The 121896-nt window shown below is 42.9% G+C and overlaps 5 protein-coding genes across 10 annotated transcripts; all 5 read right to left on the reverse strand.

Annotated features, from left to right (window-relative positions):
• Positions 1–10017: 10017 nt before the first annotated feature.
• LOC129816420 (UDP-glucuronosyltransferase-like) lies at positions 10018–44824 on the reverse strand. 3 transcript variants are annotated; one of them, XM_055870915.1, is made up of 6 exons: positions 43821–44819; positions 40706–40837; positions 25798–25885; positions 25371–25590; positions 23184–23461; positions 10018–12626 (listed from the first exon to the last, which is right to left on the reverse strand). In XM_055870915.1, the coding sequence occupies exons 1-6, from the start codon at positions 44715–44717 to the stop codon at positions 12613–12615; spliced, it is 1629 nt and encodes a 542-aa protein (XP_055726890.1). In that variant the 5' UTR covers positions 44718–44819; the 3' UTR covers positions 10018–12612. The 3 variants fall into 3 exon arrangements, with proteins under 3 accessions (XP_055726890.1, XP_055726897.1, XP_055726882.1); XM_055870907.1 differs by lacking the exon at positions 10018–12626 and adding an exon at positions 12650–12905; XM_055870922.1 differs by lacking the exon at positions 23184–23461 and having other exon boundaries at positions 43821–44824.
• A 2169-nt stretch (positions 44825–46993) lies between these two features.
• Positions 46994–48301, reverse strand: LOC129866949 (UDP-glucuronosyltransferase 1A5-like). Its single transcript, XM_055940008.1, has 2 exons — positions 47604–48301; positions 46994–47201 (listed from the first exon to the last, which is right to left on the reverse strand). The coding sequence occupies exons 1-2, from the start codon at positions 48278–48280 to the stop codon at positions 46994–46996; spliced, it is 885 nt and encodes a 294-aa protein (XP_055795983.1). The 5' UTR covers positions 48281–48301.
• A 26047-nt stretch (positions 48302–74348) lies between these two features.
• Positions 74349–78398, reverse strand: cwc15 (CWC15 spliceosome associated protein homolog). The gene is made up of 7 exons (XM_055870940.1): positions 78290–78398; positions 77543–77684; positions 77262–77374; positions 76956–77047; positions 76738–76848; positions 74877–75016; positions 74349–74792 (listed from the first exon to the last, which is right to left on the reverse strand). The coding sequence occupies exons 2-7, from the start codon at positions 77671–77673 to the stop codon at positions 74663–74665; spliced, it is 717 nt and encodes a 238-aa protein (XP_055726915.1). The 5' UTR covers positions 77674–77684; positions 78290–78398; the 3' UTR covers positions 74349–74662.
• Positions 78399–84115: 5717 nt separating this feature from the next.
• Positions 84116–113227, reverse strand: LOC129816447 (sestrin-3-like). 3 transcript variants are annotated; one of them, XM_055870971.1, is made up of 11 exons: positions 113137–113227; positions 112847–112898; positions 112681–112741; positions 93235–93300; positions 92752–92952; positions 90588–90770; positions 90206–90439; positions 89735–90097; positions 89453–89643; positions 89124–89268; positions 84116–86335 (listed from the first exon to the last, which is right to left on the reverse strand). In XM_055870971.1, the coding sequence occupies exons 5-11, from the start codon at positions 92857–92859 to the stop codon at positions 86249–86251; spliced, it is 1311 nt and encodes a 436-aa protein (XP_055726946.1). In that variant the 5' UTR covers positions 92860–92952; positions 93235–93300; positions 112681–112741; positions 112847–112898; positions 113137–113227; the 3' UTR covers positions 84116–86248. The 3 variants fall into 3 exon arrangements, with proteins under 3 accessions (XP_055726946.1, XP_055726937.1, XP_055726928.1); XM_055870962.1 differs by lacking the exons at positions 112681–112741; positions 112847–112898; positions 113137–113227 and adding an exon at positions 99701–99971 and having other exon boundaries at positions 89735–89853; positions 89950–90097; XM_055870953.1 differs by lacking the exons at positions 112681–112741; positions 112847–112898; positions 113137–113227 and adding an exon at positions 99701–99974.
• A 1506-nt stretch (positions 113228–114733) lies between these two features.
• On the reverse strand, positions 114734–120998 carry LOC129816462 (protein FAM76B-like). Of its 2 annotated transcripts, none has more exons than XM_055870983.1 (10): positions 120541–120998; positions 119594–119658; positions 119408–119462; positions 119123–119278; positions 118847–119025; positions 118568–118612; positions 118305–118406; positions 117942–118077; positions 116226–116327; positions 114734–115876 (listed from the first exon to the last, which is right to left on the reverse strand). In XM_055870983.1, exons 1-10 carry the CDS (start codon positions 120625–120627, stop codon positions 115787–115789), a joined length of 1017 nt encoding a protein of 338 aa, XP_055726958.1. In that variant the 5' UTR covers positions 120628–120998; the 3' UTR covers positions 114734–115786. The 2 variants fall into 2 exon arrangements, with proteins under 2 accessions (XP_055726958.1, XP_055726968.1); XM_055870993.1 differs by having other exon boundaries at positions 118329–118406; positions 120541–120997.
• Between the last annotated feature and the right edge of the window lie 898 nt (positions 120999–121896).

A 121896-nucleotide genomic window follows, 5' to 3' on the forward strand; every position in this document is an offset into this window, starting at 1 on the left:
ATTTTAAGCTTTTTGTTCTTGTAAAGATATTGTAGTAGACTCAGGCCAGTGGCACATTTAATGACTATATAAATGTATCAGAAAAAGTAAAATTAAAAGGTCAATTCAATACGGAGACCAACTTTGTGATGGTTCTCAATGGAGATTCTTTTAGATGTGATCACACCATGTTCATTGTATTTATGAAAACTACACCCATACAGTGTACAGTACCATTGCTACCTACTGGCCTTTCTTGATATTGCTGGTTGTAAGTACGAATACCTGCATACATAGTGGACTGGTAAGGAGCACTGCTATAACTATTATTATTAGTAGTATTATAATGATTTAAACATTTGAACAAGTTGGGAAAACCCTTCAGTTAACTACTGTACCTATCAATTATTCAGTTGTAGGAATTATGATTCCTCAATATACATTTAACATATTACAACGTAGGCTATGTGTTATAGCATTAATTTTGGTGTCCCCCTCATGAATTGCTCTTGAGAAAATGTCATGTAATTGTCCCCTCCAAGGTTGATATCAGATTTTCGCCCTGACCTAGCTATGAACCTCAGCTATCATAGCCAGTTGTATCAACTTCAAAACAGTCTGAATGACATTAATGAAGCCTATGGATTGAGTAGAATATAATATAACTTTGTGCCAAGGATGCAAGTCGTATATACATGTAGTTATTACTGTGATGCACCGATATGACATTTTTGGCCGATACCGATATCCAATATCTTCCTTGCCAAAAAAAACGGAAAAAAAACGATACCATTAACCATATAAAAAAATGCGGCCTTTTAAACATTCTAATACAGTTAAATAGTTAACACACACACGGACACAGCGGTCCAAGGCACTGCATCTCAGTGCAAGAGGCATCACTACAGTCCCTGGTTCGAATCCAGGCTGTATCACATCCGGCCGTGATTGGGAGGGTGGTGCACAATTGGCCCAGCGTCGTCCGGGTTTGGCCGGGGCATGCCGTCATTGTAAATAAGAATTTGTACTTTAACTGACTTGCCTAGTTAAATAAAGGTTAAAAAAAGATATAAAGAATTCTGAGTGTCGGGCATTAGGGCCTGGTCTGGAGTGAACAGTATGTCCTGCACAGCCAATTAGTTGAAGTAGAAATCTTCATCCAAATCGAGGTTAGTGATCACTGTTCTGTTGTCCAGAAGCTATTTTCGGTCATAGGAAACTATTGCAAGAATATTATGTAAAATCATTTTTTTAAAGTTACGATCAGCGCAAAAATAAATAAATAGCAGAATTGGTCAATACATTAAAGCGCCATTTTCATTCACAAGCGGCTCCTGGCATTATACCTAAAGCGGGCATTGCCATTGGCAAGTTTGAACACTTGGAATATGAGATGTAATCTATACCTCAATTAGGATGCTAGACTCTGTACATTGACTCTGTGCTGGCACCCTCTGTATATAGCCTTGCTACTGTTATTTTACTGCTGCACTTTGTTATTTTTATTTTTTACTTAACACTTATTTTTATTAAACGCTTTGTTGGTTAAGGGCTTGTAAGTAAGCATTTCACTGTAATGTCTACACCTGCTGTATTCGGCGCATCTGACAAATACAATTTGATTTGAAATCCTCATTATTTAGTTTCATGATTTTTCAATTTAAGCGGAATTATTTCTATATAGGCTACACTTTCTCGTTCTGAACTTCTAACGTGAGTGGGACGGTGTGGCTTCATGGCTATCGCCGGTTAATGCTTGAACTGATTGAATCTAGGCCTAAGAGTCCCACACTTTGTCATGTATATTTTATTTCATTTCAAAAGTAATATAAAACCCCAGGGGGAATGTCATAAAAAATGTAAACACAATGTCATGCTGTTAACCCACCCCTTCATTTGTCTTAGCCAAACTCATGTTAGGTTGCCTCTGACCAGAAAGGACACATCTACGTCTGCATCTGTCATATCTCTGACTCTACCTTTTAAAAACGGCATTGTCTGAAATAAATTCCAGGAAGTTATTTATGTCCCTGCCTCTTCCCTGGGTGAAAACAGTGACTCCCACCAAATCTAAGAGCCTGTATTACTAGGCAATGCTCCACATGCTCTTGTTTAAACTTGGGGTGGCATAGGTCATCGAAACACTTATCCCTCTACAGCTACATATGTAAGTGCATTTTACATCAGGGTTCCCCAACTGGCGAGCAGAATTTGGCACACGAGTGGTTTTATTTGCCCCCCCAAGTTTTCGGAAACATTGTTTGATGTAAAAACAAAGGAAATTTCACATTTACATAAGTATTCAGACCCTTTACTCAGTACTTTGGCAGCCTCGAGTCTTCCTGGGTATGACACTACAGACTTGGCACACCTGTGTTTTGGTAGTTTCTCCCATTCTTCTCTGCAGATCCTCTCAAGCTCTGTCAGGTTGGATGGGGAGCGTCTCTGCACAGCTATTTTCAGGTCTCTCCAGAGATGTTCGATCGGGTTCAAATCCAGGCTCTGGCTGGGCCACTCAAGGGCATTCAGAGACTTGTCACGAAGCCACTCCTGCGTTGTCTTGGCTGTCTGCTTAGGGTCGTTGTCCTGTTGAAAGGTGAACCTTCGCTCCAGTCTGAGGTCCAGCAGGTTTGTACTTTGCTCCGTTCATCTTTCACTTGATCCTGACTGGTCTACCAGTCCCTGCCACTGAAAAACATCCCCACAGCATGATGCTGCCACCACCATGCTTCACAATAGGAATGGTGCCAGGTTTCCTCCAGACGTGATGCTTGGCATTCAGGCCAAAGAGTTTTTATCTTGGTTTCATCACACCAGAGAATCTTGTTTCTCATGGTCAACTGTCCTTTGGGTGCCTTTGTCAAACCAAGCGGGCTGTCATGTGCCTTTTACTGAGTGTCTTCTGTCTGGCCACTCTATCACAAAGGCCTTATTGGTGGAGTGCTGCAGAGATGGGAGAACCTTCCAGAAGGACAACCACCTCAGAGTCAGGACACCCGTTTTAACGTCCCATCCGAAAGACAGCACCCTTCACAGGGCAATGTAATCAAGGTTTGAAAATGTTATGTTTTAGTCAAATATTATCTGTTTAGGCTTCTTGCGGTCAATATGCATTCTAAAAATATTTTTATTATGTTCCGACCATCCGCTCAATAAAAAATTGTCGCGCAGCGGAATTTAATTGATGATCCTTGTTTTACATCCTATGATGTCCTTTTCATCAACAAGTAATATTATATAAAGAGTACAAACTGCAGAGTACACAACTTATGATGTGGGAACTGGCACCTAGACAAAAATCAAAGAAAGAAAATGGATAAATACATTTCTAATGCTTATTATTTTGACCATTACAACTGTCAACACAGGAAAAAAATACCACAATGCAGCACACACAGACGTTGATGTAAATTATTAATGAGATACATAAAATTAAACAGGATGGGAATGGCGGTATTAGCAATGCATTCAGCTACAAGCGTTTGTGCCAGACAATACTAAACTTGTAACGCTCGTTGGAAGGATGAGACCAAGGTGCAGGGTGGTACGTGTTCATGCTTCTTTATTAAAACCGAACACCAAACAAAACAACAAAAGAACAACGAACGTTACGTCTTGAAGGCTACACAGAGCTAACAAAAAACAACATCCCACAACCTAAGGTGGCAAAACATGCTGCTTAAGTATGATTCCCAATCAGAGACAACGATGGACAGCTGTCCCTGATTGAGAACCATACCAGGCCAAAACATAGAAACACAAATCATAGAAATAAAGAACATAGAATGCCCACCCAAATCACACCTGACCAAACCAAATAGAGACATAAAAAAGGCTCTCTAAGGTCAGGGCGTGACAGTTACCCCCCCAAAGGTGCGGACTCCGGCCGCAAAACCTGAACCTATAGGGCAGGGTCTGGGTGGGCATCTATCCGCAGTGGCGGCTCTGGTGCGGGACGTAGACCCCGCTCCACCTCTGGCTCACCCCACTTGTGACGCCTCTGATGCGGGGACACTCGTCGCCGACCCCGGACGGGGGACCCTTGTTGCGGGCCCCGGACTGGGGACCCTCGCTGCGGGCCACGGACTGGGGACCGTCGCTGGAGGCTCCGGATTGGAGGCCGTCGCTGGAGGCTCCGGACTGGAGGCCGTCGCTGGAGGCTCCGTGCCATGGATCATCACTGGATGCTTCGTGCCATGGATCATCACTGGAGGCTTTGTGCCATGGATCATCACTGGAGGCTTTGTACCATGGATCATCACTGGAGGCTTTGTGCTATGGATCATCACTGGAGGCTTCGTGTCATGGATCATCACTGGGCCGTGGAGACGCACTGGAGGTCTGGAGAGCAGAGCTGGCACAACCCGTTCTGGCTGGATGCTCACCCTAGCCCGGCAACTGCAGGGCATTGGCACAGAACGCACTGGGCTGTGAGAGCGCACCGGAGACACTGTGCGTAGAGCCGGTGCAGGATATACTGGGCCGAGGAGGCGCACTGGAGGTCTGGAGTGTAGAGCTGGCACCACCCTTCCTGGCTGGATGCTCACCCTAGCCCGGTAACTGCGGGACGTTGGCACAAGGATGCACTGGGCTGTGAGAGCGCACCAGAGACACTATGCATAGAGCCGGCGCAGGATATACTGGGCCTAGGAGGCGCACTGGAGGTCTTGAGCGTAGAGTTGGCACCACCCTTCCTGGCTGGATGCTCACCCTAGCCCTGACTAGTCACACTCTCCCCACGGTAAGCACGAGGAGTTGGCTCAGGTCTCCAACAGACTCAGCCAATCTCCTCGTGTGCCCTCCCCAAAAATGTTGGGGGAGTGGCTTCTCGGGCTCCGTGCTAGCCGTGTCCCCTCGTAACGCTGGGCCCACTTTCTAGCTGCCTCCGCCTTCCTAGCTGCTTCCACCTGTTCCCATGGGAGGCGATCCCTTCCGGCCAGGATCTCCTCCCACGTCCAGGATCCTTTGCCGTCCATGATGTCCTCCCATGTCCAGTCCTCCTTACCACGCTGCTTGGTCCGTTTGTGGTGGGATGTTCTGTAACGCTCGTCGGAAGGAAGAGACCAAGGTGCAGCGTCTTACGTGTTCATGCTTCTTTATTAAGACCGAACACCAAACAAAACAACAAAAGAACAACAAACGACACGTCTTGAAGGCTACACAGAGCTAACAACAAACAACATCCCACAACCTAAGGTGGCAAAACATGCTGCCTAAGTATGATTCCCAATCAGAGACAACGATAGACAGCTGTCACTGATTGAGAACCATATCCGGCCAAAACATAGAAACACAAATCATAGAAATAAAGAACATAGAATACCCACCCAAGTCACACCCTGACCAAACCAAATAGAGACATAACATTTTACATTTACATTTACGTCATTTAGCAGACGCTCTTATCCAGAGCGACTTAAAGTAGTAGTGAGTGCATACATTTTTATACTAGTCCCCCGTGGGAATCGAACCCACAACCGTGGCGCTGCAAGTGCCATGCTCTACCAACTGAGCTACACGGGACTAAAAAGGGACATAAAAAGGCTGTCTAAGGTCAGGGCGTGACAAAACTAGAGCTAGCAGTCAGGATTTATGAAATTATATCAGGAAAGGGTAACAAAATATGTAGTCAACATGTAATTAGTTTATGATAAAACAGGTTCAATCAAACAATTACTTTATTCACTGTGTTTAGGGATAGTGTTCTGGGTGTTTCCTTTTGATAAATGCCTGTCAAACAGACAGTCTCTTAAACTTCTCACGAGTCACCATCCCGGATCCGGGAGCACCCTCATCAGTAAAAAAGCTGACTAGCATAGCCTAGCATAGCGCCACAAGTAAATACTAGCATCTAAATATAATTAAATCACAAGTCCAAGACACCAGATGAAAGATACACATCTTGTGAATCCAGCCATTATTTCTGATTTTTTAAATGTTTTACAGGGAAGACACAACATGTATTTCTATTAGCTAACCACGATAACCAAGCAAAAGACACTTTTTTCCCCACCATTTTTTTCCTGCATAGGTAGCTATCACAAATTCGACCAAATAAAGATATAAATAGTCACTAACCAAGAAACAACTTCATCAGATGACAGTCTGATAACATATTTATTGTATAGCATATGTTTTGTTAGAAAAATGTGCATATTTCAGGTATAAATCATAGTTTTACATTGCAGCCACCATCACAACTCTCACCAAAGCAACTAGAATAACTACAGAGACCAACGTGAATTACCTAAATACTCATCATAAAACATTTATGAAAAATACACAGCGTACAGCAAATGAAAGACAAAGATCTTGTGAATTCAGACAATATTTTATTTGTTTTACAGCAAAAACACAATATAGCATTATATTAGCTTACTACAATAGCCAACCACACAACAGCATTGATTCAAGCCAACAATAGCGATAACGAATAAACCAGCAAAATATATTAATTTTTTCACTAACCTTCTCAAACTTCTCCAGATGACAGTCCTATAACATCATATTACACAATACATATAGAGTTTGTTCGAACATGTGCATATTTAGCGGCACAAATCGTGGTTATACAATGAGAATAGTAGCCAAGCTGCCAACAAAATGTCGGGAGAAATCTTGGGAGAGGCACCTAATCTAATCAGTAACTAATCATAAACTTGACTAAAAAATACAGGTTGGACAGCAAATGAAAGATACATTAGTTCTTAATGCAACCGCTGTGTTAGATTTTTTAAATTAACGTTACTACGACATACAGCATGTATGTATGTCGTTACTACGACATACATACATGCGTTAAAGCGAGACCGCACCAAAATTAATGGCGGAATAGTAGTTTGACATTTTTCAACAGAACGAATTAACATCATAAATAGTTCTTACTTTTTGATGAGCTTCCATCAAAATCTTGGGCAAGTTGTCCTTTGTCCAGAAGAATCGTTGCTCGGTTGTAGATTGTCGCCTTCAACTTTGGAATTAGCAGTAAACATTAACCATGTGGCAAAGACGTACCCAACTCACTATAACGCAGCACTAAGAAAATTCCGAAAATCGCAATATACTGATATAAAATGATATAACTCGGTTTAAAATAACTACATTATGACGTTTTTAACACCTATATTGAATAAAATCAGAGCCGGATATATCTAAGGCCTATAACGAGAGCTTTCCAGAACGCCATCCTGAGGTCTGTCTTGCGTCATGGCGAATGTTGAAAAGAGTGTACCCCACGTACCAAGACCCTTTATATGGCCTCAGATCTGCCTAGCAACACCATTCCAATTCTCACTGCTTGCTGACATCTAGGGGAAGGCGTATGCAGTGCATGTCGACCAATAAAACACATGCAAATTAATAAACTGACCCTGGAACAGACTGCCTGATTTCAGATTTCTCACTTCCTGACAGGAAGTTTGCTCCAACTTGAGTTCTGTTTTACTCACAGATATAATTCAAACGGTTTTAGAAACTAGAGAGTGTTTTCTATCCAATAGTAATAATAATATGCATATTGTACGAGCAAGAATTGAGTACGAGGCAGTTTAATTTGGGAACGAATTTTTACAAAGTGAAAACAGCACCCCCTATTGAGAAAAGGTTTTAAGTAACTGTGCCATTTGAAGCATTTGGGTCAGTCAGGATCCTTCACAGCAGTGCATGTCTTTTCCTGTCAGTGTGGAGACAGTTGTAGACACACAGTGGACCATCCATCCATTGACTCCATTGAATCGCCAGCAGCATACCACCCTGCATACCACTGCTGGCTTGCTTCTGAAGCTAAGCAGGGTTGGTCCTGGTCAGTCCCTGGATGGGAGACCAGATGCTGCTGGAAGTGGTGTTGGAGGGCCAGTAGGAAGCACTCTTTCCTCTGGTCTAAAAAAAATATCCCAATGCCCCAGGGCAGTGATTGGGGACACTGCCCTGTGTAGGGTGCCGTCTTTCGGATGGGACGTTAAACGGGTGTCCTGACTCTCTGAGGTCATTAAAGATCCCATGGCACTTATCGTAAGAGTAGGGGTGTTAACCTCAGTGTCCTGGCTAAATTCCCAATCTGGCCCTCAAACCATCATGGTCACCTAATAATCCCCAGTTTACAATTGGCTCCCCCTCCTCTCCCCTGTAACTATTCCCCAGGTCGTTGCTGCAAATGAGAATGTGTTCTCAGTCAACTTACCTGGTAAAATAAAAATAAAAAACCCATCCATCCAACTCACCCATGCAAAGTTATTTTTAAAAAGCAGTATGACTCAACACATGTTAGACGAGACATCAGTAATCAGTGATGGTCTATCTGAGCATTGATGTTGGCACCTGCAGAAAACAGAGACAACAGAGGGATGATTCAAGATTGTTTTACTGGGAAGGCACTTTTAAAGGAGTATTAATCTATTCCCACTGTTGGTTATTGAATCCAGGATGTTTTTTCTTCTTCTATATGTTATGGAAAAGTCAGTTTGTCCCTTTTGCATCAACTCAATAAGATCATGAGCTTAAACCTGTATATGAATATAATCATATCACTTGATCATTTTGTTTCCAAAAGAGAGGTTTTGTATTTTGCCTCAACACTGAGCTTGGACAGTCAGTATGGTAGGTAAAATCATTAAATAGAAGCACTAGTTTAATTCAAACCCAGAGAGAGAGAGACCCATACCTTGTGACAAAAACAGTGCCACCCAGGGCAAGTGGTTTGAATGCCTCCTTCCCATTGGCCCCTCTCCAGTTCATGGCATTTGTCAGGAGTTTTGTTAGTGTTCTGTACACAGTCTCCTTGGTGGTCATTCCTCCAGCCAGTCCAAAAGATGTGATCTGAAAGACAACAGACTGGTATGTCACAGAGATTATACTGATTTTAGAGTACTGCTTCAGAACAGGGTTATTGATCAGAGGAGGTAAAGCACCATGATCACCAAGGTGATGGTAAACCCAGGGCTGGAATTTCGAGGTGGAACTGCGTTCTGGGTCAGATTCAACGTGGCTTGGTTTGGGTGAATTGCTTTCAACACTACATTTAATTAGAATTTAATTTAGAATATTAGAATGGACATAAACCTTATGACGGGACAAAGGTCAGAGTGTTCGCCAACCATGGTTTGCCAGTGCTGTGATAAAATATTGTGTAAGATAATGAATTTAAAGAATTTATCTGTACTGTATGTTTTGTTAGCTAGTGTCGAGGTGACTAGTACGGGCCTCCCTGGCGATCCTACTAGGTTCACTCACGTGTGGGTAGTCTTTGCCTGTGGATCTTCTCTTGACCTCACAGGGCGGGTCAACTCCCACCACACGTAGGCCTGGATTATCCCGTGGTATGAGCCTCTTTCCAGGGGAGTCGGTCTCCCTGTCTTCCTACCCTAAACTGTTTTTAACAGTAGAGCCGTAAACTCCACTTTAACAACTGGTCATCCCTCTTGGTCTATCCCTGCTTGCTACAGAGGTTAGCTCACACCTTCCTACTGATTACACTTCACAGGTAGTTTGTGACACGGTATACAATCCGTCAGCCAGGGCTATGTTTGTGTATAGCACCAATGAGCAATCCAATATTTATGTATAGCCCACTCTGTACTATTTTCATTAGTGGCACGGCTCTTACTACTTCATTCTCACTGTAGACGGAAGTTATGTTCCACAACGGGGTTACACTATTTATTATAAGCACGGCATAATCTCAAATACTCCTGCTAGCGGCTGGTCCTTCCTTTCTAATTGACCGGACAGCACCCTCACAGATGAGTCACGCTCGCTAAGTCCCAGGTATAAGGTTTCAACTAAATCCTCTAGCTGAAGGCAGGGGTTCAGCACTTTGGGTAGACAAAGGCCCCATAGGCTAGACTCCCAGTACTCCATTAATGTACCTTTGACACAGTTACCCTCAAGCTCCCCTTTGGTTTCCTGCTCTAGCCCACAATATTGTCTGGCAGGAGGGCACCTAAGGTGAACCCCCTAAGCCTATAGTTGTTATGTTACTTTACTTCTTAACACATTATTCAACAAATAAATTAACTAGTAAATGAAAACCAGTAACACTTCTCTTTTTGGTTCCCCAGCTTTACAGCTGATGGATTTTATCGATTTTTTTTATAGCAATTGCACTCCACAGTTGCTTCTAACAATAGTAATGAAGCACTATGCTCGCCCCAAAGTCTTCACTCTTCTAATACATCAATCAGCTTCTGCTCTTTCCCTATCTTTTACATTGGTATTTATACATTTTGTCCAAGCCCTTGACTACAGCCACACAACACATCCTCCCCCTTGCACATGACATTTAAGCAAAGTTACATAACACATTGTCTCCTTTACACGTGATATCTACACAGATTTTTGTAACACATTGTTTCCTTCATATGTTACAGCAATCCACGGTGTCATCTGTTCATGGCCCATGTGCCATTCGGCAGCACCACCAGCTCTATCCCAGGGCCTGAGTTCGACAGGGGTGTTGCCATATAAGATGAACCACCTCCCTCCAGCAGAGGAACATCTTCATACAGTCTACTTGCACCCATCACCTCCCTGCGTTTATGCTGCTCTCTAGCTGCTTGTGGTTGGGTGTTCTTCTTGTCCTTCTTATTCTTCCTTGTTTCAGTGTTACCAGAGTCCTGACTGCGGGCTGGAGGACTCATCAGGTCATATTGACCAGGCTCATTTGCGACACTCCCTCCTTGACCTGTGGCTCCTTTAGTCTTTCTAGGCTTGGATTCTTACCCTTACATTGTAAACAAACTTTTTATTGGGGTTATTAATATATACCACTTCCGGTCTCATCATGGACTGTACGTACTTTAACATGATAGGGTGTGCCCCAAGTAAGTACACTCACAGGGTGTACGTAGCCAAATTGGCTTGGATTAGGCAGATTAGGCTGAGCATATCCCTTACCCTGAACACTTGGTTTTCCTAAGACAAAACCCTCTATCTGCGCCTGTTGTACTTATGAATATCCCCTGTTGATAGGTCCCCGGGTCGGGAGTCGTCAGCGCAATCATCTTCTTTATTGGTGGTTCGCAGGGATTTTCATAGGTCTCTAGGCATCTGGTGCAATAGGCCTTGTCTTCTGTCAGCCTTATTGTCCCAATTTCCATCTGCCTGATCCCACATTGGCCACATTCTCCATGAAAAAATCCAGTACACATACACAAGCATTGTCAATACATTTTTTTCCATAATTTTCACTCATTATTTGTATTTATAGCCAGTCTAAGCAACACAAATCAATCAAAACAAAACCTTCACCCCACCCTGGGCAGACTCAAAATGTCATCCTCACCTGACTTACACCTTCCCCTGACTAGTCATAAAGATTCAGTATCTCCCACAATTCAACATCCGTTTCTCCCTCCAAATGAGTCTCAGTTTCTAGGTCAGTAATAGCCCTTATTTGCTTATAGGCCAGGAGTTCCTTCAAGACTTCCATCACCTCTGCAATTTTAACTGAAAGGGCCGCTAGCTCACCGGCCTCCATCCTAGCCCTTCACTCATCTCCTGATAGGCTCTCTTCAGCCTTCCCCTAAACTGGCGTTCCCCTGCAAAAACTGGGGTTAAGGCTCCAATAGGGCCACCCTCAGCTTCCTGAGGTTCCAAGTCATTCACCAGATTTTCTGTCAGAACTGGGGTTAGGGCTCCAGTACCTCATCCCCAACACCCAGTGGATCCAGATCTATCTCTTGTACATCCTCCCCACCAGGATTCTACCCTAGGTTCAGACAAATGCTAGAAGTTACATTTCCCTTCATAACATTGCCAGCATACAGCCACAATTCCCCTTCAGAATCACTTCAACTGTAAACACCCCTATATACAGTGAATTCAGAAAGTATTCAGACCCCTTCACTTTTTCCATATTTTGTTACTTTATAGCCTTATTCTAAAATTTATCAAATCAATCAATTTTATTTTATATAGCCCTTCGTACATCAGATAATATCTCGAAGTGCTGTACAGAAACCCAGCCTAAAACCCCAAACAGCTAGAATGCAGGTGTAGAAGCACGGTGGCTAGGAAAAACTCCCTAGAAAGGCCAAAACCTAGGAAGAAACCTAGAGAGAAACCAGGCTATGAGGGGTGGCCAGTCCTCTTCTGGCTGTGCCGGGTGGAGATTATAACAGAACTATGCCAAGATGTTCAAAAATGTTCATAAGTGACAAGCATGGTCAAATAATAATCATGAATAATTTTCAGTTGGCTTTTCATAGCTGATCATTAAGAGTTGAAAAACAACAGGTCTGGGACAGGTGGCGGTTCCATAACCGCAGGCAGAACAGCTGAAACTGGAATAGCAGCAAGGCCAGGCGGACTGGGGACAGCAAGGAGTCACCACGGGCGGCAGTCCCGACGCATGGTCCAGGGCCCAGGTCCTCCGAGAGAAAGAAAGAGAGAAGGAGAAAATTAGAGAGAGCCAAGATTTTCAAAATGTTCATAAATGACAAGCATGGTCAAATAATAATCAGGAATAAATCTCAGTTGGCTTTTCATAGCCGATCATTAAGAGTTGAAAACAGCAGGTCTGGGACAGGTAGGGGTTCCATAACCGCAGGCAGAAGAGTTGAAACTGGAATAGCAGCAAGGCCAGGCGGACTGGGGGCAGCAAGGAGTCACCACGGCCGGTAGTCCCGACGTATGGTCCTAGGGCTCAGGTCCTCCGAGAGAAAGAGAGAAGGAGAAAATTAGAGAGAGCCAAGATTTTCAAAATGTTCATAAATGACAAGCATGGTCAAATAATAATCAGGAATAAATCTCAGTTGGCTTTTCATAGCCGATCATTAAGAGTTGAAAACAGCAGGTCTGGGACAGGTAGGGGTTTCGTAACCGCAGGCAGAAACAGTTGAAACTGGAATAGCAGCAAGGCCGGGCGGACTGGGGACAGCAAGGTGTCAGCATGCCCGGTAGTCCTGACGTATGGTCCTAGGGCTCAGGTTCTCAGAGAGAAAGAGAGAACGAGAGAATTAGAGAGAGCATACTTAAATTCACACAGGACACTGGATAAGACAGGAGAAGTATTCCAGGTATAACCAACTGACCCTAGCCCCCCGACACATAAACTACTGCAGCATAAATACTGGAGGCTGAGACAGGAGCGGTCAGGAGACACTGTGGCCCCATCCGAAGAAACCCCCGGACAGGGCCAAACAGGAAGGATATAACCCCACCCACTCTGCCAAAGCACAGCCCCCACACCACTAGGGGATATCCTCAACCACCAACTTACAATCCTGAGACAAGGCCGAGTATAGCCCACAAAGGTCTCCACCACAGCACAACCAGGGGGGGGCGCCAACCCAGACAGGAAGTTCACGTCAGTAACTCAACCCACTCAAGTGACGCACCCCTCCTAGGGACGGCATGAAAGAGCACCAGCAAGCCAGTGACTCAGCCCCAGTAACAGGGTTAGAGGCAGAGAATCCCAGTTGAGAGAGGGGAACCGGCCCTGGAGAGACAGCAAGGGCGGTTCGTTGCTCCAGAGCCTTTCCGTTCACCTTCACACTCCTGGGCCAGACTACACTCAATCATATGACCTACTGAAGAGATAAGTCTTCAGTAAAGACTTAAAGGTTGAGACTGAGTCTGCGTCTCTCACATGGGTAGGCAGACTGTTCCATAAAAATGGAGATCTATAGGAGAAAGCCCTGCCTCCAGCTGTTTGCTTAGAAATTTTAGGGACAATTAGGAGGCCTGCGTCTTGTGACCGTAGCGTACGTGTAGGTATGTACGGCAGGACCAACTCGGAAAGATAGGTAGGAGCAAGCCCATGTAACGCTTTAAAGGTTAACAGTAAAACCTTGAAATCAGCCCTTGCCTTAACGGGAAGCCAGTGTAGGGAAGCTAGCACTGGAGTAATATGATCAAATTTCTTGGTTCTAGTCAGGATTCTAGCAGCCGTATTTAGCACTAACTGAAGTTTATTTAGTGCTTTATCCGGGTAGCCGGAAAGTAGAGCATTGCAGTAGTCTAACCTAGAAGTAACAAATGCATGGATTAATTTTTCTGCATCATTTTTGGACAGAAAATTTCTGATTTTTGCAATGTTACGTAGATGGAAAAAAGCTGTCCTTGAAACAGTCTTGATATGTTCGTCAAAAGAGAGATCAGGGTCAAGAGTAACGCCGAGGTCCTTCACAGTTTTATTTGAGACGACTTTACAACCATCAAGATGAATTGTCAGATTTAACAGAAGATCTCTTTGTTTCTTGGGACCTAGAACAAGCATCTCTGTTTTGTCCGAGTTTAAAAGTAGAAAGTTTTCAGCCATCCACTTCCTTATGTCTGAAACACAGGCTTCTAGCGAGGGCAATTTTGGGGCTTCACCATGTTTCATTGAAATGTACAGCTGTGTGTCATCCGCATAGCAGTGAAAGTTAACATTATGTTTTCGAATAACATCCCCAAGAGGTAAAATATATAGTGAAAACAATAGTGGTCCTAAAACGGAACCTTGAGGAACACCGAAATGTACCGTTGATTTGTCAGAGGACAGACCATTCACAGAGACAAACTGATATCTTTCCGACAGGTAAGATCTAAACCAGGCCAGAACTTGTCCGTGTAGACCAATTTGGGTTTCCAGTCTCTCCAAAAGAATGTGGTGATCGATGGTGTCAAAGGCAGCACTAAGGTCTAGTAGCACGAGGACAGATGCAGAGCCTCGGTCTGACGCCCTTAAAAGGTCATTTACCACCTTCACAAGTGCAGTCTCAGTGCTATGATGGGGTCTAAAACCAGACTGAAGCATTTCGTATACATTGTTTGTCTTCAGAAAGGCAGTGAGTTGCTGCGCAACAGCTTTTTCAATTTTTTTTGAGAGGAATGGAAGATTCGATATAGGCCGATAGTTTTTTATATTTTCCGGGTCAAGGTTTGGCTTTTTCAAGAGAGGCTTTATCACTGCCACTTTTAGTGAGTTTGGTACACATCCGGTGGATAGAGAGCTGTTTATTATGTTCAACATAGGAGGGCCAAGCACAGGAAGCAGCTCCTTCAGCAGTTTAGTAGGAATAGGATCCAGTATGCAGCTTGAAGGTTTAGAGGCCATGATTATTTTCATCATTGTGTCAAGAGATATAGTACTAAAACACTTAAGTGTCTCTCCCGATCCCAGGCCCTCGCAGAGCTGTGCAGATCCAGGACAGCTAAGCCCTGGAGGAATACGCAGATTCAAAGAGGAGTCCGTAATTTGCTTTCTAATGGTCATGATCTTTTCCTCAAAGAAGTTCATGAATTTATTACTGCTGAAGTGAAAGCCATCCTCTCTTGGGGAATGCTGCTTTTTAGTTAGCTTTGCAACAGTATCAAAAAGAAATTTTGGATTGTTCTTATTTTCCTCGATTAAGTTGGAAAAGTAGGATGATCGAGCAGCAGTGAGGGCTCTTCGGTACTGCACGGTACTGTCTTTCCAAGCTAGTCGGAAGACTTCCAGTTTTGTGTGGCGCCATTTCCGTTCCAATTTCCTGGAAGCTTGCTTCAAAGCTCGGGTATTTTCTGTATACCAGGGAGCTAGTTTCTTATGACAAATGTTTTTCGTTTTTAGGGGTGCAACTGCATCTAGGGTATTGCGCAAGGTTAAATTGAGTTCCTCAGTTAAGTGGTTAACTGATTTTTGTCCTCTGACGTCCTTGGGTAGGCAGAAGGAGTCTGGAAGGGCATCAAGGAATTTTTGTGTTGTCTGAGAATTTATAGCACGACTTTTGATGCTCCTTGGTTGGGGTCTGAGCAGATTATTTGTTGCGATTGCAAACGTAATAAAATGGTGGTCCGATAGTCCAGGATTATGTGGAAAAACATTAAGATCTACAACATTTATTCCATGGGACAAAACTAGGTCCAGAGTATGACTGTGGCAGTGAGTAGGTCCAGAGACATGTTGGACAAAACCCACTGAGTCGATGATGGCTCCGAAAGACTTTTGGAGTGGGTCTGTGGACTTCTCCATGTGAATATTAAAATCACCAAAAATTAGAATATGATCTGCTATGACTACAAGGTCTGATAGGAATTCAGGAAACTCAGAGAGGAACACTGTATATGGCCCAGGAGGCCTGTAAACAGTAGCTATAAAAAGTGATTGAGTAGGCTGCATAGATTTCATGACTAGAAGCTCAAAAGACGAAAACGCCATTTTTTTTTTTGTAAATTGAAATTTGCTATCGTAGATGTTAGCAACACCTCCGCCTTTGCGGGATGCACGGGGGATATGGTCACTAGTGTAACCAGGAGGTGAGGCCTCATTTAACACAGTAAATTCATCAGGCTTAAGCCATGTTTCAGTCAGGCCAATCACATCAAGATTATGATCAGTGATTAGTTCATTGACTATGACTGCCTTTGAAGTGAGGGATCTAACATTAAGTAACCCTATTTTGAGATGTGAGGTATCACGATCTCTTTCAATAATGGCAGGAATGGAGGAGGTCTTTATCCTAATAAGATTGCTAAGGCGAACACCGCCATGTTTAGTTTTGCCCAACCTAGGTCGAGGCACAGACACAGTCTCAATGGGTATGGCTGAGCTGACTACACTGACTGTGCTATTGGCAGACTCCACTAAGCTGGCAGGTTGGCTAACAGCCTGCTGCCTGGCCTGCACCCTATTTCATTGTGGGGCTAAAGGAGTTAGAGCCCTATCTATGTTGGTAGATAAGATGAGAGCACCCCTCCAGGTAGGATGGAGTCCGTCACTCCTTAGCAGGTCAGGCTTGGTCCTGTTTGTGGGTGAGTCCCAGAAAGAGGGCCAATTATCTACAAATTCTATCTTTTGGGAGGGGCAGAAAACAGTTTTCAACCAGCGATTGAGTGCTGAGACTCTGCTGTAGAGCTCGTCACTCCCCCTAACTGGGAGGGGGCCAGAGACAATTACTCGATGCCGACACATCTTTCTAGCTGATTTACACGCTGAAGCTATGTTGCACTTGGTGACCTCTGACTGTTTCATCCTAACATCGTTGGTGCCGACGTGGATAACAATATCTCTATACACTCGCCAGATTTAGCTTTAGCCAGCACCATTTTAAGATTAGCCTTAACGTCGGTAGCCCTGCCCCCTGGTAAACAGTGTATGATCGCTGGGTGATTCGTTTTAAGTCTAATACTGCGGGTAATGGAGTCGCCAATGACTAGGGTTTTCAATTTTTCCCCTCATCAATTTACACACAATACCCCATGCAAATGTATTACAAATAAAAAAACTGACATATCACATTTACATAAGTATTCTTTACTCAGTACTTTGTTGAAGCACCTTCGGCAGAGCTTAAAGCATAGAATCTTCATAGGTATGACACTACAAGCTTGGCACACCTGTATTTGGGGAGTTTCTCTCATTCTTCTCAGTAGATCCTCTCATGCTCTGTCTGGTTGAGAGACTTGTCCTGAAGCCACTCCTGCATTGTCTTGGCTGTGTGCTTAGGGACGTTGTCCTGTTGGAAGGTGAGCCTTCACCCCCAGTTTGAAGTCCTGATCACTCTGGAGCAGAGCGCATCAAGGATCTCTCTGTACTTTGCTCTGTTCATCTTTCACTCGATCCTGACTAGTCTCCCAGTCCCTGCCACTGAAAAACATCCCTTCAGCATGATGCTGCCACCACCAAGCTTCACCGAAGGGATGGTGCCAGGTTTCCACCAGACATGACGCTTGCCGTTCAAGCCAAAGAGTTCAATCTTCGTTTCATCAGATCAGAGAATCTTGTTTCTCATGGTCTGAGAGTCTTTGGGTGCCTTTTTGTAAACTCCAAGCGGGCTGTCATGTGCCTTTTACTGAGGGGCTTCCGCCTGGCCACTCTACCATAAAGGCCTGATTGGTGGAATGCTGCAGAGATGGTTGTCCTTCTGTAAGGTTCTCCCATGTCCACAGAAGAACTCTGGAGCTCTGTCAGAGTGACCATCGGATCCTTGGTCACCTCCCTGACCAAAGCCCTTCTCCCCTGATTGCTCATGTAACAGTATAGCTTCCAGCCCTCTCTTCGCCCCTACCTGGGCTCGAACCATGGACCCTCTGCACACATCAACAGCCACAAGCATCGTTACCCATCACGCCACAAAAGCTGCGTCCCTTGCAGAGCAAGGGGAACAACGACTTCAGGTCTCAGAGTGAGTGACGTCACCCCATTGAAACGCTATTAGCGCGCACCACCGCTAACTAGCTAGCCATTTCACATCAGTTACACTCACCCCCCTTTTGACCTCCTCCTTTTCCGCAGCAACCAGTGATCCGGGTCAACAGCATCAATGTAACAGTTTAGCTTTCATTCGTCCCGGGCTCGAACCAGGGACCCTCTGCACAACAACTGACACCCACGAAGCATCGTTAACCATCGCGCCACAAAAGCCGCGGCCTTTGTTGCGCAATGGGTAACGATGCTTCGTGGGTGTCAGTTGTTGATGTGTGCAGAGGGTCTCTGGTTCGAGCCCAGGAAGGGACGAGGAGAGGGACGGAAGCTAAAAACTGTTACACTCAGTTTGGCCGGGCTGCCAGCTCTAGGAAGAGTCTTGGTGCTTCTAAACTTCTTCCATTTAAGAATGATGGAGGCCACTGTGTTCTTGGGGACCTTCAATGTTACAGACATTTTTTGGTACCCTTCCCCAGATCTGTGCCTCAACACAATACTCTCTCGAGGTCGAAAGAATTGTCCGTAGAGCTCCATGTCTTGGTTTTTGCTCTGACATGCACTGATAACAGTCGAACCTTATATAGACAGGTGGTGCCTTTCCAAATCATGTCTAATCAATTGAATTTACCACAGGTGGACTCCAATTAGGTTGTAGAAACATCTTAAGGATGATCAATGGAAACAGGATGCATGCACCTGAGCGCAATTTCGAATCTCATAGCAAAGGGTATTAAAACTTATGTAAATAAAGTATTACATTTTTTATACATTTGCAAAAAAAATCTAAAACATCTTTTCACTTTGTCATTACGGGGTATTGTGTGTAGATTGAAGACGAAAAAATTTATTTAATCCATTTTAGAATAAGGCTGTAACATTAAAATGTGGAAAAAGTCAAGGGGTCTAAGTACTTTCCAAATGCACTGTATTAGGCTAAGCGAAGCGCAGGTTGGTTGATCTAGAACAAGAAACAATACACAACAAATATGTTCACATATTTACAAAAAAAAAGTTAAACATCCACCACTGTCTGTAGTGTTATTTGCATATTGCATCCTGATTGGCCATATGCTAATGAGGGCCTGTGGGAATGTAGGGGTCCAAGAGGAAAGCATCTCTCTCTCATGTGCCTTGTAATGTGAAGCAACGTCAAGTTAGCAATAAATGTGCCTTCGTAAAGACACACCGTTAGTAGTTATTTTACTCATGCACAGAAAAGTTTGATTACATGACATGGTGTCAGAAGTGGACTAGAATGAGTGGATTTCCTAACAGAGTTTAGCTTACAGTACCGGGTTGAAAAGTTTGGGGAAGAAAATCGAGGAGGCTAAATCAGCATGGAAGACGTCGCGGGAGAAGTGCAGCAGCCACCAGGAGCAGTGCCTTGAAGAGGCTAGCCACCCGTGCAAGGTGTAGCAGGAGGGGCACAGATACAAGTGCATACAGGTCCAAGTGTTACATTTAGCATACAGCCGCCGAAGCGGTTAGATTTTTGTAAACCTCAAGAATGGACCGAATGGATTAGGAGGTTTGAGCACTTTCGTAATGTGAGTAATCTTCACACATCTACCGAGGAGAACCAGATAAATACTCTCGTACTGTATGGGCGACGAAGCAGATTATGTTTTGAGGAGTCTAAACCTAAATGAACTCGAGCAAAAACAGTATGACAAATAAGAGGCGGATTTCATGGATTCTTTATTGTAAAAAAGAACGTGATCTATGAGAGCACACTTTAACATGAAAATTAAACAGTGGAATCTTTTCTTCTATGGCATAGCAGAGTATTGCAACTATGGACTGTTGATGAACTAATTAGAGATGAACTAATTAGAGATGGCAAGGCAAATTGAAGAAGTGAAAAAGCAGCAAGGTTGCCTGCGAGGTGGAAAGGCAGCGAGTGGAAACTGAAATTCCAGCGTGAGAAAGCTAGCCATGAAAATGCTAATGACAAAAGGCAGTCAAAGTGCACATCCAAGAGCACAGTGTACAGCTAATGAAGTAGTGTGTCACTCCTGTGGGAAAAATGGACATTACCAACATGTGTGTATGTCATCATGAGCCGTAAACGAGAATAAATGTTGTTTACGGCTCATGAACACATTGTCTGGGATCACATTTAGAAATGTGAATTTCTTAATAGACACTGGTGCCGATGTGACTGTTATCCCAGACAATGTGTTCAATCACATTTTTGCAGGAACCAGCAAGCCAGCTCTACAAAAACCAACTAAACCTCTGCTAGGACCAGGAAGAGTGCCGCTGGACGTGATCGGCGTGACACAAGTGTGGATCTAGGAAAGGGAGAAAAAAAGAGACACTGGAGGAGGTGTATGTCATCAGAGATCTACACACAGCTTTACTAGGCAGACCAGCAATCACAAAGCTTTAGCTAGTTGCTCGACTCAACAGCATTGATTTACAGACACTGAAAGAACGCTATCCTAAGCTGTGCAGTGGTCTTGGCACAGTAGAACAACCATATACCATCAAGATGAAACCTACTCACTCCACGACAGATTCCTCTGACATTGCTGCCACAAGTCAAGATAGCGCATGTTCAAGGGTTCAAGATTTTCACTTGAGTAAAGGAGCCCACGGACTAGTTCGCCGGCATGGTGGTTGTCCTTAAGAAGAACGGAGACGTGCGGATATGTGTCAATTTCACCAGTCTCAATGAGTCATTGTGTAGAGAAGAATGCATACTTCCCACTGTCGAACAGACCCGAGGAGTCAGTTAAGCTAACAACCTTCATCACACCTTTCGGACATTACTACTTCAACCGTCTGCCTTTTGGCATCGCTTCAGCACCTGAACACTTCCAGAACAGAATAGTGAAAGAGGTCACTGAAGGCCTGGAAGGTGTGGTCTGTCACATGGACGATGTGTTGGTCTTGGGCCAAACACAGGAGGAGCATGATAAGACTTAATAAGTCTTAGCATGATAAGACATGATATGACAAGACTTCATGCCGCATTTCAGAAGATGGAAAAATCCGGTTGAACTCTGAACATGGACTAATGTGACCTGTCAAAGGAGGAAGTGAAGTTCCTGAGTCACATCTCGGACAAAGGAGGACAGCCCGACCAGGCAAAGAGAGGCTGCCAAGGAGAAGGCGAAGCCATCCAACATCAGCGAGCTGCAGAGTTTGAGGAATGGTGAACCAACTGGGTAAGTTCATCCCCCAGTTAGCAGAAAATGACAAACCTCTGAGACCTACTCTCAAAGAAAAATCACTGGTACTGGGGGGCCGACCAAGTCAGAGTCTTCAAAGAGCTGAAGGAGGAGCTGATATCCACACCCACTCATACCATCACAACTTCCTGAGAGACCCTGTCAAAGACTGGGAACAGACTTGTTCACTCTGAAAATCACAAACCTGTCACTAACAAAGTCTGCGGAAGTCATAGTTCATCTGAAGTCCATCTTCGCCTGCCATGGGGTACCTGAGGTCCTGGTTACGGACAATTGGCCTCAGTTCTCCGGAAGACCCCTTTCCGTTCTCCGGAAGACCCCTCTGCTGAAGAGTATGGATTTTGCAATGTCACCAGTAGTCCAAAGTTCCCGCAAAGCAACGGAGAGGCAGACCGCACTTGCTTTGCTGGCCTATCGGTCAACTCCACTCTAGAATGGCTTCAGCTTGACAGCTTCATACCACAGTGCCAACACTCCCATCGCTGCTAGACCCATCACTCTTAAACACAGCTACGGTCAGCTCAAAGGAAAAGGAGAGAAGGAGTGCGGAACAATAACGCTTCAACAAGCGTCACAGAGTTTGCAATCTCAGCAGACTCCCACCTGGAAAACAGGTGTGTGTGACTGACTCAAAAGTCACAGGAACAATGCTGAGGGAACATGCAGCACCACAATCCTACATGGTGGAAGTTTCCCACGGGTCTGTCCGCAGGAACAGACATCACATCATCCCTATGAATGGACCCGAGAACAACAACGCTATGCAGGTGAAGATTCAAGTGTCTTCACGCTTAGCGTAATACAGTGAATTTCAAAAGTATTCAGACCCCTTGACTTTTTCCACATTTTGTTATTTTACAGACTTATTCTAAAATGTATTAAATAAAAAAAATCCTTGTCAATCTACACACAATACCCCAAATGACACACCGCATTGCCAGAACCACCAACACCAAAAGTAATCATGGATATTCCTGCTACACCCAGAACAAGGTCTGGGCGAGCAAACCAAGTGCAACAATATCCGTAGGCTAGTTATGGGTTTTGTAACAGTTTTTTATTTTGTGGCAGGATCAATAGCAGAAGAGGAAGTGAGACATCCCACTTCCTCTTTTTTTCTGGTTCATATAAGGTCAATTAACTAAGTAGACCAGACCATTGGTGCTTACAGGACAGCCACCCCTTAAGCTGACTAAAACTGTGACAACTTCTTTCAATGGTTAACAACTCCACTACACTACTTGATAAAATCAATCAGAAGGTTTGGTCGCTACCACAGCTCGTGAAGTCAGTCAAGCTAATAAACTCCTCGGGTGGAGTTGTCATCTTTATCCTCCTGATGCATCCTGGTAGAATCATAAACTTTCTAACAATCAAAACTGTTGGCTGGTGCTTGCAACGCCAGGATTGTGGGTTTGTTTCCCACGGGGCACCAGTATAAAAAATGTAAGTCGCACTGGATAAGTGTTGGCTAAACTACGTAAATGTACAGTTAGCAAGTCTCCTGCAGAGATCTAACGGTAACCAAAAGTGGTATGATATTTTAATTTACTATAGCCTACTGGTTATTTCCGGTTTCTCATCTCATGGGTAATGTAGTTCTCTATTTTGCTGTGTTCAAGTGCTCATTGGAAAGTTATTTCCTCTCACTCCAACGGCAATGAAAAGGGCCAAAACTTTTTATGAAAATATATTTGTAGATTCAATCCATAGTGTTATAGCACGCTTAACATTTGAAGGTAATTTGAGTTGATTGAGCTGACATCTGCAGCGTGTAATGTGAATGCGATCACAGCAAACGTGGAAACATTGCCTGTAAAAGGCACATTATTGTTGACAGCGCACTACAACCAGCCTCGGATTGAATCCCAGCCTAAGCCACAGGAAGGACATTCACTCACTCTTCATCTTCATTGTCCAAATCATTCCACAGCACTTGCGGAAGCAGACTTTGCAGCATTTAACGGTGACCATGACAACAGTGAGAACTATAGTAAGTAGCAGAGCAAACACGTCCAGACTGTGGTACTGGATCCAGTTCAGATCGTGAGCAGCGGGTCTCAGGTGGTCGGCTCCTCCGTGGCGCATCACGAACTCTGTCCAGAACACGGCTAGGTCCAGCGGCTCAATGGGACGGTCCTTATGCACCGTTGACAGCTTTAGCATCTTCTCCTTGTAACTGAGGAGGAAGGATAGAGAACATGAGGAATGCATCAAGGTTGCCATCTCCTCATAGACAACTCATGGCTGCTAATACTGTACCAGTGAAGGAAGTATGTTCCTCTAACGAGGAACTCCGACTGTCACCTCCAATAATGGATTGCTGACCATATATTTGTACTGAAACTCAATGTGTGTGGATTTTAAGTTAGGATTTGGCCTCTGTACTGTTTGCACTGCATCTTGAGTTTACAGTATCTCCTATTATTATATAAAGACATTTCCATATAAAAAGGACACATGACCACCAACATGTGAAGTTCATAGGAGCATGTCAAATGAAAGCTAAGCGTAAATCTTTTGTTTGTTATCAAGGCATATATACATTTTAACCATTTTCCATCCAAATAATTAGGAATAAGCAAACACTTATTTCTGGTCAAACAGATGGAAAAGGGGTCTTAGACATCTACCAGAAAAAGTCTTAAAAGGGTACTAGAAATACATCAAAACACAATGTTGAATTAAAGAACCCTGCCAATATCAACACTTATTTGAGTGGGTTGGGGGGGCTAGGATCAGTCTGTTATATCTGGAGTATTTCTCCCGTCTTATCCGGTGTCCTGTGTGAATTTAAGTATGCTCTCTTTCTTTCTCTCTCTCGGAGGACCTGAGCCCTAGGACCATGCCTCAGGACTACCTGGCATGATGACTCCTTGTTGTCCCCAGTCCACCTGGCCGTGCTGCTGCTCCAGTTTCAACTGTTCTGCCTGCGGCTATGGAACCCTGACCTGTTCACTGTGATTACTATTATTTGACCATGCTGGTAATTTATGAACATTTGAACATCTTGGCCATGTTCTGTTGTAATCTCCACCCGGCACAACCAGAAGAGAACTGGCCACCCCTCATAGCCTGGTTCCTCCCTAGGTTTCTTCCTATGTTTTGGCTTTTCGAGGGAGTTTTTCCTAGCCACCGTGCTTCTAACACCTGCATTGCTTGCTGTTTGGGGTTTTAGGCTGGGTTTCTGTACAGCACTTTGTGACATCAGCTGATGTAAGAAAGGCTATATAAATACATTTGATTTGATGATTTCATTTGAGAAATGATTTGTCTTTGGTACGTTTAAGAAACATTGCCTTGTGCCTTAATTCCTTTTCAGAAAACCTCCTGAGGGAGGATAATGAATTCATAGAAAAGTAAAGGTAGACTTACCAATTAGTTAGTGTTTTTAGTGGTATCAACTTTTTATGAATAATTAAGTGATAAAAACTCGTAATTCTGTTTACAAATCGGTAACGGAATTACAGAAAAAATCTCGAATTGGCTACCATGCAAAATCACGGTAGTCATAAACCACAGTTGGGTCACCTGCTACTGTACTCCCTTTCACTGGCATACTTTGTTCAGCTCAAATGTTTTCTTTCTGTCGTCTGATGGTTAAAGCAACACTGTGAAAATAGTCTGGACAACCCGGCACCATCTCTTCTCTCTCTCTCCAATTAATGTCACCTCTCCCGGCTCTTACTGGACTTTGAAAAGTAGTTGAAATTTGGTCAGTCTGCCCTGGCCTGACCAAATCTGAACCAATCATGGAGTTCTATGTTTTACAAGTTTGGACATCACAGAGTACAGTAGAACACACTAGAGGGAGATTTTACCGTAATTATGTTACCAAACATTGTATCTGCAAAGTTCTTCCAGTAAATGTGCTTTTGTGAAATGTTCTGTGTAAATTGTTCAAAGTAATCCTTGTGCATAGAGCTGTATGGTTTGTTAAACTTTTAAAATCGATGGTTATCGTTTGGCATACATTTTAAAGTGAAAAATCTGAGTCAAAGCGTAATTCCGTTACCATGGAATTACCTATAACATGATGTCCTTGTAAGATCATTACATCCTAGTATTATGTTAGCATGATGTCTGACCTCTTGTCATTGATGACCTTGTTGAGGGCCTCCACTAGTTTGTCTGAGGTGACGTCGAACACACTGAGCACCTCCCCTACTCCCCTCACTGCCATGCGGTGTACGTTGTCACCCTGATCACCAAACAATGGCAGCATCACCATGGGAACGCCGTTACAGATCCCCTCGTAAATACCGTGGGTTCCGCCATGGGTGATGAAGGCCTTGACCTTGGGGTGGCCTAGAACCGGACATAGAACATAAAATCTTATGAACACAGAACATTCACCACGAGGGTGTTGACATTAAAATAAAGGAGAAGATTAAGTATTTATCTTGCAACAACAGTAGTGTGTTGGTTTCACTGAGAATAGTGCCCTTCTGTAACTTCCCCTAAATGGTTTATTATAAATATATAACACTATAACTGATTAGAGATTAAACCAACCCAGCAAATCATTCTGAGGAAGCCACTTCATCATTCTGACGTTGGCTGGAGCATTCTCAGGCACCACCCCTGTGTACCTCCACACAACCTGAAACAGAGAGAACAGTTTATTTAGCTAATCAAGGCTTAGATTCAATGAGATCAAGTGTTAACCGGCAACAGACGACACCCACATATCTGTTGTTTTGGCCGTGTCTGGGGTGTAAAATCACTGGTAACTGCGTTCGAGCTGTCAAAGTGGTGAGGAGCTGCTCTTATGATCTTTGTGTGGATTTGATTATGCTGAGATGCAGGGCCAGGCAAAGGACCATCACGTCATCGGGCAGGGAGGAGTGCCATTCTCAAATCAAACAGTAATCTGTGCCACTGTCATTTTGTCAACAAGGCAGCATGGTGGATTTATGGGAACATTGTTTCATTTAATGACATCTGCTTTTATATTGTTAATGGGTTAAAGTTATATTTATTTTGTCAATTATTAAGTATCCTAAGTATTTTTCTTTTTTCTGGTCCACTTAAATGATTGTTGTAGATCATGAGTTATTTTTTTATTGCCATTGTGTTTTCTTTCCACGTTCATTTTATATCCAGAGATTTTAGTATTCTGAAAAAAATATTTTAGCAAGGGGAGCATTGAGTTTTCAATATTGGTCAGGTATATCAGAAGATTATCTGCAAATAAATTCAGTTTATATTCATGTCAACCTATACCGAGACCTGTTACGTTTGGGTCCAGTCTAATTATTTCTGCAGGCGGTTCAATTGCTAGAGCAAACAGAATTGGGGGAGAACGAGAAGACATCCCTCTCTTGTGCCCCTTTCTAAAGCAATTTTATCAGATAATGTATTTGTATTATTTTTGCTTTATGACATTTATATAATATTTGTAATACATGCATTTCAGCTGGAACATGTTCTTGTATGTGTTTGTTAGTGTTTATTTTTAATAAACCCTGTTTGATTATGTATCAAGTCTGGTAAGACTTTTGCCACTGTATTGCTTATGAGCTTTGTTTTTGTCAGTTTATTCAATGTATGGTTCTGTAATTAGCAGGGGACTCTCCAGATTTTCCTGATAGTAATATAACTGAAATAATTGTTTGATAAATGAAACTAGGAAGCACTGAATTGAGTGACATGTTGTCATTTGTGTAAAAAGGGCTTTACTTTGTCCCAAAATTGTAAATATAATTCTATGGGAAAGCCGTCCATTTCTGGTGCTTTTCACAGCACTAATGTTTTAAAGTGTCTACCTAGTGATATTTGTAGGATTGTGGCACATTAATTATATAGTATTTTAAAATGTGTGTTTCGTTGCTGACTTAGTGGGGACAGCATTTTTCAGAGAAAGATGTTAGCTAATAATTAGATCAGTATCTTTCAATGTAATAATAGAACTTAAGATGTTCTATTTAAGTGATAATGCCCTCGAAGCCGGTGTTTGGAGGATATATTGGCACGATATAACCATACCAATATATCCTCAACACCGGCTTCGACGCATTCACTTAAATACAACCTGTTGAGTGCATCATCATTTTTATACAACGGGTTACCAACATTTTCATTAACATTTTGATGAATTCATTCATAATATTTCATCCGTCCACGAGATATAGTCCCGACACACATCTAGGGTTATATCGGTTCGGTTGCCAGAGATGCGACCCAGTAGTTGTCTTTTTGTTCTGTATCCATGGACGCGAGCCAGTCGTTCATTCTAAATGTTCTATTGCCATGCTGGCTGGCAACGTTCTTATCCCTTGCTTGCTAGCCAGCCAACTACGGCTATCTTACAGTCACGTCAAAATAACAAAGTAGCTGCATTTACATTTGTTTAAGCTGTTTTCTAGTGACATTTATTTGGATACATCCATAACAATGAGCTAATGAGGCACGATTTCACCTGGCGTAGAAAATGTGCTCACCCGTCAGTACACTGTTGTTTAGAGGAGCTAGCCAACAACACAGCTAACACAATCACTTCAAACTGAAGCTGGAAAGACACCAAACTAGATGCACTTCGTTTAACATTTGTTCAATTTACATTTCTTTGTATATATCCATAAAAATGCCAGCTGATTCATGATTTCATCATTTTCCAGAGCCCTGCAAAATGACCTCCAGCAGGCCACAAATGTGCATGTGCCAGCATATGGTCTCACAAGGGGTCTGAGGATCTCATCTCGGTACCTAATGGCAGTCAGGCTACCTCTGGCGAGCACATGGAGGGCTGTGCGGCCCCACAAAGAAATGCCACCCCACACCATGACTGACCCACCGCCAAACCGGTCATGCTGGAGGATGTTGCAGGCAGCAGAACGTTCTCCACGGCGTCTCCAGACTCTGTCATGTCTGTCACATGTGCTCATGTGCTCAGTGTGAACCTGCTTTCATCTGTGAAGAGCACAGGGCGCCAGTGGCGAATTTTCCAATCTTGGTGTTCTCTGGCAAATGCCAAACGTCCTGCACGGTGCTGGGCTGTAAGCACAACCCCCACCTGTGGACGTCGGGCCCTCATACCACTCTCATGGAGTCTGTTTCTGACCGTTTTAGCAGACACATGCACATTTGTGGCCTGCTGGAGGTCATTTTGCAGGGCTCTGGCAGTGCACCTCCTTGCACAAAGGCGGAGGTAGCGGTCCTGCTGCTGGGTTGATGCCCTCCTACGAACTCCTCCACGTCTCCTGATGTACTGGCCTGTCTCCTGGTAGCGCCTCCATGCTCTGGACACTACGCTGACAGACACAGCAAACCGTTTTGCCACAACTCGCATTGATGTGCCATCCTGGATGAAATGCACTACCTGAGCCACTTGTGTGGGTTGTAGACTCCGTCTCATGCTACCACTAGAGTGAGAGCACCACCAGCATTCAAAAGTGACCAAAACATCAGCCAGGAAGCATAGGAACTGAGAAGTTGTCTGTGGTCACCACCTGCAGAATCACTCCTTTTTTGGGGGTGTCATACTAATTGCCTATAATTTCCACCTTTTGTCTATTCCATTTGCACAACAGCATGTGACATTTTTTGTCAATCAGTGTTGCTTCCTAATTGGACAGTTTGATTTCACAGAAGTGTGATTGACTTGGAGTTACATTGTGTTGTTTAAGTGTTCCCTTTGTTTTTTTGAGCAGTGTATATAGCAGTTGTCTGTAATCATGGCCGGGTGTGGCCTGATATCATTAGTTAATTCTCATTAAAATAGCATACAAAAAACAAATGGATAGTGTACGATCATAGATACAATTTGGCTACAGAAGCCTACAAACATTTACAATAGCAAAATCACAATAATCACAAGAATGGCTTCAGATCAAAGTCTACGTTAAGACCGAAGGGAGCAACGGTCTTTAAGTTGAAGATCCAGGCAGCCTCTCGTTTTAACAATAAATTGTCAAGGTCACCCCCTCTCCTAGGGGGGGTGACATGTTCGATGCCAATATAACGTAGAGACAAAATCGAGTGGTTTGCTTCTAAAAAGTGTGCCGCAACTGGGTAAATCGAGTTTTTGAACCTAATGATGCTCTGAGATTAGTACTTTTAATTTGCGCTTTGTTTTACCCACATTTTTACCACAAGGACAAGTTATAAGATAAATAACTGCCTTAGTGGAGCACGTGATAACACCTTTTGATTTGTGATCTGTTTCCCTGTTTGTGGGTGTTTGAAGGATCTACATTTATAAGTGCCATTGCATTGAGCACAGCCATTACACTTGTAATTTCCATCCAGTAGGGCCGCAAATAGACGTTGTTCAGGAATATCTTGGGGTGGTAAATCAGAGTTTCAGTTTCTCTGATATTTCTGCCCCGCGAGAATACGACCAAGGGAAGGTCCAAAAACACATTACCAATACTATCATCGGATCTTAGAATGTGCCAATGTTTGAACGATTCCCTTCATTTGCTCAGAGCACTTTGAATAGCGGGTAGTTAGAACGCAAGGATGCTTATTTTTGCGAGACTGACCTTGAAAGTTCATGTCTCATTTTGTTTAGAACTTTCTCAATGGCAGTATTAATCTGACCATTTTTGTACCCTCTCTCCTTGAATTTTCTTTGCGTCTCAGCCATATTTCTGTCAATCTGTTTTTTACAAATTCTTTTGATTCGACAGAATTGGCTGTAGGGGAAACAGTTTTTCAAGGGAAGTGGGTGACAGCTATCAGCGCTCAACAAACTGCTACGATCAGTAGGTTTCCTGTAAAGGTCAGTGTATAGAACATTATCTTCACACAAGATCAAGAACACTAATTTGATGTGTATCAGATTGCATAGTAAATCTCAGATGCTCAAAACAGGAGTTAAGAAAAGCATGGAACGCCTGGAGCTGTTTTACATCACCCTTCCATAGAACAAAAATATCATCAATATACCGTTTCCAAATAATGATGTTAGGCAAGAAAACAGTTTTGAGAGGATTGAAAATAGACTGTTTCTCCATGTAACCCACATTCAAATTAGCATAGTAAGGAACCATGGGGGATCCCATAGCAGTACCCTTCGTCTGAATAAACAAACCATTTAGAAACATGAAGTAGTTGTGTGTGAGTACTATTTCAGCCAATGTTATAATGCATGCACTGGAAGGTAATTCATTAGGGTTATGTTGCCTTGCCCATCTCGTCCCGAGACATTCATTACTATGAGACTATAAGGGCACAGGGCGAGACCCAGACGCAGACATGGGAGGTAGATGGTTTGAGTCTCTGATATTAATTATAATCCAAAATGCAGGCAAGAGAAGGGTCGTGGACAGGCAGGCTCGAGGTCAGGACAGGCAGTACGGTCAGGCAGACGGGTTCAGAGTAAAGGCAGGCAGGGGTCAAAACCGGGCGGACTTGCAAAAACAGAGAAGGGGAAAAACAGGAGCACGGAAAAACACGCTGGTTGACTTGACCAGACGAACTGGCAACAGACAAACAGGGAACACAGGAATAAATACCCAGGGACTAATGAGGAAATAGGTGACACCTGGAGGTGGGGGGGAGACAATAACAGAAACAGTGTGTCTTACACGCTTTCTTCCCAAACTGCCATTAACACAACTCCCTAATGAAGATGGAGCATATTGAGCCTTCCTTATTTTGCAAGGATTGATCATCTGAAATCAGAATACTAATAGCTTTTACTATGAATGAGTTAAATGTTTTAGTAATGGTGGTATTTTTCTAGAGTTCTATGGAATGTTCTGTGATCAGACACTTTTGTATCTAGATAGTATATTAAACACACAGTACGAGTCAAAAGCTTGGACACCTACTCATTCAAGAGTCTTTCTTAAATTATTACTATTTTCTACATTATAGAATAATAGTGACGACATCAAAACTATGAAATAACACATGGAATCATGTAGTAAACAAAAGTGTTAAACAAATCAAAATAATATTTTTGATTCCTCAAAGTAGACAGATTTTCACACTCTTGGCATTCTCTCAACCAGCTTCACCTGGAATGCTTTTCCAACAGTTCTGAAGTCGTACCCACATATGCTGGGTACTTGTTGGCTGCTTTTCCTTCGTTCTGCGGTCCAACTCATCCCAAACCATGGATGGTGTATGAAAGCAGTATGAAAGCAGTATAATAATTTGTACTAATCAATTGTATTATTTTACACCCAGTCAATAAAATTGATTAGTACAAATTATTATACTGCTTTCATGCTGCTTTCATACACCATCCAAAGTGCAATTAATAACTTCACCATGTTCAAAGAGATATTCACTGTCTTTTTTTAAATTTTGACCTATCTACCAATAGGTGCCCTTTGTATTTATTAGGGATCCCCATTTGCTGCTGCTAATACACCCAGTTACTACAAAGATACAGGCGTTCTTGCTAACTCGGTTGCCAGAGATGAAGGAAACCGCTCAGATTTCACCATGAGGCCAATGGTGACTTTAAAAGTTGCAGAGTTTAACTTCTTGAGAATACAGGGCGTGCTGTTTTTGCATTAGCATAATTTGCTCTACAGATTAAACTGCCTCTTATTCAATTATTGCTCTTACTATATGCATATAATTAATACCATTGGATAGAAAACAATCTATAGTTTCTAAAACCGTTTCAATTTTGTCTCTGAGTGAAACAGAAGTCATTTGACAGCACTTTCCCTGACCAAGAAGAAGAATGCAAGATGTGTATGCTCGCTTCAACGCTCTGCCTATATATGGTCACGCCACCTATGACCTGAAACACACTTCATTCGTCTTCCTCTGGGTGTCAAGAGGACGTCAGAGGAGAAATTTTTTGTTTATCTTGTACTGACGTGAAATAAGACCTATTTCTTTGGCGTGACCGACAACTTCCGGTTCTCTGAATCGCGCGATTTGGAGGTGCGATTGTCTACTGTTTTGCTGCCGTTACGGATGAAAACTATCTCCATCTCGAAGTTTGTTTGATACATGTGACCATATCATCGTAATGTATGTTTTTTCAATATAGTTTAATCAGATTATTTGAATTTTTTCGGGAGTTTTGCCGTGTTCCGTTCTGTGACTTTTTTTTTACTTTGGACAGATCCGTGCCAGTCGACCAGTACCTATGCTAAATGAAGAGGGAAAGTTGCCATTATGAATGGATTGAACGACTCATCAGGACTAAGGACACCTTGATCAACATTCTGATGAAAGATCAGCAATAGTAAGACCCAATTTACGATGTTATTTCATATATCTGTCGTGCATGTGAACTGGTCGTGGGCGCCCAGCTGGTTCTGGCTGGCGTGGCTATGCTAATTTAGCGCTACATTTTGTTTTCGCTATAAAACATTTAATACATCTGAAATATTGTTTGGATTCACCAGATGTTGGGCTTTCAATATCTGTACGCTGTGTATTTTTCTGAAATGTTTTAAGATAAGTAATTAGTTATATGACGTTGGTCTCTGTAATTGTTCTGGCTGCGTCGGCACTATTTCAGATTGCAGCTGCAATGTAGAACTGTGATTTATACCTGAAAAATGCACATTTTTCAAAAAAAAACTATGCTATACCATAAATATGTTATCAGACTGTCATCTTATGAAGTTGTTTCTTGGTTAGTGGCTATATATATTTTTATTTAGTCGAATTAGTGATAGCTACTGACGCAGGAAAAAACTGTTGGAGTAAAAAAATTGTGTCTTTTGCTAACGTGTTTAGCTAATAGATTTACATATTGTGTCTTCCCTGTAAAACATTTTAAAAATCTGAAATGGTGGCTTTATTCACAAGATTTGTATCTTTCATTAGGTGTCTTGGACTTGTGATATTTAGATGCTACTATTTAATTGTGACGCTATGCTAGCGATGCTAATCTGTTTGGGGGGGGGGGGGGGGGGGGGCTCCCGGATCCGGGGTAGAGGCTCGTTAGAGGTTAATGGCTGTGATAGGAGAAAACTGAGGATGAATCACCAACATTGTAGTTACTCCACATAACTAACCGAATTGACAGAGTGAAAAGAACAAATTCTGTGCAGAATAAAAATATTTAAAACCATGCATCCTGTTTGCAACAAGGCACTAAAAGTAATACTGCAAAACATGTGGCAAAGCAATTACATTTTTGTCCTGAATACAAAGTGTTATGTTATGGGCAAATCCAATACATTGCTGAGTACCACTCTCCATATTTTCAAGCATACTGGAGGCTGCATCATGTTATGGGTATGCTTGTGTTGGAATCGGCTAAACTTTGATCATTGAGATAGGAAATGAAAGAGACTGGGTTATGTCAGAAGTGAATGGTTCTCTGATGAAAAACAATGGACATCTATGGATTAGATGAAGGAATGTGTTGAGGCCAGGAGGTGAGGACAGATTCTTTTAAGGTAGTAATAGTGTAAGATATCATACAAAAAATTTAGCTGTGACTTATGTGGATGTTAAAAATATTTGTTGGTCTGATGTGATTTAATAAGGAGCATCCAGATGCTGCACTTGATGAATTTATGAAATTGCTTCTTCAATTGTTTGATAAACATGCACCTGTCAAGAAACTGACTGGTAAAACTGTTAAAGCTCCATAGATTGAGGAATTGAATAACTGTATGGTTGAAAGAGATGGGGGAAAAGGAGTGGCTAATCTGACTGGCTGATTTACTGCAGATTGAGGAATTATGTGACTAAACTCAACAAAAAGAATAAAGTATATTATGAAGTCAAGATCAATGATATAAAGAATGATGGAAAAAATTATAGTACTTTAAAATGAAATTATGGGCAGAAAGACATTCAACTCCATCTTTCATCGAATCAGATGGCTTATTCATCACAAAATCATTTTGATGTTGCCAATTATTTTAATGATTACTTCATTGGCAAAGTGGGCAAACTTAGGCAGGAAATGCCAACAATGAGCCATCGTACTCATGTATAATTTAATTTTTTTTAATCATTGCAAGTTTGAATTTTGTAAAGTTTGTGTGGGAGGTGAAAAAATTGTTATCGATCAATAATGACAAAACTCCTGGCATTGACAACTTAGATGGAAAGCTACTGAGGATGGTAGCTGACTCTATAGCTACTCTTATCTGTCTTACCTTAATCTTTAAGTCTAGAGGAAATTCTTTGACCTTAGGCCTGGAGGGAAGCCAAAGTCATTCCGCTACCCAAGAGTGGTAAAGCGGCCTTTACTGGTTCTAACAGCAGACCTATCAGCTTGCTGCTAGCTCTTAGCAAACTGTTTGACCAAATACAATGCTACTTCTCTGTAAATAAATTAACAACAGACTTTCAGCATGCTTATAGAGAAGGGCACTCAACATGTACTGCACTGACACAAATTACTGATTGGTTGAAAGAAATTGTGGGAGCTGTACTGTTAGCTCTCTAGGCCCTTAACTCATTTATTATTTTTACCAATGACCTGCTACTAGCATTAAACAAAGCCTGTGTGTCCATGTATGCTAATGATTCAACCATATACGCATCAGCAGCCACAGCTAATGAAGTAAATGAAACCCTTAAAAAGAGTTCAGTCTGTTTTGGTTGTATTTGGTAGAAATTAGAGGTCGACCGATTAATCGGAATGGCCGATTAAAATCGGGGGCGATTTTAAGTTTTCATAACAATCGGAAATCGGTATTTTGGGTCGCCGATTTGCCGATTATTATAATTTTTTTACACCTTTATTTAATCTTTATTTAACTAGGCAAGTCAGTTAACACATTCTTGTTTTCAATGGCGGCCTAGGAACGTTCTGCCTCGTTCAGGGGCGGATTAGTCAAAGGTATATGATTTAGAGAGAAATAGTTGACGCGTTATAATTCCTGTAATAACTTGCGGCTGAACTTGAAAGGGGTTCCTTCGTTATTTTACCGTTCATGTCTTCCATAGAGAATGTCTTGATCTACTTCAAATAAGGTCTGTGTTTCGTGCAGGCTTAAACCGCCTCGACGTTTTGATACCCGTGTAAATCTCACTAGGATAAGGTAACGTTTGTCAACATATTTTCATAAATCAACTCTAAAAAAAAGATCTTCGCTTATATTTAGCCAATATTGATCAGAGTTACCTTGTACTATGGATATCTACACAGTTATAAAATTGGCAAAGTGGTGTAAGCCTACACGAAACACAGACCTTATTTTAAGTGAATCTAAAAATATCCTATGGAATAAATGAAGGAACCGCTTTTCAGATTTTGCTAGAAGGTGTCATGGGAATTATGACTCGCACTTTGGTCGTCAATTCTTACCATGCCCATTATTAAAATAGGATTTCCTGCATATAGAAATTACAGTTTTTGTTTTCAACATTCATCACAGGTAATTTAAACTCTATTTTTATTCAAACAGTTGAGAGTATTTGTCTCCTAAGCAGACTCTTCAGTATCATTGTCACTTCAGAGCTGTGTGTGTGTATTTATGTATTATATTAAATTAAAATAAAAGTGTTCATTGTTCATTCAGTATTGTTGCAATTGTCATTATTACAAAAATATGTGTGTGTGTATGATATATTTTTTTATTTATTTCACCTTTATTTAACCAGGTAGGCAAATTGAGAACACGTTCTCATTTACAATTGCGACCTGGCCAAGATAAAGCAAAGCAGTTCGACACATACAACAACACATAGTTACACATGGAGTAAAACAAACATACAGTCAATAATACAGTGAAAAATAAGTCTATATACAATATGAGCAAGTGAGGTGAGATAAGGGAGGTGAAGGCAAACAAAATATATATATAAATAAAAATATAAGAAGGCCATGCTCACCTCTACATCACCAGAGGAACAGAGGAGGAGTAGGATAAGGGTACGGCTAAAAGCTATGAGAATTGGTCGTCTAGAACGTCTAGGACAGAGAGTAAAAGGACGTTTCTGGGGGCGATAAAATAGCTTCAAGGAATAATGTACAGACAAAGGTATGGTAGGATGTGAATACAGTGGAGGTAAACCTAGGTATTGAGTGATGATGAGAGAGATATTGTCTCTAGAAACATCATTGAAACCAGGTGATGTCATCGCATATGTGGGTGGTGGAACTGAATGGTTGGATATGGTATAGTGAGCAGGGCTAGAGGCCCTACAGTGAAATAAGCCAATAAACACTAACCAGAACAGCAATGGACAAGGTATATTTACATTAAGGAGAGGCATGCTTAATCGAGTGATCAATAAGGGTCCAGTGAGTAGAGGTTGGTTGGGGTCACGGCGATCCAGACAGCTGGCCGGGTAGATGGCTATCGGTAGCAAGCTTGCATAGGATGGAGGTCTATTTTTAGACACCTCGTGTGTTTCCGTCGGTAGATTAGTGGGGTTCCGTGTCTTGTAGAGGGGATCAATCCAATTGGCAAAATAGATATAGTGACCCAAGAAGAAAAAAAAAAAAATGTCCGATATACGTATTAAGATAACAGCCGATAAGACAGCTAACGATTAGCGGGCCCCAGATGAGCGTTCAGGTATCGTCGCGACGGAGGTGCCAGTTGGATAACTCCCTCGGGGAGATAACGTTGGCAGTCAATCGTGAAGGCCCGGTGGGGCTCCGTATCTGTAGCAAAAAAAAAAAAAAAAACGGGTCCGGATAGGTGACTGTAGCCCAGGAATGGCTGATGGAACTCCTCAGCTGGCTAGCTCCGGAATAGTTTAAGTTTGCTCCGGGATCGACGTAAGCCAATAGTCACACGGTTTGCAGCTAGCTAGCTGCGAAATCAAGGTGCAAATGTCCAGAGCCTGCGGCTGAAATCCGGGGAAACTGAGAGAAAAAAAAGAGAAAAAAAGGCCCGGTATGCTCCGGTCCGAGTCGCGTTGCACAAAAGTGCCGGTAGATTATCGAGATAAAGGAATAGCTGATGACCACAAAACGTGGGCAGCTGAAACACCAAAGCTAGCCAGCAAGCCGGCTAACTTCTGGGCAGCTTCAGATTAGCTTTCGGCTAGCTTTCGGCTAACTTCTGGTTAGCTTTCTGGCTAACTTCTGATTAGCCCCTGGTTAGCTTCCACTGTGGATTTTCAGATTTGAGGTAAATAATACTTTTTTTGTTGTAATTGGTGAGGCGGGTTGCAGGAAAGCTTTTGTAGTTGAGTTCTTGGATAATAAAAAAAATATAAAAGATATGCGAAGAAGGTGTAAATATATATATACAGGACAAGACAGTACGAGGGAAAAAAATGACGTCTGAACTGCTAAGCCATCTTGGAATCCGATATTATATATATAAAACATTTATTCTTTTATTTTTATAAATCGGCCGATTAATCTGTATCTGCTTTTTTTGTCCTCCAATAATCGGTATCGGTGTTGAAAAATCATAATCGGTCCACCTCTAGTAGAAATCATTCCCAAAGTTCTAGACCTCAGCTGAATCTAGTAATGAATGTGGCTGCTGAACAAATTGAGACTAAATGACTTGGTGTCATCTTAGATTATAAACTGTCATGGTGAAAACATATAGATTCAATGGCTGTAAATATGGGGAGAGGTCTGTCCGTAATAAAGAGATGCTCTGCTTTTTTTGACACCACAATCCACAAAGCAAGTCCTGCAGGCTCTAGTTTTATCTTATCTTGATTATTGTCCAGTCATATAGTCAAATGCTGAGAAGAAAGACCTAATGAAGCTGCAGCTGGCCCAGAGCAGAGCGGCACATTTTGCTCTTCAATGTAATCAGAGGGCTAATATTAGTACTATGCATGCCAGTCTGTCTTGGCTAAGAGTTGAGGGAAGACTGACTGCATCACCTGTTTTTTTATAAGAAACGTGTTGACTATGCAAACAATTCGGAATGTCCAACTTACACACAGCACTGACAAAACTTATCCCAAAAGACATGCCACCAGGGGTCTTTTCAGTCCCCAGGTCCAGAACAATTTCAAGGAAACGTACAGTATTATACAGAGCCATGAGTGCATGGAACGCCCTTCCATCTTATACAGCGCAAGTGAACAGCAAACCTGGTTTCAAAACACTAATAAAGCAACACCTCACGGCACAAGGCCTCTCCCCCATGTGACCTACTTGTTGTGTGTTTGTACTGACATGAATGTGTAACTGATAAATGTGTGCACACACACACTAAATGTCAATGTTTTAAATGTATGCAAAGTATTTTGTCTGTAATGTCTTTCATTATATGTTAGACCCCAGTAAGACTAGCTGTTGCCATGGCGCCAGCTAATAGGGATCCTAATAAAGCAAATAAAATGTTCCTGAGTGGTCGAGTTATATTTTTGACTACAATCTGCTCGGCAAGACTAGCAATGATTTAACAACCAATTTGACAGAGCTTGAAGAATTTTGAAAAGAACAATGGGCAAATATTGAACAATCCATGTATGCAAAGCTCTTAGAGACTTACCCCAAAAGACTGTAATCACTGCCAAAGGTGATTCTGAAATATATTGACTCAGGGCTGTGAATACTTAGATAGAAATATCTAATTTGTCTTTTACTTTTAATAAATTTAGCTAACATTTCTAAAACTTGTTTTCACTGTCATTATGGGGTATTGTGTGTAGATAGCTAAGAAAAAATATATTTTGAATTCAGGCTGTAAAACAAAATGTGAAATAAATCAAGGGGTATGAATACTTTATGAAGGCACTACAGATATTCTAAACAAAGTGTTTTGATAACTTTCAAGTGTAACAGTTTCATGTACAATAAATCCTCCTAATGCCTCGGGCCTTCTGCTCCTGATATGGTAAGGGGGTTCCCATAACACTGGCTGAACAACAAATCCACCAGGTTTTGTAAGTAGTATCACTCAATAAACATACAGCGAGGAAAAATTACGTTTCTCTAGTTTGGAAGTAATTATACAAATATAGTGACTAAGTACAGAATAGATTCAGGCCAGTGATGTTGACGTCGTTCCTATGCAACCAGGTGTGTAACGTTACATTGCTGAATGCTTGCTGACACGTATTTGTAGCATGTTCGCTAAAAAGACTGGTACTCAGGCTAGACAAATATAATCCATTTATTCTTGCCCTAGAAAATGCACAATATACTTCTATGAGAACAGGCATGTTGTTTTAGCACTAGTAGCAGACGAAGCCCCCGAATGCTAGCTAACTAACCTAGCCATTGATCATAACTCCGAGTTCCATTACAGTAAAGTCAGAATGCCGCCTGGGCCAGAGTTATCAAGAGAAAACCCAAATAACATTCCTGTTCTCAAAAAAGTTGCTAGCTACATAACTTGGAAATCCAGGTTAGTTATATCTTTATCCTAATTTAAATGAATTAGCTAATAGGGAGCTTAACTAGCCAGTTCAAATTGAAACCTTATCGATTGCTAGCCGACTGTTACACATCCCATCAAATTGTACTGTCCGGTGCAACTATGCAAATATTTCTCTATGACATTACACATAAGGGAGAGGATATGTATTTAGCTAGTTACATCACAGTATCATAGCTAGCTAGCTACTCACCACACACGTCACAGTCATCTTGTCGTATGTAATCCATTCCTTGCAATATTGTTGAATGCATTAGAAGTTTGCAAGTGTGCATGCGTTGCGGACATGATATGTCCACAACACATGGCAGCTGGGGGCGGACCACGTCTTGCTGTCTCTGGGCAATTGGACATCATTGGCAAAAATGGGCATGTAAGTAATCTATACCCAACCCATCCATACCCGTTGTGACGCACTGACTTCCAAATCTCGTTTTGGACGAGACTCACTTTATGACCAAAATTATCCTCTTTACACGTTGTAGTAAATTTTGCCACTATAATGAATGTTTCTGATTCCTATCGATGCCCCATAGGCCATTTATAACCAGGGAAGTTGGTTCTAGGAGGCAGTTCCCCTTTAAATGGTGGAAGCCCTCAATGGAAATGTCTACAACAGAACAAGTTATTTCCATCTAGTGTTCTCTTTCATCTCTATGATTGACACTTAAGACTGAAACGGCAGTTTATTTTGCCAAAATAAAGATGGGTATATATATGGGTATATATATATATAAGTGATATTTTAAACATCTAACAACAATTAATTAGATGCATCAGTAATTCAATCAACATTGAACATTTCACAGAAAACAAAACATTCGATTTAAATGTTTTTAAAATCAGGTTAAAAATCATGTTTTTTACTATTTTGTTATGCAAATAAAATCATTAAAATTAATCTAATATAAGGTTAATCAAAATGATCACTACTGTGCATGGTTCTCCCTTTATTGCAAAATGTTCAGTATGTTTCAGTAGTGACTCATTTAGTGGGGTGGAAAGGAATTCAGGTAAATATTTCAAATATGCAATACAGATTGTGTCAGTAGTATATATGTCTACCTGACTGTATGTTGGAAGATGTGTGCTGAAAGTTTGGGAGACCCCCAATTTACACCACTTCTGTACAACGACAGTGCACTACTTTTGGCCAGTTCTGGTCAAAAGTCGTGCACTATGTAGAAAATAGGGTACCATTTGGGATGTATTTGCGGTGTCCTTACCCTCTGAGGGATCCTGCTGAAGGCATCAAAGAACTGCTTGGCTCTCTCCTCTGGCATCTGGGAGACCAAAGAGCCCAGGGTGAAGACCACGAAGCCATCCTCTCCTGACTCATCCACAAACTCCTGCAGGTCCTGAAGAGGCACGGGGGGGAATGGTTAGTTAACAAGGACATTTTACATTTAACATTTTAGTCATCTAGCAGATGCGCTTATCCAGTGACTTAGTCATTGCATTCAACTACAGTGGCAAGAGAAACTATGTGAACCCTTTAGAATTACCTGGATTTCTGCATAAATTAGTCATACAATGTGATCTGATCTTCAGCTTAGTCACAACAATAGACAAACACAATGTGCTTAAACTAATAACACACAAATTATTGTATTTTTATTGTCTATACTGAATACATAATTTAAACATTCACAGTGTAGGTTGGAAAAACTATGTTATCCCCTAGGCTAATTTTCCAAAAGCTAATTGGAGTCAGATAACATGGAGTCCAATCAATGAGACGAGATTGGAAATGTTGGATAAAGCTGCCCTATAAAAAACACTGATACAGAAATCCAGGTAATTCCAAAGGGTTCACATACTTTTTCTTGCCACTAAGTTTAGTGGGAAAGTACAACCACATATCATAGTTATGCTAGTAGATCCTTTGAAATATCTTCACACTATGCAATGGAATTGTATGTACACAGGCAGAAAACGGACAGCAACTGGTGTGTACTCTTACTCTGAAACGTTCGCTCATAGTAGCCATCAACATTTCACATTGGACAAAATAAAACATGTAGGGGACTAAATTATATAGTTGACATTGGACAATATGTCTTAACTTCCATACATCAGTGTTACAACAGTAGTTGGTCTGGTTAGTAAAACATTGGCTGAAGAAGAGTGAGGTTATGAAAGGAGGCCATGCTTTGAAAGCACACCCTGTAGTCATACAAGATAAAGGCATACTAAACCCCAACCCCCAACCCTACAGAAATATCCCTGCAGAGTTGTTTCCCTTCCTGAGGCTTGTAGGGTTGGAAGAACACAATAGGGCCCCTCAGTTCCTCTGTTAGATTATAATGGCCACAGTCCAGGAGGAAAGAACTGCTGTTCCTGGCTCAGGTTTCACTGGCTGCACAGAGCCAGTGTCCCACATGGCACCCCATTCCCTATATAGTGCACTACTTTTGATTAGAGAATATGGACCCAGTCAAAAGTTGTGCACTATATCGGGAAAATGGTGCCATTTGGGATACAACCAGAATGTTTAGAGAAGAGCGAGGAATACTCTCCCAACACTAATGTTGAGCAATACTTCTTTCTACAAAATATGAAGAACCACACCAATGCTTTCCCTGCACATCTGCCAGAATTTCTATTGGTGCGTTGATTCTTTTACGCCTTAAAACATTGTCAGTATAACTTATGTTTGGCATTATTTCTATAGTTAAATAAAGGTTAAATAAAAAAATCCATTATCAATAGGAGAGAGTGGGGTAAGTTGAGCCATTTCTCAGATTCAGGATCACTCTGTCAAGGGAAATATACTATTCTTTCTAACTATTCTTTCTAACTATGTTGTGTATATTGGGAAATAATCAGAATTGATTACAAATTTGAAAACATAGCTTGTCCAAAAAAGGTGGTCTCTTGGCACAACTTACCCCGGGTATGGGGTAAGTTGAACCGCAGGACAGGGTAAGTTAAGTTGCCCACAAATTTCTGTACTGAATGAAATATTATCACTACCTTTCCCAAACACAACATTGCAATCACAAATGCTTTTTTGTCTTTTAATCATTTTAAGCATCTATTAATACAGGCTTAACACCTAACAAACACTTTGCACTTTTTTGACCACTTTTAACATAGGCCAGGCCCTGTTACCTCTTATCCCAGCAATAATGCCTTACATTATGCCTGGGAAGAAAACACATCAATTTGTTCAACCTGCCATTGGCTCAACCATTGGCTCAACTTACCCCAAGTTACAAGGATGCACTTTCATGCTAGGTCTATAAGCTCCTCACATTGAATATTATAGAGACCCCAACTGATGTATAGAACAATCTTAAAATAATCTACTTTGGTTTAGATACAGGCATCATGAAACTTCTAACACAATAAATTCAATTGGCTTGGGGAAAATTCTTTTTTTTGGAACACTTTTTCCATGTGGTTTCTTCCTTCAGATTCATTAAATGATGACCTCTTTCCTAAATATTTGGTAAAATGCTTAAATTTGTGTGTGTGTTTGGGAGGAAAAGGGTGGCTCAACTTACTCCACTCTCCCCAATGCATGATACTTAGAATTGACAGGAAAGTAGCTGGTTCTCTAGTCTACACTATGTTTCTAGATCGGTTAACAGATTTCAAGGCAAATTAGGTTGGAATGCATGTTGTATAACGTGAGGAGGAGCTGAACATGGTAGATAAACATTGAGCTATGTTGAGTCAGTCCTCATGGAGGAAACACAGATCAGGTTACAGCGGGTCTCTAATTGAGTGTCTGACAACACCCAACACTGACTGTCTCTTTAAGAACAAAAAAAGTGATTCAGAGAACACGTTAGAACATAAAGATCTTGAAAAGGGATGTCCCAAATAAGAATTTGATATCTTGAAATATGTAAACAAGTTGAAAGTTTGCTGTATTTTATCCAGAGGTATCATTGCTGTGGTCCAACTGCCACTGCAGTGAATCTATCCCTTAAAGGAAAATTCTACCCTAAAACTGTACTTAGTTATTTGTTGTTGATATAGTCCCAAAAATGATTTGCATGTCAGCAATCCAGTTTTCAAGATGTATAACTTTCAAACTACAGAAATACAGCTGGTCTGGGGCATTTAACGTCATATGATGCAAAACGCACATACCGGCTGTATTTGTATTATGAAAGTTATATATCTTGAAAATGTGATTGCTTACATGCAAAGAAATTTGGGACTATATCAACAATGGACTAATGAAACAAATACCAAAATAGTTTTTGGGTGGAGTTTTCCTTTAAGGTTTCTGGACCTGGATCCATACAACATATAAGGTGCACAACTCCGCACAGTGGAAGTTTCTACACAGTTGTTTGTTTTAAAACATTTTTACAAGAGACTCACCGGTGGCAGTGGAGCTCTTTTACCACAGTTGATGCCTCCTATGTTGACCATGTTGGGCATCCTGGGTTTGGGATATTCAAAGGAGTAGTCATACCTCAGCAACCAAATAGCACCGTGACCCAGCAGCTCCCTGTATGTCATGTCCTTCTCCAGATACCTACTGGTCAGCTTGTCAAAGCTGACAAACATTAAGGTACACAGGTAGCTCTCCAGACTGTACATCATCATGTTCTTCAACCTCCCTAGGAAGTCCATGTGGTCAGTGTTGCCTGAGTTGAAGCGTGGTACATAGGAGGGGGGAGTAGGGCACTGGGCAGCCCTGTCATCCAGCCCACAGGGGATCCCCCTCAGGAAGTACACTGCTGGGATGTTGAAGGAGTCAGCAATGATGGATCCACAGGGTAGGAAGGGATCCGTCAACATCAGCTGGAACCCTTCTCCTCTGAGGCGCTGCATCAGGGGTTCATCATACAGCAGACCCTCACAGCCTTTCACCTGCATGGTGGTGAAGTCAACCAGCCGCTGCACGTTCACAAATATATCCATTACCTCCGGCATCTTGACAAACACGCCGTCCTTCAGTTTGTTGACGCTCTCGTCCAGCTGGGCCTTGCTGTAGGGGACCCTGAAGGTCTCAGTCCTGTAGTAGTCAGAGCCCTGGATGAGAATGGATGTCTCAGGGACCAGCACCACCATCTCATGGCCCCTGGCCGCCAGCTCCTTCACCAGCAGCTTCATGCTCAGCCAGTGGCTCCCATCTACAGGCATCACCAAGACCTTGTCCCCCTGGACGGTCCCCGGACACAGGGCCAGGCAGTACAGCAGGGACAGCAGACACTGCCCCATCTTCAGCCCTGTCCTCAGCCCCAGCACAGGAACATTCTCCCCCCAACCCATGCCTCTCTGCCTTTCAGCTCAGTAATGCGAGCTGTTGTGAGAATGACACTACCTCCCTGAGATCTGGCACTGAGTGCTACTGAGAGGGGGCTGGACCTCAGAGTAAACTGTGGGTGGGTGGGTTGGTGAGTGTCTCCCTGCTCATTCTCGGTCTGCCTCTGCAGGCAGGCTGTTATATAAGACCATTCAGTCCTTCCTGTGGGCTAAAGTTTATCTGTAGGCTGAATGGTTCATGATTCCTTAAGATCAACTGAGAGATGTACAAGCTTGGCTCGCCAGTAATCTCTTGTGACAACCTTAACAGTGGGTTAGCTGAGTTGGTTCTAGGTGCCGAGATTAGCTAGCTAGTGACTTATAATGCAATAGTTTTTAAAGCAAAACTGTACCAGAGATACTTATGATCAGTTAAGATTTTTTTTAACAAGTACTGAAACAAGAAAAGTAAACATGGCTATTTTAAATTGGCTGTTTTCTTGTTTGAAGTGTTTTCTTAGTTCTACAAAATAAACGATTTATTAATTTCCCATTGAGCAGCATGATAATGAAAAAAAAGTAGTGTGAAAGGTCATTACAGAGCATGTAATTCAAAGTTAACCCTTACCATGGGAGGAGTCATGGTGGTATTCTAATCCTAAAGCTCAGAGTATTACCTCATGTTTCGTGAGGAATCTAGATTACATTTACATTTAAGTCATTTAGCAGACGCTCTTATCCAGAGCGACTTACAAGTACATACATTCATACTTTTTTTTTTTTTTTTTTTTGTACTGGTCCCTCGTGGGAAACGAACCCACAACCCTGGCGTTGCAAGCGCCATGCTCTACCAACTGAGCCACACGGGGCCCCTCATTAACTTCAGCTCCTCCCCTTTCTCCTCCCACCCAAAACACTGACATACTTTTCACATACTTTCACACACTTTCTCAAACACACATACACACACTCAAAAAGACCAGTGGCGTGCGAAGGCAGCTGTCTTGGGAAACAAACACTCACACGTCCAGTCCGGGGGAGATAACATCTAACATATGATATATAGAGCGGTATTTCACCTACGGTTAAAGCTAATATTACTATTGACAAACCACCTTTATCACAGTGACACAAATACATTACATTTGTCCTCCTATGTTAATGAAGAATCAAAGATTGGTTTCCTTGAACATCAACAAAAATACATCAGCATTGAAAGAATGCTGAGTGTTACGCAATCAACAATATTTGAATTACAGTACATACTACAATACAATACAGTATACATTGCTTATCAACTATTTTAAATGTGAAGGACTGTAATCAATAATAACACTGTTATCCCGAGTACAGTCCCACCCACAGACTGAGCCTCTCTACACCACGTTCTATTTACTCCCTGAACAGGAACTGTTGAGGTGATCAACTAACTCACTATGATGGTTTCTAATGACGGAAGCTAAATATAAAAATTACTTTCAGTGCCCATCATTCTGGATTTGATCAGACAGTTTACTGTTTGTTGTTACCATGTTTGTTTGTGTATCTGGAGTATCAGGGCTCTACAGTGTAAACAACTAGCTGAGGAATACAGCCAGACCCCCAGGGACAATACAACAGTCAATACAGCCAATGGCCATCTGTTTTCACTGAGATGATGGTTCTTCAACAGAGTAAAGAGAGACCACACAAAACATGCAATTAACCAACAGTCTAATTCAGAAGACACATCTGTCCATGCCCTGAGGCCAGGCTGGAGATTCTATTCTGGACGGTTCTAAAGGCTGGGCCTCTGTCTGTTTTTTTCCCCTAATGTGTGTACACAAACAGAAATAGATGATTGAGAAGAAGCGAAGAGGGCTAGAAGTATGGCTCATCTGATCAATAGACTGTGAATATGTCCCAAATGGCACCCTATTCCCTATATAGTGCACTACTTTTGAGCAGAGCCCTGTAGGGAATAGGGTGCCATTTAGGACACACTCTGTCACCCTCTGCAATAGTCCTAGACAGCATTATATTAACTGGCCTTTTTTATAGTGACAAAAAATAATCCGTTCAGACTATTGTCTTATTGACCTTAGGGCTCGATTCAATCCTTACCTCGGAAGTTCAGCTCGATTGAAATTGAAAGATCATTTCCGATTGTGCCGACATATGCAGCATTTACAGTGAATGCAGTCTACGTGAATGCGGGAACATTACAATCGCGCTGAACTTCTGCGATACGGATTGAATAGAGCCCTTGGTTACATGCACTGAATAAGAAGTCGCTCTGGATAAATGACAAATGTAAAATGTCTTTAGCTTATAGCTACCTCTGGCAGTTCATTTGGCTCCTCAAAGTTCAGTCCTCCGATCATCACCATATTAGGCATCAGAGGCCTGGGGAACTCGAAGGTAAAGTCGTTGCGCTCCAGCCACAGTGATGCCTTCTTCATCAGCTCAGGGATGGTGGTCTCTCTCCCCAGGATCTCTGAGGCGAGGACGTTGACATCAGAGTACAGATACCTGCAGGACAAGGGTTTGAGGTCAGGGCAGCCATACTCAATAGGCGGACCGCGGACTGGATCTAGATCCAAAACGGGGTCAAAACGGACCGTGGGTCCTAACAAAAAATATATACAGTTTAGTGAAGGGAATTCGGTCTGGATTTTTTTCCTTCAATCCATGGCATAATGTGTAGAATTGCAGGAAACTAGCAATAAAACTGCAATTTGTTATCTGCCAACAAGAGGGGTGTGAACAGTTTTGGATCGCATGGGTTGCGAGGAGCGGGTTTGTTACTTCATTGATAAATGCCAATATCCATCCGGACCTTTGCCACCTAGGAAATTTGTCTGACCAGACCTTCTGAAATGCTATTTGAGTACCCCTGTTTTAGGGTTAGGGTTGACATTAGAGTACAAGTACCGGCAGGCCAGGGGGCGGAGCAACGCCCAAAGGAAGTTGACGCTCCTCTGCCTCAGGGTCATGTGATCAGTGAAGTGAGTAAAGCGTCCAGGAGTGTAGGAGGGGGGGCTGGGGCACTGGGAGGCCTCAAGGTCCGTTCCACAAGGCAGGCCATTCTGAATGTAGATGGCAGGCAGGGAGAGGAGTGCTCCTACAATCACGCCCAATGGCTCAAAGGGATCAGTCAGTATGCCATCAAACCCCTGCTCCCTCAGAGTCTGCATCATGTCCTGGTTGGATAGCAGGCTGTCACAATTGTTACGGGTGTAGTTCCTGAGAACCGTCAGGGTCTGGTAGTAGCTCCACATCCTGCTGATGTCGTTGGAGGTGTCGGAGGCCATGATGGTGTCCAGGTTGGCCCTCTGAATGGTCTGGAGCTGGGTCCGGGTGTAGGGCACGGGGTAGGTCAGTGTGATGGTGTGTTCCGATGGACCCAGAGAGCCACTTACCTCTGGAATCACCACCACCACCTGGTTTCCGCGACGACCCAGCTCCTCCACAAATGGTTTCATGCCCGTCCAATGGCTGCCGTCGGCTGGGATCACCAGGAGTTTACCGGCCCGGCAGGACACCACCAGACACAGAGAGAGGACCAGGCCTGCTGCTGCTCCCCTCAACCATAACCCTCCTCCAGCCATAACACAGCAGTACAGTACAGTCACACTGTAGGATAGACAGAACAGTATACACAGTTAGAGTAACAGAACTGTGCTTCCTAGCAGAGAACCAAGTGTTTAAATAGAAAAGGGTGTGTCCTTATCAGGGGTTGGCCTGATTCAACCGGCTGAAATCAAGACTTCACCACTAAACAAGCAAAAAGTTGTTTGACAGTTGTTCATTTCATTGGCCATAGTGCCAAACAACAATGAGCTGTGCATTCAGAAATGTGTTCACTACAACCGGGTGTCATGCTGTCAAATGGGAGCTGATGCAGGGTTTGAAGAGGGATCTGTCTGCACCAAGATGCAACGTCATACACATTCTGTGCAATAGCATGCTGCACTACTCGACCTATAGTCATGCTGTATGTGAGAGAAAAGGCAACATTCAACTGGGCAGAAACTGGTTGAATCAAGTGTTTCAAATGAATTTGTCAACATATTGTGATGTGGAATCAAAGTGGAAAATACAATGGATTTTTTAAAAAGTAATGTTAAAAGAAAAAATGCTATTGCAACCTCTTTGCAATAAGGAATTGAGACCAAAAGCTTGAAGATTCAAGTGTTTAATACAGTCAGCTGAAGGCATATATTTAGAACGTTCACAAAACATCTTATACTCTTCCCTCTTTGTAGGTGTCACCTCCCCAGCCATACATTTATGACCCCAATGAGTTTCCCTCCTTTCCCCTGTGGAATGTCCATGGTCCTTTCTTTGTTTAGCCAGATGTCAGAATCACACCCCGTCCATCTTCTGTTCTGGGCCTGACCCTGCTCTCTGATCCTGGCAATTTCCTCTTATCTGATTAGGTTAATCTTTCTAAATGAGCACACACACAGTTTCATGGCCTAAACTCAGAGTAGTCATTCACTAAACAGGATACAAACAAACTACAGTTTAACTTGAAACATGTTACATTTTGACAGAATCCATCAGTCCCCCCTATTAAACCATAAACACTTCTTATTGTTTAATATCACTAAACAATCATTCAACTGCCAGCTGTAGACTTAATTATTTTGGTTTTCTCCAGACCGGAGAGTGTGATCAAAACAGACTTGATAGATATAGAAAAGACTAGAAGACACAAAACAAAAAAACACTGAGTTAAAACAATCCTAAATTCTACTGATTATCACAAGCATCTATGCAGATACATGTATAAACTAAATCTCTGACCACAGCTTGAGGGACCCAACTGACAAAATCTCTTGCTACCCCTGAACCCTATACCCACTGATATGCTTTTCTGCTAAGGTCCACAAAAAGTAGGGCTCTAAATATCCCCATTATGCTTTTCCTCAGTCTTCCATCAAGGGCTACAGGGTCACAAGAGATGTTTTTCAGCCACGTCCTCCTCACTGCATTCACCTCCTAAAGCTGCCCTAAAGATGCAAGCCGTAGCCTGAATCAATTTCACCTCCTCTTGTGGAAAATCCGCACTATAGATGCGTTTCAACAACAAAGCTTTACTATATGGAAACCTAACAATGCCATCAGAGCTACACCCGTAACTGCCAACACTGCCCATGCCGCATATTCCAACATCCACCTTATTTGATCAATAGTCCAATACCATGCTGTTCCTACAGCACCTTCCACAACCTTAAGTCTATTTTGTTATTACTCCCAATGTAACAGTAGTAAGTATTGTTACAGCTTTAACTCTGTCACTGTCAGTAACTTTCATCACTGGCTTTGCCGTTAGATCTATGATTGAGTTTGTGATATTCTCTGCCTTTTCCCCCGTCCTCTCCTAACCTTTTTCTGACCAGCTTATCTATTGCCTCCTTATGTTGTGCTACAGTGGGGACTGGCGAGTAATAATTACCATTACTCAGATCTGGATCACATCTCTCATCCCACAGCATACCCACCCCCCTGTGAAAACCCTAATTGTTTTTCCGCAATCCCTCTACAAATTTCTGTTACCGTGTCTTGGTCCCAGTTCTCTGGGAGGTATGTCAATGGATTATATGTGGCTATTAAAGTCTGAAATTGTAAAACTATTTCAGCAACGGTTATGATCACCCTGCTAGAGTCCTCCATGTTGAGCTTATCCTCATAGTAGTCCTTCCACTCAGCACAGACAACTGTCTTTCCCACACTACGCACTATTCCCTGTATAACTCTACACAGTGGAGTGGTATCATTCTCTAATGAGTCTATCACCCATTTTATTAATTTATAGGTGAGGCATCCCTCCGCTTCTGTCACAATTATTCCTCTATTTCCTGTCCCAGTAAAGACTATGGCCTTGGTTTTCGGGATACCCTTACATGGGTTACCCCCACATCCGACACCAACACACCATAGGAATGTCCTGTACTTCCACCACTCTGCTATAGACATTGGTGTATATTTGTCTCATGAACTAAATTAGGGCCTAACCGAGCATGTAAATAAGCCTTCATCTGCTCATATCCCTCGCTTTCCTCATGCCTATTAACGACAAGGACTATTTGGTCATTATACTCTCTTCGGATAATATTGTCCAGGGTCTGATTGCCCCAACAAGATATTTCTCCCCAGGTCCTTGGTCTCTCACTATCTAAAATCTTCCTTGACCATTTAATTCCTGTTGGTGTTGGGTAATACGGAGTGACAGGTATGTAAAACCTCTTGCTCCGATATACTGTAATTCCCTCTCTTTCGTTTCTGTAGCTTCACCTAGCTTGACGTCCTGTGTCGTAGAACTCTCAGAAGTTTTGTACTCTGCCCACACTAACTTGGAAGTTAGACTCCAGTTAAAAGAACAGCAGTTACTATCGCACACAATGCCAAGTTGAGGGAGGGACGAGAATCTAGTTTCATTCCTCAAACTATCTGTCCATTGTGTTCTTTCCAAATTCCTGTTTGTAAGAGAACCATCCCCTTATCAAATGGAGCCACCCATATCACCATGCCCTTATGATTAGTTACGCTCACGGCTTCAGCAACTTTGGATGTTACCCTCTCCCAATGAACCCGAGTGTCTTCGTATCGAGCTCTATATAAAGTGTTATTTGATCTTCTCCCCTCGGAGTGGTAGGGATTTATAGCAGCCGCAAAAAACACTACGTCAACTAAATTGTCCCTAGGCCCCACATTATTGCCCTTTTACAAAGTGATTTACACTCCTTCTTTTCCATCATCACCTATATCAAAACTTGCTCTATATCCATCTTGCTCGGCCTCTCCCAAGTCAGTAGGTGTTGGTGCAGCTTTCACCTGGGACACAGGCCTGGATCCAGGCCTTCCTTCCCGACACCTTCACTGCTGTGTCAGTCACTAGTAGGACAGTGTGGGGTCTGGTCCACCTGGGCTGAAAGTACCCAGTTGATGAACCTTCAAGCACACGTAGTCTCCCGGCTCTAGTGAGTGTGCTTTCCAATCCTGAGGGAATCTACAGTGGGTCTCTTTCACCTGGGAAGATACACACTGCAACGCATGGGTCATTTCCTGACAATATGACAACATAGACTCTCCCAGTATGGCCAAATCACTCATTTGTGACGTGAATAACAGTACCCGGTACTCCCATTGGTCTCCCACTTACCCCTTCGTGTGGCATGAGTCCTGTGGTGGCGTTGGAATCGTATCCAACCTAACAAACTCTGAGTCATATGTTCCTTAATCACACTCTTCAGGAGATGTGATGATATTATCACAGCAAACTTCCCTTCCGTTGATGTGACCTGCTGTATACAGGAATTTGTGGCTTTCCTTTTAATCGTTCTACCTTCTTTGACAAACCCCTCATTGAAAGTTGACAATAGTATACTATCTCTGCTACTATCACCATGATCTGGGTCTGTGTGACATTTAATTTACTTTATATTAGTCTCTGTATTCTATATTGTGCAGTTAGCTGTCCTCTCCTACGAGCTATCTCCTGTAACAATATACAGAGTGGTACCTTTTCCCAGAGACTCTATTACCCACTTAATGTATGAGCCACCCCCAGTCACATTCAATTCCGCTCTCCCAATTCCCTATAACGTTAATGCCAAAGAGCATAACCACACACTGTTGAAACCATTTTCCAAATTGTTCTATACTCCCTAATCAGTGTCTAGCTCACAGCAGATACAGGGTCAGGGAGTTACATCACTAACCTCTCGGGAGAAATCCCAACAATACAGCATCCCCAATCTGGTGAAATATGTATCAAAACAAATAGAGAAACACTAACCGACATAACACTGCCTGTTAAATCAAAGATAAACAACTTAGGTTATTAACATCCAATTAGAATTACAACTCTTGATAAGTCCATAAGGAAATTATTGTATCCCATGAGGTAAAGGTAAAATAGACTATACTTTAAAAATCCTATTGTCCATTGTTTCTAGTAAGATTGATCAGGCCTTACCAGAAAGTCTGGACAAAGGTCATTCACCACCATTAAGTATTTCCTTTCCCTTTCTTTCCCTATCCTTCAGAAGCCATGTAAATTTAAGACACTGACAATAAATCCCACGATATTAACACCACTAACCCATATTCATTGTCAGTAAATTGTGTTTGCATGCTGGTGTGTGTGTGTTAAACCGTATGGCGAAAAACACACACGGCCAGGCCTTACTTATCTGGGAGCTCATTAACAGGCCTAATCCTTCATAGGAGAAAGAAAATGACACCCCCTCCTCTCCTGGAAGAGAAAGTGTACACTTTGTTGGCATTCACTATGCTACATCTTAATCAGAAACTCGTACGTTTTAATTACAAACCAAACTCAATGATAAATCCACTGTCCTCCCTCCAATCATTAATCTTTTGTTTTAATCCACTCCATTGTTTATATGGACTTAATTTAGCATGTACTACCCTTAGACACGGCGACATTTATCTCCAACGATTCACTCCCGTAATGACTGGTCTCTCTTCTCCATGATTTTCCATGACCACTGCACTACAACATTTTAAAAAGGTAATTTTAGGTTTGGCAACCCCAACTCTAATTTCTCGTGACCTTCTCCCAATATTTACTCTTATCTAATTTCCAGTGACCCATCCACACTTTTGTCAATTCTATAAATCTATTTCAGAGTAAGACAAAATAAAATATCTCACGAGATTAGAAACCCCCCAAGGTTTTCTGAGTTTACAAGGAGTATTTTTCTGTTCCGATTCTAACTTGTTACCTTTTAGACTCCATTGTCTTTGATTCTCGCAAGGATTTTCCAACCCCAAAGTTGTCTCCACTTCATTCTGTGTATTGTTACTGGACCTATGTTGAAAGATATGGTGAATAGATCCCAGGCATCTATTAAAAGGTTGTGTGAGACGTCTCCCTTCACATATAACGTAATCTCTATGAACCCCTATTGATTGAACCGAGGCCATGCACCGCTATTTGTTCCTGTCCCGCTGCCTTTAACAGTGTTTGCGTCTGTTCTTTTGTCAAAGATGCAAAACCCTTGCATTGCTACATTCCCTCCGAATGCACCGGGTGTAGTAGGCTCCATTACTACTACACTCATTCTTCCAATGACCCACAGCCCCACATCTAAGACAGGGATCTATCTCCCTAAGCTTTGATGTTTTTTCGCTACGTTTGTCTTACCTTGGCCATTGAAACCACTGTCAGTGACATTCCCTTTGGCTGTATTAACCCCTCACACGACTGCGCAGTGAGCAGAGTTAGATTCCACTCTCAAAGCACCCTACTCTATTTCATTCAATATCCCCGTATTTGCCGTTTTGATAACAGGTTTCAAACCTGCCATCAAAGCAGACGTACATATTCTATCAATGTTTTCACGAACCCAGTCTTTTTGCAGCTGAGCACTAATCTACTAATTTTGGGTTTAAACCTCTCCCGACGGTATCCAGGGTGTTTAAATCTCCACACCCACCCTCTAATACACTCCAACTATTGTTACTATTTCTTTCTCACAACTGTTCCAACTATTTATTTATTTATTTCTACAAATTCGAATATATATATATATCTTTCCACTAGTTCCCATACTAAAATCCCAGGCTCACTACTGTTCAAAGGTTTGGACTCACTTATAAATGTCCTTGTTTTTGAAAGAAAAGCAAATTTTTTGTACATTAAAATAACATCAAATTGATAAAAAGAAATACAGTGTAGACATTGTTAATGTTCTAAATTACTTTTGTAGCTGGAAATGGCTGATTGTTTTATGAAATATCTACATAGGCGTACAGAGGCCCATTATCAGCAACCATCACTCCTGTGTTCCAATGGCACGTTGTGTTAGCTAATCCAAGTCTATTATTTTAAAAGACTAATTTATCATTAGAAAACCCTTTTGCAATTATGTTAGCACAGCTGAAACTGTTGTTCTGATTAAAGAAGCAATAAAACTGTCCTTCTTAAGACTAGTTGAGTATCTGAAGCATCAGCATTTGTAGGTTCGATTACAGGCTCAAAATGGCCAGAAGCAAAGTACTTTCTTCTGAAACTCGTCAGTCTATTCTTGTTCTGTGAAATGAAGGATATTCCAAGTGAGAAACTGCCAAGAAACTGAAGATCTTGTACAATGCTGTGCACTACTCCCTTCACAGAACAGTGCAAACTGGCTCTAAGCAGAATAGAAAGAGGAGTGGGAGGCCCTGGTGCACAACTGAGCACACACCGATACTGGCAGAATGTACATTTACTTACAGTATATTGATCTTATATTTCTAGCATAAACTTCTCTCATCACTTGTGGTAATGACAGATTGATATCGTAATGCATTCTCAGTCTAAATTATTATATATTTCACAGTGTGCAGACCTCCACAATCAACCTGATACCCCAAATATACCATTTTGGATAAGCCTAAATCAATTACGGGCACGGTTGACCACCCCCCTCCCTTCCGGCAATCATCCTTCTGGTGTTTCTTCATGTTCTTCTTCAGATAGTGTTTCAGTTCATCCTCCCAATGGCACATGTTCAAAGTGGATGGCCCTTGATAATGTCTCTCACCTGTCCTTTAGAGTCCATTATGTCTTGTTAATTTTCCTACCAGTACACCAGCAAGTTTGGACGGGATCTCTCTCCATGCTCACTCCACGTGGACTCATGTCGCACTCCTGAGAGAAAAGGCAGTTGATAGCTTCGACTGGATGCTGTGTACAGGTTGCTGGCTCGGACTTAGGTCTCATGGTAGAAGTGGTGAAGGACTAAACTGAACACCATTGTCGCCATTGCTTCAGACGGTTAGGGGGGAGTTGAGGTTCCCACTGTTCTTGGTCAAATTATCTCTTCCATGCATCTAGAAACCATCTGTGGCCACCTTCACCATAACCCCGAGAAAGGACAGACCAGAACAACATTTTAGGTTAGGGTATTTCTGATTCAGGAAATCCAAATGTATTTACTGTTTGACAAATTATTACAACCTGATTCAGGAAATCCAGACAAATGATTTACTGTATGACAAATTATTACTACTACCAATATTCTTAATACAGATATCTAAAACAATTTTCAAAGAGAATAACAACACAGTTAAAACCTGTTTTTCTTCTCCAAATGTCATTTTTGCGATCACGCTGCAGAGTTACAGGGTCAGGGAGTTAGAGGGCTAATCCTTAGGGAGAAATCCAGACCATCCAGCAGACCCAATCTAGTGAGATTTGTTATTGAAACAAGACAAAAACAAAAAAGAAAAGAAAAGAAAGCAGAAACTGTAACGGGCGTCGTAATCCCCCTCCTCGGACGAGGAGGAGAGGCGAGAAGGATCAGACCAATATGCAGAGTGGAAAGTGGTCATCTTTTAATTCACGTAGACTGAACACTTAATATACAAAACAACAAACGTGACAAAAAACGCAAATAGTCCCGTGTGGTACTAACACTGACACGAGATACAAACACCCACAAAACACACGTGAATCCCAGGCTGCCTAAGTATGATTCTCAATCAGGGACAACGAATGACAGCTGTCTCTGATTGAGAATCATACCCGGCCAAACACAGAAAATAACACATCGACAACCCACCCCAACTCACGCCCTGACCAACTAAATAAATACACCCCCCTTAAGGTGCGAACTCCGGGCGCACCAGCATAAAGTCTAGGGGAGGGTCTGGGTGGGCGTCTGTCCACGGTGGCTGCTCTGGCGCTGGTCGTGGTCCCCACCCCACCATAGTCAAACCCTGCTTCCTTGGCCTCCTCCCAATGACCACCCTTCATATAACCCCCATTAGATTAAGAGGCAGCACCGGAATGAGGGGCAACACCGGACTGAGGGGCAACACCGGACTGAGGGGCAACACCGGACTGAGGGGCAACACCGGACTGAGGGGTAACACCGGACTGAGGGGCGGATCCTGGCTGGCTGGCTCTGGTAGATCCTGGCTGGCTGGCTCTGGCGGATCCTGGCTGGCTGGCTCTGGCGGATGCTGGCTGGCTGGCTCTGGCGGATGCTGGCTGGCTGGCTCTGGCGGATGCTGGCTGGCTGGCTCTGGCGGATGCTGGCTGGCTGGCTCTGGCGGATCCTGGCTGGCTGGCGGATCCTGGCTGGCTGGTGGCCCTGGCGGATCCTGGCTGGCTGGCTCTGGCGGATCCTGGCTGGCCGGCTCTGGCGGATCCTGGCTGGACGGCTCTGGCAGGTCCTGGCTGGACGGCTCTGGCTGGTCCTGGCTGGACGGCTCTGGCTGGACGGCTCTGGCTGGTCCTGGCTGGATGGCTCTGGCTAGTCCTGGCTGGACGGCTCTGGCTGGTCCTGGCTGGACGGCTCTGGCGGCTCGGGACAGATCGACAGCTCTGACGGCTCGGGACAGACGGACAGCTCTGACGGTGCTGTGCAGGCAGGCAGTTCAGACGGCGTTGGGCAGACAAGCAGTTCATGCGCCGCTGGGCAGACGGCAGACTCTGGACGGCTGAGACGCACTGTAGACCTGGTGCGTGGTGTAGGCACTGGCTGAGCTGGAGAGGAGGAAGGCTCTGACAGCGCTGGACAGGTGGGAGCAGCTGGAGAGAAAACCCGGAGAGACAGCCTGGTGCGGGGGGCTGCCACCGGTGGACTGGTACGTGGAGGTGGCACCGGGTATACTGGACCGTGAAGGAGGACACGCGCTCTTGAGCACTGAGCCTGCCCAACCTTACCAGGTTGAATGGTCCCCGTAGCCCTGCCAGTGCGGCGAGGTGGAATAGCCCGCACTGGGCTATGCTGGCGAACCGGGGACACCATCTGTAAGGCTGGTGCCATGTATGCCGGCCCGAGGAGACGCACTGGTGGCCAGATGCGTTGGGCCGGCTTCATGACATCCGGCTCGATGCCCAACTTAGCCCTACCAGTGCGGCGAGGTGGAATAGCCCGCACTGGTCTAAGCACGCATACTGGGGACACCGTGCTCTTTACCGCATAACATGGTGTCTGACCAGTACGACGCCCTCTCACTCCACGGTAAGCACGGGGAGTTGGCTCAGGTATCCTACCCGGCTTTGCCACACACCTCGTGTGTCCCCCCCCAAGAAATGTTTGGGTCTGACTCTCGGGCTCCCAACCGCGTCGCCGCGCTGCCTCCTCATACCAGCGCCTCTCTGCCTTTGCTGCCTCCAACTCCGCCTTGGGACGGCTATATTCTCCTGGCTGAGCCCAGGGTCCTTTGCCGTCCAGGATCTCCTCCCAAGTCCACGAGTCCTGTGTTTTCTTCCACTGCTGTTGCCGCCCTTCTTCACTCCGCTTGGTCCTTTGGTGGTGGGTGTTTCTGTAACGGGCGTCGTAATCCCCCTCCTCGGACGAGGAGGAGAGGCGAGAAGGATCAGACCAATATGCAGAGTGGAAAGTGGTCATCTTTTAATTCACGTAGACTGAACACTTAATATACAAAACAACAAACGTGACAAAAACCGCAAACAGTCCCGTGTGGTACTAACACTGACACGAGATACAAACACCCACAAAACACACGTGAATCCCAGGCTGCCTAAGTATGATTCTCAATCAGGGACAACGAATGACAGCTGTCTCTGAGTGAGAATCATACCCGGCCGAACACAGAAAATAACACATCGAAAACCCACCCCAACTCACGCCCTGACCAACTAAATAAATACAAGAAAAAAGGAAAAACAGGTCAGGAACGTGACAGCAACAGCAATGCACATCACTTGAGGTGGGGAAAACTTAAATCAGTTGGAGTAATTGTCAACCATTACCAAGATATATTTATTCCTTTTATAGGCAGACATGTGAACAAAAACAATTTGCATATCTACCAAAGGTCCAGGGCTCCAGAGGACCGGTAATTCCCCCTTTGTACACACGACTCACATCGGGATTCATGTGTCCAAAAAATCTAAAATAAACAGATTAGAATATCAAATTAGAATTACAACTCTTGATAACTCCATAAGGAAATAATTGTGTTTGTGGTAAAAAATTGTAGGGTAAAAACAAACAAAATGGCCAATCTTTACTTAATTTGGGAGCTCCCTTGACAGCTGGATTCGGGTACATTTAACTGCTCTCCTAAAGCACTTGCCTTAGGAAGCCTTTCAAAGGGAGAGATACAAATTAAACTTGGTAGCGGACATTCCATCAGTCGTATACAGAATTATACTTCAGACACATGATACAGTGTACCGTCAAGCTGAATATGCACCTTCTAAAGTACACAATCCCAGAGCCCCTCTCTTGTAATCATTGTCATTTTGACCTGTTGCATTGACATACAATTCTGTACAAACTGTCCCAGGGACATGAACTTAGTCAAAAATATAAAAAACCTGTTTAACATCTGCTGGGACCTTTCAAAACATTGGTGCTGTCTTATCTGCTCAACATTCGGTATTAAAAACATTTACTTGGATCTACTTCAATTCTGGACATGAAAACAGATTATTGTTTTAGATGGCATTACCTAATTAAATCACAGGTGCTACCCAAACTATAGAATTGTGTAATAAATTGTCAAAAACATCTTATTCAATTGTTCATACCTCCATCCAAAATTCCCCCACTATGTCCCTTACAGCCAGTTTGAATACAGTGTGTACTGGCGGCTATCTATTGTTCCACAGGAAGCTTATCTCTAACCCAAATGACTTAAACACGAGAGCAGTGGACCAGGCCTTGAAGAGTGAATGGCCTCTAATTTAATATCAGTCCCAATGCTCAATCCCTCTGTCTTACTACTTCAAATGACTAAGATATTGCATTATTGGAGTGCTATCTGAAAGCCAATTGCAGATACTGATAGAGGTTTCATTCAATCAGTCACTTGCATGAACACAGAAAACAGTTATTAGAAAAGCACAAACCTAGAACACAAATGTATAGGTAGAAAAGCACCAACATGAAATGTTCCATCACACTACATCAAGTCAAACTTTAAATAATGTGTGATTTGATTTAGTCCTATTCTTTTTGGTTGAGATGTAGACATGAATCCAACAAGTCAAAGTGGAATTAAAGCCAGACTAAGTCAATGGGACAAAAGATACATCTCCTTCAGATGTTGATATCTGGTTGCGTTGACAACCATAAACAATTTAATATCAACTTTGCAATACAGTAGCTAAATAGACTATTAACCTGTTGAAAAGTTAACAGATGATATATTGGTTTCATGTCTAAAACCAAACTCAAAAAGTTAAAGAAAAGGATTAAGCCAGTAGCTCAGATGAATCTATGCAAGCATTAGATACATCTCCTATAAATGTTCATATTTGGTTGGGTTGTCAACCAAGCACAATTCAATATTACTTTGTAAAACAGTAAATAGCCTAAAGTTAAGGCTATCTTACAAACTAATGCATGGTTTCCCAACTTGCAGGCCGGGTGTTCTTTTTGGCCTGTAAGACTGTAAAAACACCAGGAAATCTGCTCCAAGATATTTTCATTTTGGAAATCTGTTCCCAAGTATTCCCATACATAAAAGAAACACGTGATATAAGCAAGGTTTGAAATTATTATTTTAGTCAAATATTATATCTGTTTGAGCTTCTTGCAGTCTACAAATTATTTGTAATTATGTTCTGGCCCCTCAACCATCCACTCAAGAAAGAATTGGCCCGTAGCTGAATCTAGTTGATGATCCCTGAACACAGGATGTTGGTGGCACCTTAATTGGGGAGAATGGGCTCGTGGTAATAGCTGGAGCAGAATAGGAGGAATGGTATCAAATACATCAAACACATGGTTTCCATGTGTTTGATGTCATTCCATTTGCTCTGTTCCAGACATTATTATGAGCCGTCCTCCCTTCAGCAGCCTCCACTGTCCCTGAACTAATGTAACAGTATTTATTCAACCTTAAAATGAGTAACACATCCATGGACATATTGAGGTTACTTTAACTACAAATGTCTTATTTAATCATAGAAATCGGGCATGTTCAAGGAAGCATGCAAAGGTCGCAGGTCTATGGATATTTTCACCATTGCTATAATAATCTGCGCAGAATCTCAATGAAACCTCAACTACAATCCAGGTCATTTGGTTATGCTATTTGATAAAGCACAGTGATAACACATTAAGTTGTTTGTATAAATACAAAATATCTGATATTGTTTTCCCATTAGAATTTTGTTTTGCTTTTAAATGGTTGAAAGTGTAGTGATAACACATTGGGAATTCAACAAACTTCTGGCTGGCTAGGTTGAAATCTCATTGATCAACATCTCAACCAAATATTAAAATGTCCACGTTGAACTGCCGTGGTGTGCACAGTGGAATGTTTCAGACAGACCATCTCTGTACCCAAAACTAATATCACAAACCTTTGGTTGTGTGGCAATAAACACATTTATATTCAGATCTATCAGGCTGGCAGTAACAGCAGACTGTTATCTGTTATTAGTAATAAAGTAATTAGTGAAAGTTCTAGCAAGCTGATTGGTGATTAATCTACCTGATCAGAACCCTACCTCAGCCCAGCCCACTGATAATATAACAAATACATAATATATGCCATTTTATCAGACATTTTTCTCCAAAGGTCTATGGTCCAAAACAACTTAGTCATGTATGCATTAATTTTACATTTGGGTGGCGCTGGGAATTGAACCAACAATCCTGAAGTTCTAAATGCCATGCTCTATTGTACAGAGTGATTAACCAGCTTTCCATTACTTTGACTAATGTCAGATAACAGAGTCTGATGAGTCTGATGTTTTTGCCAGTGACTCTGCACCCAGCCCAAAACAGAGCCCTCTGGTTCAGAAGTGAAGCAGTTTGAATGAATGGGAGCTGCTGTGTAAACCAAGGTCTGGCCATGATGACTTGACAATATTTCAGTGTGAAAAAGAAAGCTCAATCTCCAAAACAGTTTGGTACATAACGATACAATCACTCAGACTGTTCCACTATTGGTAGACTAGATGTGTAGGGGTAAATTCCCTTTTAATTACAGTAATTCCAGAGAGAAATATCCTCACAGAAAAGAATGAGAGAATTGCAGATTTTAAATGTGGGTTCATTTCAGCCTTGATCTGAAAGCCATGTCCCAAACATATTAACAGGGATCTGTCGTTTTCTATCGCTTTCCCTCATTCAATTTCCGATAATTATGTTAACTTAAGTATCTTTATTGAACCCCTCTTCTCCTTTTATCTTTCATCCCCCGCCCTCCCTTTGGCAAATCTGAGGACGACTCCATTTTCTTTTCCCGTCCTACAGGCAGAAATTCAAACAGGATGTACCCGTGACAAGAACTATTCAACGCTAGTCTGACCAATCGGAATCCACGCTTCAAGATTGTTTTGATCACGAGGACTGGGAAATGTTCCGGGCTGCCTCCGAGAATAATATCGATTTATACGCTGATTTGGTGAGTGAGTTTATAAGGAAGTGCATTGGAGATGTTGTACCCACTGTAACTATTAAAACCTATCCTAACCAGGAACTGTGGATAGATGGCGGCATTTGCGCAAAACCATGGAAAGGTGACTGGGAATATGGCCGAATACAAACAGTGTAGTTATTCCTTCCGCAAGGCAATCAAACAAGTGAAATGTCGGTATAGGGACAAAGTGGAATCACAATTCAACGGCTGTTGCAGGGTCTACAGGCATCCACGGACTACAAAAAGAAAACCGCCGACGTCACTCTTCCAGACAAACTAAACACCTTCCTTGCCCGCTTTGAGGATAATACAGTGCCACCGATGAAGCCTACTACCAAGGACAGCGGGCCCTCCTTCTACGGGGCCGACGTGAATAAGACGTTTAAACGTGTTAACTCTCGCAAGGCTGCTGGCCCAGACGGCATCCCTAGCCGCGTCCTCAGAGCATGCGCAGATCAGCTGGCTGGTGTGTTTACGGACATATTCAATCTCTCCCTATCCCAGCCTGCTGTCCCCACATGCTTCAATATGGCCACCATTGTTCCTGTACCCAAGAAGGCAAATGTAACTGAACTAAATGACTATTGCCCTGTAGCACTCACTGCCGTCATCATGAAGTGCTTTGAGAGACTAGTCAAAGAACATGTTACCTCTACCTTACCCTAGACCCAGTTCAATTTGCTTACCGCCCCAAAAGGTCCACAGACGATGCAATCGCCATCACACTGCACACTGCCCTATCCCATCTGGATGAGGAATTCCTATGTAAGAATGAATGCTGTTCATTGACTACAGCTCAGAATTCAACACCGTAGTACCCTCCAAGCTCATCATTAAGCTTGAGGCCCTGGGTCTCAACCCCACCCTGTGCAATTGGGTCCTGGACTTCCTGACGAGCCGCCCCCAGGTGGTGAAGGTAGGAAACAACACCTCCACTTCGCTGATCCTCAACACTGGGGCCCCACAAGGGTGCATATTCAGCCCCCTCCTGTACTCCCTGTTCACCCATGACTGCGCGGCCATGCAGTTTGCAGACGACACAACAATAGTAGGCTTGATTACCAACAACGACGAGATCGCCTACAGGGAGGACGTGAGGGCTCCGGGAGTGTGGTGTCAGGAAAATAATCTCTCACTCAACAGCAACAAAACAAAGGAGATGATCCTGGACTTCAGGAAAATGCAGAGGGAGCACCCCCCTATCCACATCAACGGGACAGCAGTGGAGAAGGTGGAAAGTTTTAAGTTCCTTGGCGTAGACATCACGGACAAACTGAAATGATCCACCCACACAGACATCTTCAGCCTCAGGAGGCTGAAGAAATGTGTCTTGTCACCTAAAACCCTCACAAACCTTTACAGATGCACAATTGAGAAAATCCTGTCGGGCTGTATCCCCGCCTGGTATGGCAACTGCACCTCCCACAACCGCAAGGCTTTCCAGAGGGTGGTGCGGTCTGCACAACGCATCACCGGGGGCAAACTACTTGCCCTCCAGGACACCTAAAGCACCCGATGTCACAGGAAGGCCAAAAAGATCATCAAGGACAACAACCACCCAAGTCACTGCCTGTTCACCCTGCTACCATCCAGAAGGCAAGGTCAGTACAGATGCATCAAAGCTGGGACTGAGAGACTGAAAAACAGCTTCTATCTCAAGGCCATCAGACTGTTAAACAGCCATCACTAACACAGAGGCTGCTTCCTACATACAGATTTGAAATCATTGGCCACTTTAATAAATGAATCACTAGTCACTTCAATAATGCCACTTTAATAATGTTTACATATATTGCATTACTCATCTCATATGTATATACTGTATTTTATACCATCTATTGCATCTTGCCTATGCTGCTTGGTCATCGCTCATCCATATGTATATATTCTTATTCCATCCCTTTACTTAGATTTGTGTGTATTAGGTAGTTGTTGTGGATTTGTTAGATTACTGTTAGATGTTACTGCACTGTCGGGAACTAGAAGCACAAGCATTTCGCTACACTCGCAATAACATCTGCTAACCATGTTACCAATAAAATTTGATTCGATTTAGACACAGAGCTTACTATTCCCTCTAGTGGTGGGATGGTACAATGACACACTTTAATATTTCTATTTTTTTTACATTTACAGGGAGTCAATGCTGAGACAAGTATATTTTTTGCTGGTGAGCCCTGTATAGCACCACAATACACATCCAAATAGAAGAAACACATGAAACTACAAATTCATATACACATTAAAATACACTTTATTATACACAACAATACACATAAAGCTAAACGCAATCATAAAAAACAGACATATTCTTCAATAAAAAGGTCCCTTTACAGCCATCTGAAATGCCCTAGAGGTACCAATTCATATTTTTTAAGTGCATTGTAGATCATTCCACACACAAGGCGCAAGGAAACCAACCTAACTCTCTAGACACCAAAGGAGTCTCCAGAGTTAACCAACCCTGTGAACAGGTTTGATAACTTGTCATTGTAAATCTTAACAGTGATGTTAGGTAAGTCGGAAGTTTGTGGAGCAGGGCTTGTAAACAAAAAGAGTGTAAGGATGTGATCTATGTCACTTCAAAGAGGTCCAGCCAACCTTTTGGTAAAGAATACAGTGAAGAGTAATAATACTATTTTCTGTGATAAAACTCAAGGCGCTATGAAAAACGGCATCAAGGTGTTTAAGAGTAGAGGCAGCTGCACTTTGATAAATACACTGAACAAAAATATAAATGCAACATAAAACAATTTCAAAGATTTTACTAAGTTACAGTTTATATATGGAAATCAGTCAATTGAAATAAACTCATTAGGCCACAGTCTATGTATTTCACATGAATGGGAATACGAATATGCATCTGTATACCTTAAAAGAAATGTAAGTAGGGGTGTGGATCAGAAAACTAGTCCGTACCTGGTGTGACCACCATTTGCCAAATGCAGCGTGACACATCCCCTTCGCATAGATTTGATCAGGCTGTTTATTGTGGCCTGTGGAATGTTGTCCCACTCTTCCTCAATGGCTGTGCAAAGTTGTTGGGTATTGGCAGGAACTTAAAAACGCTGTCGTACATGTTAATACAGAGCATCCCAAACCTGCTCAATGGGTGACATGTCTGGTGAGTATACAGGCCATGGAAGAACTGGGACATTTTCAGCTCCAGGAATTGTGTTCAGATCCTTGCGACATGGGCCATGCATTATCTTTCTGAAACATGAGGTGATGGTGGTGGACGAATGGCACGACAATGGGACTCATGATCTCGTCACGGTATCTCTGTGCATTCAAATTGCCATCAATATAATACAATTCTGTTCGTTGTCCATATCTTATGCCTGCGCATACTATAACCACACCGCCACCATGGTGCACTCTGTTCACAATGTTCACATCAGCAAACCGCTCGCCCACACGACACCATACATGTGGTCTGCGGTTGTGAGGCCAGTTGCATCTACTGACAAATTCTCTAAAATGATGTTGGAGGCGGCTTATGGTAGAGAAATGAACATAAAACGTTCTGGCAACGGCTCTTGTGGACATTCTTTCAGTCAACTGCCAATACATGCTAATTGCACGCTCCCTCAACTTGAGACATTTGTGGCATTGTATTGTGTGACGACAATTGCACATTTTAGTGACTATTTATTGTCCCCGGCCCAAGGTGCACCTGTGTAATGATCATGCTGTTTAATCAGTTTCTTGATATGCCTCACATGTCAGGTGGATGGATTATCTTGGCAAATGAAAAATGCTCACTAATAAGGATGTAAACAAATTTCTGCACACAATTTGAGAGAAATAGAATGTTTGTGGGTATGGAACATTTCTGGGATCTTTTATTTCAGCTCATGAAACATGGGACCAGCACTTTAAATGTTGTTTATATCTTGTTCAGTGTACATATCACTTTGCAAGCCAGCATAATGTGACTTGTTGAAGTACACAAGACTGAAAATGGATGAATGCAACAACCATGTCAACCATGGCTAGGTTTCCATCCAATTGGTGACAGATTTTCATGCTAATATAAAAAAAATCTGCATAAAAACAATAACTATTCAGAGCTGAGATTGAGCAGAGATTGTTGTATGCAAAGCCAGGCACACAAAAGAGCCCTGGAAAGGCCTACGACAAATTGTAGCCAGAAGGACTACTGTACCCTTAAGGCAGGGGTGTCAAAGTCAAATGGACGGAGGGCCAAATAAAAAATTTAGCTACAAGCCGAGGGCCGGACTGTTCGAATGTTCATTGAAAATTTTTTAAATGACGCATATAGTCTAGTGAACCTAATTGAACCTACTGAAAACCTAACAAATATATTCCAATATGATCAGATAAATAAAGCAATATTTTCTTATGGCTCTGTCAGTAATCTTTAATTTTCAACAGACACAAAAGACAAATTTCCTTTATATAAAAATCCCCATAACATGAACATTAAATGAAAGAAACCGGTATTCAAGGCACCATCAGTAGCCTATATTTTCTATTTTAGCAAAAGTGGGCTAAATTTACTTCAAAGAAAAAAACAATAATAGCAATTTTCTATCATCCACTCAACTGAAATATTTTTAAAATATAATTGGATTGAAATACAATAAAATAAAGTGCAAAAATCTATTAATCAAAAACAACACTTTGTTTAAGGAGAAGTAACATGCAGTGAAAACAAATATTAAACTTTAACTTTTAAACTTGAACTGAGTAAAAACTCTAAATATGTGATTGCACAGTAATGTTCACTTGTTTGAGGTTGAGGGTGATACTTGGTGGTGTCCCATCTTTTCCACAAGTTCATCAATGTTCGGGGTAAGGCTCTGAGCTGAGGAAATCCTCAGAATTGAGTGGAGGTGTTCAGCAGTAAGTCGACTTCTGTGTGATGTTTTGTTCAGGTTCATCAAAGAAAACAGTTGTTCACACAGGTATGTGCTGCCAAACATAGACAACGTTTGAGCAGCCTGGATGCGCAGCTGGGGCATTGTGTCGGGGAGGAAACGGGCGAACTCCGCAGCACCCACTGCCGCATATTTTGCCCTCAGTGCATCATTGCATTGGAGGTCAATCAACTCCATTTGGAGGTTTGGTGGTGAGCTTTCCACGTCAACAGCAAATGGGTTACCGAGCAGTTCCAACCTGCTTTTTTGTGCTTCAAAGTCAGCAAATCGGCGTCGAAAGTCAGCGGCAAGCATACCTATTTTATCAGCCAACTGTGCGCTCGGGAACGCACTGGTAGAGAGCTTCTCTTTCATGGTCTGGCAGCTGGGAAAGTGGCTCAAATTTTCTTTCCGCATCTGCGTCTCCCACAGAGTCAGTTTGGTTTTAAATGCCTTCACTGTACTGTACATATCAGAGATGACATGATCCCGACCCTGCAGCTGCAAGTTCATTGCATTCAGATGACTCGTAATGTCACACAGAAAAGCCATTTCACACAGAAACATTTCGTCTCGGAGTTGTGTTGTGTCTTTCCCTTTGCTGTCCAAGAACAGACAAATCTCCTCACGAAGCTCGAAACATCTTTGAAGCACCTTTCCCTGGCTTAGCCATCGCACCTCTGTGTGATAAGGCAAATCACCATGCTCCGTTTCTAACTCCGTCAGAAATGCCTTGAACTGGCGGTGATTCAAACCTTTGGCTCTGATAAAGTTAACTGTGCGCGTGATGATGCTCATTACATGCTCCATTTTCAAGGCTTTACCGCACAACGCTTCCTGGTGTATGATACAATGATAAGCTGTCAGCTCACCTGTCGCGTTTTCCTCTTGCATCTTTTCCCGTATCTTCGCCACCAGTCCGCTCCTGTGTCCACACATCGCAGGTGCTCCGTCGGTTGTCAAACCCACGAGTTTTTCCCAAGGCAGCTCCATCTCATTTACACATCTTGACACCTCTTCATACAAATCATGCCCCGTAGTTGTGCCATGCATAGGACGTAAAGCCAAAAACTCCTCTGTCACGCTTAGGCTGGAGTCCACTCCGCGGATGAAAATTGACAACTGGGCAATGTCAGAAATGTCGGTGCTCTCATCCACAGCCAAGGAATATGCAATGAAATCTTTTCCCTTTTTCACAAGCTGCTCTTTTAGATTGATGGACAACTGGTCTACTCTCTCGGCAATGGTGTTTCTGCTCAGACTCACATTTAAAAAGAGTTGCCTTTTTTCTGGGCAAACTTCGTCACAAACTTTAATCATGCAGTTTTTGATGAAATCCCCCTCCGTAAATGGCCGGGCTGATTTAGCGATCTCTTCTGCCAAAATAAAACTGGCCTTGACAGCAGCCTGGCCTTGTGATTTGGCTTTTTTGAACAGAGCCTGTCGAGATTTGAGGCCTCGTTTTAATTCCTCTGCCTTTTGTAGCCTTTGTTCCATGTCCATATTCTTGTTTTTGTCCGCGTGTTTCGTTTCATAATGTCGTCTCAGATTATACTCTTTCAGTACCGCCACACTTTCTCCACACAGAAGACACACATGTTTTCCAGCTACCTCCGTGAACATATACTCCGACTCCCACCTTGTTTGAAACCCCCGGTTCTCAGTGTCCACCTTCCGTTTTGCCATTTTTGATGGGTATCTGAAAGTTAATTTTACTGTGATGCTGACGACTGCTGTGCCAATAAATATTGAAATGAAGCAGCCTACTGCTCGGTGCGTCACCGTTGCATTGTGGGAAATGTAGTATTGGTGCGTGTAAAAGATCTGCGGGCTGCCGGCTTGCTGCGGTCTGCGGGCCGGTTCTAATAATAAATCAAGATCATCCCAGGGGCCGTAAAAAACCTTCTCGCGGGCCGGATGTGGCCCGCGGGCCTTGACTCTGACATATGTGCCTTAAGGGATCTGTGGGAGATATTTGGACGGTTGATACAGGTTTATATTGGGACAGCTCCCTCACGGTTACCCCTCACTTTTTGTGAAATGGAAAATGGGACCACACACACAACCAGTCCCATCTTGTTCAATGCCATGATAAATTATATTTTTAACTCCATGGGACTGGAACATGGGCATCACAATATGGTGATGTGGCAATATAGATAGATATGAGACATATGATGGTGTGTATTGACATTATGGACAGTATATAGGATGAACCTTGCCTATAATACGGTATATACATATGAAGTGGGTAAAACGGTATGTAAACGTTATTCAAATGACCAGTGTTTAATGACTATGTACAAAGGGCAGCCTTTGTACATAGTCATTTGTACACAGCCTTTGTACATAAGATGCAGGGTGGTGTACCAGGTGGTAGCCGGCTAGTAACAGTGACACAATCTCAGGGCAGGGTACTGGGCGGAGGCTGGCTAGTAGTGAATAGTCAACAGTCTGATTGCCTGAAGATAGAAGCTGGCTTTCAGTTTCTCGGTCCCAGCTTTGTTGCACCTGTACTGTCTCCACCTTCAGGCCGTGGTTCAGTTGGCTGATGTCCTTGTTGTGGATGTGATGATGTTATATAGAAGCTGGCTTTCAGTCTCTCTTTCTTGTTTTGTGTGTGATGTGCCATAATGTGTTTGAATAGTAGCTGCTACATTAGGGTACTGTGGTCATAGAGGGTACAGGATACTGAGTTGGAGAGATTTCACCTTTAGTCTGGCCAGTGGAGGGTTTCAATCCAAAGTATGGAATCCCTTTCCTTTTATAATACTGAAGCATTTAGCTTACAGATAAATGGAATGTCTGGAAAAGACTGGCTCTTTAATGAGTGGACCTTATTTTTATTTTATCGGGTAAGTTGATTGAGAACACGTTCTCATTTGCAGCAACGACCTGGGGAATAGTTACAGGGGAGAGGAGGGGGATGAATGAGCCAAATGTAAACTGGGGATTATTAGGTGACCATGATGATTTGAGGGCCAGATTGGGAATTTAGCCAGGACACCAGGGTTAACACCGATACTTTTACAATAAGTGCCATGGGATCTTTAATGACCTCAGAGAGTCAGGACACCCGTTTAACGTCCCATGAAAGACAGCACCCTACACAGGGCAGTGTCCCCAATCACTGCCCTGGGGCATTGGGATATTTTTTTTAGACCAGCGGAAAGAGTGCCTCCTACTGGCCCTCCAACACCACTTCCAGCAGCATCTGGTCTCCCATCCAGGGACTGACCAGGACCAACCCTGCTTAGCTTCAGAAGCAAGTCAGCAGTGGTATGCAGGGTGGTATGCTGCTGGCAATGACCTTGGTAGGAAAAACTCATAACTTCCAGCAAATTGAACATTTTAATAGAACATTATATATATTTTTTACATTGCTCCTACCTAGAATTGGATTCTTTGCAAATAAAGTTTACGTAGTGGTGATTGTCTTTCTTAGCTTTTGTTTCATCAAAACAAAAATGTCAATTTGAGAAACCTATCCTAATTTCCTGGCTTAATTTTCACAGTGCCAAGTAGAATGTCAGAGAATTAGATGGTTGCTGATGCTGAGTAACCCTTCAACTACATCCTTATTTAGTCAGTCTAAATTCTGCTAGTTGACAGGCTGAACCATATCATTCTTTTAACAAGATCTGAAATATATAGGCACTTTGAACACAGTGAGATCAAAGAGGGATCAATGGTCCAGTAGATGCTGTGAATGGGAGTGTGAATAACCCTTGTTCAGCCTCTTGCTATTCCAGCTTGCTCATCTCATACAGTCATTTTTTTTAAGCAGCAAATTGCTATGGCCCTGATTACAACCTGAGTTAAGCGTGTGTAAATGGAACGTTATTCCCTTTTTATGCACTTGCCATTCATTTTGGGTGGAGATGGAATAAATGAAGGTGTGCCTACAGATATGCAGTTTTCTGACCTTTACTTAATTCCCTAATAATTCCACCAACTTTACACATGACGAAACCATGAATAAGGTCCAGCGAACTACCAAGTAGAAAAATAATTGACTTTATTTTTTCAGATAGAAATAACACCATTGTCCATGCACTGTAATTTGCAACACTATTGATAAGAGCTAGGTAAATTAGTATTCTGTTTGGATAAGGGAATTGTAAATATAAATGACACTTGTTTTAGATATATTTTACCTTATCGCTGGAGACATGTGAAACCAGTCATATGGCAGCAAACTGAAGCATATCAACTTTCCCACAGTAAAGTTTATGAAGTGCTGTGCCATTATGCAGAATAAACATTTTACAGGCTTTTAAATGGCAGGGATGGGCACTCTCAAATGTTGTAATTACAGGCTACCCCAACTTTCTAAGTACCACAATCAGTCTCGACCCTCAGTAGGCCTAATAACACATATTCAATTTACTGTTAGTTCCCTTCAGTTGGTATAGCCTACATTATCATTCCATTCCATTGTTTAGTTTACCTTCATTTGCTTCCTTTGTGAACTCCATCACGGACATGTGGTTGTTGCGGGGATCATTCGTAATATTTAATGAAATTGTTATGGAGCAGAGCAGAGCACAGACCAAGACCGAACAGTTTGAACCCGACACTTGGCTATGTCATTAGATAGTTCCATGGCTAGTGCAGGCAATAAATGAGGGTATAGCCTGCTATTGTACACTATTCTCCCTATTATAATTGTATATACATTACCTTGGGTTAAACATGAACAATTTCTGAATGACTCAAACCACCATTTTTTATTCATCAATATATTTCATGTGTTTCATCATTAACAAGATCAGAGTATTTTTAAATCTACCAGTTGGTGTTGAAACAGAGACGAATATGCATATATTTAGATGACTTTCATTGATCCCCATTTCAATATATTTCACCTCTTTAAGGAATACCTAGGATAGGATAAAGTAATCCTTCTAACCCCCCCCCCCCCCCCCCCACCCTTAAAAGATTTAGATGCACTATTGTAAAGTGGTTGTTCCACTGGATATCATAAGGTGAATGCACCAATTTGTAAGTCGCTCTGGATAAGAGCGTCTGCTAAATGACTTAAATGTAATGTAAAACGTAATGTGTAGAGGCTCTCCAAACCAGTTTGCTTTTTAATGATTCATACAACCCTAAAATGTGCCTAAATCATTAACAAGATCAGAGTATTTTTAAATCTACCAGTTGGTGTTGAAACAGAGACGAATATGCATATATTTAGATGACTTTCATTGATCCCTATTTTCTGAACCTGTTCTCTCAATGTATTCTAGTCTGTAGACAAATTTCTAATTAAAGGTACACCATCTTTAAAGGGATGGCTTAAGATAAATGTACTGAGAAGTGCGTAGGAATTTATGTCTTTCCTAAGTCAGAATGGGGCCCTTTATGATTACTGTTCAGCCTTTGAGTGAAAGAAAACAGCCGATAATATAATGACTTCTGTACATCTGAGGACTGCGGTATTGCAATCACAAAGACCGTCAGTCAAACATTGTCTGTGGAAGGTCTTCCAATGGCATGTACCTTTTTGTATTCTGACAAGGAAAAAGCATACTGGCAATACATTCAAACAAAGTGCAAGGTTAGGGAACAAACTGAATGAACAAGTGCATTCTTATTTTATTTCCGTTTTCCTCTGAGAATGGCTAAAAACATTGTGTACAAGGTCAGCAAAGTAAGATTGTAGAACTGAACATGATTGAACAAACAAAAACATGGGTTACATTCAGCCAGTTAATCGTTTTCCTACGTTTCCCCACGAGGCGTACTATTCTTAACTTTGGTATGAAAGGTTGAACAATCAAATTTATTTATGAAGCCCTTCTTACATCAGCTGATGTCACAAAGTGCTGTACAGAAACCCAGCCTAAAACCCCAAACAGCAAGCAATGCAGGTGTAGAAGCACAGGGGCTAGGAAAAACTCCCTAGAAAGGCCAGAACCTAGGAAGAAACCTAGAGAGGAACCAGGCTATGAGGGGTGGCCATTCCTCTTCTGGCTGTGCCGGGTGGAGATTATAACAAAACATGGCCAAGATGTTCAAACGTTCATAGATGACCAGCAGGGTCGAATAATAATAATCACAGTGGTTGTAGAGGGTGCAACAGGTCAGCACCTCAGGAGTAAATGTCAGTTGGCTTTTCATAGCATCTCTACCACGCCTGCTGTCTCTAGAGAGTTGAAAAAAGTAGGTCTGGGAGAGGGAGCACGTCCGGTGAACAGGTCAGGGTTCCATTGCCGCAGGCAGAACAGTTGAAACTGGAGCAGCAGTACGACCAGATGGACTGGGGACAGCAAGGAGTCATCAGGCCAGGTAGTCCTGAGGCATGGTCCTAGGGCTCAGATCCTCCGCGAGAGAGAGATAATACCTAAATTCACACAGGACACCAGATAAGACAGGATAAATGCTCCAGATATAACAGACTGACCCTAGGACCCCCAACACAAACTATTGCAGCATAAATACTGGAGGCTGAGACAGGAGGTGTCAAATGACCTACCTACCATTGAAGTGAGGAGGAAATTAAGAAGGCAGGAACCACATGGAATAAGGTCAAGAAAACCACCCAGAACAGAGTTCCCTGGAGATGCACTGCTGGCTGAGGACCTAATTTGTTGAAAGGAAAATATATGTCATCATAATTAAAATGAAGAATGTGTCTATTGCAACACTAACATACAATCACCCCATCTCAAAATTAATGTCAAGCACATCTGCAGAGCTAAATGTTTGCCTTTATCACCACGAGGAAAATAACATCTGGCAAGCTTAAATTCAAACGAAAGAAGACATTCAGTGGGAACAGCTTAGCTCATCAAAGCAGACAAAATACAAATACTTATTCATCTTTCCACATTTCTCTACCACACTGAGTAGTGTGATGCGTTATGAAGAATATGGCTGGACTCATTCAGCAAAGGAAAGGGAGCACTGCCGCAACCTCGCTCTCCAACCAAGGTGCATGAACTGAAGAGCAAACTAAAATAAAAGGGGAGATTCAGCAACTATTGGAGGACAATGGAAGTTAAAACATAAGTAAAACCAGTGTTTCGGCTTTTGGACATTGCATTAGTTTTACTTAACTTCCATTAAAGAGTTACTGAATCTCCCCTCTAATTCAGTGGACTCATTCACCGGTGTGTGTGTACCTCCTCTTGATGTAGAGGCAGTCAGTCAGGGTGGGTTGCAGCTGACAGTAAGTATAACCAACAATTCACATCAGTTAAAATAAACATCCTCTGCAGAAAGGTTTAACCTCATCTCAATTAAAAGGCATGAAGGTAATGTGCCACTTAGCCTTTCAATGACCACAAAATAAGCCCCCAAAACATTAAAGGAGAGAAAAGGCATGCTGTGGAGCTTGCCATTGCAGAATTATAACTCCTGGGCACAAAACTAAAAGCAATGACAAAACAATAAAAGCCCTCTCACAGACAGGTTTTATTTATTGTTTTTATTAACATCGCTTAAAAAAAAAGGCTAAAAGCAAAATAACAAAAAGTTGACGATGTCGCAATTGCAACCATTTCTTTCAAGGGTAGAAAATGCTGTTAACACTAAACAAAATTAGTTAATCTGTTTATGTCAAGCATTAGATTAATTTATATACAGAGGATTCGGTCGGTGTGTGGGGGTCCCTCCATTCTTCAGGTTCATTCAATGTTTTCAGACGAATCCCTATCAGTCAGTGATGAACTGGAAACAGAGCAGAGCCGAGTGAAATTAAACACCTTCAAAGCAGAGTTGTAAGTTCTACTTCACATATTTCTCCATGAATTTCTTGTGAAACTCGGAGCGCAGAGTGTCGTTGACAAAGCGTTTCTCCCGGCGTGCCTCATCCACTCCCTTTGCACAGTTCTTGAACACTACATCATCGTCCCACCTTAGAGAGAAAGAGACAGGAGAGGATATAAAACAACTGTCATCCACAGCCATGCCCCAGGCAGTTGTGTTTGTGTGTGTTTACCTCCTCTTGACGCTGAAGGCAGTCGGGGTGGGGACTATCTGTTGCTGCTGCTGCTGCTGTCCTGCCAGGTTGAGCAGAGGATTCCCACTCAGGATGTTCTCCATGCGGATCCTCTCCTCCTCAGCTTTCTGCTCCCGCTCCTGGTACAGGACACGAAACGTGTACAGAGAGGACCAGGTGCAAAGCTCTCATTGTTGCTAAGATCAATACTTTAGCCATGTTCTGATTGGCCTTGATAAAAGGTTCAAATAGTTGCTTGCAAGCATCTCAAAAATCAACAAAAACAGTAGACATGTATAAAGGGCCAGTCCTAAGTTGAAACAAATGTAACCACTCTGAAATTCATAGACAGAGCTATAGATGCAAGGACTGACCAGCCAATATATCAACATTAGTTTCATGCATGTTTTCAGGGATTTAGTCCAATCTTATATTTTGGGTTCTGATGGGGTTTGACAGTTGAATCAATATGTATATATCCAAGTCAGAAAATGCCTGACCAGGATTATACACTACAATGACGAAAGAATATGGACACCCCTTCAAATTAGTGTATTCGGCTATTTCAGCCACACCCGTTGCTGACAGGTGTATAAAATTGAGCACAGCCATGCAATCGCCATAGACAAACATTGGCGGTAGAACAACCTTACTGAAGAGCTCAGTGACTTTCAACGTGGCACCGTCAAACAAGTCAGTCCGTCAAATTTCTGCCCTGGTCAACTAAGTGCTGTTATTGTGAAGTGAAAACGTCTAGGAGCAACAACAGCTCAGCCGTGAAGTGGTAGGCCACACAAGCTCACAGAACGGGACCAGTGAGTGCTAAAGCGTGTAACACATAAAAATAGTCTGTCCTCTGTTGCAACACTCACTACCGAGTTCCAAACTGCCTCTGGAAGCAACATCAGCACAATAACTATTCGTCGGGAGCTTCATGAAATGGGTTTCCATGGCTGAGCAGCCGCACACAAGCTTAGGAACACCATGCGCAATGCCAAGCGTCGACTGGAGTGGTGTTAAGCTCGCTGCCATTAGACTCTGGAGCAGTGGAAATGCGTTCTCTGCAGTGATGAATCACGCTTCACCATCGAAGTCCGACGGCCAAATCTGGGTTTGGCAGATGCCAGGAGAACGCTACCTGCCAAAATGCATAGTGCCAACTGTAAAATTTGGTGGAGGAGGAATAATGGTCTGGAGCAATTTTATTTTTATTTTTTAATGGTTCGGGCTAGGCCCCTTAGTTCCAGGGAAGGGAAATCTTAACGCTACAGCATATAATGTCATTCTAGACTATTCTGTGCTTCAAACTTTGTGGCAACAGTTTTGAGAAGGCCCTTTCCTGTTTCAGCATGACAATGCCCCGATGCACAAAGCGAGGTCCATACAGAAATAGTTTGTCGAGATCGGTGTGGAAGAACTTGACTACCTGCACAGAGCCCTGACCTCAACTCCATTGAACACCTTTGGGATGATTTGGAACGCCGACTTAGAGCCAGGCCTAATCACTCAACATCAGTGCCCGACCTCACTAATGCTCTTGTGCCTGAATGGAAGCAAGTCCCCGCAGCAATGTCCCAACATCTCGTGGAAAACCTTCCCAGAAGAGTGGAGGCAGCAAAGGGGTGGACCAACTCCATATTAATGCCCATGTTTTTGGAATGAGATGGTTGGCTAGCAGGTGTCCACATACTTTTCAAACAAAACAACCCATTAATTTAGCAGGTCAATTGAGCCCTATTCTCTTCTACTACTCAGCAATACCGGAGAAAGCCATTTGCACTTGGCTGGATTCAACTGGCACGACTGTGACCGTGCAGCTATTGATTATCTTGTAGCGATATCTCTGCGTTGGCGGCCTTACCTTGCGTTCCTGCTCCTCAGCCCGCTCCTTCTTGATCTTCTCCAGTTCAGCCAGCAGAGCTGCAGTGTCATCATCATCACTGTCCTCAGAGTCATCATCTTCTTCATCATCCTACACCCAAAAACATAAAACAATAAAAGGTTAGAGGCTGAGCTTATATATATTTTTTTTAAAGCACAGACTTTAATGTGACAGGTGGATGAAGATGTGGCACCTACGTCAGTGAGGGGGTCGTCTGCATCAAGGTTGGCAGCAGGGATCTGATCTAGTCTGGGCCTCTTTGAGGACGAGGATGAAGATGTGGTGTGTTCTGAAAATTAAAAAGAGAAACCACAATTTCAATGATACTTGCTTGAGATGAAAGCCCCTGCAGATGACTCATGTCAACAAAAAATTACCTTTGAGCATAATGGTATGTCAGATTCTAAATTCTCGTGATCTTCTTTACACACAGCAGACAATATTTTACATTCAGTTCAATCTTTACCTCAGGTCTGAGTTTATGTGTATGCCTGGATACCCACCTCTAGGTCCCCTCTCTCTGGTCTTCTCCCGGACAGCAACACGCTCCCTCTCCTCCAGCTCTCTGCGGAAGTCACGGGCACGCACCTCCTCGGGGGCATCCTGGGTGGGCTGTCTGAGGGGATGAGACAGGGACACAGTGAGACATCACTTTACCGTCAACCAGAGGGACCTGTTCCCAACAACTGGTGCAGCGCAGCACTAAGCCATATGGTATGGGGAAAGACTGATGCCAAGATGTCAAAACACAACAAGAATAGGTTTTGTTACTTGTGTCACTCACCTGTATTTGATCTTTGTGTGACCAGGCAGATCTCGGCTTGAGTACTGTTTGGACAAGGCACTGAGATCGCCCTCTCCCTTCCCTCTCCCTCCTCTCGCTGGCTCAAACGTTGGTCTCGCGGCTGTTGTCATTTTTGGTAGCTCTAAAAATAGAAAACCCAAGGAAATATAGCTAGCTAGCGAGAACATAAATGGCAACACATACATAACTAATCACCCATTAACACATCAAATCATTTGACAACATCTTTTTATGTCACGTTAACATAACTCAATACGTATTTAGTTAGCTAACTCGCCATGATGAAACAATCAAACGGTGGACGTCTGAGACACAGAGTAGCTGTCGAGAAACGTTACCTAGCTAGTAGTACTGTACTTACTCAACACAGACATCTAGGCTAGCTAGTTATATGGCTAGCTAACCAACCGATACAGCTAGTTAGTAAAGCAAATTTAATAACGATTTCCGCATTGCGTGGAATTTAGTACAAACTTGGTATTGATTATTGCTGTGCAAACACCAACACACTCGTCTACGCTAAGTAGTAAGTTATGTGTACCGGGGTTGTTAGCTAACATGCTGGCTGTCAGCTAACGTTAGCTTTACTATCTTTTCAGCGAGAAAAATAAGTCATACAGTAACCACAGCTACAAGTTTACAAAAATAATATAACTATATATATATATATTTAAATAAAATCAACTAGCTAGCAAGCTAATATGGAATAATTTCGAGGAAATGTACCTTTTTCCTCACACTATGAGGAAGAGAAAGGCCCTGTAGATGTAAATAGTGACGTCACGCCGTCCTTCTTCTTCTGTGGGTTTTATGGCGGACTACAACCCAAAAAAAGGTGTATTGCCGCCACCAACTGGACGGGTTGAAACGTGACGTTACGCCGTATGCGAAATTATCTTTCGTAGGATAGCCGGAGCCAAAGGCATTAACATTAATGACTTACGTCGGTTGATTGGTGAGCCTTCTTGGGTGTGTGACGTCTCCCAGATGCACTTTTACCTTTCTACAAACGGTCCGTATGTTGCTTTTTGTACTTTCAAGAAACTGGAAACAAAAAACGAGGTCGAATCAGGATGTCAGTGATCTTCAATTAGGAAAGTTGGAGCTGTAGAAAGATGCCTGAGTTTCCAACTTCGAATTCCCGAGTTGGATGACCATTCAAAACGATTTTTCCCAGTCTGAGTTTTTTTTACTATATTTTTTTGAGTTCCCCAGTTATCTTGAATGCACTGAAGTCGGAAGTCAGAGATTGCTGAGGTCCCATTTGTTTTGAACGTTTTTAACTGCATTTTTTAACTGAGGTGCAATCTGAATGAGATGGCTGCCAGTATAGAGTACCACAGTATGAGTCATAATACCCACAAAACCTAGCGGCCAAACAGAAAAATGGTTCCAATCGTTTTTCCACCATTCATTTTTCCCATAGGGGATTTTAGAAACACTTAAAATAGTAAGATGGCGCTGACAGATATGGCAGCTCTGCTTCTAGCTCCTAAGAAACTTTGCAGTATTTTGTTTTTTGGTGTGTTATTCTTACATTATTAGCCCAGAAAATGTTTTGTGTAACTACATACAGCCGGGAAGAACTTTTGGAAATCAGAGCAGCGGTAACTCACCAGCATTACGACCAGGAATACGACTTTCCCGAATTGGATCCTTTGTTCGTAGCCCTCAGGACAATTGAACTTATTCCAGATGCTGCTCCAAAACACAGCGTAGTGGAGAAGAGGTATTCGGAGTGGATTTCTAGTTCGACTCAGGAAAAGTGCACACCATCCACCACTTCCGAGTATATTACTCGCTAATGTTCAGTCTGGATAATAAAGTAGACGAGCTCAGGGTCGAGGATCTCCTTCCAGAGAAACATCAGGGATTGTAACATACTCTGTTTCATGGAAACATGGCTCTCTCGGGATATACTGTCCCCGTTCATACAGCCGTCTGGGTTCTCAGTACATCGTGCAGACAGGAATAAAGGCCTCTCCGGGAAGCAGAAAGTCGGGGGTGTATGTTTCATGATTAACTATTTATGGTGTGATAACATACAGAAACTCAAGTCCTTTTGTTCACCATACCTAGAATACCGCACAATCAAATGCCGACCATATTACCACCAAAGGGAAGCCGATACCACGATGGCCCTCAAAGAACTACACTGGACTTTATGCAAACTGGAAACCACATATCCAGAGGCCACATTTATTGTAGCTGGGGATTTTAACGAAGCAAATTTTGGGAAAACGCTACCGAAGTTCTACCAACACATTGACTGTAGTACTCACGCTGGGAAAACATTGGACCACTGCTACTAAACTTTTCGAAATGCCTTCAAGGCCCTCCCCCGCCCTCCCTTCGGCAAATCTTATCGCGACTCCATTTTGCTCCTCCCTTCCTATAGGCAGAAACTCAAACAGGAAGTACCTGTGCTAAGGTCTATTCAAAGCTGGTCTGACCAATCGGAATCCATGCTTCAAGATTGTTTTGATCACGCGGACTGGGATATGTTCCAGGTAGCCTCTGAGAATAACATAGACGAATACACAGATACGGTGACTAAGTTTATCAGGAAGTGTATAGGAGATGTTGTAACCACTGTGACTATTAAAACCTACCCAAACCAGAAGCTGTGGATAGATGGCAGAATTTGTGCAAAACTGAAAACGCGAACCACCGTATTTAACCATGGCAAGGTGACTAGGAATATGGCCGAATACAAACAGTGTAGTTATTCCCTCCATAAGAAAATCAAACAGGCAAAATGTCAGTACAGAGACACAGCGGAGTCGCAATTCAACGGCTCAGACACGAGACGTATGTGGCAGGGTCTACAGACAATCACAGACTACAAAGGGAAAACCAGCCACATTGCGAACATCAATGTCTTGCTTCCAGGCAAGCTAAACACGTTCTTTGCCCGCTTTGAGGATAACACAGTGCCACCGACACAGCCCGCTACCAAGGGCTGTGGACTCTCCTTCTCCGGTGATGACGTAAGACATTTAAGCGTGTTAACCCTCGGAAGGCTGCCGGCCCAGACAGCATTCCTAGCCGCGTCCTCAGATTATGCACAGACCAGCTGGCTGGAGTGTTTACGGACCTATTCAATCTCTCCCTATCCCAGTCTGCTGTCCCCACTTGCTTCAAGATGTCCACCATTGTTCCTGTACCCAAGAAAGCAAAGGTAACTGAACTAAATTACTATCGCCCTGTAGTACTTACTTCTGTCATCATAAAGTGCTTTGAGAGGCTAGTTAAGGATCATATCACCTCTACCTTACCTGACACCCTAGACCCACTTTAATTTGCTTACCGCCCCAATAGATCCACAGATGATGCAATCGCCATCACACTGCCCTATCCCATCTGGACAAGAGGAATACCTATGTAAGAATGCTGTTCATTGACTATAGCTCAGCATTCAACACCATAGTACCCTCCAAGCTCATCATTAAGCTCGGGGCCCTTGGTCTGAACGCTTCCATGTGTAACTGGGTCCTGGACTTCCTGATGTGCCGCCACCAGGAGGTGAAGGTAGGAAACAACACCTCTACTTCGATGATCCTCAACACAGGGCCCCACAAGGGTGCGTGCTCAGCCCCCTCCTGTACTTCCTGTTTACCCATGACTGCGTGGCCACGCACGCCTCCAACTCAATCATCAAGTTTGCAGATGACACAACAGTAGTAGGCCTGATTACAAGACAGTCTACACAGGGAGGAGGTGAGGGCCCTGGTAGAGTGGTGCCAGGAAAATAACCTCTCACTCAATGTCAATTAAACAAAGGAGCTGATCGTGGACTTCAGGAAACAGCAGAGGGATCACGCCCGTATCCACATTGACGGGACAGCAGTGGAGAAGGTGGAAAGCTTCAAGTTCCTCCATCAAGGACATCAACCACCCGAGCCACGGGCTATTCACCCCGCTATCATCCAGAAGGCGAGGTCAGTTCAGGTGCATCAAAGCTGGGACCGAGAGACTGAAAAACGGCATCTATCTCAAGGTCATCAGACTGTTAAATAGCCATCACTAGCTGGGTTCCACCCAGTTACGCAACCCTGCACCTTAGAGGCTGCTGCCCTATATACAGTGGGGAGAACAAGTATTTGATACATTGCCGATTTTGCAGGTTTTACTACTTACAAAGCATGTAGAGGACTGTAATTTTTTATCATCGGTACACTTCAACTGTGAGAGACGGAATCTAAAACAAAAATCCAGAAAATCACATTGTATGATTTTTAAGTAATTAATTTGCATTTTATTGCATGACATAAGTATTTGATCACCTAACAACTAGTAAGAATTCCGGCTCTCACAGACCTGTTAGTTTTTCTTTAAGAAGCCCTCCTGTTCTCCACTCATTACCTGTATTAACTGCACCTGTTTGAACTCGTTACCTGTATAAAAGACACCTGTCCACACACTCAATCAAACAGACTCCAACCTCTCCACAATGGCCAAGACCAGGGAGCTGTGTAAGGACATCAGGGATAAAATTGTAGACCTGCACAAGGCTGGGATGGGCTACAGGACAATAGGCAAGCAGCTTGGTGAGAAGGCAACAACTGTTGGCGCAATTATTAGAAAATGGAAGAAGTTCAAGATGACGGTCAATCATCCTCGGTCTGGGGCTCCATGCAAGATCTCACCTCGTGGGGCATCAATGATCATGAGGAAGGTGAGGGATCAGCCTAGAACTACATGGCAGGACCTGGTCAATGACCTGAAGAGAGCTGGGACCACAGTCTCAAAGAAAACCATTAGTAACACACTACGCTGTCATGGATTAAAATCCTGCAGCGCACGCAAGGTCCCCCTGCTCAAGCCAGCGCATGTCCAGGCCCGTCTGAAGTTTGCCAATGACCAACTGGATGATCCAGAGGAGGAATGGGAGAAGGTCATGTGGTCTGATGAGACCAAAATAGAGATTTTCGGTCTAAACTCCACTCGCTGTGTTTGGAGGAAGAAGAAGGATGAGTACAACCCCAAGAACACCATCCCAACCGTGAAGTATGGAGGTGGAAACATCATTCTTTGGGGATGTTTTCTGCAAAGGGGACAGGACGACTGCACCGTATTGAGGGGAGGATGGATGGGGCCATGTATCGCGAGATCTTGGCCAACAACCTCCTTCCCTCAGTAAGAGCATTGAAGATGGGTCGTGGCTGGGTCTTCCAGCATGACAACGACCCGAAACACACAGCCAGGGCAACCAAGGAGTGGCTCCGTAAGAAGCATCTCAAGGTCCTGGAGTGGCCTAGCCAGTCTCCAGACCTGAACCCAATAGAAAATCTTTGGAGGGAGCTGAAAGTCCGTATTGCCCAGCGACAGCCCCGAAACCTGAAGGATCTGGAGAAGGTCTGTATGGAGGAGTGGGCCAAAATCCCTGCTGCAGTGTGTGCAAACCTGGTCAAGAACTACAGGAAACGTATGATCTCTGTAATTGCAAACAAAGGTTTCTGTACCAAATATTAAGTTCTGCTTTTCTGATGTATCAAATACTTATGTCATGCAATAAAATGCAAATTAATTACTTAAAAATCATACAATGTCATTTTCTGGATTTTAGATTCCGTCTCTCACAGTTGAAGTGTACCTATGATAAAAATGACAGACCTCTATATGCTTTGTAAGTAGTAAAACCTGCAAAATCGACAGTGTATCAAATACTTGTTCTCCCCACTGTACATAGACTTGGAACCACTGGCCATTTTAATAGGGGAAGACCAGTCACTTTAATAATGTTAAAATCATGTTCACATACAGCTTTACTCATCGCATATGTATATTTTGAATTCTATTCTACTGTATTTTAGTCAAGGATGGGGCAGAGCCAAGCACGCACTAACGAGATCCTATAGGCGTGTTCTAGCACATATTTGCATATTTCCGTTAGAGAAAGGGGGATACCTAGTCAGTTGTACACCTGAATGCATTCAACTGAAATGTGTCATTTTCATTTAACCCAACCCCTCTGCTGCCTTAACTGACATCCAAAGCCTACTCTGACATGCGTGTGTGCAAGAACTCAATTCGCCTCCTTCTAAACAACAGTATTGTTTTTTTATTTGGCAAAGGGTAAAATCTACATGACTTAGTCCACTCTGTTCGTAACATATTCTAGTTTTGGGAACAGAAAACAGGATTGAGATCAAACGTTTAATTCATGAGAAAATTTGCGTAATGTTAGCCAAAATCCAACTTCTCCATCAGCCGGTCATTGGTCTTCCTCTCATTACCATATTTGGCAGTGAGTGGAAACGCCAAGCAGATGCTTCACACTTATACATCCAATGAAATATCTGGCTCATTGTTCTGTGGCATTATCATGTCTAGCTAACCAGTTGAACCTCTTAGGTCAAACAGCAATTTTGAAACCCGATTTTACAGTATGTGTATTTGTGGGAGACATTTTTCTAAATAGCCTAATTTTCATGCCACAGTTTTTCTATCTATAATGAGTTATTAAAATGTTGTCTGATGCTACAGATACACACATACATCAAGTTACCAGTATGCATGTTGATATATCAAATAAACAGAACACATAGATGTATTTGTAACTTCTTTATTGTTTTGAAAATGCCCTTGCAGGCACTGTGTGAGGTACAGTTTCAGTTGCACTGTTGTCCTTTTAGCTTTTGGGGGGGGAATGTGGCTATACTGAATGTGGCTTTGATGAAGGCACGACCTCCCAAAACTATTACAACAATCCTGAAGCACAATCTGGGAAAGAGAGAAGTGCAGCTTTAACTGTCAGACCAGTAGATTATCATTGTAAAGTTTGGACAACTCCGCTTCCATCATCAGTTATAATGCAGAGTATACATAGTCTAATTGGTATTGTTAACACAAGATATTTATTAAAATAAAATATGGAAAACTCTAAACTTAAAGGGAAAATCCACTCAAACTATTTGGGTATTTTTTTCTTTAGTCCACTGTTAATACAGCATCATCATGATTATGTGTACTAATGAAAAAAAGATCCCTTTTAAAAGGTAGGTTGGCAAAAAGTAAACAGTACTTTGGTGAATGTCATCTGAGTTCACAGTGGCATTGATTAAACATTGTAATTAAACCTATACGTGGGGGGGGGGGGTGCTACAATATGAAACATTTCACATCTGAGAAATTAAATGCAAGAAAGATTTGAGAGGGAGAGGATGTAAGGAAATACTGACATTTCTTGCATATTTCCAACTGGGAGTTTTTTTCCTACAGTAAATATCTGCAAAAATGATTGACACTGCCATCAGCAGTTCCTACATTTGCAGATACAGATGTGCAAAGAGCAACAATCATTCACAAAAACACCAGGATTTTTTCAACCCTACACTGGTGAAGAAATAAGCATCAAATAAATGCTGGTGAGAAAGTTAACAGTGCAGATTTTAGGATTAGGAATACACTCATGTGGTGATACTTCAGTAATTATAAAACAAAACAAAAACAAAGAGCACATTCCCAGCATTACCAGTTCTAAAAATGTACTTCCTAATGGAATATAAAAATGTTTTGAAAATGTCTCATGGATCTAACATCTGTACACGGCATCTTTGGTAGAAATAGACAAGTATGCAATCTTAATGTCTTACAGACCCAGTGAGAAACATTAGGCACAGAGCAGGATGAGAGAAGTCCGAAAATTGCTGATAATGTTGCCACAAAATCTTGTGCGCTACCTGCTGTGATTTATATTTTCTTAGGACAAACATTGCAGATAAATAGTTCTCTAGAAATATTTAAATTAGCCAGATTTATTGACAAAGCTATAAATATACTGAAAAGCATAACTATTCTGTCACAGCCTTTTAAAGATAAACTCAGCGATATGACAGATGCATAAAGTAAACAGCATAGTGGGTCAATTTCTGCAAAAACTAAGAGTGATGAAGCGAGAGGTTCAACTTCTGTTTTGGTCTCGTGGCTACCACGCTGTAAGTGTGAAGCGAACTCATACACATGCGAAGATACTGTGTGGGACTGTTAGAGTGAAGTCTTGCATCTCACTCATCTCAATATCTGCGTTGCTGCTCATGGCAATGTCATTTAGCTGAGTCGACCTTTTTAAATTGCAAAAAATGTAAAAATATTGCACGTTTTAAAATAGTGCCACAAAATGGCTTGCTCTCTCAATCAGATAACATTTTAATCTTGCACCTGATATTGGTGGGACTGTACCAAATCAAGGCATTACATTGAGGTATATTCTACATTGTGCAACACCGTTTCCGGCTATTCAGTATCTTCCTTAGAGCACAGTGCAGTACTTTGAGGTTGCTTGGATAAATATATATATTTTTAAAGTTTGTCATGAACTCCAACCCCTTTACTATGTCACTAAAGCCAAACTGGCAATACAATTTTGGCAAAAAAGGATGACAAGTCAAACGTGCACCCGTTTTCACAATTTTTACACACTCACAGTAGGATTTCCTTCATTTTCACATACTTCCTCTTTTAAAAGGGCATTAAGCTAAAGAAAATAGGTCAAAGTCCCCATCCAAACATACAGTAAGAGGCCAGTGTTAGAGACATGTGCCTGGTAGTGAGACAATTTCCTGGTTCCCAGAGGCTGCATTCCTGGGGCTGTGGAGAGGGGTAAGGCCAGTAGCGGTGTTGGGCGGACGTGGGCTGGGGTTTCTATTGGTCAGGTGGAGACAGATGGCCCGCTGTGGTTGGTCAGGTCATGTAGCGTGTGATGGCGCGCAGGGCATATAGCAGTTCTGCCTGCATCCTGGCCTCCATTAGGAGTAGGTTCACATGGACCTGGAATGGGCATGGTGGCCAGAGGATTAGCATACCATACATACTATAACACAGTGCAGTTACTTTATATAACTGGAATGGTATGAACTGCAGTATGGACAGCCATTGAGCTGTAAAATGGATATGCATTTGCAGAATGTAGCACAAGGCTATAAGAGACAAAAGACATCTCACTGAGTCGGATATGTAAACCAAGTGAGATTCTGTTGAGAGACGTTTTAATGGGGTCTGAAGGAAAAGATGCTTGTACAGACATAATTACTAACTAAAGCCTTCCCCATTTCTCTTTCTCCCAAATACAGTCAGCTGATGTTCTTAATGAGCTGCAAAATCTGGACCCTTACAAATCAGCCGGGCTAGATAATCTGGACCCTTTCTTTCTAAAACTATCTGCTGAAATTGTTGCCACCCCTATTACTAGCCTCTTCAACCTCTCTTTCGTGTCGTCTGAGATACCCAAAGATTGGAAAGCAGCTGCGGTTATCCCCCTCTTCAAAGGGGGGGACACCCTTGACCCTAACTGCTACAGACCTATATCTATCCTACCCTGCCTTTCTAAGGTCTTCGAAAGCCAAGTCAACAAACAGATTACCGACCATTTCGAATCACACCACACCTTCTCCGCTATGCAATCTGGTTTCAGAGCTGGTCATGGGTGCACCTCAGCCACGCTCAAGGTCATAAACGATATCGTAACCGCCATCGATAGGAAACAATACTGTGCAGCCGTATTCATTGACCTGGCCAAGGCTTTTGACTCTGTCAATCACCACATCCTCATTGGCAGACTCGACAGCCTTGGTTTCTCTAATGATTGCCTCGCCTGGTTCACCAACTACTTCTCTGATAGAGTTCAGTGTGTCAAATCGGAGGGTCTGTTGTCCGGGCCTCTGGCAGTCTCTATGGGGGTGCCACAGGGTTCAATTCTTGGACCGACTCTCTTCTCTGTTTACATCAATGATGTCGCTCTTGCTGCTGGTGATTCTCTGATCCACCTCTACGCAGACGACACTATTCTGTATACTTCTGGCCCTTCTTTTGACACTGTGTTAACAACCCTCCAGGCGAGCTTCAATGCCATACAACTCTCCTTCCGTGGCCTCCAACTGCTCTTAAATACAAGTAAAACCAAATGCATGCTCTTCAACCGATCGCTGCCTGCTCCGGCCCGCCTGTCCAACATCACTACTTTGGACGGCTCTGACTTAGAATATGTGGACAACTACAAATACCTAGGTGTCTGGTTAGACTGTAAACTCTCCTTCCAGACCCACATCAAACATCTCCAATCCAAAGTCAAATCTAGAATTGGCTTCCTATTCCGCAACAAAGCATCCTTTACTCATGCTGCCAAACATACCCTTGTAAAACTGACCATCCTACCAATCCTCGACTTCGGTGATGTCATTTACAAAATAGCCTCCAAAACCCTACTCAATAAATTGGATGCAGTCTATCACAGTGCCATCCGTTTTGTCACCAAAGCCCCATATACTACCCACCACTGCGACCTGTACACTCTCGTTGGCTGGCCCTCGCTTCATACTCGTCGCCAAACCCATTGGTTCCAGGTCATCTACAAGACCCTGCTAGGTAAAGTCCCCCCTTATCTCAGCTCGCTGGTCACCATAGCAGCACCTACCCGTAGCACGCGCTCCAGCAGGTATATCTCTCTAGTCACCCCCAAAACCAATTCTTCCTTTGGACGCCTCTCCTTCCAGTTCTCTGCTGCCAATGACTGGAACGAACTACAAAAATCTCTGAAACTGGAAACACCTATCTCCCTCACTAGCTTTAAGCACCAGCTGTCAGAGCAGCTCATAGATTACTGCACCTGTACATAACCCATCTACAATTTAGCCCAAACAACTACCTCTTTACCTACTGTATTTATTTATTAATTTATTTTGCTCCTTTGCACCCCATTATTTCTGTCTCTACTTTGCACTTTCTTCCAATGCAAACCAACCATTCCAGTGTTTTTTTTAGTTTTTATTTTACTTGCTGTGTTGTACTCACTTCGCCTCCATGGCCTTTTTATATTTTTATTTATTTATACATATATCTGTTTGCCTTCACCCCCCTTATCTCACCTCACTTGCTCACATTGTATATACTGTAGACTTATTTTTTTTCACTGTATTATTGACTATATGTTTGTTTTTACTCCATGTGTAACTATGTGTTGTTGTATGTGTCGAACTGCTTTGCTTTATCTTGGCCAGGTCGCAATTGTAAATGAGAACGTGTTCTCAATTTGCCTACCTGGTTAAATAAAGGTTAAATAAAAAATAAATAAAAAAACTAACTAAAGTGAATGCTGCTGTCCTCATTACGTCAGGGATGAGACATTTGTTCCAGGTTGTCTTGACCTGAGCATTAAAAACAAGACAATGACCCACTTCCACGCTGCTGGTTCTAATAATAACTCGAGCTCGTCTTTTATCTCTTTCAGCCCAGTCAGATGCCAACAGGGGGCCTCTCTGCAGAGCAACTCAAAACACAATAACAGCATGTTCCTGCGGCCAAGAGCTTCATTTCCTCCAGCTCTGCTCAATAGTCCTAGTGTACTCATGAGCCAAAGCCTCCTGCAGAAACACAATCAAACAGCATGATCCAGCCCTGCAACTGAACTCTGGCCTAGTTACAAAGACATATCAGGATTCACAAGATCCTTTTTGTGGCTGTTGACAGTGTAAAGCAAAGCGTTGTTTTTCAAAGGATACACACGTACATAAACACCATACAATTATACACTGACAAACATGAGCATCTGCAGTTTTCTAACCTTCTCGGAGTGGCGGAACTGCCTCCAGTAGCTGTCGTACATGCGACGAGTGGTCCTCTCTGGATAACACGTTACGGTCTTTATATAGACCTTCAGACTGCGTTCCAATAGCTGATTCACCTCCCCATAGTCATAGTCATCATATCTGCACAGGACATCAAGCCTGGAGCATCACTTTACGGTCTGCTATGGACTACTTCAGGGCTTCAATAAACACTTACTCACTCATTTAAATATTATCATTATCACACTAACTTGATTAATGCTAAGTGTCCACACTTGATAGTGAATGACAAATGTATGTGACAGAGAGGGCACTGATGCCTTACCTGATGCCATACATGCAGTGCACGTAGTTGAAGAGTGCACGTCGGAGCATGGTGGTGTCCACGTCCTCGTGACTGGCCATGTTGTAGTAGGTCAGGTCACACGCTGTCCGGAACTTGTCATCCAGCAGCAGCCCGATGTCTGAATACAGCCTGTTGACCAGAGAGAAACCATGGTCCTCCCACGAGTAGTCCTACAGACAGAGAGAGACAGAGAGAACGCGAGAAAGCGAGTGAAGTTGTTCAGGCATGACAGTGGAATTAAGGTTTTCCATTATCACCCACCTGTGCTCTAAAAGTTGGTGGATTGTCTTCCCCGCGTCGAGCAAAGTCCTGGTACCCGAAGGTGGCATCTTCCACAAACTGAGACACTTTGGATGTGGGCATCACCTCATCCTCCAAATCTGCAGAGTCATAATGGAGATGGATCATAATCAGTAACCACGTAATCCCTTTACTCAGTGAGAGAGAGACAACAGGAACAGGTGTGGTTGCAGTACCTCCAGAGCCCACCAGCAGGCTCTCTTTCTTCTCCTTCTCGAAGCGTGTGGCCATCTCCTCCTGCGAGGCCTCATCCTCCTCTCTCTCCTCCTGCAGCCTCTTCATTCTGTCCATCAGCGCCTCCAACTCACTGACCGAGTCTGTGGTCTGAAACACACACAACAAACCAGAACTCTATTATTATGACAATAGAGTTACACATACTTCGATTCATTTCCAACACAATCCCTACAAACACACATAATTAAATCTCACCTCAGGGCTGGTACTGCTGAGATCTCGGTCCAGGTGATGGTCGCTGGCCAGGTCACATGTACAGTAGTTGCTGATGTAGACGGCCTGGAAGCCGTTGGTGTTTTGTGTGTCAACCTGGGGGTTGATGCCACTGCCAAACACAAAGCTGGCCAGGGCATGGAAATGGGCCAATATGACCACAGCATGGACCAGCTCTGCCAAAGACCAACTGTGCTCCCCTGTCTTCACCAAGTTCTAAAGTAGAGGGGAAGAAAAAGGTTTGGTGCGAGTTACTTTGTGTGCGTATGTGGATAAAAGTCGTGTTTTTGAATAGATACAGTATGTGCAAATGTGGATAATGTACTTGAATATGTGTATGTTTTATGCATGTCTGTGTTCTAACCTGAATGTGCTCCTTGGTGATGAGCCACGGTCTGTGTGCTAGGAGCTTGTTGATCTCGTTGAGGTTCCTCAGTCTCTGAGGGACGTACTGCAGGCCCTTCAGCCAGTCCAGACACACCCCCATCCTGTAGAACTCACGCACATGCAGAGACACCAGGAAGGAACACTGATGACGCGCTGCAGCCTGGAGAGAGAAAGAGGGGAGGCTTTCATATTTCTATTATTTATAGCCTACTGGGAAAACTCTTCCCTTACTGCATATACTATATTGTTTTCTACTGTCTAAACTATTTATATTCTTGTTCTATATACTATAGGTGTCTGACTAGACTGTAAACTCTCCTTCCAGACTCGCATTAAGCATCTCCAATCTAAAATTAAATCGAGAATCGGCTTCCTATGTCGCAACAAAGCATCCTTCACTCATGCTGCCAAACATACCCTTGTAAAACTGACCATCCTACCGATCCTTCACTTCGGCGATGTCATTTACAAAATAGCCTCCAACACTCTACTCAACAAATTGGATGCAGTCTATCACAGTGTCATCCGTTTTGTCCCTAAAGCCCCATATACTACCCACCACTGCGACTTGTACGCTCTCGTTGGCTGGCCCTCGCTTCGTAGTCGTCGCCAAACCCACTGGCTCCAGGTCATCTACAAGTCTTTGCTAGGTAAAGCTCCGCCTTATCTCAGCTCACTGGTCACCATAACAACACCCACTCATAGCACGCGCTCAAGCAGGTATATCTCACTGGTCATCCCCAAAGCCAATTCCTCCTTTGGCTGCTTTTCCTTACAGTTCTCTGCTGCCAATGACTGGAACAAATTGCAAATATCACTGAAGCTGGAGACGCATATCTCCCTCACTAGCTTTAAGCACCAGCTGTCAGAGCAGCTCACAGATCACTGCACATAGCCCATCTGTAAATAGCCCATCCAACTACCTCATACCCATACTGTATTTATTTATTTATCTTGCCAGTATCTCTACTTGCGCATTCATCTTCTGCACATCTATCACTCCAGTGTTTAATTGGTATATTGTAATTGCTTCGCCACCATGGCCTATTTATTGCCTTACCTCCCCCTTATCTTACCTCATTTGCACACACTGTATATAGACTTTTTCTACTGTATGTTTGTTTATTCCATGTGTAACTCTGTTGTTGTATGTGTCAAACTGCTTTGCTTTATCTTGGCCAGGTCGCAGTTGTAAATGAGAACTTGCTCTCAACTAGCCTACCTGGTAAAATAAAGGTGACATAAAAATAAAATAAATATTCTGGGTAGTACTGTATTTAACAGTCCTGTTTCAGTTGGCATTCACCATGTAGCTGGCATGGCAGACGTATATAAAGCATACATATTTCCTGTATATGCATGATCTATACTAAATTAATATTTTATATGCATGTTGTATACTGTCAATTCTAAGCATGACTTATTTTAAACTGCACATTGATTGTTTCCACATGGTTCTTTAACAATGCATTGCATTCAGCTGTTCCTCCTGACATAACATGCTGTGTCATTAAGAGTGAGGGGGCAGACTTTGGCCTAGTTGTGGGCCACATCAGGAACTGGGTGAGTTGGAGGTGGGCTGGGAGGACCCTCTGAGATGGCTGCATAACAAAGCTCCACAGATGGAGGTGTTGAGTGGCCAGTATGCCTAAGCGCGCGCACACCTCTCCCTCTCCCTCCGGGGAATCTCAGCACTGAGACGAAAGTTTAAACACCATAAAGAAAAATATAATGCGTCACGTCGGGACAGCTATTGGATGTTAGGGAAATGGGTGAATATGGAGATGATATAAAATCAGTAGAAGATGTGTTAGGTAGGTCTCCTGAGCAGGGAGGGAGAATCTAAGAGGACGTGTCTATGCAGGAGACATCCCCCTCGGCTTAGCTTGACCTTTGACCCATCCTGTATCATGCAGCTTCAGGTAGAAGTTGCCTGTAGGATCAGCTTACCTTACCTATATACTAACCTCAACCATTGCAGGGAACAATGGCTGCGTCTGAAATGGCACACTATATACAGTACACTTCTTTTGACGAGTTCCCAGGGCTCTGGTCAAAAGTAGTGCTCTATATAGGGAACTATGATGCAATTTTAGACACACCCAATGATAATCTGTTGTTCATCCTACTCCAGTGTTTACCATGATGGCGATGAAGTGTCGGCAGTGGAGAGGCAAGGGGCCGTCCATCCTCAGCAGGTAGAACTGGCTGTGCAGGAAGGACTCCAGGTAGTGGGGGTGCAGTCCCATCACCTGGGTCAGGTGGTCCACATGGCCCGACGGAGAGTAGGCCTCGGCTAGGAGCTGCTCTGTGAGGGGGTCCACTTGGGACGCCTCCACAATCTGGAACCAGGAAGGAGGGATAGGGGGAAGGGGTCCGGCAGGACAGGGAAGAGAGAGGTTTCAGTTTGGCAGTGTGTATTGAAATCGTGTTACAGTAAAAATGCTGCTGCTGTAATCTAAAATATGGTTTACACCTAAATTCGAGGCTAGGAGAAGATAAAAGGTGGAAAGAAAGACAAAGGGGAAAAAGGTCTAGAGATTAAACAAAGGTGACAGAAAACGAGAGTGTAAGCAGGACAGGGGGAAATATAGCTAAAAGACAGAACGAAAGCATTTTCTCACCTCTTCCTTTGGAATGAAGGCACTGGGTCCACTGGAGAAGGGGCGCGGCACTCTGACTCCTTTTTCCTGAGATGAGACAAGAGCGGTAGATAAGGAAACTGGGTTAGCTAAGGAACTATAGTACACAAGGAACTTAGATGTACAACCCCACTTAAAGCACAACTTAAATGAACTCAGCCATGTTGGGAAACAAAGAAAAAAAACTTAAATTAAGTGAAAAAGAGGGCATGTACAGTGCCTTCGGGAAAGTATTCAGACCCCTTGACTTTTTCCACATTGTATCAATTTTAGAATATGGGCTTATGTAACAATTGTTTTCCCCCCTTCAATCTACACACAATACCCCATAATGACAAAGAAAAAATGGGTTTAGAATTTTTTGCAAATTAATTAAAAATAACAAAACTGAAATATTGCATTGACATAAGTATTCAGACCCTTTACTCAGTAGTTTGTTGAAGCACCTTTGGCAGCGATTACAACCTCAAGTCTTCTTGGATAGGATGCTACAAGCTTAGCACACCTGTATTTGGGGAGTTTCTCGCATTCTTCTCTGCAGATCCTCTCAAGCTCTGTCAGGTTGGCTGGGGAGCATCTCTGCACAGCTATTTTCAGGTCTCTCCAGATATGTTCGATCGGGTTCAAATCCGTGCTCTGGCTGGGCCACTCAAGGACATTGAGACTTGTCCCGAAGCCACTACCGCGTTGTCTTGGCTGTGTGCTTAGGGTCATTGTCCTGTTGGAAGGTGAACCTTCTCCCCAATCTGAGGTCCTGAGCAGGTTGTCATCAAGGATCTCTGTACTTCTTTCCCTCGATCCTGACTAGTCTCCCAGTTTCTGCCGCTGAATGAAAAACATCCCCACAGCATGATGCTGCCAGCACCATGCTTCACTGTAGGGATGGTGCCAGGTTTCCTCGTGACGTGACGCCAAAGAGTTAAATCTTGGTTTCATCAGACGAGAGAATCTTGTTTCTCGTGGGAGTCCTTTAGGTGCTTTTTGGCAAACTCCAAGCAAGCCATCGTGTGCCTTTTGTCTGGCCATTCTACCATAAATACCTAATTGGTGGATTGCTGCAGAGATGGTTGTCCTTCTGGAAGGTTCTCCCATCTCCACAGAGGAACTCTGAAGCGCTGTCAGAGTGACCATCGGCTTCTTGGTCACGTCCCTGACCAAGGCCCTTCTTCCCCGATTGCTCAGTTTTGGCTCCAGGAAGAGTCTTGATGGTTCCAGACAACTTCTTCCATTTAAGAATGATGGAGGCCACTGTTCTTGGGGACCTTCAATGCTGCAGAAATGTTTTGGTACTCTTCCCCAGATTTGTGCCTCGACACAATCCTGTTTCTGAGCTAGGACAATTCCTTCGACCTCATGGCTTTGTTTTTGCTCTGACATGCATTGTCAACTGTGGGACCTTATATATTCCAAATCATGTCCAATCAATAGAAATTACTACAGGTGGAATCCAATCAAGTTGGAGAAACATCAAGGATGATCAATGGAAACAGGATGCACCTGAGCTCAATTTCAAGTCTCATGTCAAAGGATCTGAATGCTTATGTAAATAAGGTATTTATTGTTATTTTGTAAATGTGCAAAAATGTCTAACCTGTTTTCGCTTTGTCATTATGGAGTACTGCATGTAGATTGCTGAGAAAAACATTTAATTGAAGCAATTTTAGAATTAGGCTGTAATGTAACAAAATGTGGAAAAAGGGAAGTGGTCTGAATACTTTCCGAATGCACTTTATAGAAGTGAGATTTGATATGTAAATGGAGAGCAGGTAAATCCAGCGGGTAAGAGCATTGACCCAGTAACCGAAAGTACACTGACTCAAATCGCTGAGCCGACTAAGTGAAAGATCTAACGATGTGCCCTTGAACAAGGCATCTAACCCTAATTGCTCCTGTAAGTCGCTCTGGATAAGAATGTCTGCTAAGTGACTAAAATGTAACAGCCAGGCCTTTGTGCATCAATCCGTTTGCTCAGAGGTAAAGTAACCCCCTCCTCTTGTAACCTTTTGAGATAAGCAAACAGCCTGTGTGCACACACATTAGCCATGGAACATTGGGATCAAGTCCTGGGCAGAGGAAAGAACGGCAGCTTTATGGGTCACATTGTCGTGTGTGTGTGTGCATGCGTGCGCGTTTGAGTCTGGCATGTTAAAGTGTGGATTTATGTTAGGTTGTGTATGTCACACCTGTACATCTATTGAACTTAATGTACTGAGAGCTCTGAGGAGAGAGGGGGGTTAAAGAGATCTCTTCCCAGAGGCAGTGGTGTAAAGTAACTAAGTAAAAATACTTTTAAATACTACACTGAACAAAAATAGAAACGCAACATGTAAAGTGTTGGTGCCATGTTTCATGAGCTGAAATAAAAGATCCCAGAAATTGTCCATATGCACAAAAAGTGTATTTCTCTCAAATTTTGTGAACAAATTTGTTTTGTACACTAGCCCCACAACTGCAGACAAATTAGTTTCGTACACACGTCCAACTAGCCCCACAACCGCAAACCCCACGTGTAACCACGCCAGCCCAGGACTTCCACATCTGGCTTCTTCACCTGCGGGGATCGTCTGAGACCAGCCACCCAGACAGCTGGTGAAACTCTGGGTTTGCACAACCAAAGAATTTCTGCACAAACTGTCAGAAACCATCTTAGCCCAGTGTGCTCACCCTTCTCACCAGGGTCTTGACCTGACAAGAGTTTGACGTCGTAACCGACTTCAGTGAGCAAATGTTCACCTTCGATGGTCACTGGTACACTGGAGAAGTGTGATCTTCACAGATGAATCGCGGTTTCAACTGGCGTCATGTGGGAGAGTGGTTTGCTGAGGTCAGCGTTGTGAACAGAGTGCCCCATGGTGGTGGTTGGGTTATGGTATGGGCAGGCATACGCTACGGACAACTAACACAGTTGCATTTTAGCGATGGCAACTGATTGCACAGAGATACAGTGACGAGATCCTGAGGCCCATTGTCGTGCCATCTATACACATCTATACACAATTCCTGGAAACTGAAAATGTCCCAGTTCTTCCATGCTCAAGAGACATGTCACCCATTGAGCGTGTTTGGGATGCTCTGGATTGCATGTTCCAGTTTGCACCAATATCCAGCAACTTCGCACAGCCATTGAAGAGGAGTGAGACAACATTCCACAGCCCAGAATCATCAGCCTGATCAACTCTGTGAAGGAGATGCAAATGGTGGTCACACTAGATACTGATGGATTTTCTGATCCACTACGCTAACTTATATATATTTATTTTATACTTTTTTTTTTTTTTTTTTGGATCAGAAAACCCCAATTTTGTGGTATCCAATTGGTATCCAACTGCAACTCCCGTACGTACTCGAGAGAGAGCGAGAGAGGTGAAGGTCGTGCCGTGCGTCCTCTGAAACACAACCCAGCTTCTTGCTTCTTGACACAATGCCCGTTTAACCCGGAAGCCATCCGCACCAATGTGTCGGAGGAAACACTGTACACCGGGTGACCGTGTCAGTGTGCACTGCGCCTGGCCCGCCACAGGAGTCGCTAGGACAGGGCCTGGACTCGAACCAGGATCTCTAGACTACTGCGCCACTTGGGAGGCCCCCTAACTTTTTTTTTAAAGGTATCTGTGACCAACGGATGGATATCTGTATTCCCAGTCATGTGAATTCCATAGATTATGGCCTAATGCATTTATTTCAATTGACTTATTTCCTTATAGGAACTGTAACTCAGTCAAATCTTTGAAATTGTTGCATGTTGCATTTTATATTTTTGTTCAGAAGGATAGTAAAACAAATTGGGGACATGACTAACCCTAACCCCACAAGAAAAAATACTATTTTAGATTTAGGGATTAGGTTTAGGGAACACAGGATTTTGAATGTGAATCAATTGTTTGGTAATTGGAAAATGTACCAGTTTCTCTAGTGATATCACAGTTGACATATTTAGTCATGTTCTACCGACACCAGGAGAATCCTTTTTTCAAACAATGCGAGACGTTTTTTTTCTCACTTTATTTGGAATGACAAACCAGATAAAGTTAAACGAGCATATTTATATAACGAACATGAGCATTAAAACTATTAAATATTAAGACATTAAACCTCTCTTAAAGCCTCCATTGTACCAAAATTGTATCTACTGTAAATCCAAATAGGTTTTCTAGCAAGCTACTAAGAGAGGCCTATCCTATGTTTTAAGAGTGGTATCTTTGTCTTTTTGCAGACTAAAACCTTACATTTTCAGTGGATTGACAATGGATGCCTGTTTAAAGTATCATCCTTTTTAAATGAAAGAGTTGGCTACAATTTCAATTTCATCCTCCAGAAAAGGCAGATATAATATTACAGCAAATAATATAGCTAAAGTCCAATATACCGAGAGAAAAAATATATAATTTTTTTTTTAAATGTACATGAAGGGTATACTATTTATGAAGGACATTGTAAACAAGAACTGTAAAATGATGTCACACAAGCTAACGACAGTGTACGCTCAATACATATGTGGGTGGAGGAGAACGAGTCAGAGAGACCCCTCTCTGTTAAAGTGGCATATGTCTTATTACATAACAGACCTTTGAATGTGCCTTCTGTCAACAGACAGGCAATTTCCCGTGAATTTAGCTAATTGGGTTGAAGCCCTGTGTCTCCCACTGCCACCGGTGACACACACAGACAGACAGAAATGCCCTGTGCTGCAGACAGGTGCAACCTGGTAGTAATCCCTCCCTCTTTCTCCCTATCCCCCTCTATTCTCCTATTCTCTCTGCCCTCTGGCCCTTTGTGTGTGATGTGTGTCTGTTGCTGGGGCAGCGTGGCTGATGCAACTACCTGAGATGATACAGAGAGATGTGGCTCAAGTGCTCCTATATATCCTGGCCTGTGCAGATCTAAAAAAGAGTCTGGACCCGTCTGTCTCCATCACACAAAAAACAAATAGACAGTTGTAATTGTGGGATAAGTATTTGTTAAATAAGTAATAAAGTAATCAAAAACAAGAATCTTAATCATAATTAAAGAAAAATTAAGTAAAATGTCAAGTGTCAGTTTTATCTCTCAGTAAACTCTAATTTCCAACCAATAGGTTGTCTGTTGAGAACAACCTGTATGAAACCTTTTGGGGTTTAACCTACAAAATAAAATGTGTATAGTTTCTGCCTTTGCCAGTATATGTATATCTGATTGAGGCATAGATTATTTACCAGTATCTATTGGTAAATGTAGAAGGCAGACATTAAAGTTTTTTTTTTCTGTCAGTGATGTTTGTCATGAAAGGGCTGACTCTGTTGTGCATACAGACAAAGCTGTCTCTAGGCATTGTAATCTGTATGTCCTCATGTTTTGTTGTTAAACCGATAACTGTGGCAACAGGGACAGGACAGAGTATTGATGCATTCATTGACTGAGAGCTGCTTTTGAAGTTCTTCAACAGAATGTTGTTTTTCTGTGGATTTAGACCGAAGTAGAGATTTAGAAAGAAATAGGAATTAAGAGGTGGATTTAGATAAAAGTAGGGATTAACTAGAAATATACCAAAACATTTTTAGAAATGTACTTGAAATGAATATTACACTTGAAGTCAATAATAATTGTTTTTTAAGTACTCTATGAAAGATTACAATCATTTTAGCATATAGGTTAATGGTATAGTTGTCCAAATCTATACACTCACATGCCTATACAAATATTACCACTAAATGTAAATACAAATGGTACTTCACAGTGAATCTGCAGAGAAAAGGGAAGTGATGCAGTGGAAATATGATCACAATGCTAAACTAATATCAAAGGCAGTCTCTATTTGTTCTGCTAAATGTTTTTGAGTACATTAATTATGTAATGGATATGTGCCATCTGTGTGCGAAATGCAGATACATTTCTAATGAGTCTAACATTTACATGCAGTGAGTGAGTGAGACTCTTATCAATTCCCCCCCAACTCTATTGCTATCATACTGATTGATGACCATCCTGGGAATTAAATCAATGCAAATGGAACAATCTTTGCAGATTGTTGTCTGAATGGAAAAACAGCCTGATTGTCATCAAATCTGTTATTAACTTTCATGTTGTTCTTGGACTGCACAAAAGCCCATGATCAATGACTAAATTATTAGATTTGAGATGATTTAAAATAGGCCTAAATCTAAAGCAATTTAGATCCTGAAGCAATTATATAGATGATGTTGAAATACAGAATGCAATACAAAAATATCAGTAAGGGAAGGATCAGACCCCAAAGAAATGTGTTTGCTGTCTGATTCAGTAGATCTAATCAAAGCATTCTAGAGCCTATAGGCTACTTACTGTACTCCTGCAGATTCTAATTGAAAACTTAATAGGGTGCAATGATTTTTTTATCTAAATTGGAAGGAATGACTAATCACCTTGAAAAAAAATGCTATTGCTCGACTAGTAAAAAATAACATTTGGAGAAATCAATCTGAAAACACCATACCTTTTTCCTTATCACCTTTTGACAGATGTTACACATGTGAAATGGGTTGGGGGAGGTGGAGTCCGCACTGAAGCTCATGCTGGCCGCCACTGTAACCGTCGTATAAACTGGCCTATGTCACTCTCTTGCAGGTGTGGTAGTGGTGGGTTGGGGAGACCGAAGAGTTGTTAGATCACGAAGCCGCTTTTCGAGAGAGGTATACGGAGGCTCTGTCTTCCCCAGTCTCACTCACCACACAAAGCCAGGCAGTTCCGTGATCAAACTTCTGACTTTGCTCTGCCGGATGTGCCAGCCAATAGCGACGCACAACAGCTAGAGGGGTGTGTTTGCGAAACAACATGCGCCTGCTGTCTTTAGTTAGCTATTAAAGCGATAACCTTCCACAACCCGCATCCTTTTATTAGACCCAAGACAACTAAAAAGCAACTTGAATCCGTACCAAATAAAGGAAAAAACAACCTTGAGCAAAATAATCAACTTTGATGATTTTTCTTTGTGTTATCCTGTATAGATAAATTACAATGTGTTTGTCATAAGTCATTTCATTTGGATAGAAGAGCATGGATAGAACCAGGATACAACATACTCTGGTCTACAAGGTTTGTTTTAGTAATAGGCAATAAAGTTTTACGTGTGTGTGTGTGTGTGTGTGTGTGTGTGTGTGTGTGTGTGTGTGTGTGTGTGTGTGTGTGTGTGTGTGTGTGTGTGTGTGTGTGTGTGTGTGTGTGTGTGTGTGTGTGTGTGTGTGTGTGTGTGTAAACAAGCAAGATGAAAAACGAAGGCTCAGTAATTTGCAGAGCAAAGCAACACAGGCCTACAGCCAGGTAGATCTTCAAGAATAAAACCATTATTTTCATCTTTATACTAAAAATTATAAATACAGACACAAAGGAAGGATCCTGCCTTTGTTTTTTGTGTATGTGGCCATGGTAGTACTGGTAAGTCTGACGTGAGTCACCCTATTTCTGCGGGTATGCTGTAAATTCTCTTTAATTTGAAATACATTTTTAGTTGAGGAAGCAGAAAATATTGCATACAAGTACAACATTGAGTCAGCAAACAAAGAGAGCATCAGTGGTAACAAAACCACTCAGCAGAAATCTTGACTTATCCAGCCCCACAGACATGCAAAGACATGTCTCATCATCTTTCACCTCCTCTCTCTTCTGCCTTTCAATTCTCTCACCCAGGGCTGGGGAGTAGTGAACTATGCTAAACAAAAATATAAACGCAAAATGCAACAATTTGGAAGATTTTACTGCGTTACAGTTCATATAAGGAAATCAGTCAATTGAAATAAATAACTTAGGCCCTAATCTATGGATTTTACATGACTGTGTAGGAGTGCAGCCAAGAGTGGTAGTGATGGGTCGTTCGCGAACGAGTCGGCTCTAAGAGCCATTCTTGTGGTGAACGTTGGGAGCCGGCTCGCATATCAGAAGAGCCAAATCTATTTATAAAAATATTAAAACATTAAGATATGAATAATCAAAAGATTTAAATGAATATAATTAACTGATTCAAAGAACAAAAAAATAAATAATATATAGGCCTAAATGCTCAAGTGCACACACATTCGTTTAGACTGTCTGCTCAGACTAACAGCCTCACCTGTTGTTCCTGTCAATCAGACACGCAGTGTCAACCAATGAACCAAAGATGCGTGAGGGAGGGCAGAGGCAACTCACTCACAGTCACACACTTAGCAGCGAGGAGAGAGAGGAAGGACAGCTGTGAAAACAACAGCTGGAAAATGAGTCGGATGCACAGTAGCATGTGGATGCATTTTAAGAATGTAGACAATGTTAGAGCACAGTGGAGAATTTGCCAAAACAAAATCTCATATAAAGTCGGTTCTGCGCACAACCTACACCGGCATATGCGAACTCTGCACACAACTGTGAAGCTAGCTGTAGCGGAGCTTCGAGAAACTAGCGGGCCTGCTAGTGATAGTGGTGGAGGGTTTAAGTGAGACCACTTATAACTGACCCACCTATAGGCAAATTGTGCCATTTTGTTTTTACCAAGTTACTCAAGGCCTCTAGTTTCTGTGTGCCAAATTAGAAAAAAGTAACCAATCTATACTTGAGTTATTTGACCATGTCAAGATTTTTAAAAATCTAAGAATAAAAATTGGTTTGACAGCCTCGCTGTGAACCCCTAAATATGGGTGTTGGGAAAGCTACTGTGAAAATATAGTTTACCAAGCTACAAATTCCTACACACTGGAAGAAGTTAAGCTACACTAAAGCTACCTTTAAGAAAAACAGTTTACTTAACTAAAGCTACTTTGACTACTTCGTGAAATTCTCATATCTAAATCTGAAATGTCATAGAATACAAAATGCAATAACATAATGTGTAATTTATGCTATTAAACACAAAAACAATGTTTCAAGGGAGAATTAGGGAGGTCTGATGCCTGAAAATAAAGGACATTCTTGCCTACTTGTGGATGGAATTTATATGTTTAAATGAATGATTAGAATATTCCACCCTGAAACCATATAAAGGACAGTGAAATTGATCAGAATCATAAAATTATAATTAATGATGTGTGTAGTGTTAGTCAGTAAAATTATAATAAATGATGTGTGTAGTTTTAGTCATGATGTGTGTAGTTTTAGTCATGATGTGTGGAGTTTTAGTCAGAATTAGGGTAAAACAATATGTCTCTATGGTGTCTTAAACACAGACTGTCTGAGCAAGATTCGGTGGTGACCTTGGCTAGGGGCCACTGAGAAATTTGGGAAAGGACAGGGAGTGCTTCTCACGGTCCCTAATCTTTGTCGGCTGGGTAGTGGGACAGTATGTGCGTAGGATACCTACTGTTTGTGTGAAAATGTATGTGCATATGAATTCTGTTTGTATGCAAAAGTATGTGCGTAAGGAGCTAGTATAAAATGAATGGTTTTGTACAACGAACTTGCGCGCCCGTGAATAAACATTTTGACTATCATAGCTGGGGCCTCCATCTGTTTCATTCAACCAGTATCTTACAAATCCTGGGTTGCAGACTGAGTAGTTAATTGAATTGGGTTATGAACATTGAGAACATAATTCTCATGACACTACTTTACCCATATTTAATTTTATTTTAGCAAAAAAGTAATTAACTACTGAAAACACGATGTAGATTTAAACCAAGCTACTGCAAACTGTAGTTTATTTTCTAGTTGAACTAAACGTAGTAAACTACTCCCCAACACTGGTAATCTTATAATGAGTGCCACTGATGCAATCAGTTTCTCCCTTACATTCTCTTTTGGAATTATCTCTTTTGGAACAATCTACATTGTTTTTTACTTAACTGATTAAAAAGGTGACAGGTCAAAAGGTAGTTAGGGACAATCTCCTCCACCTCATTGCCAGGGAGTCTCAGCAGGCGATACCAGGTGACTCTGGCTTAGGTGCTCTTCTACTCATTATCCCTCTGCATTAGGCTTTGAGTTTGGCTTTCCCACTTATATTTGTAAAGTAAAATTCTTTAAATCTCCCTATAAAAAAAACAATTACTAATCATTAGCCATGAAACTGAAATGTGCTCCATCAAGTATGTATCAAAGGTCATTCAACGTCTTGATCAAAGGTCATTCAACAGGCTCGCCCAAAATTCTTGCTGCTTAGTTTTTAATCCCTACTATTGTTGTTGTCGCCGTCGTCCTTTTTCTAAGAAGAGTGACATTTAGATTATTATTTACTGTTTGTAATGCTATGTTGAGGTGCGGCCGCTCCTTGGTATCATAGAGACGGGCAGTGCCGCACCTCAACGTCCTGTAGTGGACCAGCTACCACCGGCCTGAGGAAAGACACATGAAACGAGGGGTTAACGAGGGGAGCTGTAACCTATAACACACCTCGTTTATTCTTCTCAGGACTTTAAATGGCCCCACAAACCGCGGACCCAGCTTCCGGCAGGGCAGGCGGAGAGGCAGGTTTCGGGTCGAGAGCCAGACCCTGTCCCCCGGTGCGAACACGGGGGCCTCACTACGGTGGTGGTCAGCGCACACCTTCTGTCGCCCACCGGCCCGTTTAAGGGATTCCTGGACGGCTCTCCAGGTCTCCTTTGAGCGCTGCACCCAATCCTCCACCGCAGGAGCCTCGGTCTGACTCTGATGGCATGGTACCAGGACCGGCTGATAGCCCAACACGCACTGAAACGGCGACAGGTCCGTGGAGGAGCGACGAAGTGAATTCTGGACGATCTCGGCCCATGGGACGAACCTCGCCCACTCTCCAGGCCGGTCCTGGCAATACGACCGCAGGAACCTGCCCACATCCTGATTCACTCTCTCCACCTGCCCATTACTCTCGGGGAGAAAACCAGAGGTCAGGCTGATCGAGACCCCCAGACGCTCCATGAACTCCTTCCAAACCCGGGAAGTGAACTGGAGACCCCGATCAGAAACTACATCCTCAGGCACCCCGTAGTGCCGGAAGACGTGTGTAAACAGGGCCTCTGCCTGTCTGTAGGGCCGTAGGGAGATCGGGCAAAGGGAGGAGACGGCAGGACTTAGAGAACCGATCCATAACGACCAGGATCGTAGTGTTCCCTGTGACGGAGGAAGATTGGTAAGAAAGTCCACAGACAGGTGTGACCAAGGCCGCTGTGGAAGGGGAGGGGCTGTAACTTCCCTCTAGGCAGGTGTCTAGGAGCCTTACACTGAGCGCACACCGAACAGGAGGAAACATAAACCCTCACATCCTTAGTCAAGGTGGGCCACCAGTACTTCCCCCCAAGAGCCCGCACTGTCCTCTCAATCCCCGGATGATCAGAGGAGGGTAGCGTGTGGGCCCACCTGATCAATCTATCACGAACACCAAGCGGGACGTACCTCCGGCCCGCTGGACACTGGGGTGGTGGAGGTTCTAACCGAGACGCCCGCTCGATGTCCGCGTCCACCTCCCATAACACCGGTACCACCAGACAAGAGGCCGGAAGTATGGGGGTGGGATCGATGGGCCGCTCCTCGGTATCATAGAGACGGGACAGTGTGTCGGCCTTTGCGTTACGGGAACCTGGTCTGTAAGAGATAGTAAAGCGAAACCTGGTTAAAAACATCACCCACCTTGCCTGGCGAGGATTCAGTCTCCTCGCCGCTAGGATGTACTCCAGATTACGGTGGTCAGTCCAGATGAGAAAAGAGTGTTTCGCCCCCCTCAAGCCAATGTCTCCACACCTTCAGAGCTTTTACCACAGCCAGCAACTCCCGATCCCCCACATCATAGTTTCGCTCCGCCGGACTGAGCTTCCTAGAAAAGAAAGAGCAAGGGCGAAGCTTCGGAGGCGTGCCCGAGCGCTGCGATAGCACGGCTCCAACCCCAGCCTCGGACGTGTCCACCTCCACTATGAATGGCAAAGAGAGGTCCGGATGCGCCAATACGGGAGCGTCGGTTAACAACGCCTTCAGATGACAAAAAGCTCTGTCCGCCTCCGCCGACCACCGCAAGCGCACCGGCCCCCCCTTCAGCATTGAGGTAATGGGAGCAGCCACCTGCCCAAAACCCCGGATAAACCTCCGGTAGTAATTGGCAAAGCCTAAAAACCGCTGCACCTCCTTTGCCGTGGTCGGAGTCGGCCAATTACGCACGGCCGCAATGCTGTCACACTCCATCACCACCCCAGATGTGGAAATGCGATACCCCAGGAAAGAGACGGCTTGTTTGGAGAACACACATTTCTCGGCCTTGGGATACAAGTCATGCTCCAACAGTCGCCCAAGTACCTTGCGCACCAGAGACACATGCGATCGATGTAAACCACCACACCCTTCCCATGCAGGTCCCTGAGAATCTCGTCAATAAAGGATTGGAAAACTGCTGTAGCATTTTTCAACCCATACGGCATGACGAGGTACTCTTAATGGCCAGATGTGGTACTAAACGCGGTTTTCCACTCATCTCCATCCCGGATTCGCACTAAGTTATACGCGCTCCAAAGATCCAGTTTTGTGAAGAAGTGTGCTCCGTGGAATGAGGTAGCGGGTAACTGAACCCCACTGTGATGGAATTTAGACCTCTATAGTCAATGCACAGATGCAGACCTCCCTCCTTCTTCTTCACAAAAAATAAACTCAAGGAGACAGGTGATGTGGAGGGCCGAATGTACCCCTGTCCCAGAGATTCGGTGACATGTATGTCTCCATAGCCACCGTCTCCTCCTGTGACAGGGGATACACGTGACTCCTGGGAAGTGCAGCGTTTACCTGTATGTTTATCACACAATCCCCTCGTCGATGTGGTGGTAATTGGGTCGCTCTCTTTTTACAGAAGGCGATTGCCAAATCGGCATATTCGGGGGGAATGCGGCACGGTGGAGGACTTGGTCTGGACTCTCCACTGTCGTTGCACCGATGGAAACTCCCACACACCTACCTGAGCACTCCTCTGACCAACCCTTTAGAGCCCCCTGTTTCCACAAAATTTTAGGATTGTGAATAGCCAACCAGGGAATACCCAGCACCACTGGAAACGCAGGAGAATCAATGAGGAAGAGACTAATCCGCTCCTCATGACCACCCTGCGTTACCATGTCCAGTGGAACCGTGGCCTCCCTGATCAACCCTGACCCTAACGGTGACTATCTAGGGCGTGCACGGGGAAGGGTTGGTCTATCTGAACCAAGGGAATCCCTAACTTACGCGCGAAACCGCGGTCCATAAAACTCCCTGCTGCGCCTGAATCAACTAGCGCCTTATGCTGGGAATGAGGGGGAAAATCAGGAAAGGAAATCAACACATACATATGACCAACAGGGGGCTCTGGGTGAGCCGGATGCTGACTCACCTGAGGTGTTCGAGTCGTGCTCTGTCTGCCCTCTCGACTCCCAGACGAACTCCTCCAGCACCGGTCAGCAGTGTGTCCTCTCCGACCACAACTGATGCAGGAGGAGGCTCCTCCTCTGGTGGCCCTAGCAGCAGCACCCCCTAACTCCATGGGTGTCGGAGCAGGAGCGCTGGGGGGTGGAACGAACAGACCCTGACCAGGACGCCCGCGAGCAGCCAGCAAGTTGTCCAGCCTGATGGACATGTCGATTAGCTGGTCCAGAGTGAGAGTAGTGTCACGACAGGCTAGCTCCCTGCGGACGTCCTCCCGCAGGCTACACCTATAATGGTCCATCAGGGCCCTGTCATTCCACCTCGCGCCGGCGGCTAGGGTCCGGGAACTCCAGCGCGAAATCCTGTGTGCTCCTCGTCTCCTGCCTTAAGTGAAACAGCCGTTCACCCGCCACTCTGCCCTCGGGTGGGTGATCGAACACCGCCCAGAAGCGGCGGGTGAACTCTGGGTAATGATCCCTCGCTGAGTCCGGGACCTCCCTGACCTCGTTGGCCCACTCCAGGGCTTTACCCGAAAGGCAGGAGACGAGGACGTTGACACTCTCCTCTCCCGAGGGAGTCGGGTGAACGGTCGCCAGATACAGCTCCAGCTCCAGCTGGAGCAGGAACCCCTTACACCCGGCAGCCGTCCCATTGTAGTCCCTCGGGAGAGCGAGTTGAATCCCGCTGGGGCCGTACGCCGCCGAAGAGGGTGGTGGTGCAGGCTGGAGAGTGGCTGAAGACGGGGTAGGGAGGCCGCTCCTCTCCCATCTTTCCATTTTCGCCAACACCTGATCCATAGCTGTCCCCAAACGGTGCAATACTGCTGTATGTTGTTGCACACGCTCCTCCATTGACGGGGTGGGCGCGTCAGCTCCTGCTGACTCCATGATAAGCGGTGCGGGATTCTGTCAGAACTCCCCAAAGAGATGTGGGTGTGGAGTCAGGCACAGGAGAAACAAGTTCAGGATGAAAAGGACGTTTAATCAACCAGCTCAAAAATCACAGGACACCTGACTACAGCAGTAGCCATGAAACCCACTAAGACACAGTCCAGGGAAAAACACCTGTAAAACATGAACTAGCAAAAAACGCAACCCAAACTGACAGTAAACGAAAACAATCCCGCACAAAAACCCAAAGGAAATGTTGAGAAAAATACCCCCCCTAATTAACCAAAATGAAACCAGGTGAAAACACAAAACAGACAAAACCAAAAGAAAAGGAAAAAGGATCGGTGGCAGCTAGTAGACCGGCGACGACGACCGCCGAGCACCGCCCGAACAGGGAGATAAACAAACGTACAGTCAATAACACAAAAGAAAAATGTGTACAGTGTGTGAAAATTAAGTAAGGAGGTAAGGCAATAAATAGGCCAATAGTGGCGAAGTAATTACAATTTAGCAATTTACACTGGAGTGATATATGTGCAGATGAGGATGTGCAAATAGAAATACTGGTGTGCAAAAGAGCAGAAAAACAAAAACAAATATGGGGATGAGGTTGGTTGGATGGGCTATTTACAGATGGGCTGTGTACAGCTGCAGCGTGTGCTGTGTACAGCTGCAAACATCCAGAGCATTACTGTATGTTGGAGGAATTGAAGACCTCCATTGTACTGTAGGTGATCACTATGCTGTACTAATACTGTAAGAAAAACTGGAGAGAAAAATACTCAAGCCCTCATGTCATGTTAGCATTATCTGATTGGCTGTGTCATTGATTCCTGGCTCCTCCTATACAAATATAAAGAGTTATACATATGACATCTTATTTCAAACTAGTCACACATGTTTATTCAGGTGTAATTCAATGTGTATTATGGAATTTGACACTAATCTGGATTTCAGCTTGTGTTTTCATACACACTGTAAATCTGCCGTGTGAGAGCTTGCTTCAAACAAGCAAAAAGTGTTACTCAGTAAGAAATCCAACATTTACCATGCTGTAAACTGGGAGACTTTCCAGCTGATAGCTACAGTGAAAATGGTCAATCTACACAAAACATCCCATAATGACAAAGCAAAAACAGGTCTTTAGAAATGTTGACAAATGTATATAAAAAATAAAAGAATGAAATATCACATTTATATAAGTATTCAGACCCTTTACTCAGTACTTTTTTGAAGCACCTTTGGCAGCGATTACAGCTTCGTGTCTTCTTGAGTATTACGCTACAAGCTTGGCACACCTGTATTTGGGGAGTTTCTCCCATTTTTCTCTGCAGATCCTCTCAAGCTCTGCCAGGTTGGATGGGGAGCATCGCTGCACAGCTATTTTCAGGTCTCTCTAGAGATGTTCGATCGGGTTCATGTCCGGGCTCTGGCTGAGCCACTCAAGGACATTCAGAGACTTGTCTCGAAGCTACTCCTGCGTTATCGCGGTTGCGTCCTTGGGTTGTTAACATGTTGGAAGGTGAACCTTCGCCTGAGGTCCTGAGCACTCTGGAGCAGGTTTTCATCAAGGATCTCTCTGTACTTTGCTCCGTTCATCTTTCCCTCAATCCTGACTAGTCTCCCAGTCCTTGCTGCTGAAAGAAATCCCCACTGCACGATGCTGCCACCACCTTGCTTCACCGTACAGATGGTGCCAGGTTTCCTCCAGATGCGACTTTTGGCATTCAGGCCAAAGAGTTCAATCTTGGCTTCATCAGACCAGAGAATCTTGTTTCTCATGGTCTGAGAGTCTGTATAGGTGCCTTTTGGCTAACTCCAAACAGGCTGTCATGTGCCTTTTACTGAGGAGTGGCTTCCGTCTGGCCTGATTGGTGGAGTGCTGCCGAGATGGTTGTCCTTCTGGAAAGTTCTCCCATCTCCACAGAGGAACTCTGGAGCTCTGTCAGTGACCATCAGGTTCTTGGTCACCTCCCTGACCAAGGACCTTCTCCCCTGATTGCTAAGTTTGGCCGGGTGGTCAGCTCTAGGAAGAGTCTTGGTGGTTCCATACTTGATGTAGGCCACTGTTCTTGGGGACCTGCAATGCTGAACACATGTTTTGGTACCCTTCCCCAGATCTGTGCTCCTGTCTCGGAGCTCTATGGACAATTCCTTCGACCTCATGGCTTGGTTTTTGCTCTGACATGCACTGTCAACTGTTGGACCTTATATAGACAGGTCTGTGCCTTTCCAAATCATGTCCAATCAATTGAATTTACCACAGGTGGACTCCAATCAAGTTGTAGAAACACCTCAAGTATCATCAATAGAAACAGGATGCACCTGAGCAAATTTCCAGTCTCATAGTAAAGGGTCTGAATACTTATGTAAATAAGGTATTTCAGTTTTTTTTTACACATTAGCAAACATTTCTAAAAACCTGTTTTGGCTTTGTCATTATGGGATTATTGTGTGTAAATATTGTGTATGTAATCCATTTTAGAATAAGGCTGTAACGTAACAAAATGTGAAAAAGTCAAGGGGTCTGAATACTTTCGGAATGAACTGTAGCCCCTCTATTTGGTCAGTGCTGCTGATACATTATAATCTCTGTGTGGCACTGAAACTACCCACTGGACAAAATCTGGTTGAATCAACGTTTTTTTCCCACGACATTTCAACCAAAATAATCTGTGATGAAGACGAATCAACATGCAAAACTGATTGGATTTGTAAAAAGTCATTAACATAAGGGCATTGTGTTTTTTTCCCCTAAGTTTGAACATAAATCCAATGACAGTGAATTATTTTGTTGATTTCTCGTTGAGTTCACGTTAGTTGACAACTCAACCAAATGTAAATCAAAGCTATACCGTGAAGTGACTTCTGTACCCAGTGAGTAGTTTGTGTCCTTCTTTAAACCTGTTCCTACTACAGGACACATGTGCTTCTCATTTTGGTTCCAATAGGTGGGTATTGACTGTGCACCTTTCTTCCAGTTTCTTTGTAGCTGGTTTACTTTCAAACTCTAAACTCTGTCATCAGGCATTGCACTGCCTGACCCTCAATGGTCTGGTTTACACAACACTCAGTCCCACTGGCAGCAACAAAATAATAAATCATACCATAACACAGGGTCCTCCAACACAATGAAGCCTGTCTGAGTTCACTGGGAAACCCAGGCCCAGATCACTGGCTGTGGCTAGAGCAAGAGACTGATTTCCAGACCCTGTTAGCTAGGTGGTTGGGAGGTTATGCGGAAATGGCTTGGCTATATTGCAATTTGTGTTTATGCATATTACAGTCTGCCCCACAGATATGTATGCACCGTACAGTGAGCATACCTAACCGCGGAGAACTTTTCAAAGCAATAAAATATTTTGTTTCCATTGCTGGACAGTGACACAGAGGAAGTTCAGATTGGTAACTGGCAGGAGCCAGTGGCTTCTGATTGGATATCTGATTCTCAGTACTTCCTATACTTTGTGAGGATGCCTTTATTATGCATTACAACACATCGCAGTATAACAATCAAATTCATAAACAACTCCTATTTCATATCTCAGCAATCAAGGTTCAATGCCTGGCCACAATTCAGTTCACACAATGAATAACAAAGCTTTATTGTGTGCCTTTGTTCATAAAGTTTTAAGTCTCATCATTGTTGAGACTTATGTAATGTGGGTCTTGTGAATATACAAAAATATTTGGGTCTGATTCAGGTTTTCTTGGCAGAAGTATTCACTTCCTGTTTTGTGAACAGATCCAGAGTGCCTTTCTTTCTGTCAGAGCTCTGTGAATACGTACTGCTGTTCTCTCTTCTCTGCATGAGTTTGAGCAGATTAAACTTGGACGTTCACCTGCTGTTTCTCTTGTTAAGGCTGTGTTAACGTTATGGCTTTTGTCAAGCTGCCAGTAATAATTTTTTTATTTAAATTTTTTATTTATTTCACCTTTATTTAACCAGGTAGGCTAGTTGAGAACAAGTTCTCATTTGCAACTGCGACCTGGCCAAGATAAAGCATAGCAGTGTGAACAGACAACAACACAGAGTTACACATGGAGTAAACAATAAACAAGTCAATAACATGGTAGAAAAAAAAAATTGTATTATCTTTACATTATTTGAAGGCTGAAGGACAACATAGTGTATGATCAACAGTAAATTCCATAAGAACCATTGTAATAGTGCAAAATGATCCCGGCGGATTTCGTAAATGGTAAAGGGCATAATAAAACAGAATCGAAAACCATAAATGTGGGGCCACATATATTGGGTCTAAGTTACATCTACTTTACATAAAATGTAACTCTTAAAGTAACTGTGAAAATATCCTTTTTAAAAGTTAATATTCTGTTAACTCATACCCAAGAAATGCTGTTGACTAGTCTTATACTTGTACTTGTGGCCAAAGCATAAATTGGAGAAAAAAAACTTCAGAATCCCCACCTCAAACTTGAATCTCAAACAGAAGTTTCAAAAATGCTTGCTATTTCCTAAAAGAGAATGTCACCCTGCCTCATTAGCTGAGCTGGCCGATCAGCGGTCTACATTAATATTTTTAATGACTGGTAAACGCCCACACCATTCAGTTGTTGGGGTAGGCCCACACCATTCCAACACAGAAAAGCTGCTTAATAATAATATAATACAGAATACAATAATACAGAAAAACAAGCTTAATAAAAAAAAATTGGAAGGAAAAGTATTTCATAGAAATATGAAAACACTGAACAGTTACTGTAAAACCAAAATGTAAGAAGATGCCCCAAGACATAGATAGGAAAAAGTTAATCTGATCTCCTAAAAACCCTTTCAATGTACTGACATGATGTTATAATCTTCGTCGCAGAATGTGTCATTGACATCACCAATACATTCTGACAGGGAGAGCAGGAAAGAGGGGAGGAGAAAAGATAACCATCCATATAGATAATACTGCCTCAGTCAAGAGGACCCGGACCCGAGTGTAGACCCCAATGCATTGACCCACATTCATACCTGCATTGACCCACATTCTGGACTGTTGACTCTTAGTTCAGCCCAGCTGACCTTTCTGAAGCCTATGCCCTTCTACGGGGCTGAACTACCTGATCCATAGACTGCAATGTGTTTGCTGTTTGTGCACACCATTTTGAATGACTAGCAGATAACATATGTAAATAGAATAGAGAAAACTTGTTTCTAAACAAAGTGACATGGGATGACAGGCCTTCAATGTTGGGCACCTTCTCTCTGCACTCACTTAACTTTTTTGATGGAAATCACAAGTCTAAGGGAGATTCTTACTTGAGAAAAAGACTGTCCTCTCCTTGACTCCTTCGTCCTCTCTCCTCTGTGACCAGGAAACCTAAAAGTGGTTGGGGAGAATATCAGTTAGTTTGTAGGCAAACGGAGGAGTGTCCTCGCCTCCTTGACAGCCTCCTTCCGCTGAGGAAGCACAAGAGTATCCTACCTGAGTCCTTCACGAAAGAGTTTTGAAATCCGCCACACCCCCTTTGAATCGGCTGTTGTTTACACAGAGGAGAAAGCATGCATTTATTTAAAAAACAATATGCTTTTTATCCTTTTATCTATAAATGTTTTATCACAACTAGCTAAATGTATTTTTACTACTTTACACAATGAATTGGGGACTCCACCGCTGTAAACATCATTTGCATGATGTGAGTAAAAAAGGAGAGTCTCATTTCATACATGTGCATTTGTTTCCACTTTCCTCTCCTCCCCTCGACTACCTTTTACCTTTTTCAAAAGGAGGTGAGGAGAGGACGGAAGAGTTGATCAAACCAATTGAGAATCTCCCAAGATTCCACTGTGCTGATTCCCTGGCATTTTCTCATTTGGGAAAAAGTCTGTCCTCCGTGACCTGGAAATTGATAAGCGGTTGAGGAGTATGCTAAACAGAAGACTGTCCTCCCCTCCCTGATAGCCTCCTTTTGGCGAGGAAGCACAAGTGTATCCTACCGTGGAAGAGTTTTGATACCTGCCATACACCCTTTGAATCAGCTGTTGTATTTTCGAAGGAGAAAAGCATGTGCACATTTAAAAACGATATGCCTACCTACCTTAATTCATTTTTTATCCCTTTACACATTTATTTTGGGAACCACCCCTGTAAATGTCATTTGCCTGATGACTCGCAAGTGAAGGATCTTCTCACAAGCACATTTTCGTCTACGTTCATTCGCCTCGATTATCTTTGCCTTTTTTCAAAAGACAACGGAGGAGACAGGATGCAGAAGTTGTGCAAATCTAATTTGGGTTAAGACAAAACAAATCCAAAGGTGAAAGAGGACTTTAGTGCCTTAAAGTTTTAGCATGGGCAGCGCCATTGAGGATATTCGCCATTTTGAAGTAGTCAACTGGGTGGGACTTCCTATGGGTTAAGGGAGCATCATATAATTCCATCCAGGTCATCAGCCAATGAATTATGCTCATGAGCAAACATTTTATAACTGCAGGTAGCAGTAAATCACCAACCATGGCTTTATATCTGTTCAAACAACACACTCCAGGTGGCAGTATGCACCCTTTCAGTTTGTTTGCCAACTCAGAACTATTAGAAGGAAATTGACTACTTCAAAATGGAGATGGCCTCACTGGCATTGCCCTTCACCTCAGATGCCACAATTGGACAGATATAAAGAATTCTCTATCATTCTCTTTGGAAACTCCTCAGGTAATATTAGATTAGTTCCAGACCATCCAAACTGTGATCATGGGTAAATTGTAGTGATGGGTGAAAAATATCCATAGTTACATATCAGGATATTATTCTTGCTCTCTTTTTAAATAGATCCAATTTGTTTTCAGTGCTTTCTTTCCCCATGACTGATCCAAACTCATTCTCATGTCTCTCTGCATCCGACAAATGGTGAGCAATATGTTTGGAACATCAAATAGTAATAAAATTGAGTATCCAATCGCAATACATTAGCCTATCATATCTGGACTTTAGTATCGTGATAACATATTGTGAAGTCCCTGGCAATTCCCAGCCCCAGTAAATTGTGACAGACTGATCAATAATTCATATTGAGTAGATATGTGATGCCAGCGAATTTGTAAATCAGTCTGGACTCACCTTTAAAGTCGACTGTCCAACGCACCCATTGTGTGTAGAGCAATGTCCGAATCAGCATGTCAGATTTGAGTAAAGCAAACAAGTGCCACCTAGTGGTCAAACCTTGAATATCATTTGACACGTACACCAGCTCTGGTGGAAGAGAAAAACGTATGGTGGTGTTTGTGTGGGTCTGACAGTATTATGAAGGAATGCTACAGGGCACAATAGTAGAGAGCCACTCCTTGCTGAGAATGCAACAAATAAAAACCAAAACATGTTTAACCAGATTTAATATTTTTTAAACATTGGGTTTGGAAAAAAAGTACAAAAGTGATCTGTACGCCACAGTATGAAACCAGTTTGGTCCAGAGCTGTAAAGTGAAAGTTGTGTTCCTTTAAAAACCATATTCTACATATGTATTTATATAATTAACCAGCCTTACACATACTCACTAAAAACGATACAAGTTACACATTTTAAATACATAGGCTGACCGCTGTAATACCTTTACATGTGATAAAAAAAAGGACAAAAGTCTAAAAATACATGAGACCACAATGCCAACCTGCATATGGCACTAAGTCATGCAGTATTACAATCGTTACACTACAGAGAAACAGCAAAGCACTACAGCTGTCACAGTGAGAAAGAGGGCAGCCGGGAGATGTCTCTAAATAACAAGGTTTAAAAATCTCTCAAAGTTCATGGTTTTTGCCATGAGAGAAGTCTCCGCTGCTGGCCAGCAACGCTGTGGTCGGACACCATTTTAACATTTGCATACATAGTAAGTTGAGAAGGGTCTCCAATGAGGAGAGACCCTATTCCATAATTACATCCAATTAGAAAAATATAACTAATATGTTACGAGAAAGTTGCTGTTGAAGACAAAAATCCCCCAAACCTGGGAAATGCTCAGAATGTGGTGAGGAAACACTAAGAAAGACAATTGAATAAATAAAATTGCATGACATCTATAAAAATCAACTTGGTTCTGTGATGTTGACAATCTTTTCCACCTTGCGCAAACCATGCGGCTGTACCCAGGCAGTGTTAACGAGGCACTCTCCTCCCTCCATCCACAGTCAGATATTTTTTAAATGACCTCAGGGTTAAAACATGAAATTTGGAGGACGCATTCTTATTGTCATGTCAACATGAAAGACGATTTCCATGTACAGCATGTTCACCAGGATCTCCAATGAAGAAAACTGAAAAGGATCAAAATTGAGAAAACAGAAAGGAGAGGGGAAAGGTAGAATGGCATCAGCCTTTCACAGTGTTAAAACAACGAAGCCCCTCCGAGCTGTGGTTGGGTGGGCTTGTCGTTACGGTAACAGCAGTGAACTCCCTGTTCTGTCAAACTTCTTGCCCTTTGAGAGTGCGGCCACTTGTTTTAGCAGCTCCCGATTTTTGGCCTGTAGTAAAAGAAAAGTAGTGAGTATGTAACCATCTATGTTTAATGAAAGCATTTACCACACAAGCTAGTAGTGTTTGATTACATCCTACTGTGCCTCTTTCTTAGGAAAGTTGTTTGAACCCAATGTACTTGAGGGGCTACAGGTCAACATATCGGGTTGGAACTTGTCTCAATGGCTACATTTACACAGACAGCCCAATTCTGATCTTTTTCCACTAATAGATCAACCCATTTGCCAATAATTGGGCAAAAGATCTGAATTGGGCCAACCGTGTAAATGTAGCCAATGGCTCACAAGATGTCAGGTTCTTTTCTTGTAAAGGTATGCATGGAAATTTCTAGTCTACCTGTTGCTGTTCCATGGACTCTTTGTGCGCCTTCTCCATGTTGTTCATCTTCACCCTCATGTTGGATTCCTGGTACTGGAAGTCTGCCTTGAGCTCTGTGAGCTAGAAGTACAAAAAGAAAAGAAAAAAAAAGGCAGACAATCTAATCAATACAACATGACCAAAAGTCATATTTCACATGAAACAGTTTAGAAGTGTGTATGAGTACCAGTCAAAAGTTTGGACACCTATTCATTCAAATTAATCTTTAGTTTTATTATTGTCTACATTGTAGGATAATAGTGAAGACATCAACTATGAAATAACACATATGGAATCATGTAATACTCAGTGTTAAATCAAAAATATATTTTACATTTGAGATTCCTCAAAGTAGCCACCCTTTGCCTTGACAACAGCTTTGCAAACTCTTGGCATTCTCTCAACCAGCTTCACCTGGAATGCTTTTCCAAGAGTCTTGAAGGAGTTCCCACACATGCTGAGCACTTGTTGGCTGCTTTTCCGTCGCTCTGCAGCCCAACTCATCCCAATTGGGTTGAGATCAAGTGATTGTGGAGGCCAGGTCATTTGATGCAGAATTCCTTCCTGGTAAAGATAGCCCTTACACAGCCTGGAGGTGTTTTGGGTCATTGTCCTGTTGAAAAACAAATTATAGTCCTACTATGCCCAAACCAGATTGGACGGCGTATCGCTGAAGAATGCTGTGGTAGCCATGCTGGTTAAGTGTGCCTTGAATTCTAAATAAATCACAGACCGTGTTACCAGCAGGGCACCGCCACACTATCACACCTCCTCCTCCTCCATGCTTTACAGTAGGAGCCACACATGCAGAGATCCGTTCACCTACTCTGCGTCTCACAAAGACACGGCAGTTGGAATCAAAAATCTCAAAGTTAGACAGATTTCCACCACTCCAATGTCCATTGTTGGTGTTTCTTGGCCCAAACAAGTCTCTTATTGGTGTCCTTTAGTAGTGGTTTCTTTGCAGCAATTCAACCATGATGGCCTGATTCACACAGTCTCCTCTGAACAGTTGATGTTGAGATGTGTCTGTTACTTGAACTCTGTTAAGCATTTATTAGGGCTGCAATTTCTGAGGCTGGTAACCCTAATGAACTTATCCTCTGCAGCAGAGGTAACTCCGGATCTTCCTTTCCTGTGGCGGTCCTCATGAGAGCCAGTTTCCTCATAGCACTTGATGGTTTTTGCGACTGCACTTGAAGAAACTTTCAAAGTTCTTAAATTTTCCAGATTGACTGACCTTCATGTCTTAAAGTAATGATGGACTGTCATCTCTTCACTTATTTGAGCTGTTCTTGCCATAATATGGACTTGGTCTTTTACCAAATAGGGCTATCTTCTGTATACCAACCCTACCTTGTCACAACACAACTATTGTCTCAAACGCATTAAGGAAAGAAATTCCACAAATGAACTTCTAAAAAGGCACACCTGTTAATTGAAATGCATTCCATGTGACTACCTCATGAAGCTGGTTGAGATGGTGCAAAGCTGTCATCAAGGCAGGGGGTAGCTACTTTGAAGAATCTCAAATATATTTTGATTTGTTTAACACTTTGGTTATTACCCGATTCTATGTGTTATTTCATAGTTGATGTCTTCACTATTATTCAACAATGTAGAAAATAGTAAAAATAAAGAAAACCTGGAATGAACAGGTTTAGAGATATATATATATATTAGTTAGGCGTGTACCTTTCGGTCCTTCTCCAGCATTGTCTGATCCCTCTGCTGAAGCATTCTCTTTAATGACATCACTTCCTCTTTCAGCTGGCTGATCAGAATGAAGTTGTCCGTTCCTCCACAATCCATAGATTGGGTGATTGAACTACTGCAGGGAGAGAGCAGGGAAAAACAAGTTAGGGTGGCAGAAAAAGGAAAATACCTGTTTGGAGATCTTTTTCACACTGGCCAACTTTACCTGCTCCAACAACACCTTGATGGCAACCATCACAGATGTGTGTTAGCACCAAGAAGGCCAAAAATAAGTGTCAGGAACATACTGGATGTTCAGCACTGTTTACTTCAAAAAGTTAAAACCAGTTTGTAACTCCTTACATGAGATTGAAACTCCTCTCGTACCTGTCCCCGTTGGATGGCTTCATCTCCAGTTTTGGTTTCTTCTTTGGGGTCTCCTTCTGGATCGAAGACGATTTATGGCTGAAGGGAGAACCAAGACACAACTTTAGCCACCAAGGCTCCATCAAAAACGGAACTCGTCCCAGATTGCCCCATAGTTAAAATACATTGTATAACTAAGCAAATGGGCATGTCAAGTCAAAACACTAGGGAATGTGATTCAGAAAGAGGTGGTAAGTCACCTCTGCTTCCACATTCCCTGCTCTGGACTTAAGCTCCCACTGAGTCTACAACACAGAGACAAGAAAATACACACAAACAAAAAACAAGTTATGTCATTTCATCTTTCCAAGATGTTTCTTCTGATATTTGACACATACATTACTCAGACCACTACATCCTTCCAAAAAGTGCCTGGTCAGCACAATACATATATAGTATTGTGACAGAGCAGAGACCTGCATTACAAAGGATGTAAAGGCCTAACACGTAGAGGAGAGGGCTGTGGCGCCAGGGCCTACTTGTGTGAGCTGCTGTGTCTTTGCTGCTGGTGGTGATGGTGCTGTCTGGAGTGGAGATCCTTCTCATTGAGCGAGGAGTTGGAGTGGGAGGAGCTGAAGCCTTTCCTCTGCTCCTTGGTCTTTTGCAGTACACGTCGGTAGGACAGAGTGCACAGCCAGCACAGCAGTTTCCCATCCACCTGACGCAACACACACAGGACAGTGGAGGATGGTGAATACGCAAGTGTTGGACAACATGCATGTCAGGGTATCAATGCAGCAGGTGTCTGTACCTACCTTTCTCCTGCCCTCCTCCTTGCGGTCAAATGCGCACTGTTGTTTGCACTGCTCGCAGGTCTGTGGAGGGCCATACTTCTTCTCTGAGTTGGTGCAACGCTGACACTTCGTCCCAATGAAAGCAGCAATGATGTTACAGTATTGGCAGGGTTTGGGCTATATAAGAAATGACAGGAGACTGTTTCAACCTGCTTTTTCAGACAATTTGTCCAGCATAACCAGAACTGAGTCAATCAGTACATAATGTACAATTATAAACAAACAGATAATTCAAGACAAACATACGGTCCCAAACTGCTTTACATTCTGGGCACACTTCTTGCAAATGGTGTTTGTTTTGCTGGAATAAAGAACGATAAAGAGAAATCACACCAACATCCTGAAACCAATGTTTTCACTATATTACATGGTGATACCTTAAGAATGGAATAAGAACACCATGTACAGTAAAGGTGCTGGAGCAGAACTCACCTCTCCTGCTGAAACTCTGATCTGCAGTATGTACACTTGACGATGGGATGAGCGATGCGACACTCCTGTTGATACAAGAAACAAAGCTAAATGTTGGCAATAACACTAAGAAATAACTAAACCCTCAATCATGGGTTGTTTGTCCTACCTGTCAAAAAAAAATGGTATGCTTTTATTTAGTGTTAGGCATTTGTTCATTATTATTTACCATGAATGGGAAGTGTTTACAATGAACCTTTTATTTAGTCAATCTGGGCAGAAAGCTTGAAAACCTGTGTGTGGTGGTAAGTTTATAGCAATGGGAAATAAGTATTTACAACACACCAGCATGAATACCAAAATGTTTTAATAAAATGTAATAATTTGCCACTGGAATTATAACTCGATTTTTGCCCATTCCATTTTGAATTTCTGTGGAACATAGCCTACCCTACAGGCTGAGGAAGAATGCTACATTGAGCCCCCTGGAATTCAGTTTTGTAAATGCCGGTAGTTAAGACTACATTGATGATAAAATACTTGCAAGTGGCATGAAGTGTAAACTAATGACACATGAACAGGTTATGGACGATGAAATGTGAAAATAGATAACGTTAGTTAATAACCCAAGTTCATCTGACATTATTTTGTCCGTTACACCCAGCGGACACTTCCGTGAGAAAACAATTCTCGGATACATTGTATCGTCCACGTCTTGCGTGTGATATTATCTAGCTGACGAGGTTGCCATTCGCGTCCCAGACATGTTGCAATGATATAGCGGTTACATAATCACTTGCTATAAGGGTACATCTAGGTAACGTTAGCAGTCTAAACACGCGTGAAACACGTATACGTCTGTAGTAGTACAGTAACGTTAGTTAACCATTATTTTGCCAGATTTTGGGCTAAGTTATCTAAATAGCAGTCGCCCACAACTAGCTAGCACCCACACCTCCAGTCCAAACCTTGCACAGCTGCTGTCCCTGCGACAGTTCTTCGAACGGATACCGCTGGTTACACTTCGTACACGCGTAGAGGGCCGTTGTTGCCATTCTCACCAAGATTAACAAAAAGTCACAGATAAAAACAAATAGAGTGAAATATGTAGTCACCTAGACAGCGTGCCGTCTTAACTATTTCCTCGGTAGCTATTTAGCTAAGCATGTAGCTAGCTAATAATAGTTAGCTAGGCTAATGCTAAATAAAACAGCTAAATGTTCTCAAATATATATCATCTCTTTCTGTTGGCTAGCTAACATACGTTACTTAACATCGTAGTCAAAACAACTGATAAAAGATTCGTCAAATATTTAACGCTGATCTTAGATAGTAATTCTCCTATCTAGCAATTCTCCTAGCTTTTTTCCCTTTCTCTTTTTTTTGTATCCGCGGAGTCGTCATTTATACCGGATGCGGCCAACTAGAAAAGAAAGAAAGATAACCCAATCATGACATATCATCAGTGCGCGGGACTTTGCATTTTGAAACACAGAAGCCAATCAGAGAACAAAACAAGACTGGGTGATTAAATTCCACTAGAGAGGAGGAGGAGAAGCGAGAGGATTTTTTTTGTATATGAGACTTTCGAATTACGTGAGGCCTGATCGAATAATAGTTTCGTAATGTTTAGACTATTACAAATGTACTGACATAAGTGGATGCACGTGGCATTCCAGACACTTTGAGAAAAAAATACATAGTTGTGCCAGTTGTTCACACGCGTATCTGCCCTCTCATTGGCTAGAATGGTCCCACCCGATCTCGCGTGCCTTCATGAAAACATTTATTTCAATTGTTAGTTCGGTCATCTTGTCAATATAATATATAGTCTTTGATCCCACTAGCCTCTGCCGAGTGGCCATATCTAGATGGGATACAACTTTTGTCAAATTGGCGTCCAAAGTCGTTTTCTTGCATTTTAGCGAACCCTTTTCTTAACGTAGAGTGCCAGGTCGCAGTTGTAAATGAGAACTTGTTCTCAACTGGCCTACCTGGTTAAATACAGGTGGGGGGGAATATCTTTTTTAATCCTAACCTGCTACATTCAATCTCATAACTTGCTGTGTAAATTCTCCCAAACCTGCTATGACAAGTACATTTTGACAAAATCTGTATCTCTTCTAGCCAGATCGCAGTTGTAAACGAGAATTTGTTCTCAACTGGCCTACCTGGTTAAATAAAGGTGGGGGGAAAAAACGAATTATCCTAACCTGCTACGCTAAATCTCCGAAACTGCTATGTAAGTTGCCCTAATTAACCTTACCCTGGACAACCGTTTGTTAAAGATCCTTACAGGCTTTGGCAATGGCAGCTGGCGTCCA

This window comes from Salvelinus fontinalis, chromosome 2 (genome assembly GCF_029448725.1).
Source record: "Salvelinus fontinalis isolate EN_2023a chromosome 2, ASM2944872v1, whole genome shotgun sequence".
NCBI classification, from domain to species: Eukaryota; Metazoa; Chordata; class Actinopteri; order Salmoniformes; family Salmonidae; genus Salvelinus; species Salvelinus fontinalis.

Bases quoted from the DNA above. Each gene is read 5' to 3' on its own strand.
- LOC129816420 (XM_055870915.1), bottom strand. From the start codon at position 44,717: ATGGGTTGGGGGGAGAATGTTCCTGTGCTGGGGCTGAGGACAGGGCTG. The intron at 40,838-43,820 runs GTGAGTCTCTTG...GTGCCTCTTCAG, and splicing joins AAAGAGCTCCACTGCCACCG to GACCTGCAGGAGTTTGTGGA. The intron at 25,591-25,797 runs GTTGGTTTAATC...GTCCGGTTCTAG, and splicing joins TCCTCAGAATGATTTGCTGG to GCCACCCCAAGGTCAAGGCC.
- LOC129866949 (XM_055940008.1), bottom strand. From the start codon at position 48,280: ATGGCTGGAGGAGGGTTATGGTTGAGGGGAGCAGCAGCAGGCCTGGTC. The intron at 47,202-47,603 runs GTACTTGTACTC...CTTGTCCTGCAG, and splicing joins CTCCGCCCCCTGGCCTGCCG to GTATCTGTACTCTGATGTCA.
- cwc15 (XM_055870940.1), bottom strand. From the start codon at position 77,673: ATGACAACAGCCGCGAGACCAACGTTTGAGCCAGCGAGAGGAGGGAGA. The intron at 77,048-77,261 runs GTGGGTATCCAG...TTTAATTTTCAG, and splicing joins CAGAGAGAGGGGACCTAGAG to AACACACCACATCTTCATCC. The intron at 76,849-76,955 runs GTAGGTGCCACA...TTTTGGGTGTAG, and splicing joins CAGACGACCCCCTCACTGAC to GATGATGAAGAAGATGATGA.
- LOC129816447 (XM_055870953.1), bottom strand. From the start codon at position 99,778: ATGAGCTTCAGTGCGGACTCCACCTCCCCCAACCCATTTCACATGTGT. The intron at 93,301-99,700 runs GTATGGTGTTTT...GTCTCATCTCAG, and splicing joins AAAAGGTGATAAGGAAAAAG to GAAAAAGGAGTCAGAGTGCC. The intron at 89,644-89,734 runs GTGGGTGATAAT...CTCTGTCTGTAG, and splicing joins CACCAACTTTTAGAGCACAG to GACTACTCGTGGGAGGACCA.
- LOC129816462 (XM_055870983.1), bottom strand. From the start codon at position 120,627: ATGGCAACAACGGCCCTCTACGCGTGTACGAAGTGTAACCAGCGGTAT. The intron at 118,078-118,304 runs GTAAGGAGTTAC...CTCTCCCTGCAG, and splicing joins GAGAGGAGTTTCAATCTCAT to TAGTTCAATCACCCAATCTA. The intron at 116,328-117,941 runs GTACACGCCTAA...TTGTACTTCTAG, and splicing joins TGCTGGAGAAGGACCGAAAG to CTCACAGAGCTCAAGGCAGA.